Source organism: Rhinolophus hipposideros, assembly GCF_964194185.1.
Source record: "Rhinolophus hipposideros genome assembly, chromosome: 6".
NCBI classification, from domain to species: domain Eukaryota; kingdom Metazoa; phylum Chordata; class Mammalia; order Chiroptera; family Rhinolophidae; genus Rhinolophus; species Rhinolophus hipposideros.
Window position 1 is genome coordinate 47,935,943 of NC_138052.1, and position 129,356 is coordinate 48,065,298.

General features: G+C 37.0%; 2 protein-coding genes and 1 pseudogene across 8 annotated transcripts; 2 read left to right on the top strand and 1 right to left on the bottom strand.

Annotated features, from left to right (window-relative positions):
* Window positions 1-18,121: 18,121 nt before the first annotated feature.
* On the bottom strand, window positions 18,122-87,157 carry METTL8 (methyltransferase 8, tRNA N3-cytidine). Of its 3 annotated transcripts, XM_081052636.1 has the most exons (12): window positions 86,966-87,157; window positions 63,763-63,821; window positions 59,609-59,763; window positions 57,993-58,081; window positions 42,584-42,675; window positions 33,500-33,870; window positions 32,090-32,139; window positions 28,692-28,755; window positions 26,984-27,123; window positions 21,121-21,227; window positions 20,912-20,977; window positions 19,074-20,159 (listed from the first exon to the last, which is right to left on the bottom strand). In XM_081052636.1, the coding sequence occupies exons 5-12, from the start codon at window positions 42,666-42,668 to the stop codon at window positions 19,978-19,980; spliced, it is 1,065 nt and encodes a 354-aa protein (XP_080908762.1). In that variant the 5' UTR covers window positions 42,669-42,675; window positions 57,993-58,081; window positions 59,609-59,763; window positions 63,763-63,821; window positions 86,966-87,157; the 3' UTR covers window positions 19,074-19,977. The 3 variants fall into 3 exon arrangements, with proteins under 3 accessions (XP_080908761.1, XP_080908762.1, XP_080908763.1); XM_081052635.1 differs by lacking the exon at window positions 57,993-58,081 and having other exon boundaries at window positions 18,122-20,159; XM_081052637.1 differs by lacking the exons at window positions 21,121-21,227; window positions 28,692-28,755; window positions 57,993-58,081 and having other exon boundaries at window positions 19,092-20,159; window positions 86,966-87,149.
* Window positions 78,485-86,427, top strand: LOC308498538 (dnaJ homolog subfamily A member 1-like; annotated as a pseudogene). Its single transcript has 2 exons — window positions 78,485-79,690; window positions 85,978-86,427. The product of its transcript is annotated as a dnaJ homolog subfamily A member 1-like (transcript).
* Window positions 87,158-87,312: 155 nt separating the features above from the next.
* DCAF17 (DDB1 and CUL4 associated factor 17) lies at window positions 87,313-120,720 on the top strand. Of its 4 annotated transcripts, none has more exons than XM_081051549.1 (14): window positions 87,313-87,742; window positions 88,162-88,265; window positions 93,924-94,014; window positions 96,815-96,951; window positions 97,695-97,773; window positions 98,571-98,660; window positions 100,710-100,814; window positions 101,113-101,218; window positions 106,005-106,147; window positions 109,628-109,737; window positions 112,402-112,489; window positions 113,200-113,283; window positions 115,220-115,375; window positions 116,159-120,720. In XM_081051549.1, the coding sequence occupies exons 1-14, from the start codon at window positions 87,617-87,619 to the stop codon at window positions 116,324-116,326; spliced, it is 1,587 nt and encodes a 528-aa protein (XP_080907675.1). In that variant the 5' UTR covers window positions 87,313-87,616; the 3' UTR covers window positions 116,327-120,720. The 4 variants fall into 4 exon arrangements, 3 of the variants coding, with proteins under 3 accessions (XP_080907675.1, XP_080907676.1, XP_080907677.1); XM_081051550.1 differs by having other exon boundaries at window positions 115,229-115,375; XR_013993528.1 differs by lacking the exon at window positions 101,113-101,218 and having other exon boundaries at window positions 87,323-87,742.
* Window positions 120,721-129,356: the final 8,636 nt, after the last annotated feature.

A 129,356-nucleotide genomic window follows, 5' to 3' on the forward strand; every position in this document is an offset into this window, starting at 1 on the left:
CTCCAAAGGTAACATAAATCTGGCCACTGATTGGCTTAGCTGGCTCAGTTTCTGGGCACAAAAGCCAGTTTTATTTGCTTCACCTCATCTGTTTCTTTTGCTGTTCAATACGCATGGTCACTGGACAGATATTAAAACTCATTGTTCCTAACTTTTGGAGATGCTTCTTTTGTTGTTGTTGTTGCTTTTCATCTCTTGTCATTACATGAGCTTCACTGTTCTAGTGGGTCTGAGGACTTACGGCCAACATCAACATTTGCCCAAGTCTGTGTCTCGTAGGAAAATCCTGCGGCCTTTAGCCAAATATGTCTGTCTTTTCCCATTCCAAAATGAAGACTCCCTAAAGGACAACTCAAGAAGTTCTTATTTCCTGTCTGAGGGGCACTGCTGGTTCTCTGCCCACTGAAGGGAGGATATAACTTACGTGACATTAAGGAATGGTCACATCTTTCTTGCCTCAACTTCTCAATCTACTCCATTAGAGATTTTTAGAAGACTCACCTGACTTTCCTGAATCCCCCAACTTCTGTTTTCTAGCATAAAAGTGTTTCACACATATAACAGTAACAAAATAGAACAGCTACCTTTCAAGCTGACGGCCTCATGCAAGATTCCTCTGATCCTTAGAAAGTAATAAAGTACCCTACGGATTTCTTTCAATGACTCCATAGTGCTTACTAGCTGGTGAGGCTTTTTAAGGATACCCAAACAGTGATGAGAGAGGAAAGGAGGATAACTATTCTTAGATCCTAAAAAAGAAGTATGCACTTAACTCAGGCAAACATTCTGGCGCCTTTCTGTATGAGCACAGCTCTGATTTCCAGGAGGTTGGAGAGCTATGGCTGTTTACATCCTTTGTCTACAACGTCAGATGGTATACACTGTATACACTTATTTTCCTTGTCTCCTTCTTAAATCAACCATAAATCATTTTCAATGCCAAGCTTTCCACAAAAATTCCCTGTGGTTTCTTTCAGTCTCTCACTCCAACTATCGCATTGCAATTCCCATTGGCAATTATGTCAGCATCTGTTCTCCATACCAGTACTATTTGCAAATACTTTGAGACCAAGTCCTTGATTACTACTCAAACGTTCAACTTCTGTTTTCTCAGAGCCAAAACACATACTGTAGTATCCAGTTTAAATAGTTTCCAATCCTTATCTGGGTCTCGGCCTTCTTCCGTTCCTCTCATTACACATATTGTTCTTTTTTTTATTGCTCTTTATCCTTTCATTCACTGGATGATGATTAACTTTGGTCTTAAACACTGCTAATTGCCCTTCGAGCTGGAGCTGCGCTTCATTCCCTCCTTGAGGATTCTTCCATCCATGATGTTGTGAACTCTATGAGTTCTTTTACTCCCATAGGCAATTTATTGATGCCACCTTTTGGTTCTTCCTCTGCATGGTCAAAGTTAGACCTCTGTGTGCTAGGAATCAGGCAATGATTGCATACAAAGAATCAAATACTCTTAAAGAGAAATTTCCATGGCTTTCTTTCATCTCTCTGGTTTAAAACATCCACAGTTTTGTTTGTTTGTAATGCATGCATGTGCATGTGTGTGTGTGTGTGTGTACATGGTTTGTTTTTGTTTTTGTAAGTGACTGTATGCATGTAGTTTGATTTTGCTTTTGGTTTTTGTTGTTTTTCTAAATGACTTGGTTGAACACTTCTTCAGCAGAGCTGGGCATGCCATTCTGAGCACTGTCTGCAATCAACTTCTTTGTGAGCTGCCCCCCTTTGGCATAGATACCATGTTTCTGGACTTGTGAGAAAATACGTACGCATATGCTCCTGTGTGCGTGGGTACACACATACATATGCAAAACTAATATAGAAATGAAAATAACAAACTGGATAAAATACCAAACCCAGCAGACCAAAAAAGTTACATCTATGTTATATAAAGAGCTTTTATAAGTTAATCAAAGATATATATACATTTATACAAGGACTAGAAGAAAACATATAAATCATAAAGAAAATCACTAATATCCTATTAGGTAACTAATACCAATGCTACTACTAACTCTAATTTTAACATTTTTTTGGAAGGTTCTCCATGTGTCAGATACTATTCTATATGCTCTACATTTAGAAATATATTTAACCCTTACAACAACTTTATAGATGGGTATTATTATTCTGTTTACAGAGGAGAAAAAGGAGTCAGGGAGAGGTTAAGTGACTCATCCATGGTTGCACACCCAGATAGATGGAAATGAGCACAATGAGACAATTCACAGAAGAGAAAATGCAATCATAAATGACAAAATGTTTAAGATTGCCAGTAATCAAAGAAATGGACATTAAGACATTAAGTAGAATTTCATACTACACCTTTAGTGAAGCTGTAGTTAAAGTGTCACTCTCAGATATCATGGCAACAAGATATGTCAGTGTAAACTTTTAGGAAAGCTGTTTGTCAATACTTACCAACAACCATAGAGCAGCTCCCTTGAACTCAGTAATCACACCCCTAGAATTTATTTTAAGAAAGTTATTCAAAATAAGAGTTACATGAATAAAAAGTTTGCTGCAGTATTCTTTATGTTGTCAAATATTGAAAGCAATCTAAATTTCCAAATATAGGAAATTCTTAAACTATGGTACATCAATGAAATATAATGTAGCCATTTAAACCATAATTATGAGTGATAACAGTAATATTAAAATGTTAAATGAAGTCAAGTGAAGTGAGCCAAATATGAAATGTTATGTGTTTTATGGTTCACTTATGTAAAATTATGTGTACATATAATTAAGGATCAAAAATGAAACATAAAATGAAAACACTTGAGATATTAGGATGGCATAATCTTAAGTCCATTTATTCTTTCTTTTTTTAATCTTAAATCCCATGACTATTGTTTATTATAAAGGTGAACCCTGATGGGTTTATCAGTAGGATTTCTGGACCAGGACCTCCACACTTTTTGGATTCGCAGGAACGGTGCTCAGCTACCAGTAGGGTCCGGTCACACTGAAGGACGATCTTTGATCTCCTTCCTAGAAGCCTCATCCACGAATTTCTGGTAATAGGCCACCAGGGCTTTGGATATGGGCTACCTAAATATGAACCACATGACTACCACCCTTCGCATGGACTTGGATGTCCACGCCGGCAAATCACTCCTTGCCCAGAAGCAGAGCAGGTTTCAGTGGCTTGTATTGCAGCGAGTGCTGCTCCATCATCTCCAGGGGCCGTCCATTGACCTTGAGGCCATTGCCCGGTTTGCAGCGTGCCAAGGCCATGCCATCCTCCTGCGTTCACACCTGCAGAGTGCCGAGGACCCTTGGAAGGTGTGGCTGCCGGTGTAGACAACCATGTTTTTCTATTTTTAATTGTCTTTATTTCTGTTGTTTTCCATATGGTGGCAAAATCAGGAGTTAAAAAAAAGAAGATGCTGATGCTGTTTTTGCCTTTTGATAATACATATCTTAGCTGTGAATTCATAGAATTATTGATTTTTAGAGCTGGAAGGGATCTTATTGGATTCTTAGTACGATTTCCCAACTTTACAAATAAATACTGTGAGGCAGAAAATGTTTGACTTGCTCAATGACACATATTTAATTAGGAGCCAGAAATTATGACCCAAAAATGACTCACAATCATTTAGGGTATATTTGTTGCAGAGAAATTAAGTTGTCAGAACCCTATCTTGAAATATATCGTATCAATAAAAACGACTGTGTTAGCGCAATTCTACTTTCTTATCTGCATTAGCAATTGCCTCCTTTCACCATTTGAAATAAGCTTTATGCCAAAACAAGAGCCCTAATTCTTAACTGAATAGTACACATCATGTATATTTTTGGCATTTCAAAAAATGTCAAAATATTTATATAAAGAAGACGTATATCTCAATAACAATGAGAAAGCTGTTAGTCGTTTTCTTGTGATGTTAACAGCAGGAACTCAGTTAAGATTTGATAAATCAATTAAATTGAATTTTACTTGCAAGCATTTTAAAACAATGTTTTCTAACACTGACTAAGAAAAGTCTTTATACCTCTAAAAAACTAGTTTCTGGGCTAGAAATGTAGAATATGGGTGAATACATGTTTCTATAAGCCTTGCAGAGGGCCCTCTTCTATTCACTGTGACTACAAAAGAAGAGTATGTCTTCAGGAAAAGTGAGATCTACCTGCCAGGTGAAATTCTAACTCTTCAACCCATTAGATTTTGATAGATTCTGGCTGGGCTCTCTGAAAGGACAGATGAAAACAGAAAACAAGGGAAGAGGCTAAAGAACTTTTGGAATTTGCACATTGGTGTGAGGATACCAAAGTTGTTCCAGTTTTTTTCTTTTGGGGGGTGAGAAGGGGGGGCGGCCTTATGTCAAGCCCACCCACAAGGCTGATTTGCAAGGAGTGTGTTAAAGAGCAACTTGAGGCCACTACCGGGCAGAGTGGCTTTACCACAGTGAGTCTCTGGGGGCGTCAACCTGAAGGGGACCAAAGTTTTGCCACCGTGGTGAAGTGCCTTTTGGGATATTGATTTTAAGCTGGTTATTAAGAAACAAAAGACGCAGAAAGAACCTTAGACCCTTCCCCCTTTCCTGCCTAAGAGATTCAGATGGAAAGGCCTGCTTCAGGAAGGAAACCTTAGGATAGCTCCTTAGCGGAATTTGAATGGAGTATGCGGCGTGGGAGGGCTCTAGCAGAGGTCTGGTAGCCAGATCACCGCTGTGTCCCACTGAAGCAAGAATCTGACTGCCATGTATGTTCACTCTTCCTCAATTGCCTGTAAATTGCCTTTTTCCTTTGAAATCCCATCACTGCCCACCTCCTCTTTACTCTTTCGTCCAAAATGACAAATATACCCAATTTTACCTCACTGTCTTTGGAATTTTCATGATGATGTGATTTCCCCATGCACGCATAGTAAAATTTTATTTCCTCCTGTTAATCTGTCTCTGCTAATTCATCAGCCTAGCTAGAGGAATTTAGGAGGTGGGAGGAAAAGTATTCTATTTTTCAGACCCCGCAAACTAAACCGCACCAGCAGCCAAAGGGACCGTGATGGCAGCTCCCACCGTACCCTGTACCTGACCCTCCGTGACAGCGGGAAGCAGCTCTGGCACAGGAACACGGCCCTCTCCCCGGCCTGGGTGGATAGCCCCGATGCCATTTACTAGAAGGGAGCTGTTGGCACACCCTAAGAACTGAGGACACAGAAAATGAGAGAAAAATGAGGAATAAAAGAGGACGACTTTTAAGGAGGAATCGCTTATTACATTAAATCTGCAGTTTCCAGTTAATACTCATGTATTTAGGTTCAGAAGCCTATTTAAATTGAACGATCTGACTCTGCTTTTTGCAACTCGAAACCAGTTCAAAATTCATGGAATTCTCTGGGATATTTTCCTTTAAGTCACACGCTTACTCAGTGGTTCTCCACCCTGGCTACACATCAAAATCTCCGAGAATAAAAAACAAACACATACCAATGCCCAGGGCTCCTGCGGATGAACTCAGAATCTGGTGGTAGGCCCGGGACGCCGGCGGAGCTTCCCAGCTGCTTCTAATGAACAACACAGGTAGAGAACCACTGCTCCAATGAGAGCAATTAAACACTTTCAGGAACTGTTCTACTTTTAATGTGCATTTGAGTTACAGGGGGACCTTGTTAAAAATGCAGATCCTGATTTGATAAGTCTGGGGTAGGACCTGTGATTCTGAATTTCTAACAACTTCCCTGGGCGGTGCTGATGCTTCTAGCCTGCAAACCACCTTCCAGTACAGAAGGGATCTATGGAAAGTAAGATAGGTGGTTAATTGCAGAATAGAATAAACAACTAACAAAACAATGAATTTTTTTTATAGAAAAGGGCAAAACAGAAAGCATGTGTAAGCCTCTGTTTATAAACCAAAACTTTTAATTTGGTTATTTAACCTCAATATTTTTGAAAGTTTAGCAAATACCGGAATTGGTAGCATGAACCTTTCTCTCCTCCCTACCTCACAGGTTTGCCTTATGTGACTTCCAGTTATGTCATATTTGTTCAAAAGAGTCTGCTGGGAGTGACACCCGCTAGGACCAAGCTTAAGGTAGCAATTGGAGGGGACATTTGGATTGAAATAGCACAGAAGCTGAGGTAATAGGTAAGATGAGTATGAACTCTGAAGGGAGATACAAGATCAGAAAAAGGGAAATGAATACTTTGGTCAGAAGGCAGGAGGCTGGAGAGATGGAAAAAATGTGGTTCCAAAAATTCCAAACCAACTAAGGCCCTCAACAAATGCTAGGGTTATTTTCTATTTTGCCAGCACACCGTGTGGGAGAGTCAAGTGTAATACCTTTGCTTCAGGCCCTCTTCACTTACCCAGCACTCCCAAACATAAGAGGTGGTGGAAGGATTGAAAATTTCCAGGTTTGCTTCGTAAAGGGTTTTGATGATCCATACTTACGGCAGGGATGGGGGTTTATAAGACGGTACTGTGTGATAGGAGCCTGGGAGCTCTTGGACTTAAGCTGTCTCTTCTCGGGCTGGCAGATGAGAGTATGCAAAGTGGTACGCTGAGTGCAAATGGGCTGGCTGGGTGGAGTGAGGAATGAAGGGAAACAGGGTGGTGTGTATAGAAAGTGGGTGGGAAGGGCAGAGAGCTAGAGATACAAGGCAGTGAGTTCAGGATTTTGGAAGGTCAGGTTGAACATAAGGGCTAGGTTTTTTCTTTTAATTATGGTAAAATACACCTAACATAACATTTACCATCTTGACCATTTTTACTGTACAGCTCAGTGGCATTAAGTACATTCATTCATTCGCATTGTGGTCCTACCATGACTACCATCCATTCACAAAACTGTGTTTCATCTTGCAAAATGAAAACTCTGTACCTGTTAAACAATAACTCCCCATCCGCCTGTCCTCCAGCCCCTGGCAACCGCCATTCTACTTTCTGTCTCTATGAATTTGACTGTTCTAGGTACTTCAAATAAGTGGAATCATATTTGGTTTTTTGTGATTTGCTTATTTCATTTAGCGTGATGTCCTCAAGGTTCATCCATGTTGTAGCATGTGTCACAATGTCCTTCCTTTTTAAGGCTGAATCTGATTCAGCCTTAAAACATACATAGGCTGATGATACATGGGCTGGGGCCTCGTAGCACTACAAGGGGGAGTCTTGCACATTTCTTGAAGGCAGCCCAAATCTCATTTCAACTGTGACTGTTTGGATGGGTTGTGGTTATGCTGAATGGTGCTGTGAGGTACTGTGGGTGGCAGCCCTAAATGTTGTGACAGGAGGTGGTACGTGTAGAGGTGTGAGCAGCATTTTTAAAAGCGACCTTGAACACCAGAGGGTATGTGGTACAGAGACTACAACTTGAGGACTTGTTTCACGTGCTTTGTTTGGCTTCTGCTAGGTAGCACATGACCAGATTTATTCATGAAGGACCTTGAAAAAGGTCTAGCAATGAAGATGCCAGTTGATGTGATGGGGTTGGGTTGACTATGTAGTCCAATGTTGGTAGACAGCTGGAGCCAATAGATTTCAGTGGGAGACACCACATCTCAGTGGATGCCAAATGGCCATCCACTCTAAGTGGCAGGCATCTAAAACGTAAGGGCCACGTCTTACTCTTTCCAATATTCTATGTCCAGCACATTTTCTGGTACATAGTAGATGCTGAATAAATGTTTGAACTGACTTGAACATAAGCCAAGGAAACCGCGTAGCTCTCTGAAATAAGAACACTCAAGTCCTCATAGTTAGGAGCAGTTACTTATTGCAAATTTTAATAGTCAATATTGCAGGAAGAGTCTATTTCTCCTCCTCTCTTCAAAAGAGATGAAGACGTAATCACCATGCTTTGTAAAGAGAAAAATCTATTAGTAATGATGTTAGTGACCACTTATTAAGCACCAATCATCTCCAGGCATCACGCCTTGCACTTGGTGTGCATTATATTTAGTCCTTGCGACAATCTTCAGGTAAGAATATCATTTCCAGTTGACAGTTGAGGGTGCTAAGGCTCAGCGATATTAAGTGTCTTGCTTAAGGTTACACAATCTGCATTAGTGAATCCAGGACTTATATCCAAATGGGTCCCACGTTTCTTCTCTGGGAACCATTTTTTTTTTACCTGTTTCTACCTGGGAACTATTATTCTCATCTTCTAGTGTGCTCTTCTAGGTAAATGAACACATTTTCTGCAGCGTCTAATTATGGCCCTTATAAACAAACTATTAGTAATCGTTTGTCTGGCTCTGGCCTTTCCTCAAGTTCTCCATATTCTTTGAATTTGGCATCTACCCAACCTTTAAAATACCACTCAGTGGGGGGGGGGAGGGAAATCACAAGTTTTGACTTACCAAAATAATAGAATCGTGTTCCTTTCTATTTTAAGTCAGCATAGAAACTATTTTGTACCTATTCACATATTCACAAAAAGTCAAAATTTTAAAAGTGAACAAATAAAAGGAACAATAATCACCAGGAGTCCTGGTGAGAGCTCGGTGGTGAGGCGTTTCATGTGCTTAATGCAGCCAATTGCATGAAAAGGATACCAGGGAGAAGCACCGAGCACCTGGACCAAATCTTTTCTAGGTGCAAGAGCCCAGGTCTTAGCACTGTACATCCTGGAGTGCAGAGAGATGGCAGGGTTCAAAAGGCAAAGCAGGACAAAAGCTATGAATTTTTATGTGTTTTTAGTCTCCCTGTGGTCTAGAGAGTAGAGCAGCTCAAGGTGTGGGCTGTGGGCAGGTGCTGGGCTGTGGACTGTTTCATTCCCAGTCTGATAGGTAAGTAAAGAAACTGAGTATGTTTATATTGATTGAATCTAATAAAACCCTTGGACTTGTATATTGTCTATCTTACCTTTTCCTGTCCATCTCTTCCTTCCCAAAACCTAGAGTAGTGCCTGATGTGTAGCTGGTATGCGCTCGCTGGCTGGGAGGTAATGAGATTGTGGGGCAGAGACCAGGAAACACAATGCCAGGAACTAGAGTACATTTCTTTTTCCCCGAGAAATTCATCTTTATTGTGTTTTACAAAAGTATTGGTCTGTGACAGGTTGGAAATGGGCAAAACAAAACGAAAAGCAACAACTCTCCTTTCACCTCAGAGATAGTTTGAGAAGCACTGGTCTAGAGTCAGCTATTCATTCTGCGAGTGTGGGGGAGGAACAAACTTTCCTCTACCCTCCAGGTTCTTCTGGCTAGTCTAATAACCAAAAGTACATGAGACAGATTAGCAAGAGAAAATAAGCAAATTTAATACATTCATCCGTATGGGAACTCCGCATACACGAGAGAGTCAGAGACCCCCACATGCAAGAGAGTTTCAGAAACAGAAAGAGAACATGGGTATATAAGACTTTCTGAGCTAGGGATGAGGTAATGCACCTTGGGGGCTTCAAAAGGTCATTGCAGGATGATAAGAAGAGCAGACCTTTAGTAAATAGAAGTTTGCCCTGCCCTAAAGACAGGTCAAAAGAAGTTATCTCTGATAATCTCTTATGGGCAAGGCCTCTAATTCAAATTCTCCTAGGTAGTTAAGGGGAGGGGGCAGGAGTTTCTCCTGAGCCTGCAGCTAAAGTTGCCTTTGGCTCAAAACAATCTGCTACCACAGAGGCACATCTTGGGGTGACTTGTTCGGGACTCCCACTTGAGTTAATGTAGAAATGGTGCTTAGCAGAGTTGCTAGGCTTCCTGGCCATTTATTTAGCAGTCTAGTAAAGATTGAAGTGTAGTCCAGTTCCCAGACTAAGTCACTGGTTATAACTTTGAAAATTCATTTTGTTTGCAGTTCCCAGTATTCTAACCATGTACATGTGTCCACACATACCCTGCAGGTTGCATTCATCACTGAGGCAGATGCTTATAGAGCAGGTAAGCTGCCACACACTTACAGGTAAATGCTGAAGAAACACTGACTGTGTATCTCTCTGAGCAGACAATTCAGCAAGTGACAAAGGGACAAATTATTTTATCCCTTTCCTCATTGTTCTAGCTTCAGTATATGTGGGGTATGCTTTACCCAGCACTTATGAAAGATTTAGGTTATTCCCGCTCCTGTTTCCTGCCATGTGAAGGGACAGCACCTGGTCTTTAGACCCGCCCTCCTCATTCCTGGAAGAGGTGAAGTGATTTATCTAATAAGTGAATTTGAGAGGTGAATTAGGCATGTTTAACCCAGTTCTCCTTCACGCTCTTTTGGATGCAGCTATTCTGTAAAAAGCTTTACAGGGGCAGCCCCCTGTGAGTAGAGTCATGCGCCTACTCAGCTATGGGTCTTGATTCTTGGGTTCGGTACCAGGAAGGCAATTGTTTCCACATACCCTGAGCTATTTTCTCCAGTATCAGCTTTATCAGTAAACACACATTTTAATCTTCACCAGTTGACACCTTAGTCTCTCAGCTGGTTTAAAATTTGAGCAAGAAACACAGGAGTGTTATTTACTAGGCCTCTCACACCTCACCAGATGGCAGTGATTGCACATTGTGGTCTTGTCTCATAGGCTATTCTGGACTGTATTCTTCACTTGCCCTCCATTTATTTCCTTGCAGAAGGGCAGCAGATCTTCAATCACTTGGCGACTCCATTATACCGATAACTTAATCTGTTCTGTTTTGCAAAACAGGAGCTAGGCCTTCCTCTTTCTTTTTTTAATATTTTTTAAAGATTTTATTGGGGAAGGGGAACAGGACTTTATTGGGGAACAGTGTGTACTTCCAGGAGTTTTTTCCAAGTCAAGTTGTTGTCCTTTCAGTCTTAGTTGTGGAGGGTGCAGCTCAGCTCAAGGTCCAATTGCCATTGCTAGTTGCAGGGGGCGCTGCCCACCATCCCTTGGAGGAGTCAAACCAGCAACCTTGTGGTTGAGAGGATGCGCTCCAAACAACTGAGCCATCGGGAGCTCAGCTCAAGGTGCTGTGTTCAATCTTAGTTGCAGGGGGCACTGCCCACCATCCCTTGCGGGACTCGAGGAGTTTAACTGGCAACCTTGTGGTTGAGAGCCCACTGGCCCATGTGGGAATCGAACCGGCAGCCTTCGGAGTTAGGAGCACGGAGCTCTAACCGCCTGAGCCACCAGGCCAGCCCTAGACCTTCCTCTTTCACACTGGAGAATGAGGGTGATCTTCTAGCTTGGTCAGTGTCCTCTTCCACTTGCACCCCTCTGGGTGTGTTTCTCCTAAAGCTGTGCCCCATCTTTTTAGGTTTTTGAAGAGCAATAAACTCATACTTTGTGACATATCACGGTAGAAAACAAACACAAGGGCTCTGGAATCAAAAGGAAGTATCATATAAAGGTGAGTCTTTGCTCTTTTAAGAAGTATCAAGAACAAAATGTCTTACTAGCTATTTCTGTTGTATAACTCAGGTAAGCAGAAAAGAAAGCTCTCAGCATGTGCAGCCTTTCTGTTCCAAAGGCTCAGTTAGGGAGGGCTCTTTGGCTCTTCCTGAGCTAGGCCAAGGGGCATTTAAGCTTACAGACCAGTTCTCTGAGATTCAGTTACAAGTCACTCTTGCTACAATCTTCTCTGACCTTGCATTTTTCTTTGGGTCACTGGAGCAGTGTTTGGCTAATCTGCCCATGAACACTGCCTACTTTTTCTAAGCCAGAGTGTGGCTAGCTTCTGCTGGTAGCCTTTCCTGGCGGCGCCCGTCTGTGCCTATCTGAGCTTTAGAGGAATGATTGACCCTGGATTCTTTGTCACCATACTGACATGGTACACTTGTAATAGAATAAAATAATCAGTCTTTCCAACTCCATCTTGCTTTAACCTCCTCAGTTTCTATAACATGTCGGGTTAACTTCTACTTAGTTTTGCACATAGATATGCTAATCATTAAAGGAATATAACCTGAAGCCTATTAATTACTGAAACAATCTCCCTGCTTGAAATTACCTCCCAGGTGATAAGGAAGGTATGTACAAAAATAATGATATTTATCAAAAGATTAATAAGGACATCGTGACTGGGACCACAGCAACCGGAGTTTGTTGACCAAAAGAAGTTTCACCATCCACTTTGGACCCTTGTAGACGTCCAGATGTCTGCGGTCATCCGTCACCTCCTGATCTCAACCTCTCCTGTTTCCCCCTTCTCTTGATGTAAAAGAAGCCTGAATTCTGTACTTTCTCAAGACGGACTTTTTAGGATGCTAGTCCGCCATCTTCTCAGCTTGCTGGCTTTCCGAATAAAGTTGCTTTCCTGGCCCCAACTCATTGTCACTCAAATTATTGGCTGTTGTGCGGCCAGCAGTTCAAGCTTTCACTCGAATGCACGCTTTGCAATTGGGCCTTGTCTGTGCCAATAGCTTTGCCTCCTCTCCCCCAAATAAGGTATTTTATTCACCAGAGTGAATAAAATAATTCACCACTTTATATTAATTCACCACTTTATATTCACCACTTTATATTACAGATTAAGGCCTTAAAGAAAGACAACACCCACTCCTGACTTGGTTGTTTGTCAGTTAGTGTTTTCTATTTTTATCATTCAATTTTCCTAGTCCAAACATCTTTTAATGTAAAAATGCAGTAATATATAAAATTATAGGCTCTATGTTTAGAAAGCCTGTCTCTTTGGAAATTTACTGACCTCATAACAAATTATGAATAAACTCCCCAAGATAGGATGAACCACGAGTAGCTTATATTCATATATAAACATAATTGTAGTATAGATACTGTTGCATAACTGGAATACAATTTAATGTAAATGTGCCAAAGGGACGAAAGCACCAAGGATTTACAAAACTTACATGAAATAAGAACATGCTCAACTCAGTATAACCCAGACTTCATTAACTCAGCAGTCTTGGGGACCTGGAAAGTGAGGTAGCCCAAGCCACATTCCTTTGGTGTTCCAGCTCCTCCTATACCAGACAAGGCAACTGGCAATGGAATTGGAGTAGGAGTGAGCCCTGAATGTGTTGCATAGCACGTCGTATTGAAGGTGAAAAATGGCAAACAGGGAATTCATTATTCTTGAGTGTTTCTCTGTGCACAAGATCAGCTTCTGCATTCACTTGGAGGAGAAACAACCCTATTAAAATATCTTTTAAAAAGTCAAAGCTAAACGACTAAACATTAAAACTTTGAGGAATGGGGGGTAGGGGGGATTTACGAGGAAAGCGTCAGCTTGCTTATCCAGGGAATGAGCAGAACTTAATTCTCATTCCAGCATGGGGCTGCTGGGCACCCAGCTCCTTTCACACTGGATAGAAAACAAATCCCCAAGTTGCTACTGAGCCAAATTTTAAAGGCCAGTCAGGAAATGAGCAGCACTCCTGAATGGGAAAGGCTAGATCAGTGCTTTTTTTTTCTAAAGTAAACAAAAGATCTGCAAAAGTATTTCCTTGCACTATTTGGCAACAGAAAGAAGCACCTGGAGAGTGAGTTAGGAAGAGAAGCACATAAGAAATGGGAGTAAAACAAGGACGGTTATAATGAAGCTTTGTTTCACTAATCTCCAGAGCCCAAGTGTTCTATTAGGAAACAAAGCTGCAAATGGAGTGATGCTCAGAAAGATTGGTTGATTAAGAATACATTCGTGGAAAGGATAAACAGAATAAATACTTTTGTGGAACCTGCATTTCATCTTTCATTTGGATTTTAAAAAAACCTTAAAACATATCTTCTAGAGAGTCAAAGTGGAATATATGCTTTAAAATAAATGAGGGCTATGAAGGAAGAAGTATGAGCAACGAGAAAAGCAATTATCCTTGGAGACAGACATTTCCTTGCTTCAATGCAGCATATGATGCTGGCAATTTCAGCCATTCTCTTTCAAGTGATTTGAGTTCCAAATGCTGCTTGAGGGGACACTGTCTCAGCTCACCTGAGGGAGTGGGGCATAACTAAAGATGTATGGAGAGCTATTCCATTCTTTTCGCTAAACATTCTGCTCAGCAGGACAGCCTCAGGATAAAGACAAGTTACTCTTGGGAGGCCAGAGGTGAGAGAAATGAGGCAGCAATTGAATAGTGTTGCTTATGTTAAGTGCATAACGTTGTTGTTGTTTTTTTTAACTAATACAATTGACTCAACAGTATCTCATTAATTTTAGGAATTACAATTTTAGCACTTTTTCCCAATGAAAAAGTCTTTAAGACCCACAGGGTCATTGCTGTGCCCCAGCATTTTTTTTGGAAACAACCAATAATCAATATATGAAGATTAACTGAGAACAAAATTAACTTCTGTCTTTTCTGCAATGAACTAGGTCAATGGGTTGAAAACTGCCAAAGACTTTGTATAAGCGTAACAAAACTCATACTTTTCCTAAACCAAAACAACATCGGCCCACGTGGGAGAGATGATGCTTAGAGCTTCTTAGGAGGAGATGAATGGCTCACCTAATTTGGCAGGTAACAACTAATAGAAAAGCATGTATTTTCTGGGACCCAGGCTCTCTGTAGTGCCTATCTGCTGGATAAACGCAAAGATAAAGATGCAGATCATTAGGATGCCGAGGACCCAGCTCAGCGGATGCTATTTGTCAACTATATGAAGTCCAGATGCTCTTAAAGTATTGATCGTTTTTCTCCTTATGTAATGTGAAGGGGAGCAGAATTTGTCCCCTGGGAAACATGCCTCTTTGGCATAAAGATTATTTTAGGCTGATTATTTTTAAGAAACAGCAGACACAGGGAAAGCTCTGTGCACTGAGTAGTAGTTACCCTTAAGAGACAGTTACATATATAAGGGAAATCTCCCTTTGTAAAGGTGTCTCCCTCTCTGTACCAAGAGGAGGATGATCCTAAATCTCTAGAAACTCTCATCAATGAAGAAGGCAAGGACTTCAGTCTGCATAACCTTACCCTTGTTTACTGTGGTTTTCCTGGTCACCTCCCACAACTGGTTCCCCAACTCCAACATCTTCTTTCATCGTTAGCTGGAGATGGCAGGTAAGGGGATGGCTTCAGCCATTTTGCAGTTACTCAGTTTTCCTGGGGTCTTTTCTTTGTATACAGGAGGAATACATGTTATTAAGCTTTTGTTTTTCTCCATTAATCTATCTTGTTATTACAGGAGTATCTTAGCCAAGAACCTAGAAGGGTAGAGGAAAAAAAAATATTTTTCCTCCCCCGCAAATGTTAATTACTTGCCTCTCGCTGTTCCATACTAAAGGTTAAGTGATTGTGAAACCACATGCACTGTAGAATCCAAGCAGCTGTTTTAAACTCTTGGACAAGTAGCAGTACCTTGCAGCTTGCCTCTGAAGAGCTCCAGAGGCAGCTGAGGGTTGGCTGTCTTGGACCATCTGGAGGTTTTAATGTGCTCCATCCATTTCATGCCAACCTGGCTTGCTAGAGTCGGGGTCACTGTGCTCAGACATTTCAGGATGGTGCTCAAGGGAGCCGTGCTCTGCAGCCTCCTGGGCCCCTCCTGCAGGTGCACTTGCTTTTTCAGTTTGATGCTGTTTTTCTTACCCTCTGGAGGCACTCACAGCAGAACTATTATTACTTGCTAGTTACTGCATGTTGCTGATTCATACTCAGAGGAAAAAGAAATTTTGTCTTCAACACTGTTCCCCGTCACTTAAGGCATATGGTAATGAAAGACAGATTTTGGCATCCATTCTCCTCCATAGCTTTGCAGACATAATATCGATTTCATTATAAATGAAGATGCAACTGTTATTTTACTCCTATTTATATTTATAACTACACCAAAGCCATCCTGCTGGTACCTTTGTGCCTCTCAAACCCCAAACCATATTCCAAGAAATGCTCAATATATCACGCTTGAATTGGCATTAATGTACAATGCTTTAAATAAAGATGTTTTCACTCATATTTTATTATTGACACTTCCTGAATTCACATATTTTAGATTACACTAGAGTTGAGCACTTTTGACATTTTAAGGACTTTTTCCCCGCTTGCAGTACAGACTAATTTTTTTCTTTAAGAGAGTTGTATGCAAGTATTGGGTGCTGTGCGTACGGAGGGCAGCCAAGTGGAAGGTTGAAGCCTGGAGCCTGAAGTGGGTGGGGCAAGAGCAGAATTAAACATAACAGAATACTGAAAGGAATTGATTGGAAGCCTTTGCTTTGTCATTCCTCTTGGTTCCTTTTCTTCTCTTCCCAGTTTATTACTGTGGACAAGGGCAACCTACTTATTTCATAGAATCACAGACTGGATCTAGAACGAGCCATAATCTTGAAGGTTGTTGGATGCAAACTCCCATCAGTTGCTATATTTCTCCACTTGATTCAGAACCTCTTTCTTCTCCAACAGCTTTTTGAGCAGCTTTTGATCCTATCAATTAAAAGTGTGCCAATGAGAATAAAGGTTTTGGAATCAGACAGTTCTTGGTCCAAACTGTGGTGCTACCATTGACTAGTGCTGATATCTTGCACAAGTTATCCAATGTCTCAGTGTCCTTGTCTCATGAGTGAAATGGTTGTAATAAAAACCAATTTATAGGAGTTTGATGATTAAATGAAGTAATAATGAAGTAAATAAAAGTGTAGCATATAAAAAATTTGGAACTCAGAGCTAAATTAAGGGTAGCTAAGCGGTCCAATAGGAACTAGGACCCATGCTTCCAGTCTGACTCTGAGACAATACTTCTCCCGAGCATCTTACTGTCTTTCTCACAAGATCTCATAAAACCATTGAAAAAGTTTCTGTTGCTGGAGTACTCTGTATGCTGCCTTGTAGACTGTAAATGCTGTTATTAATAACAATACCTTACATGTATTCAGTGCTTTAGTATTTACAGTGGACTTTGACAAGTGGGGGAAAATACCCAAGCCAACATGTCTACTGATGACTAATAGAGGCAGGAAACAGAAGGAGCAGAGGTTCTGAAAGAGGTCTGTTAGTGATGCAAATGTGAAGTTATCTGCACTTGTCAGGAACATAATAAACATTAAGACCAATTAGAAGAGACAATGTGTGACATATCCAGGCTTCAGCACTTAGTTCTGATGAGTTAAAAAACAAACAAACAAACAAAAAAAACCCATAGGAATATAGCTAGGAGTCTGGGAGCAAGAATTTAACTTATCTGAAGTTTAACAGTATAAATAGTTCAGATGTCCAGGAGGGCAGCTCTTTGCATAGGGACAAATTTTCACATATAAACTAGAGTACAGTGATGATTTAGATTGCATCATGGTAGAAACCTTGATGTGTTCATAATTGAGTGATAAAGCATATGGAACTGAGACAAACAAAACAAATAAGTTCTCAGAAGTCAACATTAACTGGGTGTTTCAATACGAAAATGTGTCATACTGAATGACAAACTTAAAAATAGATACTGTTACCTTGGCTTTCTCACAACCGTCTCAAACAGTTCTTCGTGTGTGAGAATTTTTACATTTGGAAAATGCTCAAAAGTGAATTTTTAGAAATGGAGAAAAGTGGAGGGTACATTTTTAATATGGCATATTTCATTGTTTCTGTATTATAAGAAGATGAAAGAACAAATCTTTCTTTGTTAGAAAGAAAATGGTCCTTTTGAAATTCAGCTCCCTCAGAAGATGAAAATTTTAAATATCAAACTCTGCCTAACTCACTGGTCTTAGCTTTCTGGACATAAGCAGAAAATTAGAATTTCATGCAGTTATCAAATATTTTAAGCTAATACCCAAGCAGATACATTTGTAACACTTCATGATTTCTTTGTATCTACAGGCAATATTCCAAATCAGGTCTCTTTGTTTCTTCAGCCCCAAATCAACAGCAAACTCAAAGTAGGGCGTTAATTCAGATAGGGTGAGCAAGAGGAAGACATACAAGCTTAAGACAGGTAGAAATGGCCCTACTAAGCAACTAAGTAGAAGAGGAGGTCTATGCTACACAGAGCTCAAAAGAGCCCAGTTTGTGTCTCACAGCCCAAATTGGGTTGATGTATTTTTGAAGTTTCTAAAGGTTAACTATATGCTGTAATACACTATAGAAAGATACGAAGCTGAATTTTACTGTGCCAGTCAAGAGGCTGTCTTGAATTTGCTATTTAAGACTAAGAGAGACAGTACAATTTACATGTGTGAGAATGTGAGAATAATTTTACCTTCTGTTGTTTTTAAAACCACCTTGGGCCATGATTTTTAAATTGAAACACAAGAAGATCTGCTGGGGTTCCCATAGCAACATTAACTTATCTAACTGCCCTTGTATGCAATACTTCCATTACTAGTTTGGCTTTTAAATGTACACTTTAATTATGAAACACAACTGAGTTAAGAGTCTCAGGCAAATGTTAACTTTTAGATTTACTGACTGATGCGTGTTTAAACAAACCTTGATATTGTACTACTTCTGAAGACTTACTCCAAAGGCAAGTATGTGCAAAAAGCTTTCTGTGGTCGTCCTTGCCCCTGATCTCTGACCTCACTGTATTCTGCTCTATAGATGAGTCCTCAGTCAGTCTCTCTCAATTCATTTATAATGTGCCATGACCAGGATAAAACAGAAACAAACAAATGTTAGATGGCTCCAGTCCAGAGACTAGAATCCAATGTGCTCTCTATCTATTCAATTCTGTCTACAAGCTGATCCCCTCGCTATCTTTTCTGCACTATTTCTTATCATAAATGTCCCACACTAAACACACTTGTTTTCTCACCATCTTCTGAGAGTGCACGTTCAAGGACTAGCCTGAGACCCACCTCCTCCCAGAACCCTGAGAATCAGGGTTACTTCCCCTTACTTCCTACAGCGATCTTTCTCTCTCTTTGGAACCACTATTACTACTGTGACCACCACTATGTGACATGTTTGTGACTGGGCAGCATCTCCCTACGCCTCCCCTTCTTTTGATAACAGTGTCATGATTTTCCTTTGAGGAACTTTCCTCCATTCCATACATTCTGGTAGTGCCATCAGTTAAGCTGCCCTGCCCACACCTTGAAGAGATAATCCATGACCAATCATGTTCTTCCAGGAAATGGAATTTTAAGTGAATTCAAAAAGGAAAATCAGTACGAATTAAATTATTCTGATGGCGGTCCTTTCAAAAGAGTGTCCATTTCTTCCAGATTTCTGTGGCTCATAATCAAAGTCTGCTAGATGATAAGCTCCCTATTTGAGTACTTATCCATATATTATCTTAAATTTTGATTTAGAGGCTTGGGAGGTACACATTTTACTTTGCCAGCTAGATACTATTTATGCTCTCTGAAGAGAGGGCTGGGTCTTTATTTATTGTATTATTCCACGTAATTCAGCAAATGTAAATATTCAGTAAATGTTGTGTAACATATGAAAGACAAATCTTAGAAACTCCATTCTAAGTGCAAAAAGAAAAAAAATTAACAAAACAAAACAACAAAAAACTCCATTCTAAGTGCAAACTGCAATTTGCAAGTCAAATTATATCCTTTTGAGGCAAAGTGGTAAACAAATTTTTAATGGCTACAACTTAAGAATTTTCTTGGGTATAACAGTTATCTTAAAGAGAGCTTTTAACAATTTGTACACCAAATAATATGAAAATAATGTTAGCATGGGTTATACTTCCCCAATTTTAGAAAAGGAAAGAAAAACTAAAATTCTATTTCAGAATTTAGTCTCTGAATTAAAAAAAAAAAGTATTGGGGAAAACAGACAACAAAACAAAAACAATATACCTTTGTCTTAGGCTTCTGATTTTTCCGTGATAACACTGGAGGGGAGTTAAATTGTGTTTGACTAATATATAAGTAGAGTAGATGATTTTCCCCACTTCTAAAAAATGACCGATTATCATTTCTCAGAATCTGATTTGTCAGTAATTTAATTGAATACTTACAAAATTCAAAGAACAAACAAAATGGTTAGACATAATAAACCCAAACAAGCTTGATCATATTAAGTTTTGAAAACACAGAATATGGTGCACTCATTCAAATCACTTGCATGTGCTTAAAGTACACAAAGGAGCTAACCTATGATAAACAACAGAATATATAAATTTTCTTCTTTTCTTCTGATTGTCTTTTTAGAAATGAAATATTTATAGAAGTCTTTGAACAGCATGGTCCTCTCATTTGTACCTTAACATGGTACACAGTTCAGCTATGAGAGAGAAAATATCAAGTTGGAGCTTTTTTGAGTCAAGTGTAATGGTTTCTGGAATTTGCCTTGAACCCACACCCGGTGCATTTTCACTTGTTTTTTCCTATTAACTTGTAAGCGACGATCAACCAGATTTTGCTTCTCGTCTAACCCAGCCTTGCAGAACATATTGTGGACTTCCCCTGTGAGACAAAAATGGCCATCAAATGTATGACATATGACTAAAGAGAGGGGAGACATTCAGGAACACAGAACATTAAATGGAATGATTGACCATCTAAATTTCACTTATGGTAAGAAATACTCTCTAGTACAAATTGGTGAAGGAAACATGTGAAACCAACTAGGTTTCTTCTACTTCACACAAATGCACCAAGTATAAACAGGTTAAAACAACAAGCACAATCAGATATGCAACACTATTGGTTATATAGCTTTCAATATTTTGAAAGATGCCCCGTTTGAGTTTTGGTTGGTTTGCAGAGACTGCAAATGGCACATTATAATAGAACTCACATAAGTTTGGGGAAAATCCTTGATGCAGGTTTCATTTTAAATACTTTTTAAAAATGAGAAATTGATAAGAGATTTTCTAGGGATTCTTAAAATTATAATTCTCCCTTGGTTTTGGCAAAGCGTCAGTTTTTTCATATGTGGATTAACAATACCTCCAAAATGGAACAAACTACACTTTCATTTGGGTTAACAACGGAACAAGTGATTATTTAAAGCAGTTTCAAATGGAAAAAGATCAGAAGGCAAAAAGGGCATTTTCAAGCTTTTATGCAGAATATTACAATTACCAAAGTGTGAAGACATCCAATGTTTAATCAACAATTGAAGCCTCATTTTTAGAGTTTTGAGTTTTCTCTCTGCGAATAATAACCAAAGACAGTTTTTACAGCTAATCATTTCCTCTAATAGATAAGCATACCTTTTGTAAAGAAATATGCTCTGGTACCATCTCCTCGAACATAAAAATTTTCAGATAAACAATGCCCTGGAAAAAATATAATTATGAGAAGACAAACTTAGTATTCCTTAAAACAAACGCACATACAAACAAAACCCCAAAAAACCTGACACGAAATGTAAACGAGGCATTCTTAAAACACATGAAAATAATTCCAAACTGACTATTACCCATTTTAAAACGAAGCTGAGTCTTATCGTATCTTCCATAGTCCCGAAATAACAGCATTCCCCCAGGTTTCAGTAACTTGGACAGTCGGTTTACAACACCTTGTATCCTTTGGAAACAAGATACTTTGATTTCAGAAATATTGTTTTGCATGCCACCTTTCACATTCTTAAAGGTAAAATAAGAAAAGGCTCAATTAGGCCAATGAAATCTAAACTACAAAAATAAGGGCAACAAAAATATTTTGTATAGAAAGAAAAAAGAACACCAACCTCCTATATGATCAGATTCAAAAGGCCTAGAGTATCAAGAAATCACCCAAAAGGGATTAAGAAATACAAATTTGTAGTAACAAAACAGTCACGGGGAGGTAAAAGAATAGGAAATATAGTTAATAATATTGCAACAACTATGAGGTGTGATAAAAAATATGGTGAATGTTTAATTTTAAAAAATGTATTATAGTAAAAGACACATTGTCATTAATCTCCCTCGAAATACTCCCCTTTGCTTTGAACACACTTATCCCATCATTCTAGCCACTTTTTGAAGCAGTCCTGGAAGTCCTCTTTCATGAGTGTCTTTAGTTGCGCTGTCATGGCTGCCTCGATGTTCTGAATTGATTCAAAACGTTTACCTTTCACGGGTCATTTTGACTTTGGGGAAGGTGCCAGATCTGGTGAATAAGGTGGATGAGGATATGCCGTAATGTTTTTGACAGAAATTGCTGTACCGGAAGTGATGTGTGACACAAAGCGTTGTCATGATGGAGGATGAAACCATTTGCCCATTTCACGTTAATGCATTGTTTGTGATCCATGATTTACGGCACACTTTAAAACACACCTTCTCTCAACTGTAGCTCACACCCAACTGACTGCACCGAACAAGTTGAAACTTGTCACACACTGTTACTAAGGTTCAGCGTGTTGCTTCCTGTATTGAAGATCCCTGCCTCTCCGTTGGATGGCTCTAAGCAGCAGCATTCACTGTATTGTTGGATCACACCTGTATAGTGCCAGGTGGGTTCTAGACTGATAGGGGGGTTCACTGCATAAATTATATAATGTCTAACCACTATGCTGTACACCTGAAACTAATATAAAATAATACTGAACGTCAACTCTAACAGAACATTTTTTTAAAAAAATCACCCAAATGACCAAAGAATATGATTTCAAAGAGCTGGATGTTTGATGTCAAAGCTTAACTGCACAACCACATAGATATTTTCTGATGTTTATAGCAAATTAAGGTCATTCCAAGGCAGAAAAAAATGGGAGTTGCCTCATTTTCCTTACAAGATGAAAAATATGCCAGTGCCATTCCAAATTGTCCATACCTAAGCAGGGACCACCTTTCCTCCAAAACTAATTCCTTTTATCCTGAATTCTTTAATTCAAAGTTACCATCATTCACCAAAGTGTAACATTTCAGAGATATCATTAACCTCTTTTATTTTTTTTCTTCTTTCACTATTCTCTCCACAACCATTTGGTCATCAAATTTTGTTGTTGTTGTTGTTGTTGTTGTTGTTTTAATAACATCTTTGGTATTTTCTCTCTCTTTTGCTTCCCATTGGTAGGTACTCCCTTAGTACAAACTGCTACCTTCTCAGGCCTGGAAATAGAATGGCTTCCTAACATGCTTTATTATTCTCCGTCAATTCTTTCTGCATATTATTTATGAATTACTCTGCTTCAAATGATGATTTTGTCAAATCATTCCTTTGCACAAAAACGTTCATGACTTTAATCCATAGGATAAAATCTGAATTTCTCAGTTGAGCCCTTGAAATCCCTACAACTGGCCTCAATTAATCTTTCCAACTTCTTTCCTACTACTTCCTAATCTGAAGCATCTATTTTGCTGAACTGTTACAAGTTTGGCTCTGAGCAGTCCATGCCTTTGTTCATGTGGTTTCCTCTCAAAGAATTCTCTCCTCCTTACTCTCTGCCTATTTAAATTCTAATCACACTGCAAGCACCAACTCAATACTGGGAAGCCTTTACTTTTTCTTTTATTATTTATTCTACTCATCTGGCTTCCCATCAAATATGACCCCTTGTGATTGCTCTTGACTTAATGTTTTTGGTTAAGTCTTCTGGGTGATTAAGGTAAGAGGTGGCAAAGATTTCAGATCTCATATCAATGCCCAGGGACTGACATTGGCTGCTTACAGAGCTCTATTGAGAAGGATTCTTAGGGCTCATTGGGAATGACGATCTGAGTGAAAAAATCAATGTTTGCTCTGGGCAGCGTGGTAAATGGCATCCTGGGTGCTAAGTCCTTGCCATCTCTGCTTTATCCATGCTACGTAAAGCTTCTGAGACTTTCTTATTTTAAAAATGAGGTGTTTGGATCAGATAATCTGTAAATTCCTTCCAGTTAAAACACTGTTCAGTGAAATAATGGGGTAAAAAGCCACATCATGTTAGGTTATGAAGGCAGTAGATAGTGAGAAAATGAAAGTAACAATGAAAACGAGAGAAATATAACACAAAGAGGTGACATGATTAGATGAAAAGCTCTTTTTAAAAAAACTGGAATGTAAGTATATGAAAGGGAAAAAGAAAAGTATTTTTCCTTGTTTATTTTATTACAAGTTATTTTCACACTGTGTTTATATTCTTAGACTTTGGCAATTAAAGAAAACCATATCTAAACCTTAAAATACTCACTTTCAGGATAAATATTTTCTGTACAGAGAAAAGTCTCTTTCTGCAATTATTACTGAGACAAGCATGAAACAAAAATGCAGAAAAACAAAGAATCAAAAACAGCTGACCCTTGAAGAACACAGGTTTGAACTGCATGGGTCCACCTATACATGGATTTCTTTTTTTTTTAAAGATTTTATTGGGGAAGGGGAACAGGACTTTATTGGGGAACAGTGTGTACTTCCAGGCCTTTTTTCCAAGTCAAGTTGTTGTCCTTTCAGTCTTAGTTGTGGAGGGTGCAGCTCAGCTCCAGGTCCAGTTGCCATTTCTAGTTGCAGGGGGCACAGCCCACCATCCCTTGCGGGACTCGAGGAACCAGCAACCTTGTGGTTGAGAGCCCACTGGCCCATGTGGGAATCGAACCAGCAGCCTTCGGAGTTAGGAGCATGGAGTTCTAACCGCTGAGCCATGGGGCCGGCCCGGATTTTTTTTTTTTAATCTTTATTTACTTTAAGTGTGCTTTTCCGGATGGCTCAGTTGGTTAGAGCGCGAGCTGTCAACAACAAAGTTGCTGGTTCAATTCCCACATGGGATGATGGGCTGTGCCCCCTGCAACTAAAGATTGAAAACAGTGACTGGACTTGGAGCTGAGCTGCGCCCTCCACAACCAGATTGAAGGACAACGACTTGGAGCTGATGGGTCCTGGAGAAACACATTGTTCCCCAATAAAATTTTTAAAATATATATGTATTGATTGCCTATATCTGTGGTAACATATTATACTTTGTTTTATTTTAATGACAAGAAGGACAGCTCTTTTGCAGCCTTCTATGGTTTATTCCTATGTAAGCTAGGAACCCCCAGACCCAAGGTCTAGTTGAATTGCTTGCTGTTCATTTGCACGTGGATTTTCCAAGCTGGCAAGAAGCCACTTTTCTAGAGCTTTCTTGGAGTTGAACCGACTACCACCCTCCTAAGTGACCTGAAGAGACTGCCTTGTCTTTTCACTTACTCTTGCCCTCCTTCTACTTATTCGCCTTATTTTTAGATCATTTCCATGTAGATAAGAAAGTGGCTACTGACATGATACATCTGAATTTATTTTATAACAAACAAAAAAATGAATATACTGTACTATAAAAGCAAACTTCCAGACATCTGCTTACACTTCTCTTTAACATTCAATTCAAATCATGAGAAAATACATTATCTAAACTAATTTCAAATAGTGTTTTTGTGGTCTTATTTGGAATTTAAACATTTCCTGTTATGGGTGTCAAATAGAAAATCTTATTCTCTATCCACCTACTCCATCCTTTTAACTATTCATCCTTTTAACTATGAAACTAAATACATAGATGACATCTTTCTACCAGTACCTGAATAATGCCAATAGTCTAAACAGATTAGCAGGAAAAAATAAGTTATAGAAACTGGGAGGAAAAAGTAACTTCATGGAACCTGATATATCTCACCACGTGCAAATATGTCTTTCAGTCAGATGTATTTGGAAATCTAATTTGTTTTTTCACAAGTAATCAAAGTGCTCATCTCTGAATGAAAAGCAAAACTGTAAAAGGTCCTAGTGACCTTGCAATTGCAAAGAAAGAAGCACAGGGTAACTCAATTCTTTGGGAAAGGGTCACACTCATCAAACAAAAAGTGGTTAATGTCAAGTTATATCTACTACCACTGGCTCTTTCCTGGAGCTGATTCTACTACCATAGTAGAAACCTAATTTTAAGAAAGCTTACAGGGCCAGCCCAGTGGCTCAGGTGGTTGGAGCACCGTGCTCCTAACACCAAGGGCGCCAGTTTGATTCCCACATGGGCCAGTGAGCTGCAACCTCTACAGCTAAGATTGTGAACAACGGCTGTCCCTGGAGCTCGGCTGCCATGAGCTGCCAGAGGTTGGCATGAGCTGCCACGGGCTGCTGTGTGCTGCCATGGGCTGCTGTGTGCCACCAGGGCCGTGAGTGGCCGGCAGCCAGCGTGAGTGGCTGGCAGCCGGCGAGAGCTGTCATGATTTGCTGTGAGCAGCAACAGACGACCGGTGACCAACTGTCTCAGCTGGGGGGAGTGCAAGGCTCAATACCAGCATGGGCCAGGGAGCTGTGTCCTACACAACTAGACAGAAACAACAGTTTGAACAGGAGTGGGCAGGGAGGAGGTGGAAGAAAAGGGAGGACATAAAAAGAAAGCTTGGGCTGGCCTGGTGGCTCAGGAGGTTAGAGCTCCATGCTCCTAACTCCTAACTCCGAGGGCTACCGGTTCAATTCCCACATGGGCCAGTGGGCTCTCCACCACAAGGTTGCCAGTTCAATTCCTCGAGTCCCACAAGGGATGGTGGGCAGCGCCCCCTGCAACCAGGACTGAACACAGCACCGTGAGCTGAGCTGCCTCCTGGATGGCTCAGTTGTTGGTTGGAGCAAGCGGGCTCTCAACCACAAGGTTGCCAAAAGACAAAAAAAAAAAAAAAAAAAAGGAAAGCTTACAAAGGGCACAACCTCTGCTACTACATGTGCCTTAATATATATAAGGTGGCAAAATTTTAAAAAAGGTGATCATTTTAATTGCTGGTAATATCTCTTTATGCTTCCCCTCTGTAGGACAGCTATGTTTATTGTTTCAAAACACTGTGTGTGAACAAAAAGTTTTAAAAGTCATAAATATTTAAATAATGACACTAGGCTAACCTTAGATTATAAAGGTCCAAGGTTAATCTGGAAAATCTTGATAACCTGTACTTCCCTAGTGGGCTTCTTTTAAAACAATTGTTTTAAAGCCCTCGACAGACCTGTGTGAAACCAAACAGATTCACAGCTCACCTCTTCACGAACATTCAATAAATCAAAGATGTTTGTTTTCGATCACCAAGTACAATTTCCCTCTTGGGAGTCTATTAGGCTGCTCTGAATTTGTAATTTCCTTGAAGCACTGTCACTTTTAATAGGTATGTGTCTTGCCAGAATATGCTCACTTCATTCTGACAGTGACAGAAAGCTCACTAATGAAGTAGTTTGACCAGTTTCTTTCTAAAAGTCTGAAGAAAGGAAACATTTCATTTAAAAGGCTGCATATTATACATACAGTGGTTCACTAAATAATAAATTCAAGAATTGTCATTTTTTGCTTTGATAGTTCTAAAAACTACTACCGATAAAGGGGCTTTCCACATTTGTGTTGCCCTTTTGTCTTCATTCACCTGTCGGGATGAATAGAAGAGAGCACAAAGACAAGGAGAATGACATCCAGGATCCCATCTGGAAAAGGGTAGGGCAAGCCGTCATCACAGACGTCGTGAACAAAGGCACAACACTGGGCTGCTCTGTAGGCTGAGTGCGACTGCCATGAGAAAGAATCACAAAGAAGGAAAAAAAAGTAGTTAGCAGACTTCTAGTATTTTTTTAAAATAAAAAGGCCTTTTTTTCCTCCCAAGTGCTTTTCCTCTATACATTTGAATGCACTTGATTTCTAATTCAGTATTCAGTTAGCTTATTTCCAAAGCTGCCATAAAAAATTAAGTCTAACACTTGGACTTGACAACAAATAGTCTTTGCAATCCCTCTTCAATTTTAAAAGTGGAGTACGGCAGTCTTTATGAGTCAGTAGGCAGCACTGTTGGGAGCCTACCCCTGTTATTTCAAAGGCACTGAGCTGGCCCTCAGCTCTTTCTCCCACTGCTTGTTCCATGCCTCATTTGGCTTCAAATATAAATATCCTCTACTACATAATCAAAATTAGGTAATGGTGATGGTTGTACAACTGTGTAAATATACTAAAAATCACTGAATTGTACATTCTAAAATGAATTTTATGGTATATAAACTATACCTCACTAAAGCTGTTATTTTTTAAACATTGCATTAGAGTGTACACACACACACACACACACACACACACACACACGAACACACACAATTAGTCCACTAAAACAAAATTAGAAGGATATATACCAAAATATTAAAAATGATTCACCCTAGGACTCTAGGAAGTATAACTATAGGTGAATTTTATCTCCCCTTTTAAGCTTTTCAGTATTTTAGAAAATGTCTACAATGAATAAGTATTACTCTTATCAAATCATGTTCCATATGTTTACACCATATTTTTTTCTTTTTTTTTTTTCTTTGAAATATTTTTTTTTTTTTAATTAATTTTATTGGGGTGACAATTGTTAGTAAATTTACATAGATTTCAGGTTACACCATATTTTTGTTAGTAGAATTTCCTTTCCTTTTTCATTTCCTAACATTACCTCTTCTTGCTAAGGTCATGCTCACTAGTGTTTGGGGACTGGTCAGATAAGTTCAGGTTCCCCACTATTTTCCTTAAAAGTCTAGGATATTTTAGATTTGCGATATATGCATTTTCAGACATTTTTTTCAAAAAGTTTAATTTAACAAGTGCCTACTATGTGCCAGACTACTGTGTTTTTCCGAAAATAAGACCTACCTAGCTGGACCATCAGCTCTAATGCGTTTTTTTGGAGCAAAAATTAAAATAAGACTTGGTCTTATTTTACTATAATATAAGACAGGGTCTTATATTAATTTTTGCTCCAAAAGATGCATTAGAGCTGATGTTCCATCTAGGTCTTATTTTCGGGGAAAGACGGTATGTGTAAGGCTCTAGAAACATAAATATGAACAAGATTACCTTGTAGGAGCTGTTGGCCTTTCTAGGTGTACCAGTCCCTTGAACTCTATGTTAAATTTAAAACAATTTTTATTGTTTTAAGGTCATACCTTAGGCATCAATTGATAGTATGATTCCCAGAAATAGTAAAAGCTCAGTTAAAAATGGTCACAGATAACATCTGATACAGAAACATTCCAAAAAAAAAAAATCACTTCAACAGCAAATAAATCAGATTCTTATATGGCTCTCTTTAAAGAAAATATAAGGCGTACCTTTACTAGCTCCACAGCTCCAGAAGAAAAATCACAACAATAAAGAAAGGACTCTGGAGCATTCCTATGAAAATGGAAGAAATATTTACATCTAGAATCCAGACATGCTCACACTGAAGAATAAAGGAAACTGTAGGCTTGAACTTCTTAGTAAGTATGTCCATAATAGAATTTTGAATGACACTTGGCTTATCACTTCTTCTTTGTAGATACTGTTGTCTATAGTGGCATATGAGTGGCCTTCATGTTGCTTCTGAACCAGCATTGTCTCACTTACATTAATTTACAGGGTAACTTTCAAATTCCTGTCCTGGTTTTAAGACTCTCCATTACTTATATGAGACCCGGTCTTATAGTACATAAGACCGTTTATTATATTATATTATATTACATTATATTATATCATTGTGTTATATTATAAAGACCTGGTCTTATATTATAGCAAAATAAGACCAGGTCTTATATTAATTTTTGCTCCAAAAGACACATTAGAGCTGATGTGGTCTTATTAAGCAGCTAGGTCTTATTTTTGGGGAAACACGGTATGTTCATGTGTAATTCATTCGTTCTGTGGCACTAGGGACTGACATTGGACTTCAGATCTGTCCAAATAAATTCAAGTATAAAGAATAGAATTTGGTTATGAAAAGTTAACCAGCACTGAATCAAAATTAAAATTTGCACTGCTTATTTTTTCTGATCTGTCACATATAAAAACAGTGCTTTATTGCAGCCCATACCCCTATTGTTTCCTATGAAATCCACATATTGTGACTCATAATTTGCTGGGTAGTCCCAAGTGTTTGAAATGTTCTCAATAAACACACAGATGCATATGGCAGTCTGTGATATGATGGCTAAGGGAAAGGGATCTAGAACCAGATTGCCTAGGGTTTAAATCCTAGCTCTACAACTTAATTGTGTGACCTTGGAATAGTTACTTAATCTTTCTGTAACTCTGTTTCCTCATCTTTAAAACAGAGATAAATATGGCATCTAAGGTGGTTGTGATGATTGAATGGATTCAAATAAGTAAACTTTCTAGAAAAGTGCCTAACTCATAGTCAACACCTAATAAATGTTAGTCATTATTATTATGTTGCTGCTGCTGATATTATTATTATGAACAGTATTAAAGGAAGATCTGCCTCTGCCTTCCAGGAACTTAAAAACTAAACAGGATTCTGTAAAAACTTCCATTTAACTCAAAATGCTTCTCTGGACATTGGCACATGTAGCTCATTGTGAAAAGTATACAATCTACTGTGGGCAGTGGTTACAAAACACCCACAAGATATGGAACAGTCTAGTAGCTAAACGAAAGCACGGGCCCTTTGCCATGTGTCCTTCCGGAGCGGCAGCATGACCTGTGAGACTGAATTCCCACTGCATCAGCAGCCCAAGTCAAAGTCTTGTGACCACTCACAAACTTTCCAGAGCTTTTCTGTAAAATCAGCTGACTGTCTTGGCCCTTCTCCCAGCAAGCAGGTGTAAATACCACTACTACCACAATATCACCAAGCACTATCTTGGTAGGGGGTTTACAAATTAAATGACCCTTGGAGAATGATGTGACCTCTCAATTCTGGAGGTCTAATTATGGTAAAATATTCTGAAAATGTAAAACATTAATCCTATACTCTCCAAAAGTAATAAAACATAATTTCTTAGGTGGGGGAAAAAAAGACTAATCCAATCTTTGGAAGGCTAATCACTGGTTGCCTTTTAAAGATGAATTATCTCAGGTTATTGAACTACAATGATTTTTAAAATATAGATATGAGGAAAAAAACAAAGACAGCTAAGAAAAGCCAGGGAGTGAGGAGGCAAGAGCTTACAATGATTCGTTGAAGGGAGAGGGAAAAATACAACTAACAAGTGAGGAATCAGAGATATTAATCAGTCAATATGTACTGAGCTCTAATGACCCATATTGTACTGTTAGGCTACCTGGAAAATTAGATTAGGGTAAAATATGCTCTCTACCTCAGGGAATATAAACAGTGGTTTGGAGAGACGAGACATAAGGAAATCACATGGTAAATAAAACTTTGAGAGGAGTCATAAAGTAACACATAATCAACTGCCAATGTTGTAGATTTACGTGTATTACAAGCTTGGGGATTACTGGGGTGAAGAAACCTGGCTATATGCTATAAAAGAACAGGAAATTTCAGCCCAGAAACTGGAAAAGGGATAACAAAGAAAATAAGTACAAAAATAGAAAGGCCATTCAGAACTGCAAATTTGCCAGCATCATTCTGCCTGGCCACTTGAACTGGTTATTTAATGCTATCAGAGAATGACTTACTATTCATTATGTTAGGTTTATACTAGTATTAGAGAATGTTCTGATTTTTTGGAGATACGTCATAAGACACCTCATATTTAAAGATTAAGTGTCATGATGTTGGCATTACATTCATAATTGTTGAATTGAGGTAGTGGGTATAAGGGGATTCATTGACTAACATTCTTTACTTTTCTGAATGCTTTTACATGTTCATAAAGAAAGTCTAAAAAAATAAATCCTTAAATTTAAAAATATACAGAGAGAAAAGACTGAAAGGAATTACAACAAAAATTCTGTCAGCAGCTATGTTAGGATAATGGGGATGATGGGTGATTTCTCCCTCCCCCCTTTTACTCTAATGGAAATGTTCTGGAATGTGCTTATGTTGATTTTACAATGGAAAAATAATGTGAAAGCTATTATGTAAACTTAAAAAAAAGGAAAGAAATCGACAGACCAGCCATACGTGAAGGTGTTAGAAAAGTTTTGTAAGGTGTGTCTTCATTATGGAAATACTAAAACATAGGTGAGGTAGTGAGTAGGAACGGCGGGTCAGGAGCTCTGTCTGTATTTACTTTCGCTTGCTTTTTTGAGTCTTAGGGTTAGTTGTTATTACCTCCAAACAAGTTCAAGTCCAGAGACAATCATTTGACACCCGAAGATTTTATCATGGGTGTGGCTCCAGAAGTGAGGACAAAATAAAATGAGGGTTAAAGCATAAGCTTTACACTCAATCCTCTATGTGTTAAAATGACACTTGTGTTGTCTTTGAGGAACAAATAAACCTCTAAAGTTTAGTAATTCACAGCTTAGTAGAAGGATCATATCTCTTGCTGCTTTCTTACTCTCTCATCCATGCAAACACAAGCTTACAAAATACTTCAACCTGCAGTGGACAACCCATGGCTGTGAGACACTATTTTCAGAGTAAGTCCCAGTTCACGTGAAATGGGGCACTAAGACGAAGACAGTGCTTTTGAAATTTGCCTTAATCATTGTTAATATGGGAACAAGACCACAACTGTCATGCGCATAACAACATTTTTCCAGAATTTCTCAACATCCCATACATATGTAAAATTTTGTAGAACACTCTAAAACTCACTGCAAAGTGTCCAGAATTGGAAAAACACTATTTCCAGCACCACAGCCAACCTAAAATCAAAAGAACAAACAAACATCATGAAAACAGGTTAAACTTTCCTCACCAATGTCAGATTTTTTTTTCTAAAAAAAACTAGAAGAAATTTACTGGATCTCTGGTAGGTATAAGAGAGTTTTCTAAACTCAAAAGCAGTAGAATCAATCACAAGAATAATACTGAGAAATTTGACTATAGAAACATTTAAAATTTTTACACAACAAAACCCAAAATAAACCAAATTAAAAGGTGACCAACACACTGTGAAAAAAAAGTGTGCAATAAATGTTATAAAAAGCCAGTCTCATTAAAAACAACAACAAAAAAAACCCTATAGGTAAGTAAGCAAAGAAAATAAATAGAACACAAAAGAAGTACAAATGGCTTCTAAATATTTGAAAACCATATGACCTATTTAATAATCAAAGAAATACAAATTGAAACAAGGTATAATTTTTGTCTAACAAAGCGAAAAGCACTAAAATAAGAATATTGCAATCAATGAGGGTGTGATGAAACAAACATATGCTTCTGTGAAGTGGTATTAGTACTACTTGTTCTAAATCAATTTGGTGATACATCTTAAGAGTATTAAAAATTTTTGTAAGTTATGAATTTGTAAATCTAATCAAAGATAATAAAAGAAAATGTGGAAACATTTACACCCAACGTTTGCTGTAGAAACCTGAAAACAATTTAAAAATGCTCAGTTAGTGTGAAAATAGATAAGTGAATTATCGTACTCCATATAGTGAAATATTTCTCAGCCACAAAAATTGTTTATAGAGAATTTTTAAAGATAGGGAAAGCAGCTTATGATATCATGGTATAGCTCAACTATATAAAATAGTAAAAACGATAAAATGTTATCAATGGCTAAATCCCTTATTTGTGGGATTATAATTTTATTTCCCTTATCTACTCTTTAGCAAATTATCTATAATTAATATATACTACCTTTACAATGAGAAGGGAAAATTTTATTTCTAAAAACAAAATCAAAGTCTACACCAGATTACAGAAAATTACAAGTACATATCTGTTATTTCTATTTCACCAAAAATGGGTTAGTAACAGAAAGAGATAGAAATCAAGGCCAAAACTTTATTGGCATCTAAAACTGCCTTCAAGTTAGAAATTAAAACAGACAAGTTAAAACCAGACTGATTAAAGATATGGTGTACAAGTATACTGAACTTGTACATAGTTAGGTTTGAACTTGATATAGTTAGGTTTGATCATTTCCCCCATAAAGAATCTAGATAATTAATAATATGGAATAATTATTAAATTATTAAATAATTATTAAATAATATGGAATGCACACTTTAAAATCATTTGCTAAATCCCATCTTTGCCCCTGCAGTACAGTACCTCTAGGATTCTGAAAGTGGCATTGCTACCAGGAAATGGCTCAGGCTTGAGAGGTCCTTTTCTGTGTTCTTCAGAGTCTAGGTTAGAAAAATTAGATCCTGCTTTGCTTTGACCATCTGACAAGACAGAACTTTTCTTATAATGATTTTTTTCTTCAAGCATGGTAGCACAGTGCATTCTTGAGAAACTAGTTGCAGCATTAGTTTTTACATGATTCCATAATAATTCTTTTGCCTTCTCTTCAGTGTTTTGATCAACTGGAAGAATCTCCGGAAATTCCCTCAACAGCCAATTACGATCCTTGAAAAACTTATTCTTGTGAATCTTGTAAAATGTGTCCCAATATTTACTTGCTTCACTCTCATACTTAACTAAAAAGGAGAGAAAAAGATTTTACTATAAATTATATTTATTATTAGTTGCTATTTATTATTACTTACTATTTTAATAGCTAAACATATTTAATTGTTAAATCTATTAAATATGTTATATACATTATTTATCATTTATAACAAGTATATTTACTACAGAGTATTGATTTTCTCAAAATGTGTCAGTGTGTGGGGTATTTAGTTCATCTGTTTCTGTCTTAATAGTTTGGCCAATAAATTTTGTGAGGAATATAATCATTGCAAACTACTTTCTACAGTCTAATCTTAGAATCTTAATAACCACATTTTTACCAATAATCTGTAAGGCTCTATTATCTTAGAGAAAAGACACCTCATTTTTTGGCTGTGTAAATGCAGATTGAACATGATTTCTGTGCAAACTGGTAATCAAACAGGGAATTGTGGAGTTACAAATGACAATCCGAGAGCTAGAACTGTCCATTGAAATAATGTACTTCAACACCCGTATTTTGCATGAAAGAAAGCATGGAAAAGATGAACCCAATTGTTCTAGGGCCTAGAGCCCATCATAGCAGAACCAGGACCACATATTCTGACTCCTGGAGTCTAGAGGCCATCCCATAACTCCAGTCTTCCCCCACCTCCTGAGGCATCTGTTCCTATTGACAACTAATACAAAGCCTTAGTAAGAATTTCTGATGCCTTTTTAAAAGAGATACGCATTTTATGATGTCATCTTTTAGATTTCTCTGGATCCTAGGGTCAGAGTTAGGTCAAGAGTCTCAAAACTTTAGGGAATTCTTAGCTTTCTGCCACTTTCTATCTGTACCTTAAATTAATATAATAATTAAATCACCCACTCTCACTTATTCATTCAACAAACATTTCTTGGACACTATTGGTACCAGGCCTAATCCCTAGGTCTAATCCATGAGTTAAGAATTACTTTCACCCAATGTACACACACAATATTTTTAAAGTGCTTTCAAAGAATTAAAAAACCTTCTATTGATATAGAATAATTTCCAAGATTTAATGTTAGGTAAAAAAGCAAAGTGTAGAACAGTATGTATATAATGCAACCATTTATCAGAAAAGAAAAAAGAAAAAGAATACACGTGTGTGTATACATAGAAATATACTATATATATACATATATACACATATACATATTTATATATACATATATATACATATATACACATATACATATTTACATATACATATATATATATATACACATATACATATATATATATATGTATATGTGTATATATATATATAAAAATCAATTCTGGAGACCAGAATTTGAGAAACAATTTTCATTTGAATTTTGATCTGTGTAAAATTAGTATTTGTACCAAAAATAAACTAAAACTAAAAATGAAAAACTCATTTCTTCCACAATTTTAAAGAAGCCCCTACCCTCAGAATAAGCATCGCCTACAGTCAGTTCATCTATTACAGAGCCCTGTCCTGAAGCCCTTATAGTTTTTCTTTTCTTTCCGTTTTTATCTTTATGGCCTTGTACCATGGATCTCCACCCATTTGGCCACAAGACTTCCTTCCCATTAAGGCTGAATTGTATCTAGCAGCTGGACTGCTATAAAGACAGAAACTCACATTTGTATTTAAGGACTGAGAAATGAAAGTAGATCTCTGTAACAAAAGAATTCTGTGATGTTGAAGTCCAAAATATGCTCACATCTACACTAATGGAAAGAAGCCTATTTATGGTTAATCTAAAAATGTTAGATATTTATTTTTAAAATAGTTCTATCTTTACTTTTAAAAATTGGAGTGTACCTGATATACTGTGTAAGAAAACAAAACACCGTTCTTAAAATCAGACTTAGGAGTAATTAGGGACCTGTCAAATGTCCCCAGGGTCTTCTTGCTCCTTCTCTTCTTCCTTTCACCTTAAAAAACTCTCTTTGTAACTCGCTCTATGCTGGTAAAAGATATTTCTGCTTAATAAAAAGCAACACCTAAGAACCTAGATTTGACTTTTAGTCAAAAATCTCTAGTATCTGAGTTTCCAATACCAAGCTACTTGTGAAATGAGTTTGAACCTTTCAGTGAATAGGATGTAATACTATATCTTGATTAATTTGTGGGAATATTCCCCTAGGAATTAATTGGGGGGAAGAGGGTAGACAGCTGAAAAGATATTCATAGCAGTGCTATTTATAAAGGAAAAAGTGGGAAATAACTCAAATACCCAACAACATAGGAATGACCAAGCAATGCAGGTCAAACAGAGTAACCTTACATAGCAATGAAAAAAAATTTTTTTTAGCAATTAAAATTTAAAGGATAATAATATTAAGAGAAAACATTCACACAGAATGTTTCTCTATACACTGATTGCAACTCTAAAATTTATTTTATATTCATTTATAACAATCAGATAAAAATTTGGAGTGATGATAACAATTTAATGATCTTTCTTTTGCAAAGTTTTATCTATATGTTACAAGATAAGGAATTTAGTTGATTCTTCATTCAACTTGCCTACACAGTTTTCTAATTTGATGAAGGGTTGAATTAGAGTATCTATGTTCAAGCTCTAAAAAGTCTATGTACTTTCTAATTAAACCCCACGAATTTATGGAAAACATTAAACATTATCAGTTTTACAAACTACAAAATCTTGGATCAGATTTCTGTCATAGATATGAGCTTATACTACTGCATTAATTTCTACAGTGTATAAATAAAAGTAATCTGCAGTGAGATGACTGGAATATGGTTCAGATAGCAAACACATCAAGCATCTAAGTTCCACCCTGGCCTATGCAATCTAAAAATGATCTGATTACTATCAGAAGATCAACGTCTGCTAATACATATACCTTTTTCAAGCATTACCCACTCAGAAATTAGGAGAAAACACCCTACATTTATATAAATCATTATACCAATGACATCATTAAAAATAACAACAATAACACATACTGAGTGCTTATTATGTGCCAGACACTATGTCAAATGCTTTACTTGGATTTTTAGTCCCATTTAATCCTAGTAATACCTTTCAGATAGACATTATTATTCCAATTTATAAAGACATTCAAGGTCAGAAGGGATATAAAATTTTCCCAAGGTCATCCAGCAGACCCAGGACCTGGACCAAGTCTATCAAACTTTAAAGCCCACGCTCTTAACCATTACACTACATTGCCTTCCTAATACAAAATCAATGTTAAACCTCTCTCCAAAATGTCTTTGGAAATAATCTGTTTTTCTGATTCTGTCCTTTCCTTTCATTACGAAATCTCAAGCTGAAATTAAAACCTCAGCATGACCTATCGTCGGTATAACTTACTTTTAAAACTAATGCTGATTGGAGTGAACCTTCATAAAAACAGGTCAGAAATACAGAATTAATTAAACCTCATTTGAATTATATAAAAATATAAATTCTGCAAAGTTAGATGATGAAATTATGATGAACAATGGCAACACAAAATGCTCTTTGAGAATAGATGAGTTTGTGGGAAAGAAACAGAAACAGCATCCAGGATGGGCTAAGGGAAAGGCTAATGGGCTGGACATTTTTTGTTTTTGCATTTGTTTTTTTGTGTTTTTTATTGTGTTTTAAAGTTGTGTTTTCAGTGGTATCTTCAATTAATGCTGGCAACTCAATAATTACCAGTAATGTGTGACAGCTTCTGAGACCCCATGGAAGCTCAATCAAACTCATAATTATGGTTGTGTGACAACGTAAACACCTTCAGCATATGATTTAATTTCCTGAACTGCAAGAGTATCTGTGATGACAGGGGATTTGGGAGAGCTCCTTTCCTGACCATGAGTGAAACAGTTAGTTTTAAGCTACTGTAACTCATCTCAAGTTCAGGCCAATAATGATACAAGAATATAATGTGGAGAAACATGCCCTGTCTTCATCTTGTCCAGCTGATCTTCTAAACAGGTATATTAATGATCAATTTTTCTTGAAGGAGTATTTTTTCCTTCCACTTTCCTAGGTTGCTGATTCAGAGTTAATTGCTCTATGCCAATGGCAGTAAAGGGGATGTAGTGATCAGTTTAACCACAGCAAAATGAAGCAACTTCTCAATTATTCACTTATTAAATTCAGTACTGCTGCGGGGAAGAAGGAATATGACACAGTAACCATACTTAAATATTCAGAATTCACCCTGAATCACACTGAATATTACGATTAGAAAATGAATTAAACTATTTATGTATCTGGCATATATGATATGATTAATATGAATTATGAAAATTTATTCTAAGTTGCAGTGTAACAAAAAGCAACTTGAAGTTATTTTTGCACATCAATTACGCAAATACCTGAGCTCTCAAAGTTGGAAATTTCCACATGTCACTGATAAAGTTCACTGTCTAATAAAAGGAAACTCTTATGAAAAGTACATTTCTAAAAGCACTGCATGAAATTTCAAACAACCAAAGATGACTTATAAAGAAGTACTCTAAATTTATCAACACACAAAACTTTTAGCTAGTCTCCTTTTTTTTCACATAGGATACTCTCAAGTGGTAAAGTATTCACAAGGTAAGGTTTAGTAGGATTCTTTTACTATTTTGCTTGACAGAGATAACGCATTCTAGTTAGGTAGTTATTTACAAGGACATTTAAAAATAGCAGCTGCTTTTGATATTAAGTTTTAAAAACCCATTACATTTGCTATAACACATTGGAGATGTTTTTTAAAAGTTATAAAATATAATCATATTAACTCAAAAACTACCAAATGTATCTTTCTCTTTTTCTTGGAATTAACCAGCTTTTAAAAGAAATATGATCTATAATAAAATTCAAAAGAAATTACCAGAAGATATGTTGAATTAAAAATCAGTAATCTGGGCATCTAATTGAAAGAAATATTGCTAATTTGAGAGCCTGAATGGTATATACATTTGGATCACAGGAATGAAATGTCAACCATCCCACAGCAAAAGACTGTTACTGGTAATGGATAAGTTGTTACTTTCAGAATTGTGAGGATGTTTCCTGACTTCAGTTCTCAGTAACAACTGAGACAAAAGGAGAGAAGTGGGATATGGGAGTGACAGGACAGATTGACACAGAGAAAAAAATGTGTTGGAGAGTTGGCCAGCGTGGGAGAACCAGTATTTCCTCCCAGTAGGGTTAAAATAAGTGAGATAAGATCAATAAACAGTGCTCATGCTGTACACTAATTTGCAAATAGAATGCTTTGTGATGGGAGAAAAGTGGCTCTTTTAAAAACTTAAGACTCTCCTGATAAGAAGAGATGGTGGTTAAAAGAGGCAGTGGGAGAAGAACTGGGTCAGAGCTTCCTTTGGGTTTTCATCAGGTCTGGGAGTAGAACTTTTAAACGGACCTATTCACCTTGACCCATATTCATCAGGGACATTAAATATCCAATGAGAAGCCTCAGCCAGGGCTTCCACAGACTAGCAGCTCTGTGATTCCTGGCAGAGACTGGACTGGGTGGCTCGGTGGGCATTTGCTCTCACTGTCATGTCCTCTCACTCCACACAGCTCCTGAAAACAAGTTTTCATTCTTCGTCCCCTCACAGCAGCCTCCGTTGCTACTCTGCGCAGCCTTGCTTATGTGTGAGGAAACGGTCACCCTCCCTGTGTGTTCCTCTCCTTGTTCCCTGACATGTACAGAGTATGAAGTCCACCACCCTGAGCAGTGCTACGGGGAGGCCGCAGAAGGGACCCACTAGAAACCTCGATCACTTTGAGTCATTTTAAAACGGAATCTTTTGTTCTGTGTCTCCACGGCAGCCAGAAAACGTACTCAGAGAGAGACTGGACATGCTAATAACAAACCAAAAGCTTCAAAGCTGTAGCATCAGTCCTCTCCAGCCTGCTTTTCCTGCTTCTACAGAGGGAGCCCAGTCACCACCTTTCTATTTCAGTCACACTATGGTTCTGTGGAAACTGTCATTTTCCTCTACTGCGGTATCCAAGGCCCTAAAATAACCTCATTAGTTTCACTCAAGTTCATTGTTAACATAAATAGGCCAAAGTAGGCAGCCATGTACAGAGCACTTTAAGGGAACATCATCAGCACTGCTCATCTATTTATGTTCTAAACAGACATAGACAAAAAGCATGAAAAAAATCCTTGGTTTTTCATATTATCAGGAAATATACCGTGAATAATTTTTAACTTCCTGGGAATGAATTAAGATGGCTGATAACTTTTAATTCAGTTTAGGCTTGACTCTCTCTGTCATATCCAGGTGGCCACTAGCAGAAGCTTGAGTAATGTGGAAAATATGTCTGTGCAGCTGCTGGCAAAGAAGCAAAATTATACTTCCTCAGAAACAGTGTGACAGAGTTCCTGCAAAGGAATGCAATGCTGGCTGATTTGTAAGCGGAATTGCCACTGGTATGCACCCTCAAATCCAACCCCAGCAGCCCTTGGCCATGTCCCACTCTGGACTGCATGGCTGGAGCCATAAAAATAGAACGGTTCCATTGTGGATCAGGTGCTCGTTCTTGTCTGCCCTCTGCGACACATTCAAGCTTAGGCTACGGAAAGAGAACAAGCTCCAAGGGACAGCAAACGATACCAGAGGATGTGATAGGGCAGTGCTTTCCCCTTCACTGGTTAAGGGCTGTCTCATTAGCTCAGTTTCCACAGCGACCTTTGCTGCAAACGTTAGCCTCAATTGTAGACTAAAGTCATTAGAACAATAGTTAACACCCAGTGGGATTAGTGATTTTCACTATGCTTGGCTTGCACGGAGGACCGCAAACATCTTTCCCTGGGGTGTCTCAGGACAGCTGATCAATCTGTCCTGAAAATTCTATTTCAGGGGTCGACAAACTTTTTCTAGAAAGGGCGAGATAGTAAGTAGTCTTTGTGAGCTACATATGGTCTCTGTTGACACCATTCAACTCTGTAGACACAGCTCCAAGGTAGCCATAAATAATAAGTAAACAAGTGAGTATGTTTGTGTTCCAATAAAACTTTATTTATAAAAACGGGCAGTGGGCTGGATTTGACCTGTGGCGACCGTTCGCTCTCACCTGCTTTATCTAATGGCCATACTGAGACTGCTACCAGTGTGACTGAGAAATGATCAAGAGTAGAACCACGTTGTTCTGGCAAAACTAATGTATGGTGTCAGAAGCCAGAATAGTGATTGTTCACTGCGGGCTCTGACGGGTTGTGGGAAGCATTGTAATTGGGAAGGAACATGAGGAAGTTTCTGGGTTATTGGTAATATTCTGTTTCTTGATGTGGGTATTGGGGAAATTCATTGAGCTTTGTAAGAATTGTTTTATGAGTTGTATAAACTTTTGTGTGTATTTGGTACTTCAATAAACTATATTTTTTAAGAAAGAAAAAAGAACCAAGCTGTTTCAAAGAAGAAATGATTTTAAGAAAAATAAGGTAGAAAATCCTATTTAGAGAGTATGTGTTCAGCAAAGTGTCTGTGGGTTCTCAGTACTACAGTGAGGACATAGGCCAAATTTTTGTGTGTGCTATTTTCAAAAATCGTGGTAAAAATACATAATATAAACTGTTCCATCATAACAATTTGTAAGTGTACAATCTAATAGTGTTAAGTATATTCATTTGTTGTGAAACAGATGTCTAAAACTGTTTTCATCTTGCAAATCTGAAACTCTATACCCATTAAATAACAACTCTGTGTTTCCCCGTCCCCCAGGCCCTGGTAACCGCCATTCTACTTTCTGTTTCTATGAATTTGACTACTTTAGATACTTCATGTAAGTAGAAACATACAGTATTTGCCTTTCTGTGACTGTCTTATTTCACTTAATGTTATGTCTTCAAATTTCATCCAGTTTATATTATAGCATGTGACAGGGTTTCCTTCCTTTTTAAGGCTGAACAATATTCAAGTACATGTAAATACCACCTTTTGTTTATCCATTCATCTGCTGACAGTCCTTTGGGATGCTTCCTCCTTTTGGCTATTGTGAATAGTGTTGCTATGAACATGGGTGTGCAAATATCTCAAGACCCTACTTTCAATTTTTTTTGCTATGTCCAGAGGTGAGGTTGCTAGATCATATATTAGTTTCATCTTTAATTTTTTACAGGAGCTTCCATTCTGTTTTCCACAGAGGCTACACCATTTTACAATTCTACCAATAATGCATAAGGGTTCCCATTTCTCTACATCCTCACCAACAATTTTCTGTTTTTGTGATAGTAGCATAGTCGCATGTTTTAGAAGCCATTTTTGAAGGTTGGCAAAGCTTTACCTAAATTAAACCCTAAATATCAATGGCCTCCAAGAAAAGTACCTTAAATCTTTACTGAAACTTTATGTTTATCCTAAAAGACCAGCAACATTTTGATTTGACTTTACCTTCTTTGCTCTAAGTTTTTGAATTTGTTGAACATTCCTAACAAGTGAAATGCACAACTACAAGATGTATAGCAAGAGGAAAATTTTAAAGTTATATTTTCGTATCTTGTTTGAAATGCCACCCACGTGTGTATATCTCCAAGAAAAGGCAACAATCTGACTACCAAAAAGGCAAGTACAAGATGAGTACATAACTTATCGTACTACCTTTGGTCCCACTATACAGGAAAAATTGGGAATTCTCCCAAATGGAACAAGTGGATTGGCATAGGTGGAACCTAAGAATTCTCCAAAGTAATGACACAGCTAGAAAGACACTAAGGTGTGAACAAATCAGTGGAAGGTCAAACAGGAAAGCCAGGCTCCAGGACTACCACATTGAGTTGCCTACCTTGCTCTTCCAGAAGGACTCGCACGGCTGAGTTTTCCTCTACTTTTTTTCTGGCTGCTGCTTCTTCTTCTTTTGACCATTGCATATGATCCCTATCAAAAGAAAGAAAGAAAAACTATTGTAAAACATGCTTTATAATTGAAGAAGGCAGAAAAAAAGCAGCAGGGAATGCATCTTTCATTCTAGATTAGTCAAAGACAAATTAGATAAATGAATTCCATGTGGACTGAATATATTTTGTGTCAGATGTTCCTTCTGATAATGCTGGTACAACCCTACGTTTCCTTTGTGCAAAATCTTGTTGTGTTGCAATCTCCAGCCACCTTTTGGAAATGACTGCTGAAGTAGTGTCCCAGGAGTACTATTAGGATGCATGATTCTTTTGGGTGCTAGTATGGTTTAGTGTATTTTACGCTATGGCTAAATTCATTTGCCTTTTTGTTAATTTATGAACACAGCATTCTTTAATAGTTTTTGAATTCTCCTTTTATAATACTTTTATTTTAATACTGTGCTGTCAAAGAGATTTGTTTTAAAATATTTTGTATTTATTCTCAGTTTTTAAAGTAACTTTCGACTTTTCTTATGAGCTGCCTTCATTTCTATAAATGGGTTCATTCTTGAGGGGCATCATTATGGTGACTGATAAATATTAACTGAGACATGTATGAAGCTGAGAATATGGACAGTTTATACAGAAATAACAAAAAAAAACCACTTTGATTGGTTCTCTTGGGTAATTGCAGGTGAAGTTAGGAGCTGGATTGTGGTCAGATTTCAGAGGATCTCAAATGTGAACAGGTTAGTCATGTGCAAGACATAATAAAGCAGGGGAGGCACTGGAGGAAGGGAGACCAATTAGAAGACTGTTGCAATTATCTAGGACTAATGAGTCCCAGGACTAAGGTGGTGGCAATGGAAAACAGAAAGGAAGAGTGAAAGGAGAGACACTGAAAAAACCTGTTGTCCTGGAGATTTAGAACTAGATGTTGTGGAGAGTAGAAAGAGTCAAGAATGATTTCAAGGTCTTAAAACTGAGTATCAAGAAAACTGGAGGTAACAATGACAGAATAAGGAGTTGGTTTGGGTGGAATGAGATAAGTTTGGAACTATTTTAAATCCTGTTTATGCAATCAGATATGAGAGTGTGTATTCCAGTGACCTGCTTATAAATAAACCACTGAAAGGTGAGAAATTGCTTTCTTTTAAGACTTAAAACTGGCATACTGAAGTTCCCAGGAAAAGCAAATGATAATGTAAAAATCACAGTTTCACAGATGAAAATTTAACCATTATTTCAATTAAAATCTTATCATTTACAACCCAAATAATCATTAGGCAACTTTGTCATTTGCTTTAATGAATAAGATTAAAATAGATTTAACAAAAAAAATTTTTTCATTGGGGAATATTGGGAAACAGTGTGTTTCTCCAGGGCCCATCAGCTCCAAGTTGTTGTCCTTTGATCTAGGTGTAGAGGGCACAGCTCAGCTCCAAGTCCAGTCACCGTTTTCAACCTTAGTTGCAGCGGGGCACAGCCCACCATCCCACGTGGGAATTGAATGGTGTGAACTAGCAACCTTGTTGTTAAGAGCTCGCGTTCTAACTAACTGAGCCACCTGGCAACCCTAGATTTTTGTGTTGACTTATTTTAATATATATGAGTAATCACATATATAACTTGAAGATGACTACTATACTTTATATTCTGTATGTATAAACATATACAGAGGGTGCCAAAAAAATGTATACACATTTTAGGAAAGGAAAAAAATTTTAAAATTGTAATACTCAATATATACCGATAACAAAAGATGAATACAAGTCACGTTTGACTTCTGTAGTTACAAGAGGTACTCAAAGTGGTTACCATTAGCATCCAGATACTTCTGATTATGGCGAACTACTACTGCTTGAGCAACGTTGAGCAAAGTGTCCATTTGTATACATTTTTTTGGCACCCCCGATATATAATATTATTAAAAATTATTAAAGGCAACAAATCATTTATTGAGGGACTGATGGGTGGCTCAGTTGGTTAGAGAGCAAGCTCTGAGCAACAGGGATGCCAGTTGGATTCCCACATGGGTCAGTGAGCTATGCCTTCGCAACTAGAATGAAGTCAATGAGCTGCCACTGAGCTTCCAGGTGGCCAGATGGCTCAGTTGGTTGGAGCGCGGGCTCTCAACCACAAGGTTGCCGGTTCAACTAACAATGGCGACTGGACCTGGAGCTGAGCTGCGCCCTCCACAGCTAAGATTGAAAGGACAACAACTTGACTTGGATGGAGCCGATGAGTCCTGGGAAAAACCCACTGTTCCCCAATAAAAAGTTCCGGAAAGACACTGTTCCCCAATAAAGTCCTGTTCCCCTTCCCCAATAAAAATCTTTAAAAAAAATCAACATCGTAAATAAATAAATATTATTTAAAAAATCATTTATTGAAAAAATAGTATTATTAAGTCTGGGACAAGTTTCTCACCTATAGATTTCTACAACATAAAAGAAAGAAAACAGACCAATCCATTTCACTGTAAAAAATCAAACTCTGAGACAATAAGAGTGTATGTGGTCTTTAGCTTTAAGCATTTGTTTTAAACTGTTAGTTTAACTTGCCTCTTCCTGAGTATTTAATAGACTTAGTTATTTCTTAAATTGCTTTAACTTCCTTACACTGTTCTTTATGTTGCTTCATTTTCTTAACTGCTAAGTGAGGGTAATATTATACCCTAAGCCACTGCAGAACAGATCTTCCACTGTACAGTTACAGAATCCCCACAGAAACCTATAAAATGTTCCTACTGTATTTATGGGACTTCCTCCAGACCTGCTGCTTTATGGTAGTTCTTTATATTAGAAAACTCTGATTCACGGATACCAAAACCCAACAGACAGCAATAAGAATCATTCAAGTTTATAAGTAATAAATACAATTACAATAGAACTTAAGCATAGAGACAAATAACTAACAAACAAATAAATAATCAGGTATTTAACAACCACCCCTACCACCACTCAAAGAAAAAAAAAGGCTCATACTGTTTGACCTATAAATTATACTTCTGTGGATTTATTGTAACAAAGTAACTCAAACAAACAGAGAAGTTCTGTATAGAGAAGTATCTGTACAATGGTATTCACTGGAATGCCAAATAAGATAGCAAAAAATTGGAAACAACCTCAGTGATAGGGTAATGAAAAAATTATGGTAACTCAAAATGATAAATGTGAAGGTTATGTAACAATGTGGAAAATTGTTACAAAATAAAATGAAGTTAAAATAGCAGATTCCAAAATTATATGTGTATTGTAACTGCAGCTATATAAGGTTATATACATGTTCGGTGAAATAAAAATAATTATGTTAGAATAATAGAATTAAGAGACAATACTTTAAAATTTTCCTTAGTATTATAAATCTTCAACTATATTTATATAAAATAGTACTATATGTTTAAGACATATAACAACAGTCCTTAAAAACTTTATATCATCTTCCTTGGGGGAAAACCCAGGAATCCTTATATTAGAAAGGAAGGTACGTTTTCTTAAAGAACAACAAAAAGTGAAAAAAGAGAACTAAGCAGAAAAATACAAAACATACTGAATATTTTTTGAAAACTTGAATTGGAGAAGAAGGCATCTCCAAAACAAAAGATAACATTTTTGAGTAAGAAATTTTCACAAGATGGCTGGTAGAGTTATTCTATAATTCAGTGGTAGTCACAAGTACTATAAGTCGTGTGTGTGTGTGTGTGTGTGTCTGTGTGTGTGTCTGTGTGTGCATTTCCTGTTCCTTTACATGTATGGTGTAACTGAATAATGATTCCTTGCTTTAGCTCTAAGTCGATGGTTATAACAGTTAAATACCTGTGCATTTGACTTGCTTTGGAAAAGTTAACACACACACACACGTACCCCAGTTGTTTACCTTGAGTACTAATGTTTCTGAGGATCCTACCTATAGAAAATTCTGCTGAATGCAGTGCCACTTCCTATTATAATTTAAAAAATCAAACATAAACCAAAGCACCCAGTGTAAGCTATGTGGACAGAATGTTTTCCTGACTTTGCCATTTACTATGTATGTAAAAGTCTCATTATATAACATAATTTAAGGACGACTTTAACAAATGTATCAGCTGATGAGTGAATTAAAAATGAAATATTTTTAGGTAAAAGGAAGAATTTGAGTTTATTAGTTTCAGCTTAAAACCATTTCAATAATCTGTAATTCCATAACAAAGTCATATTTGTTACTAGTTATAACAGAAAATTTTTAAGAGAAAAAGTCTTACCAGTCATTTAAATATCCTAATAAGTTAAATGTTAATTTTTCAAGTTCTCTTCCTGTAATTGGGTGCACGCACGCGCGCGCGCACACACACACACACACACACACACATTTTTTTTCTATATGGCTACAAAACCTTCATAATTATGACTTAAATTATGACTTAAATTATGTCTTTGATTTTGGTCCAGGACAGAGTACCTGGTAACAAGCTCACCCTCCTGCCATAAACAATGATAAGACTGGATAAAATATATAAAGCAACTGTTTTTAGTCACTGGACTACAATTCAGACAGTATAGGACTGTGGTCCTTAAGAGATGAGAAACACAAAAGGTCAACCCCCACACTCGCCCTAGCTTTCTGTGTGGCTACACGTTCTAGATTGTGGTGCACTGGTGGAGTCCAAGCAGAGAATACCAAATATAATAGCAAACAAGAGAGTGACTGTCCCACCGAGCGGCAGTTTTGTGAGTTGAGAAGGTGGTGAGTCTTTTTGCACAGCACAATAATGAATAAGAGGGAGCTGGACAGAGGGAAAGTCCCCTGAAGTCTGCAAGACAGTTCTCCGAGGGCTTTTCATCCACAGGACAGACTCCACAGGGCCTAGAGGAGAGGATTCTGGGGGTGATGGTGGGAAAAAGAGAACTGACTGGACACAGGCAGGGTAGTGCTAGGAGATACTACAGTTCTGACTAAAGCACTGTGGAGAGATCTCTGAACACCTCAGGTATGCAGTTAAGACCTCAGAAATGCCATGACATAGGAATAAGAACTGTACTATATTTGGAACAATACCAGGTAGTCTCACTCTAACAACTAAAATTAAATATGACCAAGAAGATTTGGCAATAATTAGCCATTTGCCAGAAAAAAAACTCAATGCCTTAAAGGAAGACAACATAATCCAGATTCCATACAAGTTATCATCCATTTTGACTACCATACAATAAAAACAATTAGCATGTGAAGAAGTAGAAAAATGTGATCCCTAATCAAGATAAAAGGCAGTCAAATACAGACTTTGAGAAAATCCAAATGTTGGTATTAGTACACAGGATTTTAAAACAGTTTTTAAAAATGTGTTCAAATATTTAAAAGAAGAGGTGGACAGAATGAATGAATAGATAGTAACACCTCAGCAAAGAAATGGAAACTATTTAAAGGAAATTCTAGAGCTAACCCATATACAATATCTGAAATAAAAAATTAATTGAGTAGACTTAACAGCTAATGGACACCACAAAAAGAAAGGGTCAGTAAACTTAAAATCTTAAAGGTGTAGAAATTATTCAAACTGAAGAACAGAGTGAAAAAAAATTGATAACCTACGATAACCTTGGTAATCTATGGGATAATACAAATTGGTCTAAGAAATGCACAAATTGAAGACTCAGAAATAGAGGTGGGAGATACTAAAGACATACTAAAGAGATACTGGTTAAAATTTTTCTAAATTTGATTTAAAATAAAGGTAACCAGTAAATCTAAGAATCATAGCAAACTCCAGGCAAGATAAATACACAGAAAACTGCTGAAAACCAAAGATAAAGCGAAACCTTAAAAGAAGCTATTATAAATAGGGGGAAAGCAATGCAAATGACAGCCAACTTTTCATCAGAAACAGTGGAGGCCAGAACATAAATGAATGCCATCTTTAAAGCACTGAAAGAAAAACAAATCTGTCAACTTAGAATCTACATGCAGTGAAAAGTATCTTTCAAAATTTTTAAATAAAGAGATTTTCAGATCAACAAAATTTAAGAGAATTTGTTACCAGCAGAATCTACACTACAAGAAATGTTAAGGAAAATGTTTAGGCTTAGGGAAGTGACACCAGATAGACTCAGATCTATAGGGTGGAATAAAGAAACCAGAAGTAATAAATATGTGGGTAACTAAAAACAGACAATCATTTTTTACTCCTTCTTAATTTCTTTAAAAAATTACTAACTATATAGCAAGAATAATAACAATGAATTATAGAGCTTATAACATATGTAAAAGTAAATTACATGGCAACAATATAATTGCATGGATAAGTAGAATCATATTGTTGTAAGGTTCTTACAGTTTATATTATGTGGTATTATATTAGAATATTAATTCTATGGTGTTTCCCCAAAAATGAGACCTAGCCCGACAATCAGCTCGAATGTGTCTGTTGGAGCAAAAATTATAGTAAAATAAGACCGGGTCATATATAATATATACAATACAATACAATACAATATATATAATACCGGGTCTTACATTAATTTTTGCTCCAAAAGACGATTTAGAGCTGATTGTCCAGCGAGGTCTTATTTTCGGGGAAACACAGTAAGTAGACTGTTTAAGTTGAGGAAGCACATCGTAATCACGAGAACTGTGGCTCTCAAAGTGTGGTCCACCCTTTGAGGTGGTCCACTAAGTCAAAACTACTTTCATAATAATCATCTGTTATTTGCCTTTTTAATGTATTGACATTTGCGCTGATGGTATGAAAACAATGCTGGGTAAAATAGCAACTGCCTTAGTATGAAAAAAGGCGGTCGCACCAAAATGTACTAGTGGTCATTGTATTCTCCACCACCATTCAATGGGTGATAAAAAATACACTCGATTTTGTTTTTGTTTTTTTGTTTTTTAAATTTAATTCATTAAAGAACGTGCTTGATGAAACAGTGAAAATTTATTGTATAAAATATTGACCGCTGGGTACACATACTTTTAATAAGCTATGTGACAAAGTGGGAAACACACATAAGGCACTTCTGTTGCATACTGAATGAAGTATGATGACTGACTTGTTGAAAAGCACTTGTACAAATGTTTGTCTTGTGAACTAATCTATCTGCTTTTTTTTCATGGAATGCTATCTTTGTTTGAAAGAGCAACTGAAGAGGGACTTGGATATCTGGCAATCTTGAAAGTAAATGAAATGAACATATCACTTTAAGAAAAACAAATGATAATATTTGTTGCCAAAGATAATTTTGTGCTTTCAAGCAAAAATTAGAAATTTGGAAGTTTGGACCCAAACCATGAGTTTGATAGTGTCCCTATATCTGGAGATTTTTCTGATGAGAATAGAGCTGATATTAACAAAGGTGATTTTTAAATATTGTATAATGAAATGTGTCACCATTTGGAAGAGCTACATAAAACACGGAACCGAACTTTTCCAAATTATCCACACATGATGCTATAAAATGACGCATAGGTAAAAGATCCATTCAAAGTGCATGGTGTACAAATGGACTATATATAGCAGAATACCAAAAGTTCGTTGATATATTTTTTTAATATGCTTTCATATTCCATATTGCAACTAAGAAACTACCACTACTACATATTACTACTACTACATATTACCACTACTGAGATTTAGTGGTAATTTCTTAGTTGCAATATGGAATATTGATAGTGTAATAGCAAGAAAAATACCTACAATTATCTTAAAAAGCTTTTAAAAAACTACTCTCCCTTATAAGTACATATCTGTGTGAGGCCAAATTTTCCTCATATAAGTCAACCTAAACAACATTATTACAACACATTGAATGAAGAAGCAGATATGAGAATCCAGCTTTCCATTAAGCCAGACATTAAAGAGACTTGCAAACATTTAAAACAGTGCCACTCTTTGCACTAAATTTTTGGGAACAAATAGACATTTTCATTAAAATATGTAATTTATGTGAATGGGTGGGTAATGGGTTTATTGTTTTAAAATGAATTAATAAATATTTTTAATGTTTCAGTTTTAATTTCTAATATGGATCATATCAATAGACATAATCCACATAAATAAAAGGTCTTTGGAGTCCTCAATGATTTAAGAGTCTAAAGGGGTCCTGAGACCAAAATGTTTTAAACTGTTGCTCTAGAATGACATCTAAAAAATAATGCACAGATGTATAGCTAAAAAGCCAGTAGAGAAAATGAAAGAACAGATGAGGCAAAAAAATAAAAAGAAAGATAATCAAACAGAAATCTTTTCCAATTACCATTGTAAGATGCCATCAGTTGTAAGAAGTATCATGATTTCATGAATGTTATTTGGTGAAAAACTGAGTCTCAAAATGAATGAAGTAAGTTGTTATGGGTATATCAGCTAATACAGCCATGCAGCGCATAAGAATGTCTAGGTCAATGACAGACCACATATACAATGGTGGTCCCATAAAATTACAATGGAGCTGAAAAATTCTTATTGCCTAGTGACGTCACAGCTGCTGTAATGTTGTAGTACAACGCATTCCTCGCGTGTTTGTGGTGATGCTGGTGTGAACAAACCTACTGCACTGCCAGCCGTATGAAAGGAGAGCACATGCAATTATGGACAGGACATAACACTTGATAATGATAATAAATGACTATTAATGGTTTATGTATTTACTATACTATAGTTTTTCTTATTATTTTAGAGTATACTCTTTCTACTTATTAAAAAAAGTAAAACAGTATGCTGTGTTATACCGGCTGGCAGCAGCCTCAGACATCTCATGTTTATCTCGTCTCATCATTTTTTCTTGTGTTTGATTTAATCTCACGTTGTTTAGATACGAATATTTACCATTTGTTACAACTGCCTACAGTATTCAGTACAGTAACGTGCTTTACGGCCTTGTAGCCTGGGAGCAATGGGCTGTAGCTCACAGCCTCGGTGTGTAGTAGGCTGTGCCATCTAGGTTTGTGTTAAGTACACTCTATGATGTTCACATGACAAAATCGCCTCATGAAGCATTTCTCTGAATGTATCCTCCTTGTTAAGTGACTCATGACGGTAGTTAAACTTATTTCAATTAAATCTTTTCTACTAATGACACTAATTTATAGTGTTGACTCCTGGTTGCCCATTCTCTTTTTGGCTGTAATAAATATTTCAGTTGATTATGTTTATTAGTAAATCAGTTTCTTACTTAGGAATGAGTGAGTTACAAAAGACACAAAACACAGAAAGAACCATTTCTGCATACAATGGAATAGAAGTCACAGCTGCGGAAAGAAACCAATACCCACTTCCGTCATTAAACATTTATTGAGAACCTGTATCTATCAGCTATTGGGGCTGTGAATTGAGGATACAGAAATGAAGATTTAGTAAAACTAAAAATAGTTGAGAAGACGAGCAGCTGTAATTGGTTATGAAGAATAAAGAATTTATCAGGTAGAGAATAAAATGGGAATGGGTGCATTCTTTAATAAAAAATTAAAATTCAAACAATACCAATGCATATAAAGTTTCACCCGTACTTTTGACCTCCATGTTCATCCTTGCAATAAACACTTGTTATTAGTATGATGTGGACCTTTCTAGATTTTGTGTATATGAAATAAAGATAAGTACACACTCGTATACATGTAGCATATGTGCAAGAATTCCTTTATAAAAATGAGGCCATCCTAACGATATTTCTCTGTAACTTGCTCTTTGTTTTAATGACAGATCATAGTCATTTCTTGATATCAGTATACATAGATCTCATTTTTATTAACTGCTACATTATTTTCCAATGTATGGGTGCAACACTACTTTCAAAGGCTTGACTGAGGTGTAACTGACACACAGTAAACAACACATATTTAAAGTGCACAATTGATAAGTTTTGACACATGTAGAGACACTCATGAAACCGCTACCAGTCAAGATAATATATCCATTATCTTCAAGTTTCCTTGAGCCCTTTTATAATTCCTCCCTCTTACTCCCCTTTTCACTACCCCCACCCCACAAATCCGCTGTCTTTTTCTATAGATTAGTTTGCATTCTCTAGTACAGTATAGTAAGAGTTCAGTATGTACATCTTCAAATATGTTGCCCATTTTCACTGGGTGATTTGTTTATTAAATTTTAACAGCTTTTTATATATTCCGGTTCTGAGTCTTATCAACAATAAAAATGAGAAAACTATACTGGGGATGTAATGTGCAGCATGGTGACTATAGTAAATAAACTATTGTATATTTGAAAGTTGGTAAGAAATCTTGCAAGTTCTCATCACAAGAAAAAAATCTGTAACTATGTGTGGTGATGAATGTTAAATAAACTTATTGTAGTGATCATTTTCCAATATATACAAATATTGAATCATTATGTTATATACCTGAAACTAATATAATGTTATATGTTAATTATATCTCAAAAAATGCAAAAAAAGAGAACAAACTATTGATACATACAACAACATGGTAAATCTAAAAATACTTATGCTTAGTGAAAGAGGCCAGACAATAGAGTACATATCCTACAACTCTCTTTACATAAAATAATGGAAAATGCAAACTAATCCATAATGCATGCACGTTATGTTCTTTTTTCCCTCCTTCTTTCTTTCCTTTCTGTTTTACTGTAGATAAATTCTTGTGATACCCAACCTTTCTCAGAGACCTGTTTATCTTTCCCTGTAAGCTCAAGTTTGGGTCTTATATTTTCTCCACATTTCTGTAACCTGAGGGTGTCAGGTAGCAGAGGAAGGGGAGAACCCACTGGGTAGTGGGCAGTCTTTATGAGGGTCTGAGTCTGCTTTTTAAATTTTTTTTAGATTTATTGAGTCCTGTGCTAGGTTTCACCTACCTACGTAGTTAGGATACGTCCTAATAGGATTACCTTGGGCTTCCTTGGGCTTTGGATAGTTTCCTCAATTCAGCATGGAAGCCTAGGAGATGTTGAGCCCTGATTTTCCCCATTCTGCAGATCTCAAATTCCATCACAATAGATAAGAACATTTATTTTCAAGGCCTCTTTCTCAGCCTTTGCCAGGGGTGCCTAATGAGTATTAGTAATGATGTGTCAGCTGATTTTCTTGGCCTACTACTGCTTCTAAGAGATGAAGGTGGGATAGGGTCCACTCCGAACCATACATGAATCTACATTTTCTTTCCTTGGCCACTAATTTTCCATGTTTATGGACTTTTTTGGTTGCTGTTGGTACAGGTTTTGCTCGCTTTTACTATTTCTTATCCATTTTGTTGAAGGAGGAGTACTTTGCTTTTCAGATTTATCCTATCTTCTTTACCTGGAGGATGATTAGTGAAATAGACCAGAGCGCCTTCAGAACAATGATCACCTCCTGTTCCTCTCTTGAGGAGTCCACAGAAGCTAGCCCAGTGATTGGTCCATGTCCATATACAAAAAATGCGAGGGATAAAACATATCACTTCATGTTCTATAATGGTAAACTCTAAGTATCCTGAACAACAAAGCCTGATTATTTATCCTAAAATACTTCTTTTGTCACCACCGCTCACCAAATTTCAAAATATGAAACCTCTCTTCCAACTGGGTTGTCTGTTTGCTTTGGAATATACCTCATACATTCTCAAAGGCAGATCTTTGCTCATGCTACCACTTGCCTGGAACAAATGGTTTTCACTATTCAAGTTCTCCTCATTCTTTAGAGCCCAGGTGAAATTCTACTTTCCTCACATTCCCAGCTCAAGAAACTTTCTATTCTGCAGACCATCACTATGGTCTTCACTGTCTTCATTGTATGACCTTGCCTACAGTCCTCTATATTTACTCATTGGTATGTATGTTAATTCTCCACCTAATAATGGTAACAACAATGATGCCCTTTAGTGAGCACTTATTACAACTTAAGAGTTTTACATACTTATCTCCTTTAATACTCACAATACACCATGAAGGAATTTGCTCAAGTTTACATAGCAGGAAAGGGAGTAGGGTCAGGATTTAAATTCAGATGTTTTTGGATTCTGAAGCCCATGTGTAGCCATTACATTAACTTTCAGTGTAGCTGTAAACGTCTAAGAGACATGAACTGGATCGTAGTAATTTTCTATATTGATTCACTTATTCAAACATACTTATAGGGTGCCAATTACATAGGGAATATAGCTATAAACCAGAAATAAGCTAAATTCTTCTCCGAAGAATCATATAATCTAATAAGGAAGATAAAATAAATATATAAATAACCAAAAGTCCTTGTTAGAAAATGGTGTTAAGATAGCTGACTCTTAGGTGTTGCTTATTTACTATGCACATACACTTTATATTATATATACTAATTTAATTCTCACAACTCTATGAGGTAGATATTACTATTATCATCCCATTTTAGAGATGTAGAAACAGAGGCACAGAGAGGTTAGACAACTAGTCAGTGTTCTCAACATCTAAACTAGACTGTCTCTCATGACAAATGTCATCATGGAGGTAAAGACAATATACCTATATTCACGAACTGTGAATGGAAAATTCCAATGAAACAGGGCAAGAGGAATCAGAGCTAAATATGATTATATAAATAAAATTCATAACAAATATATGGTGATGGAAGGAGAACTGACTCTAGGTGGTGAACACACAATGGGATTTATAGATGATGTATTACAGAATTGTACACCTGAAATCTATGTAATTTTACTAACAATTGTCACCCCAATTAAAAAAAATTCATATCATATAATAAGAGAGAATTCTTGATATCTGAACTGTATTGGGAATCTGGAAACAGTCTATTATTTAAATGGGTTATGGACTAAAAAGTCATTTCAGAACACACAGGTCCTGCCTTGGATCTGTAGAGAATGGCTTAGCTCAGTAGTTTTTAAACTAAAGGTCACAACTCTGTTAGTGAGTCATGAAATCAATTTAGTTCGTCTAACCAACACCTAAAAAAGAGAAAGAACAAGAGTAGAATAGAATAAATGGAAACTATCTGTGAGTCTCACACGGTAAAACTAGACAGGAAACTTTTGTTCCTATTTCATGTATGTGCATATGTTACATGTATATGTAATGGTCCATGAGGCAAACTGCACTTCTTACTATGGGTCGTGCCAAAAAGCTTGAGAGCCACTGGGCCAGCTGATTTAGCCAGATGATAATACAAGTGCTTACTGCTCCTTATAAATTTCAGGGATCCCTTGAAAAGTTCCTACACACTTATACTTGGAACAGCTTGGAAAGAAGAGATTTTTCCAAGTAACTGTGCAAGGTGCTCAATATAGACATATCTCCGGGCCATGTCTCAAAAGCATTCTGAATACAGTTTCCTCTTAGTGGCCCCCAAAACTGACAAATGCACTAAGTATAATTAAAAGACTATATACAAAATATAAAATGGTTCAGTCATTGTGGAAAACAGTTTGGCAGTTCCTCAAAAAGTTAAACATAAAATTACCACATGACCCCACAATTCCAATCCCAGGTATGCACCTCAAAAAATTGAAAACAAAGACTCAAACAAGTATATGTCCACGCATGTTCATAGAAGCCCTATTCACAAGAGCCAAAAGGTGGAAATAGCCCAAATGTCCTTTAGTGGGTGACTGGACAAACCAGTTGTGTATGCATGCAACAGAACGTTATTCAGTCATAAAAAGGAGTGAAGTACTGATACCTGCTACAGTGTGGATGAACCTCTAAGACATGATGCTGAGTGAAAGAAGCTAACCACTACAGGTCACATATCGTATGATCCCATCGATGTGAAATAGTCAGAAGACGTAAACTCGTAGGGACAGAACCAGATTGGTGGTTGCCAGGGAATGGAGAACTGCAGCGTGAGGATAAACTGCTTAATGAGGGAGGGATTTTACCTTGGAGTGATGGAAATGTTTTGGAATTAGATAAAGGTGGTGGATACACAAAACTGTGGACGCAATTAAGGCCAGTGAATTGTTCACTTTAAAATGATTAATTTTGTTATATGACATTTATGTCACTAAATTATTTTTTTTAAAACAAACACAAAAGCCTATATATGCAGATATAAACACTAGGAATACAAATATCCAGAATCTAGAGGGCAAACCTTTCTCAGGATGTCAGAAACTGAATAAAAAGGGGTACCTTTATTTTTCTCAAAAATTTTTTTAAAAGAGGGTCATATATAGAACAATAGTCTTTATTAATTAAACTAAAGGCAAAAGGGAAAAATGAACGGTAGACAATTTTGAACATCTCTTGAGGGAAAATTGACATATACGAGTATTTTTCTAGAAACGTCTTTTAAACATCAAAATTCAGCAAGACAGGAAACATTATTAATCTTAAATATAAAGGAGAAAATAAGGAAAGAAGTGAGGACTTCTGGGCAGAACTTTGGACTTCAAGGATGGGGAATATAAACCAGTAAACCAATCCTCTGGTTTTCAGTTGATGTAAAGCAACTACTTTCCTCTTCCCTTGGAGGAAATTATTTTCATTGTTGTTAGACTGTGTATCTGCCTCTGGAGAGAGTTCACTACAGGTATCCTGGCACCTGGGGAGCACGCTACTGCAGGAGGATGGCTGTTCAGACTAGATCAAGGTTTTTCAAACTTTGATCCACAGAACCCTACAGGTCATTAAGGCGGCCAGAGTGGGGGCTGGCGTGTGGGAGAGAAGGGTGCTGGAGTGGTTGATGCCCTAGGCTGCTGTGCTGGCTTCCTTCAAAGCAGGTTTGCTATTTACGTTTTAAATATTGGGATTGTATGCTAAGACTTCACTTGGGGGGGAAAAAATTGGGCTGCTGAAGAAAAGTTTGAAACCGGTTAGCCTGGATCAAGGATTCCTAAACCTGACTGCTCAAAAGAATTACTAAAAGAGCTTTTTCAGATAACAAATTTCTGGGCCATACCTCTCGACCTAGTGAAATAATAACTCCCCAAGGGATTGTTGTGCAATAGCCCAAAGCTAGCCCACAGCGTTTGAGAAGCAGTGAACCAGATGACCCTTGCTTCCTAGAGAGCCTATGACAAAAGAGAACTCAAATGGGTAGGCAGAAAGCTTGGGCAAAAGAACAGGTGGTAGCAGATGGAAAAAGAGAATACAGACAGCTAAATCATTAGAATCTAATGAAAAAACAATTGGTACATGAGGAGCTTACTGAGGACCAGAAGTTCCTCCAGAGGTTTAATTGCCTAGCAATGATCTCACAGCCTACTGTCACTGTCCATAGTGGTGCTGGTAATTAAAATGGTTTCATTCGGCAACTGTCCAAAAAGGCATTTATAATGTGAGCCAAAAGTATAATTTAAATTTTTCTAGTAGCCACATTAAAAAAAGTGAAAAGCAGTGAAATTAATTTTAATAATATATTATATTTAATTCAGTACACCCCAAATAATATTTTAACATGCAATTCGATATAAAAATTATTAAATGATATATTTTACCTTTTTTAAAAAATTAAATCTTCAGAATGTTACAGCATATCTCCATCAGACTGGGTATCAAGTGCTGAATAACCAGACGCGGCTGGTGACTACAATAATGTACAGTGCAGGACTAATTAATAAAACGTCAATCTATTTCCTTTAAAAACTGATAATCTGTTATAATAAAAAAAAAGCCCATGTATCACTTTCCCAGACCTAGAGATCCTGTTTCCAAAGGTAGTCAGAAAACAATTTTGTCTGAAGATCTTATACCCAATTTCACATCTTCAGCCGTGACCCTTTTCCCTCTTCCCAGCAGTAGAGTTTGTGTTCTAGACATTTTCCCCAGAATGTTCTGTTCCCAAAGCCTGTTAAAAATACTTAAAACTAAATTCACCATCTTTCTTCCAAAATAAAAAAATGAATTTACCTCTTGATTTCCCTATTTCTATTAATCATCTAGGATAAAAATTTCAGAGTCAAATGCTTCCTTTTCCTTTATTCTACAAAAGCACCAAGTTCTATTATTCTTCCTTTGAAGTCTCTCTCGCTGGTCCTTTCTGCTTCTAGTGCTAACTGCTGATCTTTCCAGTACATTGTTACCAAATACATATATTTAATACATATGTATTTACTATGTATAATGTCATTTCTCTTCAGTAGCTCTATAATGCCTTACACTTCAGCTTTGAATTCAGGACCACATACAATCGTGCTCCCACCACCTGGCTTATATCATTCCACCTTCATTGTTCACCAATCTCCTGGAAGAAACTTTATTTTAGGCAAACTACCCGAAAAATTGTCTCCTGAATATGCCTTATACCTCCTCATCTTTGTATTTTCTGACTTTCTAACCACCTAGAACACCCTTAGTCCAGCTTTACCCATCCAAGTCATTATTCCACATATATTTATGTCAGGCACTGTCCTAGGTTCTGCAGACAGAATAAATAATCCTAATCTATTTGAAATCTTCCTTTACATGTTAATTATACCTCAATAGAGCGGAAATTAAAAAATAAAAGAGAAATCTACCAGACTATGCCAAAACAGAAGTGGTTTTGCATTGTTGAGTTGTTCTTACGAGGCATATAGCTTATATGCCTCGTAAGAACATACAGGGCGCTTAAAATTTGCTGCCTTTTATGGCTAATTATCAAATTTTCCCATAAATATTTATTCTTCTTCCCAAATAGAGGGTGAATTTCCTGAAAGCATGGACTAGGTCATACCAATGTGTTGTCCCTGGCAAATGTTCAATAAGCTGCAAGTACTAAACACATGTTTGCTGACTGACAAGTACTTGTAACAGAGGAAGGGCCTGTGGGGCAGGAGGAGGACACTACCTGGAAAACAGGCCCCCGACTGATCCACTGGCAAATCAGGATCAGAGGCGAGCAGGGAGGGACTACAAGAACCCCAAAGCGAGGAAAGCACTTAGAATATTTCACTTTTCTAATTCCATTTGCAAAGAAATTCAGAATTGGCTACTCTTAAGTTACGATCAGTTAGCCTCAACAACATAAGTGATCAGCTTTAAAAATCCTTTCTTGGCATGAAATGAACATAATACCTCTGGTGAAGTTTAATGTATATATATACATAATATCAGACCGAAGAAGATAACTCACCACATGTTGTGCTCAAAAACTTTGGCGGGGTCAGTTAAAATCCTTGATCCCAGAGGGGCGACTGGAGGATTACCACTTTGGCATCTTTGTGGTACCTTTCCTATCCTTAGACAGAAAACAGAGTTTCTCCAAATCCCACTCATCCTAATAAGTACCTGGAAAGTTACAAACAATTAATTAGTCAATATGGATTAAACAGTGTATTGTTCATCTGATAGCCATAAACGGATTCAGAAAGTTTACAACCTGAGAAAGGACACAAAAACTAAATATTTTTAAATGAAACATGGGCATGATACCGTGTTTCCTCCAAAATAAGACCTAGCCAGACAATCAGCTCTAATGTGTCTTTTGGAGCAAAAATTAATATAAGACCCAGTATTTTATTTTATACTATATTATATTATATTATATTATGTATTGTATTGTATTGTATTATATTATATTATATAAAATCGGGTCTTATATTATTTTTTTCTCTAAAAGACACATTAGAGCTGATTGTCTGGCTAGGTCTTATTTTCGGGGAAACATGGTAACTTCTCTCCTGAAGTATTTTCAGGCCAAGAAAAGCGAAAAGAATATTTAGGGTGTGTGACATTGGCTGGCATTCTTTATAAATCACAGCCCTGACCAATTTTGCTTTGTTTGGTATTTGCTTATTTAATTTTTAGCACATGGCCAAAGCATGTAAGCCCAGAATCTGGATTTTGAGTACTTTATTATTTTGTTTTGGGAATTCTAGGCAAACATATTTTTAGGGAATATTCTGTGACCCGTAGACCAAAAATCTAAGTATAATAGCAGAATAATAAAACAAATCTAATAAGTCTAATCCCCTGGGCTGAGCAGAATAATATGAAAACTAGCCAAACAAATAAGTAAATCCTGTAATAAGATATGATCCCAGCAATTCTTAACTCTAACAGTCCCAGATACATATATTTTTAAGAACAGTCAGAAATACATTTGCAAAATAAATTTCCCTGTACATAACACATGGTTTAATCCAGCTCAAGAGATGAGACATCAGTTTATTAGCTAAATCCATCCTCATTTCTGGAAGAATAACTTAAACATTTAAATATACGCCACCTTAATTATGTATTGACAAATATATTGGTTTAAAGTATTTATGGGGGCCAGCCTGGTGGCTCAGGCGGTTAGAGCTCCATGCTCCTAACTCCGAAGGCTGCCGGTTCGATTCCCACATGGGCCAGTGGGCTCTTAACCACAAGGTTGCCAGTTCAATTCCTCGAGTCCCGCAAGGGATGGTGGGCTCTGCCCCCTGCAACTAAGATTGAACAGGCAGCTTGAACTGAGCTGCCCTGAGCTCCCGGATGACTCAGTTGGTTGGAGCGCATCCTCTCAACCACAAGGTTGCCAGTTCGACTCCTGCAAGGGATGATGGGCTGCGCCCCCTGCAACTAGCAATGGCAACTGGACCTGGAGCTGAGCTGCGCCCTCCACAACTAAGACTGAAAGGACAACAACTTGACTTGCAAAAGAGTCCTGGAAGTACACCCTGTTCCCCAATAAAATTTTTTTTTTTTAAAGTGTTTATGGAAAAGTATCAAAAAAAAGCTCGAAAGAGCTTACTTCTCCCAATAAGAATCCACGGTTACACTGCTTGGCATTTTACCCTCATTCAGTTGTTCATCACGACATACAGCCTAATGCTGTAAGCTGTAAGGTAGGAACAGATGCTATAAGGTGTGTGTACATAATACACATTAGAGACTATCCGAGGTGCTATTAGGCATAAAACTGACATGTATTGTACATGCTTTTACCACCTTATTGAAAGTCAATGGGTTTTAGGAGTATGAATTCCAAAATGAACTGCAGAATGTCAAAAACATCTCATTGTGCTTTTAAACATAAAATTCAAGATTTTCCTTTTGGAGAAAAAAAAAGGCTTAGTTATACACACCAAAGAGACTGTAATGGTTCCATTCAAATGTGACTAACAGTGATGAGAAATGAAAGAGTCAATAGCTACTGCTGAGCTCCTGTTCCTTGTTTGTTTTTCCTTCTCTACTAAATGCAAGCAAGCTCTTTGGTGGAGGCAAAGGAAATTAAGTGCTCCGCCTACCACTAACTCTGCTCTGCTGTGCCTTTGTTCTCTCCTCCTGCCAGTGTGCCAGGTAAGACTAACAAAACCCTATCTGCACAATTATTTTTAGAGCTGTCTTCCTGCACTGAATACTACTCATAAAATCTTCTGTATGCTGAAAAGTAGAAACTGATTACACCTAGAAAGACCGGCAATTCAAGCTCAAAAGTGTGAAATGATGTAAACGTATTCCACTCAGGAAAGCCAAATCAAAGTGAAATTTCAATCCTTCAAATAATCATGTGATACTTATCTGTATCTATCTTTATGTAGAAGGGGGAGAGAAAAGAAAAAAACACATGAGCTTCTCTCATTATAAATGACCAAGAACCTCTAGAGACAGTTGGAGACAAAAATCATAACCAGGTAAGATATTAGGCAATTCAGAAAAATGTCAGAGAAGTGTGTGCCTTGTAGGCTATTAGCCTGCAGAGAAGGGTGGTGTGGCCAGGACCTAAACGTGTGGCAATTTGTCCGGCTTTGACAGCTGTTTTTCTAATTAACCACACAAACATCTTTATGTGTGTCATTTATTTATTATCTGTAGCAGTCACACACAGACTTGCATAGTTCTTAATCTTTTTTATTATACAGAGCTACAAATTTATATAATAAAATACTATAAATGCATAATAAAATTACATAAATGCCTTCCCAACAAAATTGCAAGCTTCTAAAGGCAGCACCAAGATGCTCGTGAATTGCTTGACTGATTACACAAATATGATACTTGTCTGACATAAGTTTAATTGGAAGGAAGTTACTTATTACCCAGGGTGGCTCCTATGATCCTTAGTATGGAAGAAGGATCCTTAGTATAGAAGAGTGTGACAGTACATAGGCAGCTATCCAGTTATACTGACTGCAGTGAGTGACACATGTGCTTCATGTTAGCTTTAATGCCTCGTTTACTACGTCATGTCCATTTTGTGATGGGAAACGAAAGGGCAGGGTCAGCCCCAAACAGAATTCTGGTGGAGAAAGTTGGTTTCTGCCACTAGTGTCCCATTCTGTTTACGTATACTCTTCTTAACTCTCTTTTGGCATACCTTAATTTGAACACAAGTTTAACTAAGATATTATTTGCATTATGAAACTGTATGGATAAATAGTATTTTTTATTTGAAATAACACAAAGAGGTATAGCTAAAAATATTCCATTTACCCAAATGAAGGTAGGAAAGGCAAAACAGGAAATAAAAACAGAGGGTCAATTAGAAACCGAATACCATGGTAGCATATTTAAACCTAACCATATCAATAATTACATTCAATAAATGGCTCCAATTAAAAGGCATAGATTGTTGATTTGCATGAAAAAGCAAGACCCAACCATACACTGTCTGTAAGAAAGGCACTTTAAATATAAAGACAGAAATAGATTAAAATTTTAAAAAGGGATACCACACAAACACTACATAAAACAATTGGTAAAGCTATATTAATAGACAAAGTAGACTTAAAAAAAAAGACTATTACAGAGATAAAATGAGACATTTATAATGAAGAGCCAATTCATCAAGACATAACAATCCTAAATGTGCATGTACCTAATAACAGAGCTTTAAAAGACCTGAAGCGGAAATGAAAAGAACTTTTTAAAGAAGAAATTAACAAATTCACACCAATATTTGGAGATTTTAATAGCCCCCTGTCAGCAATAAATAAAACAATACTCAGAATCAAACTATCAAAACAATCAATAAGGATATAAAAGATTTGAACATTATGAACTTGATATAAATGTCATTTATAGAAAGAACACTATACCTAATTATAGCAGAATACACATTCTTTTCAAGTGAACATGGAATGTTTGCCAAGATAGACCATAAATGCTAGGCTATAAAACAAGTCTCAATAAATTCCAAAGTATTAAAAGCACACAGACTACTCTTTCTGGCCATAACAATATTAAATGTTAATATTTTTGATGAAATTAACTCATTAATAAATATCCTTCCTTTCTCTGATAATAGTCATTTAGTTATATTAATAGACAAAGTAGACTTTAAAAAGTGGTATTTCTTTTACTTACTTTGCTTATAGGTTTCCACTTTCAGCTCCCCATCTTACGATGGGTCTTCCTCTCAAGTCCTGTCAAGGTCAAACAGAATGAGCACTTTAGTGCCATGGCTCTCTGACATCTCAACGCCATGATTCAACATGAATAGTCAGTTGGCTCAAGCAATCACTAAGGAACAGATCCAGAAAAGAACTGAAGCTCATTTAGGTATCAGAGTTCTTGAATTTCATTACAAATAGCATTTATTATGCTATCAAGTATACAGAGGTATGCCATAAAGCACTGACACACTTCCTGCCAGCTCTAGGGGTGCCTATTTGAGAATGCAAGGAAAAGAACAAACGTATAAAATGACCTGAGTCCTGCATACAGTATGACAAGCCAAGGAGAAGAGGGTTTTAATATTTAGCAGTTTTCTAGACCCACCACTACCACCACTTTGTGCTTGTGGGTATAGTATGACTTGTGGGGAAGAGATCTCTGCCCCACCTCCAATTTTGGACTAGATGCTTTCCTTCTACTAAAATGGAGCGCTTTTCACAATGATTCACACATCTGCCTTACTATACAAACAAACTAGAACATATTCTACCAGAATAGGTAAAATGTATTTATATTTTATGAACATGAATTATAAACATGAAAGTATTTCTTAAATAATTGCAAATTTCATTTTTGTAGGGTAACAGTTCTCAGTACTTTTTAAATAAAAAGGATGATTTTAGTTAAAGAAAATACTCCGTACTATATTTTGCAAATTGAAGAAAATCTTCAAGGAAGTACAGCACCAATACCAATTTATTTTTCATGTAAATCCAAAATTTTTTAAAAAGTTAAGTATTTACCACGTGTAAGGCCCTGTTCTAAGCACTTTACATGTATTATCTTATTTAACATTTATTTCCCTATCGAGGGGTACTATTTTTATACCTTATTACAGAGGAAAAACCCCCGTGTAATGAAGTAACATGCTTCAGTTTGAACCCATGCACTCTAACCCAAGAGCCCACGCCCTACTATTTTTTTCTGTCTTTGTTATTCACATACATAGTTTGCCCATTTGCATGCTACTTTTGTACACTACACATGCCAGAGGATCACAGTACTGATTCCCCAGTCTGTACTGGGGTTACTAATTTGCAACTGGTTTAAGGAGGCTCAGAATTCCTTCTATCCCTTCCTCTCTCTCAATTCTATTTCTTCTCTTGGGCCTTAATCAAATAGCAAAAATGCCATTGCAAGATACCAGTCCCCAGATTTAGAAGAGCATAGTTATTCTTTCTAGCACTCAAATCTCAAGATACAAGCAAAGCACTCTTGCATCACATAAATAATGTAACATTTTAACACTCAGTTCTTTTTAACTGGTCTACTTTTACACAGCTGAGGAGTAGAGGCAAAGAAGGATTTATTTCCCTTGCTACTAAAGCTTGATCCTAAGATTTCATTCTCATATCTCAGCACTACTAGCAGAACACCTAAGAACTAGAGCAAATAGTACTTCTGTCTGTGTGAATCTGTAACAGTTATCCTTGGAGCACTTAGCTGGCTCTGAGCAAAAACTATTTGTAAGGCTCCCAAGAATGATTCCCAGTTGTTTCAGCTCACTGAAATCTTAGGGGGAAAAACTGCCATTAATCATACACTAAGTGCCTGTCCTCCATTTAAAAGTTAACTCCCCTTTGATGTTTCCTGGGTTCTGAGAATCCTTTAACTAAATAAATTAGTGAGACATTCCTGTTTTTCACCTTTGTTAACTGTTTAGCTTTCTTTTTTTCCTCAGCTGGGAAACTGGTACAAAGGTTTCATTCAGAGGAACAAGCGTCATCTAGATAAAGCTACACTAACATTACCTGAAAGGCTAGCATTAATGAGAGCAAATTAAAGTGTTATTGTTGTACTGTGTTGGATAGCGAAAGCCAACAGGTAAGAAACACTTAAGTATCAACTACACTGCAGGGAAAACTGAAGCTTCAATTAACCCTGGCAATTTCAGTGAAGTCGGGGGGTGACCATCTGTGAGGCAAACAGCTCAGGCAACTCATACATCTTGTTTTAATCTTTCTTTGGATGATTATAATTTCAGGGTATACGTAAGGTTATTAGCAAGAACAGCACAACAACAATAATTACAGTAAGTATTTACAGAGCACATTGATCTCCCCGTGATGTCAGCCACTCTGCAGCTTCCCAATGGGAATCTCACGCTCAGTGTCTGCTCTCCATGGCGCCCTTACAGGCGGCCATCCTGTGCGCACTCACATAGAGAGGCTACTGGGGCTCACCAGTGATTTCTTTAAAGGAGTGCATGTCAACCCGTCTCAAAACTGCCTCAATTCAAAATATCAGAAGGGTATACTATTCTCATTACTCTGGAAGTTGTCTCCAAACACATGCTGGACCACAATGAAATCTGTTTTAACTCATCCACCTGGCATTTCACATCTGTGCGCGACAGTCACTTCTGGAGACATTGATCGGATTTGGTGGGCCAATAAAGGATAAGTTACACTCATACTTTATACGCTGTCGTTCCTTACAAATTCCATTTAACAACTCACATGAAAGAGATGAATGGAGTTCCGCCCTTAATGAGACTTCTGCTTTCCTATTCATCGCAACGGTCTCCATCCCTAAGTACACTAGATGACAGGAGATGCTTGGACCTGTATGCAGGATTTACGAAGTCATGGATGGACTCATATATCAATAAGGCTGCCCTGGCACAAAATGGAATGTTATTAAAAAATTCAAGTCATAATGGATGTTAGATATAAAAATGTGAAATATAACATTAGAGAATAAAAGTGTCCAAATGAATGTATTTCCATAATTTCAAAAGAATGTGCGATTTAGGTAGGCAGGGGTTACACCACTGTGTACATTCTATTTTAAAGAACCACAATTAGTTATAAGTTGGAAAAAAGCAAGGGAAACCGCAGCAGGGACTGTCAGGAGAAATGTTTACTGCCACACCGCAGGAGGCACGGGGCGGTCAAAAACAGGGCCAGAGAATGAAACGTCAAATGCATGGGAATGGTATAAGTTAAGTTCTATGTGAGAATAGACAAGTTGCAAGCTTCCAGAAAGTATTTAGAATTCCACGGGATTATAGAGTGCTGGGGCCAGAGGATGTTAGACTCCTCCTTAGAGCACCTGTACTTTCTCCTTATAACAGCTGCTCCCATTGTGGTCACTGCTTTTCTCGCCGTGACGAGTCTTCTTGGCCTGGCCTTCTGTCCTCAGACCTTTTAGCCAACAGGAAACAAATCCCTGATTTCCCTGAGTCCTCGTGAATACTGGGAGCTTAACTCCAACATCTTGTTCTTATTCAAAAGATTAGTCTTCCTAAAAATCCATGTCCCAGCTACTCTTGCAGCTGGAGGAGATACGTGACCATGTTCCGGCTGATAGAAGTCTGCGGACGGCTAAAGTCTTTGCTTAAAGGGAAAGGAGCCGGAGGATAGTACCAACTTGCTGGGACCAACTCACCCTGCCTCTTTCCTGAACTTAGATGTGATGCTGTGTACAAAGGAGGTAAAGGGCCTGGTTGTTGATGGCATCACTGAACAGGTAAACCTCTGATGGTTACCACCTTCCTTCTTGCTAGGTGAGAAAAATAAACCCTTCTGTATTTTAGCCACTACTAGGTTTTCTGTTATTTTCCTCCAAGAGGATTCTAACATACAACATCCACTACTAGGTTTTCTGTTATTTTCCTCCAAGAGGATTCTAACATACAACATCCACTATTGTGAAGTCCTGTAAATCCAAGCACAAATCCACTTGGTTCCAGCCCTCAAGAACCTTACCAGTGAAGAAGAATGAGAGGCAAATATGGTCCTATCCATGTAGAGCAGAGATAGATAGAGGTGTATAGGTAGAGCAAGAGTTGTATAGAGCCTTAGAGAGGCAACGAGAAACCAGGGCATGAATGGCTAGGAGGGCTGCGATTTCCTTACAAGGCCAGCGGGTCCTGTTTACCAGGGTAAGGTAAGATGGCCAATGACGAGCTGAAGGATTGTGATTGCTGTATGTCAGATTTCCTTGACAGATATTTCCGCAAAGTGCAAGCTGGGATGGGCCACTGGGGCAACCCCCATTTTGTGGGTCCTGATATATGAGTTAACTTTATCAGAATGTAGGTACCCATAAGAAGATGGCTGCCCAGGGGAGCCTTGACTGCAATTCCTCCAAAAAACTGCAATGAACTGGCTGGGTACCAGCTCTGGTGTGGGGAACGGCAGCTTCTCCCCACAGGCCTTCCAGGACAAATCTTGTAATTGCCTATGGTCAGGCCTGAAAAATCACATATAGGAGTCTGACCTGGAGCCTGACTCCTCACCCAAAGAAAAAAGAAAACAAGCATTCTTTACCCAACACATAATAAACCTTATTTCGAGAAATTACATAAACTAAAAAAACCATTAAATTTAATGTGGACAAAAAAAGGGGGTTCTATGGAAAGTAACCTCACAGGGTGATCTGACCATAAATTCCTAACTGGGCAGGTCCTGGTGGATAGTCACCCCCCAGGTGTGTAACTTCTTTAGTGAAAGGTTTACGCCAGCACTGTCCTTTGTTCTTGTGCATCTAGATTAGCACACCTTTAAATGCCAGAAGTAAAACCCCTTGGAAGTGTAACCACCCTCAAGAGAGCACATAATCTTAACTATTCTGTAGTCCAATCCCCACCTTGCTTTTTCCCACCTTCACGTAATCTTCCTTACATTCCCTCTTTAATTTCAAATGCTGAAAAGAAACTGCGAAACCATTCATCTCCAAAGCATTTGAGATCTTGCTTTCTGGCAATTATTGTGTTTTGGTTCAAATAAACTTATAAAAACTATTTACAGGTTTGGACATTTCTTACATCAACATTGATTTTTTTTAAAAGCCCATGAATAATAATGCCACAGCAAGTTGCTTAAGAATAATTGAGAGTATTAATTATATTCTTAACCTCCAAAGACCACATCATGTAGAGAAACCTTAGTAATCTTCAGTCTATATAAGGTCTTATTTCTAAGATCATTTGCAAGTCAGTTGTTAAGAGTGTGTAGTGATGACCCTATATCTTCTATTTTTGAAATTTGGACCTCTGATGTAATTCAGTTTCACAGTGGTTTGGCTTGGGACTTATTGAAAGCCTTTTTTTCCTTTCTTTGTTTCCCTCTCCTCCCACCAAACCTGGACGACTCTGTTTACTGTACATTTACTATGTCTGTATACCAGTTCCAATGGTTCTGTTTACTTTGGACCAGTGTGCACACCTGGCCTGGTAATTCGGGAGGAGTTTTTGCATCGATATGGGTTCACTCCTGACCCTGGGGCAGAACAGCCTCTAGGAAGCCCCTTTTCCTGAAGTTGCCAGGCCAACTTCTCCTTCCTTTGTTCTGCCCCTCCTTGTGCATCTGTAAGACCTTTTGATGATATTGAGAGAAGGAAGGCAGTCTTTGTGGCAGAGAGTCCACTGTCTTCCCTTAATTCTGGCTTTTTGGAATAAAACCTACTCTTCTTTCCAGCACTCTCTCTTGAGTTTTGGCTTTTGTGGGGCGAGCAGCCGGACTTTTTGCACGGTAACAAGCACAGAATCATATTTTTATAGGAACATTTTAAATGGTGATTAAGATACCAGGATAGTCCACACATTCCTGAAATTTATAATGTGAATGAAAAGAAATGTGTTTGTTTAAATGGTCTTAGAAAACTGGCAAATTCCATTTTCTCAAACAGCTGAAACAGTGCCAATTCATACTGCCTGGGGCAATTTTAATCTTATTTAACACAAAAGCAATCTGATTAAACGATGATTCTTTTAAAGTAATACCAAAAACAAAAACAAAGCAAAACCGTAATACCTGTAAACCATCTCTTTGCCACCCGATGACATACGGTGGGTCCATAAAATAATGTTTAACTACAAACAAGACTTGTACATCAAAATAAGTGTCGTCCTTTTAAATAAGTAATGTTAAGAGATTACTATTTAATAATAGTAAAATAGCTTTGAAATTCCATTTTCCGATAATGTCCTCATAGCGAGCTTATTCTTTTTCATATTCTCAGTGGTGGCAAACTCTTTGCTTTAAGATATATACCCTCTGTTGTCTTTGGATTATGTTGTTGTTCTTGTTGCCATAAATGTATAGACTGCCAACATAACCAGCTTTGAAGGATCATATTCATTGAGAAACAGCTTCTGGTATGTTCTGTTTTCTTAAACAGTCATAAATCAAGTTCACACAGTACACACTGTGCTACCACAAATGATAGTATCCTTTGTGCTTATTCTTTTTTAAGAAGCCAAAACTATCTGGAAATATGAGCTAGACCTTTTTTTAATTTAAAGTTTTTTTTTTCTTTTAAGTATTGATAGCAAAAATAGAAAATGTACAGGGGAAAAGATCCCTCCCTCTTATGATTGCAACAAAAAACAATATAAAATACCTAGGAATACACTAGCCAGAAATGTACAGGAGTGATATGAAGAATGCTATACAACTTTACAGAGGGGCATGGAAGATAATTTTAATAAATAGGAAGACAGTACATGGGTTTCTAGAGTTGCAGATTCAATGTTGTTAAAATGTAACCAAAATCATCTATAAAATTAAAGCAGTTCCAATCAAAATTCAAAAAACTTTTTTTGGGGAACTGAACAAATCATTTAGAAGCTCATCTGGAGAATAAACATGCAGGAAGTGCCAGGAAAATACTGGAGAGAAAATGAGTGATGTTGGCTGTGGTGGGGTAGGGTTGTCGGGGTGGGGAGCGCTCTTCCAGACATCACAATACACTATAAATCAGGCATATTTTGGCCATGTCTATAGTGCCAGGATATATAGTCAAAGCTGAGGGACAGAAGAGAAAGTCCAGAAAGTATTACAAATGGAATTCATAATAAAGCTAGTATTTCAAATCAGTGGGTTCAGGCTGGCCTATTCGAAGAACTGTATTAAGAAAATGGGCTACCTACTTGGAAAAAACAAGGTTACACCCCTTCTCTATATTTAACACCAAAATAAATTCCAGATGAATTAAACTTTTTAATACAAAAAAATACTTAATAGGCCTAGAAAAAACCTAGAGGTGAAAAAGTGGGGTAGAAAAGACTCTTTTGAACATGATACCAAAACTATAGAAATGTATGGGAAGATATGCTATAAAACGCACTGGTGGAGACACCTGCAAAATACTACAATGTAAGGAATGCTTAGAAAATAATTAGAGGGGCCGGCCTGGTGGCTCAGGAGGTTAGAGCTCCGTGCTCCTAACTCCGAAGGCTGCCAGTTCGATTCCCACATGCGCCAGTGGGCTCTCAACCACAAGGTTGCCGGTTCAATTCCTCGAGTCCCGCAAGGGATGGTGGGCTGCGCCCCCTGCAACTAGAAAAATGGCAACTGGACCTGGAGCTGAGCTGCGCCCTCCACAACTAAGACTGAAAGGACAACAACTTGACTTGGAAAAATGTCCTGGAAGTACACACTGTTCCCCAATAAAGTCTTGTTACCCTTCCCCAATAAAATCTTAAAAAAAAAAAAAAAAAGAAAAGAATTAGAAATGACCGTAGAAGAAAATGTGTTAATGCCATCAATAAGCATTCACAAAAGAATGCAAATAGCTACTAAAACTTTAAAATGTTCATCACACTAATAATAAATGTCTTTTGGGGATGGTTTTGACTGCAAGTAACAGAAGACCCTATGGAAACTGGCTTACATAATAAGGAAGTAGTATCTCTCATAACTGGAAGTCCAGAGGTTGGGCAAGTTCCAGGTATGGTTTCATCCGCAGTTCTACTATAATGCCATCAAGGACCCAGGTTCTTGCCATTTCCCCATCTTGCTCTTCACAGCATTGCCTTCACCCCACGGCTGGTTCCCTTCGCCAGTTACAAAACGACTGCAGCAGTTCCAGGCATCACACTGACATGACAACATCCAGAGGAAGAAAAGGACCATCTCTTTCTCAGGTCGCTTTTTAGGGATGAGGAAACATTCTCACAAGTTCCTCAATAGACTTACTCTCAGATTTCACTGGCCAAAACTGGATCACAAACTATTCCTAAATCAGACTCTTGTAAGAGAATTGGTTCCTATGATTACTTTAGACTAGAGATTCTCAGAGTGTGTGGTCCAGAGACCCCCAGCTACCTCCAAAATACATTACGGGGGGTCTGCAAAATGTCAGAATTATTTTCATAATAATATCAACACGTTATTTGCCTTTTTTATTGTGGTGACATTTTTACTGATGGCGCACAATGCATGACGGATAAAACTGCTGACACCTTCGTCTGAATCAAGGCACCCAGCTCTACTGGAGGTCTCGTCGTTTTCACTCACCGTGCACTCACAGAAGAAAAAAACAAAAAGAAAGAAAGAAAAAGCCAGTTTCACTTAAGCGTATCATTAACAAAGCATTAAAAATTGTTTTCATGGAACACCATTTTTACTTTGGCACTTTCTCAAGAACACACAAAGTAAGCCTGTCAAGAAAACAACTGCCACTATTTATTGCCATTGATAAAACTCAAGCTATTAAGCAAAAAATTAGAATGCTGGAAAACTTGTGTATTCACCACTATAAGCTTAACAGCTTTCTGCCACTTAGACACTGTTCTGAAGACAGTAAGATATTTTTGATATAACAAAATGTGTCAACATTAGGAAGACCTGCAACAACTCAGTGAACCAATATTTTCCAGATGGCCAACACACGATGTCACAAAATCATGCACGGATACAAGATCTGTTCAAAGTACAAGGCAGACCAATGGATTTTAATGTAACAGAGTATGGAAAAGTTCACCAATATCACTTCAAATATTATATTGCAGTTAACCTTTAAGAAACTACCACTTACTGGGATTTGATGTAGTGTAAAAGGAGAACATTCACACTCATCTGAATAGACTACTAAAGTACACTTCCTCTTTCTAACTACTTATGTTATCTGTGTGAGATTACATTTTCTTCAAATATATCAATCAGAACAACATATCATAACGGACTTAATGCAGGAGCAAATGTAAGAATCCAGTTATCTTCTCTTAGGCTAGACATTCAGGAGATTTCTAAAAATGTAAAACTATGCCACTCTATTAACTTTTTTCTTTTGGAAAATATTTTTTATCAAAATGTTATTGATGCTAACAGAGAATAGGATTATTATTTTTAAATGACAATAATATTAAAATCTTTTCTTCCATTTTAATTTTTAATGATAAATGTGGGTAACTATGATCCACATGAACAAAAGCTCTTGGAGGGCTCTATAATTTTTCAGAGTGTCCAGGGGTCCTGAAACCAAAGAGCTTGAGAACCACTGCCTTAGATTAATTTTCTGGGGTAACACAGAGAATAGAAAGTCCACCTAAAAAAAAGTGCAACGGCTTACTATCTTTTTGGCGAAGGTGAAATGTGATCACTGGTGTGTAGCAACAAGCATTCTCACACACTCTCAGGGGACACTGCACTGACATCTTTCCTGAGGGAACTGTGGTAATACATACGGCAAATCTGGAAAAAAAAGTTTGATGGAAAACTCCATTTGTAAAAATATATCCTAAGAATATAATCAGAAGAATTTTAAAGATTCGTCATGGCATTGTTTGTATATTATTTTGAAAAACTCCAAATAATCTAAATATTCATCTTTAGAGGATTGACTAAATTATTGTATATCCATATAAAAAAATTATGTAACCACTTAAAATGTTGCTAAACCCTATATTTACTGATATGTATAGAAGTCCATTATTTATTAGGTGGTCAGGTACAAAAGTCAGGTACAAAAGTACCATTAGCATGATCTTAGTTTTAAAAATTAACATATATACTAACAAGTATACATACACAAAGAAAGAGTCTAGAAGAATTTACAGTAGTTATCTTTCATTGACAAGCTGAAGGAGAACCTTATATTTTCTTAATATATCTTGCAATGTTCTTTTTTTAAAGGAAACTCAAACCACCTTTATAATCACAAAATATAAAAATATTTTTAAAATCACTATCACTAAATATTTTTAAAATCACTAAATATACATGGGTAAAGGAGCCATGCTTGGGAAGGAAGAGGAAAAGAGATGGTATAGGCAGGGGTGACTTTTGAAAACTTTTCTGGTGGCCAACCCTTCACAGGGAGGAAAAGATGCCATGGAACCTACCATAGTCCAGTGAATGGGACTAGACAGTGTGCTGCGGATGGCTGGATGCAGGACCCAAACGCCCTACGTCTAAAGAAGTCCAGAGAAAGGCTACTTTTAAAAGACCCCAATTTGTGGGCAAAGAACCCTAAAAGAAAACGAAATTATTGTTGAAGGCAAAGAGTTAGCAGGAGGAGGTGGAAGACAGATAAATAATCCACACTAGAATGTCAAATTCTAGTTTCCAGAAACTTCCTATTCACCATCCATGGCAGGTACTTGCCACATTGCAGTCTGACATTATGGCTGCTCTCTCTTTCCATTTAGTAACTGTTTCTGGTGTGCCAGAACCTTTTCATTTATAGTACTTGTTAATCATCAGGCAGCAAACAGATGGTAGCAGTCAAGCCTGCCCAGCCGAGCTCCTGGGAAAGCTCGTGCACCCTCTGCTGGTCAGCTCCATGCCAGGACAAGAGGGTCTGCATCCCAGAGCGACAGCTTCCCAAATCACAGGGATACACTTCTGTGTTCTCTCTATAGCTAATTTCAGTGATGAGTTTGGAAATCATTTCCTCAAACTGCCCCTGAAAGAGACAATTCCAGATACAAATAATGCCTTCCTTTGTTACACCAAAGAAACTACGCCACAAAAAGCATTTTAAATTCAAATGATTTCACCTTATTATGTTGGTGCAAAAGTAAGTGCGGTTTTTGCAATTATTTTTAACTTTTTAAGCCGCAATTACTTTTGCACCAACCTAATACATAATAAATAAGTAAAGGTGTACCAATAAGTGCAACACTTAATATGACTATAAAACCCCATTAGAGTTTTATTCTGGCTGAAACACTGAGAAGCACTATAACAATATTTGTATAGTTTTTACAACTTACAAAAAGCTCTCACATTTACTTTCACACCTAATGCTAACAACAATCTCATAAGCAAGGGAGGAAGGCAGGACAAGCACTTTTGTTATCACCATTTTACGGAGGTGGGAGAAGAGACTCTGAGTCACCTTGATTACACACACATAAGAGCCTACACTCCCAACTCCAAATTCTATGTTCTACTCAATACACTACTCTACCTGAGCTGTTGATCCACAAGGAGTTTTCTAAAGAGTCAGTATGTATGTATCTTAGGTAGGGGAGTTAAAAGGCCTAAAACATGTTTCTGTAATATACTTCATGTTGCTTCAAATACCACCAAAATTTTAGATGCTGAATCCTAAATCTGAAGGGTTTGCATTGTAGGCAGTGCTTTGTCCTAAAAGAACATCAATTTAACAAGGGAAGTGGACATTTTAGTAAGGAATCTCCTGACAACCAAATAAACTTCAGAATTCCTATGGGCGGCATGTCTATGCCCAGAAAAAGTGGACCCCGTCAGGCTTTGTGGTCTCTGCATTCACTCAGTCAGTACTATATGTGCAGCACAAAACGGGCTGGGATTCCGCAGATTCTGGTCCTGCTTTCTCCTGAATCTTTATAATTGTAATGACTTCCCCCTTATGAACAAAGCATTAGGATTACTGTTTTGTTGGAGTGCCAAGCTAAAAAAATCACTATGCTGAAGAAGGGAGATACAGTGAAATTCAGCTACGATCACAGAGATCCCCAAAACTAAAGAGTAAAGTAGTAATAATATAGAGAATCAAAGAATTATACAGTGCTGCCTACGTGGCAGGCATTATTCTAAGCGCTTTACATATAGTAACTCATTTAGTCCTCCTAAGAACCCATCTAACAGATAAGTACACAGAGGCACAGCGAGGTTAAGTAATTCTAGTTACTTAGGGTAACCAGGTTCACACAGTTAGTAAATAGTGAGGCTCAGATCTGAACCCAAGCAGGCTGGTAACTGAGTTCATCTTAATCACTAAAGCTATGCTGCCTCTATGTAGTGGTGTCTACCTTATTCCAGTTGAATTTTTAAAGTAAACTTTTAATTTTAGAAAAGCTTTAAATTTATAGAAAAGTTGTAGATAATACAGAGCGTTCCTAATATCTGACATAGTTTCCCCTATTATTAAAATCTTACATTTGTATAGTACATTTGTTATAGTTAAGAAACCAATATTAATACATTATTACAAACATAAGTCCATACTTTATTCAGATTTCCTTCACGTTTACCTAATGTTCTTTTTCTCTTCCAGGATTCCATCCAAGACATCACATTACATTTAGTCATCAGGTCTCCTGCGGCTCCTTTGGCTCTAACAGTTTCTCAGACTTTCTTTGTTTTTGGTGACCTTGACAGTTTTGAGAAGTACTGATCAGGTATCTTGCAGAACGTCCCTCAATAAATATTGATCAGGTTTTCTCATGATTACACTGCGCTTATGGGTTTTAGGAAGGAAAACCACAGAGGTAAATTGCCCTTCTTACCACATCGCACCAAGGGTCCATGATATTACTACCGTTGATGTTAACCTACATCGCTCGGCTGAGGTGGTGACTGACAAACTTCTCCGCCGTAAAGTCGGTTCCCCCCTTTCCACGCTGTATTCTTCCGAAGGAAGTCACAATGCATAGCCCACACTTAAGGAGTGGGGAATTATTATCTCCCTCTTTAAGGTAAGAGTATCTGCATAAATTGTTTGAATTCTTTTGCCTGGGAGATTAGTCTCTTCTCCCCCATTTACTTAGTCAATCAGTATGGGCACATAGATAATTATCTAAAACTTTGGATTATAACCCAATACTATTTTATTTATGTTGTTGCTCAAACTGTTCCTGCTTTGGCCACTAAGAGCTCTTTCAGTTGGTTCCTACGTCCTTTTGACACACTCCCATCATGGTGTTTTTGTTTTTGAGATCTTCCTTACTTTCTGCCACTACAAGATATTGCAGGCTCATGCTGCACCTGCCTTGACCCAGTCTTTGAATCAGCCATTTCTCCACGAGCATTTGTTCCTTTTATGAATGGGAGCATGATCTAGGTACTGGGTGTACTCCTTGCTACCAGGTTGCTTCTAGGTCTTCTTAACTGACAAAGCAAGAAAATACATGTGGATGTGTGTACACTATATCATGTATATACACATATCTTTATGAAGGTTTCTCTGTGTATCCACCTGTATACTGATCTGTATATTGACCTGTATATTGAAGTCTAGTGTAAGCTACACTAGACTTCATGCTAATGTCTCCGACGCTAATCCATCACCACACAGATCATTCTTTCCAGCCTTCCCCTCTTGTCTAGAACTTCCCATTCCCACGGTAAGAAACGTGATTCTCATCATCCACCAAGCAGTTTTAATTGTTCAACTCCAGTACACATGCAGAGTGGTTTCAGAACTATTAAGCTGCACCTCTGTGGGAAACTATCAACTAGAATACAGTGCAAATATATGCAGTTCTTACCTTCTTTAGTCTTACAGTCTTGTTTTCTAAGATACTTATGTCAGCACCTTTTCCCTGGCCCCAAAGTGACATTATTGCATATATTTGTAATATAGTTACATTCTTTTGTCACAGTCTGTACTCCATCCTGGAATCCCAACTTTCTCTTAATCATTTTTTAAACTGTGCGTACATTAAGATTTACTCTTTGTGCTGTAAAGCTCCGTGGGATTTAACAAATGTGGAATGTCATGTACCTATCATTGCAGAAGCATACAAAATAGTTTCACCACCCTAAAAAACAAACAACAAAAACCCCTCTGTGTTACCAATCAACGCTCTCTCCTCCCCAAACTCCCTGTTTCTGTTCCATTTTCCCACCAGAAGTGTACTTGACATTGCTGCTTCTCATCCTTTCCCCTTACAACAACATGTTCACATTTATAAACTCATGTGATTCTCACTTCAATCCTGAGTGTTTCGACTTAGCAGATGATTGAATGAAATTCAGAATAAGTGGCTTGGTCAAGATCTCACTAAGTGGTGGTGCTGGCACTGTAACTTGTGCGTGCTGGCACTGTAACTTGTGCCTTTTGACTCCTTGTATGATGCTCTTTCTGCTACAAAACACTACCTCATTTTCAGCAGGGAGGGAAATGGCTGTGCAGAGACAAGAAGACAGGAACGGTGGTACATTAAGGGAAGACTTTACACTAAAAATATAAAAAAGTGGAATTCTAGTTCTGATAATTTGGTGAACCTCACACCCCAAGAACCTTTCTGCTATAAAATATTCCCAAAAGGCAGGTTAAATACATTTTAAAATGTATCTTGTTAAATACATCACTGAGCCAGGAGAAAGAGAAATCCTCAGAAACCAAAAACTAGTAAAGGTCCAGAAAGCTGAGTGAGAATGGAAGCCAGCAGCTGTCCAAATCCCACAATGTATAAAAAAACAAACACATCATAAAAACTTATCTAAATAAACTCAAGTTTATTTGGAAATATATTTATGTAGTTCACCATATTATCAGATTAAAAGAAAACAATTACATGATCACCTCAGCAGATACAGAGAAAGTAGCTGATTAATGACCCATTCTGGGGAACTTTCCAGAATGCTGCGTGAGAAGCTAAGGAGCGGCGGCTGCCAGAGGTGCGCACAGCAACGTGCTCCTCCTCCCTTCCCTACACTGCTGGCCTCAGCCTTCTCAAGGGCTGTCAAAAATGGTGAAAGAAACCATTTACTATGATGTTTTGGAGGTCAAACTCAATGCCACCCAGGAAGAACTGAAAAAGGCTTACAGGAAACTGACCTTGAAGTACCACCCTGATAAGAATCCTAATGAAGGAGAAAAGTTTAAACAGATTTCTCAAGCTTATTAAGTGCTCTCTAATGCAAAGAAAAGGGAACTGTATGACAAAGGAGGAGACCGGTCAATTGGTCAATTAAAGAAGGTGGAGCAGGTGTTTGTTTTGGCTCCCCCATGGATATTTTTGATATGTTTCTTCGAGGAGGAAGAAGGATGCAGAGAGAAAGGAGAGGTAAAAATGTTGTGCATCAGTTCTCAGTAACCTTAGAAGATTTATATCAAGTGCAACAAGAAAACTAGCTCTGCAAAAGAATGTGATTCTAACAAATGTGAAGGCCGAGGTGGTAAGAAAGGAGCAGTCGAGTGCTGTCCCAATTGCTGAGGTGATGAGATGCAAATAAGAATTCATCAGATAGGACCTGAAATGGTTCAGCAAATTCAGTCTGTGTGCATGGAGTGCCTGCCCGGGCCATGGGGAAAGGATCAGTCTTAAAGATGGATGTAAAAGCTGCAAAGGAAGGAAGATAGTTTGAGAGAGGAAGATCCCAGAAGTTTGTATTGACAAAGGCATGAAAGATGGCCAGAAGATAACATTCCATGGTGAAGGAAACCAAGAACCAGGACTGGAGCCCGGAGATATGATCATTGTTTTAGATCAGAAAGACCTGCTGTTTTTACTCGATGAAGTGAAGACCTTTTCATGTGGGTGGACATAAAGCTGGCTGAAGCATTGTGTGGCTTCCAAAAGCCAATATCTACTCGACAACCAAACCATTGTCATCACCTCTCATCCAGGTTAGCTTGTCAAGCATGGGGAGATCACGTGTGTGCTAAATGAAGGCATGCCAATTTATCGTAGGCCATATGCAAAGGGTCGTCTAATCATCGGATATAAGGTCAACTTTCCTGAGAATGGCTTTCTCTCTCCTGATAAACTCTCTTTGCTTGAAAAACTCCTACCCGAAAGGAAAAAAGTAGAAGAGATGGATGAAATGGACCTGGTAGAACTGGCAGACTTTGATCCAAGTCAAAAAAGACAGCACCATTACAATAGAGAAGCACATGAGGGTGATGACGTCATCCTTGGGGTGGTGCTCAGTCAGACCTCTTAATGGGGCCAGTGAGTAACACTCACTGGTGGCATTTTATATGCAGTAATGACTGAGTGAAGGACTATTGATACGGGCCAAGTAAGTAGCAGCCCCCTCCCCAAAAAACTTAAGTTTTCTTTGCTATAGGGATTTTAAGTTTCCCTTTCCTAAGTTTCCTTGCCCCCAGTTTCTTAGCTCCCTAGTTCCTGATCACAATCACCTTTCAAATCAGCTTTTTAATCTTAAATAGAAGATTGTTCGTTCCTAGCCTGAATCATAGGAAGTCCCCCGCCCCCTGTTCCAGGCCATTCCAGGACCAGCTCCTGGGTGAACACCACCATCTGAATAACTGGATTAACCAGAGAAGACCACGGCTCCACGAAGCTAAACAGAATTTCTATCACACAGCCACCTTGTGTCGATGGCCTTGGGTCCTGCTTCTTGGGCCAACACTTTTAACTCTGTTTAACCAAAATCTATTTTTCCTCATTTAAGGACCTTGGGGATACAGATGACACCCCAGCAAGATTACCAGTCCCAACCAAAGAAGCCAACACAGTCTTGCAAGCAGTTCTCGGTGTTCCAAGTGGATCTCAAGACGCCTTCCTCTCATCTGAGATCAGATAGGGCGAGAGTTCTGTGTATCCCCCAATAGGTAGCGGCAGCTCTATGTCCCTGCCCAGCAGGAAGCAGATACAGAAAAACAGACCTCCAGCCCCTTAACTTCCCATACAGATTTTATGGGGATCATGTCTCTCAAGGAGAATACAAGGCAGGCAGTTAGAGATAGGCATCGGGTCTCTACATTCCTGCACAACGCATGGAATGGGAATGCAACTGCCCAAAAGACCACCCCTCTCCTGCCAACACTTCCCCTTTCATTATAATTGTCTACCCATATGGGGAAACAAATGGACACAAAATACCCAACTAGATTAAACGGGCTACTCACACCTGCGCAATAAAGGCCACAACGACCTTCACTTCACCTGGGCCTCATTATAATATCATACATGTGCCCAGCAGTTCATTAATGTCATTATATCAGACTGGATTCTGGGAAGGAACCCACGCAGTTTAAAAAGATGAGGTAATAGCCTCTTTCAATCACACATGTCAATCAAGTGGTCCCACTCCCGGAAAGGAACAGGCCATTCTAGGGATAAAATAAAGGGATAAAAACTCCAAGTCCTCGCCAGTCAGCACTTCTTGAGCCTTGCCTTTGCTCGGGTCCCGCTCCAAACACTTTGGAATGTATTTTTTCTCCTAATAATGCCACCTTGAGCCACTACCATCTGCTTGGGCCCGTTTCTATTTCTTTGAAGTGTACTTTTTCTTCTAATAAACTGCTTTTTCACTACTTTACCTCGGTATCTCATTTAATTCTCTGCTCGAGATGCCAAGAAGCTGGACACCATGCCGAGAAGGGCCCACTCTTCGGTAACACTATGATCATAATATGCTCACTACCTGCGATTGTTTTTTGTTTTAATATTCAACTACAGTAGTGTTTTAAAAGTTAAATGAAAACAAACTCAAATATAAAAGCTCAAAAAAAATTCAACACCCATTCACAATTAAAAATCAAACAAGACTTTTCATAAATATGGGATGGAAGAGAATTTCATTAACCTGATAAAAAGTAGCTGCCAAAAACCTACACTGTCATTCTCACTGGTGAAAAATTAGAAGAATTTCATTCACAAACATGAATATAATAAGGATGTCCACTATCACTGGTTCTATTCAACACTGCACTAGAGGTCCTGGCTAGCACAGTAAGAACAGAAAAAGAAATGAAAGGTAAGAGAGTTGAGAAGAAAGTAACAAAACTGTCAGTTTCCTGAGAAACTGATTATCTACATAGAAAAATCCCCCATGCCCTACAAATGACAATTATTACTATTAAAATTAAAGTTTGGCAAGGTTGCTAAATAGAAGATAAATATATAAAAAGACAATTGCATTTTTATATACTAGCAAAAAATATAGTTAGAAAATCTTAAAAATACACCATTTACAAGACTGGCCAAAAATATAACAATGTACTTAGGAAGTTGCAAAATGTGCAAATCCTTTAAGAAAAATATTATAAAACTTCACTGAAAGACATTAAAGACATAAATAAATGGAGAGACACTGTCTTCATAGGTAGGATAATTTGATACGGTAAATATGTCTGTTCTCTTCAAATTGACATACAGATTTAATGTGATAAATTTCAATAATTCCAATAAGGCTTTTTGTGGAACTTAAGCTGATTCCAAAAGACACATGAAAGTGCAAACTGCAAAAAAGAAATAAGATAACCGGAAGAAAAATAATAGAGGTAGAGGACTTGCCCTACCAGCTTTCAAGCATTACTAATACAGTGGTCAGGTATTAATTAGCCCAGGGATAAAAAAATACGATAGAATAGAAAACAGAGCCTAGAAACAGACCTGACTATGAATGTAAACTTGATACACAACAATATTTAATACTGCAGATCTCTGGATAAATGAGGGACCCTTCAATAAATGGTTCTGGGACAAGTGGTTATTCATGAAAAAAAAATAGTTAAGGATAATAAATCGTATTGGTTTAAGCTGCTAAGTTTGTGGTAATTTGTCACACAGCAATAGCAAACAAATATACTCTTTAACATGTGTAGCAGGAGACAGTTTGAAGGATGTTATAGCATCACTTTTCTAGGACTGAAAATCCTGAAAGAAACAAAAGCCCAGCCAATAGCAAATGGATAAATAAACTGTGGTAAATTTATACAACGAAATATTATATAGTAGTAAAAATAAATGAATATTACGCTTTGTAAAGTATGATGTTGAAAAAGTAGACAATTTCTGGAAGAGTACATATACACAACACTAATTTATATGATGCTCAAAAACATTTAAAAGTTAACAATGTTTTATCTACATAAAGAGGAAAGAGGGATCTGGGAACCAGGAGGAGCACATAAGAGACATCAAAGTTTTAGGAAATGTTCTGCGTTTTTTTTTTTAAGCTGATGATAGAAATATGGGTATTCATTTTATAATTATTATTTAAATTAATATATTATGCTGTTATCTATACATATTCTTTGAATAAATAAAATACTTTTTAAATAAGAGGAATAGTTTGCAACCTTTATTATCAATCCTTTAATCCTAAATCTTTCCAGACTTTGTATATGCATGAATGTATTACATGTTCAGACAAATAACATTAAAATATACAGAGAAAAGGAAACACAAGACTCAAACCTGTGGTCAAAAGCCTTAATAATTTCAAAACACATTTCCCAAAGTGACTCGAATCTGTACTACAATGACCTGCTAACTGATCTAGATTCCTCTTGTTCCTGATGCTATTCCCAATTGTCCCTGAAGAGGAATGCTGTGTCACTGCCTTTCCCACATGATCTGACCCATGCCTACTTCCGGGGACTGATTTTATTCCCCTCTTCATACGCACCAGTCATGGAACAGATCCTAACATTCCTTAGCATGAATGTCTAAAATACTACATCGCGTGATGAATAGTTCCCTGTTTGTCATTTGTTCTGGGGAATTTGGGGATGTTTATTTGTGGTTCGGCTTTATCGTGTTTCCCCTAGAATCTTTTTTCTTCATCATTATTATCCACTACATTATCCCTGTCAACTCTACCTTCAAAATATATCCTGAGTCTGTTCACGTCTTTCCATCTCTCCTGCTACCACTCTAGTCTAAACATTATCACCTTTTACCTGGACCAACGGAATAGGCACCTGTCTCCTTGCTTCCATCTTGCCCCCCTACACTACCTTCTCCACACGATAGCCATAGAGATCTTATAACACAAATTAGATCATGTCAGTCTCCTTTCAAAGCCTCCTATGGCTTCCCATTACAACAGAATAAAATCCAAAATTCCTTACACCTGACATGACTCGGTTGCAGCCTACCTCTCCAAGTTCATCTCCCTCATGCACACTGAAGAACCACATTGGCCTTCTAACAGGTTCAGCATAAGCCCAGGTTGTTATTGCCTTAGGGACCTGGCATTCAGGCAGGCATCTCTCTGCCTGGTCTAAGGGTAGTTCTTTGCAGACTGACTCTCATCTTTCAGGGCTGAGCTCAAAGTCCACTATTCCGAGAGGCCTTCTCTAACCACTCTGCTAAAGCAGGGCTCCCAACTCCCTGTCAAGCACATCACTCTGTTTTATCTTCTTCAAAGCACTTATCACTACTTGAAATCTTTTTTTAAATCTGTTTGTTTATTGTCTATCTCCCCCAACCCATAGGCAGCTTGTCTATCCTGTTCACTGTTATACCCCATGACAAAATAGTTCCCAGCACATTGTACGTGAAACAATTACACGTTGAATGAATGACCTCTCCTGGCTTTGGTTCAAATCTCTTTGTCTCTGAATGTATTCAAGTTAAAACCTGAGTGTTGTACGTATTTATTTGGTTATGCCAAGCTTCTTTAAACAGAGTATATAAACAAAAAGCATTTTATTAACTTCCAAATTCGTATCTCCTTTTCCTTGTCTTTGAAACGTCGTGGCAGAGATAGTTAAGTATTCTATAAACATGACATAGAAACAAAGTGAAAAAAAGAAAAAAAGGAACCAATATTTGTTCTGTGGCCAAATTAAGAGAAGTAATTTCCAAATCCTAAACTAGGGATGTCTGTTCATGCCATCTGACCTTCAACAAATGGAAAATATCTATGTTACAGGTAGAACTGTTGGGGATTTAAGTTTTTAAGGTTATTTCTTATTAATATTACAGTTTCCTACTGATTTAAAGATTAAAGGGAGACTAAATCTGCATCTATGTTAAAAGGACTAAATTGCTGATAATAGAGTCTATATATTGTCTTTAGAGCAGCCAGTTCATTCAACATATATCTGCATCCTTAGTACACTGCCTGACCTGTGGTTAATGCATATGTATGTTTAATAAATGGACTATCCTAAAAACAATATGTTGGGAAGACAAACGACAATTCTAATACAGTGCAACCACCAACTTGTGCAGGTTGGCATTAGAAAAGTGGAAGGGTTAGGGAAGTGTTTGAGTGGAGCTGTGATATCTGGGATGAGTTTTGAGAGAAACAGATAAGAGGAGAGGAAGGGAGCTCCATACACAGAAAATTTGGAATGTAAAGGTACACTGGTTTGAGCACGTGCCCAATATGTTAGAACCACAAGAGCAACTGTAAAGGATGGACGGATAAAAGAGATAAGGCTGAAAATGTGGGCATGATGCTACCCTGTATACTACACTAAGGGATTCAGATTTTGTCCTGTAAGTTCCCTGTACAGATGCCTAGGATTCCTACATGTAGCCTCAAGGCTAAGAGAGTTCTCTCAGACAAACTTTTTACTTTCAATTTGATAAAAATCTAAACCAAAAAAATTTGACAAAAAGATACTGTGGATGATCTGGATGAACACCTTTTAATTGATTACTGTCACAAGATTTCAGTTCACACGTTTGTGTTTAGGAGGGCGCTGGCAAATAAGCGGTAGCATTTGTCATTGGCACAGGTTAATGAAATAGCAATGGGACTACTTTCTGTAAATGATGTTGTCAAGTGAAGGTCAAATGAAATCATGACACATTGGATGTAGGAAGGTTTTGCAGTGGTTTAAATGAAGTAGAGAGGTGAGGGATTCAGTAATCACTCAACACAAAAACCGTATGGACAGGCCTTTCTGTAAGGAAGTTATGCCACAGACCACAGCGAACATTTCACTTTTAGAGTGTGTTAGGTCCAGCAAAAAGTCTCATTGGTAACAATAAATAAATACTTGTTTGATTTGTTTTATACTTTTGCTGCATTTAACATAACTATAACTTACAGTTATAAAAACGATACAACATAAGGAGTTCATATATAGTTTTATATTCGCATATATTTAACATACCAAAAATATTTTAAATTAACAACAGAGAATCCTGGCTATCTACATGGGTTTGAGAAATTCTGCTCTGGGGGATTGGGAGCCACTTAAAAGATTTTAATAAGAAAATGACAGATCTGTGCTTTAGAAAAATCACTGGCAGCAGTGTGGAGGGTTGGAATTGAAAGCATTTAAGGCCGAAAGGAGGCTATTAATATAATAATGAGATAAAATGGTAAGGCCCTAAATTACTCAGGGGATAAGTGTTAGAATCAAAAGGACACGGTTGGTTGTGGGTAAGGCAAAAGAAGGCACGTGTCCCCTTGGATGACTTGGTGGTGAGGTAAAGACCACAGGAAGACAAGCAGGTTGGGGTAAAGGGGAAGAAGAAAAGATAATGAATTCGGGTCAGCAATGATCTGAATTTCATTTCAGCCAAAGAAAATCCAGTTATCTTTTCTGAGTCCCAGTTTTCTCAGTGACAGCTGCATTCATGAATTACCACATCCACTATTGCAGCGCTCTCTAAAAATAAACAAAGCACTCCACAGTAGGCTGCAAATAAGTTATGAAAAATCAGCAAAAGCCCAGGCCCTGAAGGAAACGCAGCAGGGTTACAAAGATATATGGCAGATTTTTACAAGCACTTCAGTTGTGACCGAATGCGCTCACCCAGTACAGCACTTTTTGCTCCGTCAGTCAGATGCCGTCTCTCCCTTGCACACTGAGCACGAGGTAGCATGCCAAGCCCACCGGGAGCCACAAACACTGCGCCCTCCAAGGACTTACAAGCAAAGCAATGGGACACGTCTGGTGCACGATTACCGAGAAGGTAGCGCCGTGGGAACTCTGACACGCCAGGCAGGCCTGGTTATTTTACGTTAGTTTTAGTTAGAGGAATCCACGTGGGATATCATAGGCAGTCCGACAAGAATGTAAACCTTTCATATTTCCCCAAAAAGAAGGGGGGAAAAGGCGAGGAAGGAAAACGCAGGAATTAACCGCAACTCAGTTTGCGTCCTCGCAAGTCACAGAAGCGCGGGCCTCCGGGAAACGGTCCTTCAACCCGAGTGGGGTGGCAATGCCAGCATCTTCCACCAGTAGCTCCTCCTGTGCCTCCCGGAAAATAAGACCTGGCCGGACCATCAGCTCTCAGGCGTCTTTTGGAGCAAAAATGAATACAAGATCCGGTCTTAATTTACTATAAGACCGGGTCTTACATTAATTTGTGAGCTTATTTTACTATAAGACGGGGTCTTATATTAAATTTTGCTCCAAAAGATACATTAGAGCTGATCGACCGGCTAAGTCTCATTTTCAGGGAAACACGGTAATACAAAAGCATAGGGTTCATACAACCAAAATATTTAACCTCATCCGACTCGTCCAACGTGCGACTGAAGGAAACGCCGTGGGTGCGTACCTTTAGCACAGGGCCCTGCTTTAGGGGGAGGTCGCACTCGACACAGCGCCTCTCTGGGCGCCCGGCCAGGGTGTGCCAGAAAGTGCGGGGCTGAGAGGCGTGGGGACCCACGGGCAGCAAGGGACAGCTCCCCGAGTGCGGCGCACGCACACGTAACAGCGCCCCCACAGTTCTCCTCGGCGCCGCGTGCACACCGGAAAGGCGGGCCAAGCCTACAGCGCAGCCTCCGCCGGCCGAGGGGCGGGGCAGAGCGGGGCGGGGCCGCCAGTGCGCTGTACCTGCCTGATGGGAACTGTAGTTCTGACACTGGGAACTACATTTCCCAGTGAGGGAACGGCTGGGCCCGCAGCGCGTTACGGGGCGGGCGCACTGTCCACAGCCGGGTCCAGAGGCTGAGCGTGTTTGGAGGGCAGGCCGGAAAGGGGGTGTCTTTTCTTTCCGTCTTCTCGGTGTTCAGGCGGCGCTGGCTCTGTCTTTCCTCCCCCCCACTGCCGTGTGCCCCGTCTGGTTTCTCCGTGTTAAGTTTTTCCTGGTCCCCGTAGAGCATTGGGGCCTCAAGGGTCCGAAGTAGCGACCGCTGCCCCGCGCAAGAGTTAGGGGCGCGCCCCTCCTAGGCCCGGCTGCCAACCCCGCGGCCCGGCCCTTGCCTCGATGGGTCCAACCCGAAAGCCCAACGTGTGCCACCGGCTGAGTCGCCGGGCGCTGGGCTTCTTCTCGCGCGACGCAGGCGTGGTGCAGAGGACGAACCTGGGCATCCTGCGGGTGCTGGTGTGCCAGGTGACGGCCCAGCGGCCGGGAGCGGGAGGAAGGGCTGCGAGGCGCCTGGGGGGCAGGTCTTCTGCGGGGGTGCGCTCGTGACGCGGTGGAGCCCCCTTTGAAGAAGGTCATAAATGATGGGGAGAGGACTCCGTACCTTGAACCGGGGGGATTAGTAGATATTAATATGACACCCCCCCCCCGGGTGCTTTCAGTTTTGTAAGCTTCTTACGTCTTCCTGCACACGATCTAAAAGTTGGTCACCCCGATTAAACCAAAATGAGAGCGAAGCAGAGTGAGGAAGAATTGACTGTGATGTTTTTGAATACCGTCTGTGAAATTTATTTGGAAACTCTAAATTTTACCTATGCAACATAAACTTGGTGCACAGTCGGGGCTTCTGAGTAATTCCCTAAACTGAAATTCTTTGTGTCTTTCAGGAAAGTACTAAGTTTAAGAATGTTTGGACAACTCATTCCAAGTCACCGATAGCCTATGAGAGAGGAAGAATATATTTTGATAATTATCGGTGCTGTATCAGCAGGTATCTTTGGGGGGGGGCGGGGATTTTTTTTGCGGTAAATCACCCCACTGTTGATCTTACCTCTTATTTTTATAGAGCCACATGCCTATAGTAGAGCTTAGTGAAGTAGAAGAATGGAAAAAGGGGTCCAGAGTAAGAGTTGGTCGTAAAATGCATGTAATTTTCAGACCCTGTTAAATCTAAAGTTGCCAATTTCATGTGTGTAAATCCCATTTAAAGCAAAATTACTTTGTAGTGCAGGAAAAATAGATTGTTCTGAGAGCACTGTGTAGTATTTTATTCTGCTTAGAAGATACCAGAGTCAAGTGAGCCGGGTACCTAGTAAGTAGATGTTGCTTTAAAACAAGGATATCTGTCTATGTTCTGTTTTGGAAGTACTTGCCTTTTTTGTTTAAGAGAAAATTTTCACAATTTTGCCACATTTGCTTTATGTATCCCATCCACTCCCTTTTCCTTTACCTCTTTGCTAAGTATTTTAAAGCATATTCTAAACATCATACCATACTTAAGTTTGCTTCTCTAAAAAAATGGGCATTTTCTTTTTTTAAGTAGCTTTATTAAGGTCTGATTCTCTTATCATACATGTCACCCATTTAAATCATACTATTGAATGATTTTAGTTCATTGAAATTCATACTGAATTTGATGAACCATTGGTGGTTCATATAGGCAACCATCACTACAGTTAATTTTAAAACATTTTCATCACCTCAGAAAGAAACCTTATACCCTTTAGCTATCACCCCAATTCCTCCATCCCCCTCAGCTACTAGTCTACTTTCTGTCTCTATAGATTCACCTGTTCATCCCTTTCATAGAAATTGAATCATGTAATATGTGGTCCTTTGTGACTGGCTTCTTAGTAGATTACCAGTTTATTATAAAAGGAAGGGCCAGATGGAAGAGATGCATGGGGCAAAGTATGTGGGAAGGAGCATGGAGCATCATGCTTTCTGAACATGCCACTCTCCCTAAACCTCCACATGGTCACCCACCCAGAAGCTCCTTTCCTCTTCTAATATATATGTTTAATGCTTAACATTTCCCTCTACGCATTGTTTTTGCTGCATCCTACAATTACTGACCTGTTCTATATTCATTTTCATTTCATTTAAAACATTTTTAAATTCCTCTTGAGATTTCATTGACTCCTGTGTTAATTAGAAGTGTGTTGTTTAATCTTCAAATATTTGGGGATTTATCAGCTATCTTTCTGTTACTGATTTTTAATTTAATTCGATGTTGGTCTGAAAGCGTACTTTGTATCATTTCTAGTCTTTAAATTTGTTAAGATAAGTTTTATGGCCCAGATTGTGGTCTGTCCTGGTGAATGTTTCATGTGAGCTTGAGAAAAATGTGCATTCTGCTATTGTTGAATAAAGTATTCTATAGATGTCAATTAGATACAGTTGATTGATGGTACTGCTCAGTTCAAGTATATCCTCACTTTCTGCTTGCTGGATCTGTCAGTTACTGATAGAGGTTGTATTGAAATGTCCAAGTAATAGTGGCTTCATCTATTTCTCCTTGTGTTCTATCAGTTTTTGTCTCGTGTTTTGATGCTCTTCTTAGATGCATACACATTAAAAAATTTTATGTCTTCTTGAGAATTAACTGCTGTACTATTATGTAATGCCACTTTTTATCCCTGATAATTTTCCTTGTTGAAGTCTGCTTTTTCTGAAATTAATGTGTACCTACTCCAGCTTTTTTTTTGATTAGTGTTTGCATGTATATGTTTCTCCATCATTTTTCTTTGACCCTCTCTGTATCTTTATATTTAAGGTGGGTTTCTTGTAGGTAATGTATATTTGGGTCTTGTTTTGTTCATCCATCCACTCTGACAGTCTGTGTCTTTTAATAGGTATATTAGATCATTCGCATTCGTGATTATTGATATAGTTCATTTAGTACTTACCCATATTTGTAACTATTTTCTGTTCATTGCCTTTATTCTTTGGTTCTTTTTTGTCTTTTATTCTTTCTTTGTGTTCTCTGGCTTTAATTGAGCATTTTATGTGATCCATTTTCTCTCCACTTAACATATCAATGATACTTCTTTTTAAAAATTTTTAGTGGTTCTCTTGGAGTATATACATTACAACTAAGCTAAGTAAAACTGTACCTCTTCATTGGTAGTGCAGCTACCTTATAATAAAGAATTTCTAATTCCTACTGCCTTTTACAATATTGTTGTTATTCATTTTACTTATCCATAAACTATAATCACTGAAAAACCTTGTTGCTATTATAATTGACAAGTTTTTATCTGTTAAATCAATTAAGAATAAGAAAACTAAAAGATTTTGTTTTACCTTCATTTATTCCTTCTCTAACACACTTCCTTTATGTGGATTTGAGTTTATGACCTATATTATTTTTCTTCTCTCTGAAGAACTTCTTTGAAAATTTCTTTTAAGGCAGATCTATTGGCAGCACGTTTCCTCAATTTTTGCCTGAGAAAGTCTTATTTCTCCTTGAGTTTTGAAGGATAATTTCTTGGGATACAGAATTCTAGGTTGGTGGGGCTTTTCTTTTATCATTTTAAATATCTCACTCCACTCTGCTTGCTTCCATGGTTTCTGAGCAGAAGTCCAGTGTAATTCTCATCTCGTTCCACTGTAAATAAGGTGCTGTTTGTCCTCTGGCTTCTTTCAAGGTGTTCTCTTTGTTTTTTATTTTCTACAATTAGAGTGTGATATGCCCAAGTGTAGATTTTTCTGTATTTATTATTCGTGGTGTTCTTTAAAGTTCCTGAATATGTGGTTTGATATCTAACATTAATTTAGGACAATTCTTAGCCATTATTATTTCAAGTATTTTTTCTGTTTTGTTCTCTCTTTCTTCTCCTTGTGCTATTTCTGTCGTGCACATTATATTTTTTTCAAGTTGTCTCACAGTTCTTGGATATTCTGTTTTTCTTTTTTCATTCTTTATTTGTTCTAGGTAGGAAGTTCCTTTTTCATTTTTCTTTCTAGTTTGGGAAGTTTCTATTGACATATCTTCAAGCTTACTGATTCTTTACCTGGGTGTGTCTAGTCTACTGATGAACCCATCAAAGACATTCTTCATTTGTGTTAGAGTGCTTTTGATTTCTAGCATTTCCTTTTGATTTTTTTCTTAAGCCTTTTTATCTCTGCTTAATTACCCATCTGTTCTTCCTTGTCCACTTTTTCCATTAAAGTTTTTAGCAAATTAATCATAGTTATTTTAAATTTCCAATCTAATAACTCCCAAATCTCTACCATATCTGAATCTGATTCTGATTCTCTTCAAACTTTGTATTTTGCATTTTAGCATGCCTTGTAATTTTTTGTTGAAAGTTGTATGTGGTGTCAGGTAAAAGAAATGATGGCAAAAAAAAAAAAAAAGAAAAAAAAAGAAATGATGGCAAATAGGTCTTTAGAGTGAGGTTTTATGTTTATCTGCCTAGGACTTAGTCTGTGTTTGTAGCTGTGTCAGAGGCTAAAATTTCCTCTAGTGTCCTTGTTTTTGTCTCCCCAGTGCTGACTCCAGTGGCTTGTGCCGGGGTTTGCTCCTGGTAAGCTGTGATGCTTGGTATCCAACCTCTCACTCCAGTGTTGGGGGCTGCTGCCCTGCATCCTCAAGCCTTTGATGGAGCTAATAAGAGTTGATGATTTTCAGTTTGTTTAGCTTTTTTCTTGTTGTGAGGATCAGAATGATGACTTCCAAGCTCTTTACATGTTGGACCAGAAACCAGAAGTTAGAGAGGATAGGTTTTTAGATAGTCAAAATTTATTCTGGCCCCAGGAAGGCCCTTTCCAGCAATCTCTTTCTGGTTCTCGCAAGCAAATTAGCCAACCGACAGTTTAGCCCCTGTATGACCAGTGAATCTACCAGTCTCTTTACCATTTGCCTTTCATCACAACCATCTCAACTGGTTTTGAGAGTACCCATAGGCTTTAGAACTTCTCCATACTCTGTTGTAAATGAAGTCAGGTCCTCTGGGAAGAGACTAGGGGCTATATGCTTCTTCCCCGGGCAGAATCTTTGAGCCAACGCTCTGGAGCTGTGGTGGTGGGTGGTGGTTGTCAATGATACTCTTTTCTCTGAGTGACTACCCTACTCTAAAAGCTGAGCACTTGGGTATGGAGCAGGCATTAACCTCGTCTTCTTGCCTCTTTAAGTATGGAATCACAGCTTTATGAGATGAGGTAAGAGTTCCAGTGTTCTTAGGCATGCACACATGAGGTAGACCCTCTATCCCATGGGTAGGGGCTAGGTGGAAGAAGGGATCCCCACCTATTGACTGCTCTCACCTAGCACTCAGTACCAGCAAGAAGTAGCTGGGGTCTAGATGATAAATGTTATCATGCTGCCCCTCAGGAAGGTAGCTCTCAGAGCTGGGGTACATGGAGCCCTGTGCTCTTGGCTGTACCCATCTGGAGTGGAGTTTTTATCCTGCTGAGCTGAGAATGGTGGGGAGGGAGAACGTCCTAGTTCAAATACCACAGACTCACTATTCTTTCTGAGGTCTAGTAGATTTTCTTGAATAAATGTTTCTTCACTTGCTGTATGCCCCAAAGACCATTTCCAGAGACTTTAAAATAGTTGTCCTTTTATAATTTCCATCACTTTTCCTGGGTGGCATGCTCATAGAGCTCCTCATGCTGTCATGCTGGAAGTGGAAATCTGGACATTTTCTTATAGGAACATGTCATCATTCATAGCAAAATTAGCAATAATTCTTTGCTATCATTTAATGCCCATTTCGTAACTTTCCCAATTTAGAGGTATTTGCTTTAATTAAAAAAAAATTTAAAGTGGCATTGATTGATAATTTAATGGTAAGTAGTGTTGGAGTTCTTTAATATGCGATTTAAGGGTGGTTTTCCCATAAGTTAGAGTCACATGTGAGATTGTTTTCATTCCTGGTAAATTCTGTTTGATTTAACCCTTTGAATCAGTGGGAGAACATCAAAGGCAATTAAATCATTCCCCTGAAAATTGTTTCTAAATAGTAGTTTAATTTTAAAGTTCATCAGTTAAAAAAATGAAAACATCTATTATCACATCTCAGTAGTAATTAAAGAAGTATAAATTAAAGGTAAGAGACTGTTTTCCACATCAAAAATATAGTGTTCAATATTGACGGAAGTATAAACATGTTCAACCTTTCTGAAAGGCATTTTGGGAGTAAAAAAACCTTAGAGGGTATTTCCATTTTTATCCATTAATTTTCATTCTAAAATAATAAGATTCTTTTTATCTAAATAACTTTCATTTTAAAATATTGGAGTAACACATAGGAATACCATGGAATTTTATTCATAGTAAATGTTCAAGGGTAAAGAAAGAATTCAGTAATGTTCCTGATTTGGAAAATAATCTGTAGGTAGGTATATGGATATAAAGAAAAACTAGAGGGAAATGATCCAAAATGTTAATAATGGTTATTTTTGGTGGTTTTATAATCTATTTTAATTTCATTATACTTTTCAGATTTGTTTTCTGTGAATGTGTATTATGAATTCTGTGGTCAGAAAAAAAATGTTAACATTTAGTTAAGTAGAGGAAAGCCAAGTAGCAAACTATATTTTGGTATTTTAAATCTTTGACTAGAAAAAAAGTCACTCACACCTGAGCAAACACTATCTCAGTTATCAGGAATAATCATTTATTTGTCTTTTTTCTCAGTGTTGCATCACAGCCGAGAAGACTTTATGAAATGCCAAAATGTTCCAAATCAGAAAAAATAGAGGATGCTTTACTGTGGGAATGCCCAGTGGTAAGACATGTCTTTAGGCATTTGTTTCTAAAGCATTTAGCCTAGAACTGATTATTGTTAATATATTTTATAAGGGAATAAAACTTAAATATCATAGTGATTCCTTAATCTTGAAGGGAATCAAGAAGAGTTTATCTTTTGATTATCATTTTTCCTTATGAGACAATATCTATTTTAAAAATATATATATTAAGAATATATTTTTGGTGGCTCAGGTGGGTAGAGCTCCGTGCTCCTAACTCTGAAGGCTGACAGTTCGATTCCCACGTGGGCCAGTGGGCTCTCAACCACAAGGTTGCCAGTTCGATTCCTCCAGTCCCACAAGGGATGGTGGGCTCTGCCCCCTGCAACTAAGATTGAACACGGCACCTTGAGCTGAGCTGCCCATGGCTCAGTTGGCTGGAGTGAAAAAAAACAAAAACCCACATAAAGAATATATTTTAAAAATTTGATACCATTTTTAAATCTTGAAAACTAGAAAAATACAAACTGATTGCAACTTCTATAAGCAGTATAAACTAGATTATAGTTAGTGTTTAAGAAATCATTCTACTTAATATACTGAAACAAAATACTTATTTTGTTACATGTCATGGGCAACAGTTATGAAGGTGGATTCTTATGAGTTTTCTCCACAAATCTTATTAGGAAAATAATAAGATAAAAGTAAAAAATAAAATAATAAGCTAATTTCATCAGACCAGCATTGCCCCAGTGTGTATTTTTCAGAACATTGTTTTCATAAGATGTTAATATCTTATAGTTGCTAAAAGAGTTAGGAGGAATTGGGTCATAGACAAGTAAATTTGGGATATTCTGAGTTTAAAAGGTTAAACAAGGTTATTTGTAGAATTACTTCTCAGAGTCTTTAATACTAATAATATGTATAGTAATACTAATGTTCATGGTAATTGTCAAACCATTTTCCTAAACTCTTTATCATATGACATCCTTTTTTGAGGTATATTTCTAAATATTAGTCTTCCATGGGATCAGTGTTCTAAGGAATACACTTAGGAAAAATTGCAATAGATTAATCAGGTCTTTGATTTGGCTGGTTGTTCTTTAGGAAGAATATTAGAACTCACAATATGTAACCAGAAATAATGTTAAAAGGATAAGAAGACTATACATTGAATTTACTATTAAAATTACTTTTTAAAAAAACTTATTTTTACATAAAATTGTATTTTCCTGGAGCTACAGTTTTCTTTTCCCTTGGACACTTATTCTCTGTTCATGGAAGGCTCCTTTTTACAAATCAGAAAACTTTGTTTTCTTCTCCAACTCCTTACTGAAAGCTAAAAGTAACTGTTGCACCCCCAATATGTAAAGCCTCTTAATCCATGTTTAATGGTGCAAGGAGGCGGATGACAGATTTTTTAATTGAGAAAGGGTTTGAAGACACTAGTACAAAGCCACCAAAAATTTAGAGCAATCTTGTAAAAATAAAGTTTTTAGAAACCTAATTCCTAGCTTTACTTCCCTTTAAACATTTTGTTCTCATTTGTAGTGAAGCAAGATTGTCCATTAAGAGAAATTAAGCAGCATATTGCATTGTTTTTAACACACTGATGTGAAACTATGTTTAAATTAGCATGCTTCTTTTCTGAGACAGTGTATGCAATATAACTTCAGGTTTTGGAAAATAGTTCAAACCTATTATATATGCTGCTTCATATTCTTTTTTTAAATATAAGCAAGGTTTAAATAGCACATTTTTAAAAACTTAAAAATGTTCATGAGATGCTACACATATAAGACACCACAGGATAAAAATTTACATCATTGCCTGTGAATTTAGTGTAGGACTTCCAGTAGTTAATAAACGTAAAAATACACATACATACAAAACCAAAACACACACAAAAAAACAAAAAAACTCCCTCGTTTTTTCCCCTAACAAGACAAATTTTTAGGAGCATATATTGAAATACATATGCCATCATTTTTTTCTGTTCACTTATAGCCTAAGCAAATACTAGAAATACTAGATTAATTTCAGCTTCCCTATCCTTAACATTCCTTTTAGTACTTCCTTTTTATTCTATAAATCAAAGTAGAACCTTTTGCTTCTCTTTCTCTTCCTGCCTTAGACTTCCACCTTGTGGTAGCTCTTCGGTGGCAGGTATGCCCAAGCAGCTATCTTCTCCCTTTTGGAGACGTAATTCATTGGTGACATAGGTCATCTTTAAAACCAGGTCCATCTTCTGTTCTCTGGCTGCCTTGATTCTGGATTCTAGCTTTTTCATTTGGGGTTGGAATAGAGCCACAGTGGATAATGGGATAATTTTCCCTTTTGCCATTTTGACTTCTATCAAAAGGTAAACAAGTCTTAGAATAAAGAAACGTCTGTTCTAGCAGATAACTCCTAATTGCTATGCTATTCTATATAGTTTTAAGAACTTGTTACAATTGTTATCATAACAGTATCATTAGTGCTACTGCTACTCTTAATGATGATTGGTTAATATTTGTTGAATACTTAATGATAAATAATAAGGTATAATAATAATAAGTAATAATAAGTAATAATAAGTAATAAGTATATATAATAATAATAAGTAATAATAAGTTATTTCAGGTACTGTTTAAGCACTTTATATAAATAAACTTAATAAGTTAATGATGAAAATAACTACCCACAATCTTATGTTTCCTTGTCTTAATTCTCTGTTTGTGCATTTACTATTTTTTTTTGGTTTACTTATTCGATTATGTCTTTAAGTGTGTAGCTATTATATGGACACTGAGATTGTTCATGAGGAAGTAGTTTCATTTTTACACTTCATTTTTCTAGGGGGAAATGCTGGCCAGTCCATCAGATTATAAATCCTCACTCATAGCACTGACTGCTCATAACTGGCTACTTCGTATATCAGCAACTACAGGAAAAGTCCTTGAGAAAATATATCTTGCCTCATATTGCAAATTCAGGTATTATCTGTGACTTTATTATAAAAATTTGAGACTTGTGGCCCAGGACATTTCAAGGTTGGTTTGTTTGGGGTTTTTTTAGTTTCCATTGTATATCTGTATCTTCATTTATAAACCTGTTCTTTTTTTCTCCCCTCATGATTACATTTGAAGATCTGAGGATAGAGAGACCCTATATAATTTTTTTTGTATCCCTCATAAGTAACTAACCTATATTAGTTGGCAGATAAACTAAAAAAATAATTTCCTGTGTTTCCCATCTACAAATAGTATTTTATATGTAGGATGTACTTTATGGTAGAGTTTCCTTGTCTGTTGCCTTGTCTGTTTCAGTTAAATTACCTTACTAGTACAATCTAAGAACTGTTATTTTAACTACTGGTTTTATAAATTAGATATAAATGTTTGGAGTGAATGTGTGCATTTAAAATGTGAAAGTAATATTTTTAATGCTTTTTATAACTTCCATTTTAAAGCAGGAATGGTTGTTTTGTATTTTCTAAATTTTCAATACTGTTAAACACTTTATTGAAACTCTAGGAGAATTAAAATGATATATTTTACAGAATTATATTCATGTAAGTATCTGAAGGGAATTCTTTTAGCTATTTGTTTTTAAAATACTTGGCTTTTATAATTTAATTAACTAAAAACTGTTTACTTATAAAATAGCTATAATATTTCAATTTTAAGTATTAGGAAACTGACCCAAATGAATAAACTTCTTTTCATTTATTTAAAAGATATTTGAGCTGGGACACTCCTCAGGAAGTTATTGCAGTCAAGTCAGCCCAGAACAAAGGCTCAGCATTGGCCCGGCAGGTAGACACCTTTAAATATTCAATAAAATGAAGAATTTGTTTCCATAGGCATTTGTTGGCAGATTTGTCATGAAAGAACTAATGATCTTTGCTTTCTGAAGCATCCTATAAAATTGTTTACCACAAGTTTCAGAAATTCCCTTCAAGCCATTCTGGGGTAGTACAACAGATTATTTTACATTCCATAGTGGAAAGAAATTGACTGGACCTTGTTCTTCAAAGTAAGGAAGTGATCCTCTTCAAGCAGAGAAATCACTCAAGATTTTATTGTTGATGTTTTTTTCTCATTTCATATAAATATGTCAGTGTAGTTTCAGATGATATGACTGTGATAACTATGTGTCTTTTGATTAGGCTCTTCATTGTTAGAATTCCAATTTACCATAAAAATTATTAATAATATATTACATTAAAACAAATTAATTTATATTATATAGTAATATACAATATAAAATATATTTCGTTTTATAGTATATGAAATGTTTTTGTTGTATAGTATATAAAATATATTTTGTTGCTAAGAAATGTTTAGTGTTATGTTTACTTTTATAAATTTTTGTGTATATGTGCATGTGTGTGTGTAAAGGGCTGAAGGTATAGTGGAGATATTTTAAATCTGTATGCCTATATCCTGCTTAAATAACTTTGCAATGTACGAGTAGATAGATGGATATTTTCAATTCATGAAAACATCTACACAACTGCATGCTAGGACAGGTAGATGTGTTCAACTCATGAAAACAGAGTGTTTCTGAAATATTCTTGAGAGTTGCTTGTAATGTTAGTCTTTCCTTCTAGACAGGCATTCAACAGCCTGTTTTGCTGTACCTTGCAGTGTTCCATGTTCTACCTTTTTCACTCATAGGGATTCTGGAGATCAGCAAAAAGGTATGAACTCATTTCTGACTTCATTGCAACATTAATTTTCTTGACAATAAGATGTAATGTCATCATTTAATTGCTTATTAGGTGTTTTGATTGCAAATGTTCCCCTGACTGTAAAAAGCTTGCTGACCTAGTTTATTTCATATCAAAATATGAGAACATTTAACATGGGAGGAAAGCTTAATCATCCCCTTATTTTTCTGCATGTTTTTATGCCTCTCAAGTGGATAGTGTTGAATACCTGTGGTCATTAATAAACCACTATTTTATAAAATTATGAGATGAGTAAGGTATTTTTTTAGAGGACTATTCCAAAGCTTGTTAGAAATGATCATTAAAGAAAGGTGAAAACCTGCAACAAAATGCCTCATTTTAATTGTAATGTATAGATACAAAACTTTTGATATATAAACAAACCTTACAATTAAATATTTAAATTTTCCAACTCATTCAGTTTTGGGTTTTGTTGTTGCTATTCTTGATTTGTGGGGCGGTTATATGAAAGGAAAGAGAGGACAGCACCTATATGGTATTATAGAAGACGGTTCTTGAGGATCTACTAATATTCATAAATAAGATGAGTGGATTTTTAAAAGTTTATATTATATAAGCATAATACACTCAACTGCCTAAAGCCTAAAAATATAATAGTAGTTATTTGTTAATTGTTTTGTATCAGGCAGTTTGAGCATTTTATAACATTGTAACATAAAATGGATTCAACTAGGAAATTATGCAGGTAGTAAGTGGTGGGAGCTGGAATTTGAACCTTAATTTGACTCCAAAATATAACCCGAATTTTCAAATAGAGTGGCTACTTTCTTATAGCACTCATTATTGGAAACTATGTTTGTATTACTCAAGTCCTTCCTTCAAAACTGGGAAAGGAGAATCATTGAATAAAAAGTCATGAGCTAGTCAAGATCAAAGCAAACCGTAACTTACTTTCAAAGGGATGACCAAAACACACAATTCATGAATGTCATTGTTCTCATGTTTGTAGATTAACTAATTTGGTGTGCTTATTACAGACTACAACAGGAATGAACACTTAGCAAAGTTATAAATTGTTTCTATTTATTCTCACATGTCCAAGATTATCATTTGAGGGATTATAGTTTCTTCGAATTGAAGTATACCTTTCACTTACCATGCATGATAAGGCTAGCCAAGTGCCAGGTTTAGAATATACTTTAAGCCATTTATTAGGGTAGTAAATCTTCATTAATTTGTCTCGAGTAGAAATAGAAACAGATTTTCACTTAATTTCTAATTTTTCCATTTCTATGACTATTTGCCATTGCTATGTTGGCTTTTGTTAAATATTAAAATAGGCATAGAATCAAGTTCTTTATCACAGCTCTCTAGAGAATCATGACAGCGTTCAGTGCATAAAACAGAAACAGAAAGGGAACAATGAACCAAAGTATTACTCAAGGTCAGCTAGGCTAAATAACTCAGTAGGTGTTTGGTATTTAACATGTTTAGTTTTCATATGACCAAACAATTAAACAGTATTAGAGATTTAAAGAACAAAGTAATGATAAAATTCTGGAGTTGGCTATTTCTCATTAGAATTACTTTCTTAGATTCAATCTTTTCACCCTCTAATTAGCTGAAAAATAAGTCTCTTTATAAATAGCATTTTAGCATAAATAACAGGTCCCTGGCAGGATCTGCATGGTAGACTAAATACTCATTTAGAATTAGATGGACTCAGTGTATGCCTGTATCTATGAGGAATAGGATTTGTTATTGAAAGATAATGACAAAACTGTAAAGCAAATGCATGAAGCAAACAAATGTTGCTGTGGCATTCTGAACGGTTTGTATTACACTCCCATTAGCGCTCTAGTCTGAGACTCCAGGGGCGTACCCCCACAACCCTAATAACACCATACTTTCAAGTTTCTAAATTATAATTAAGTTATAATGCTGGGCAGCAGTGTTTTATTGGTGGCCTGAATATTAAGCAAATGCACAAACCACTGTGAACACTCAGAGGATTGGCCTTCTGGTCTTTTCTCAGGTGATATCTACCTTTCCCCTCAGATTTTCGGGAATGTTACAGATGCTACCTTATCTCATGGAATACTGATTGTGATGTACAGTTCGGGACTGGTCAGACTCTATAGCTTCCAAGCCATCACTGAACAGGTAGAAAAACCCGGAATTTGCCATATTATATTTGACTTGAGGTTTGAACTGAGGTATGATGTTTTTTAATGAGATGCTTTTAAAGTAAGGCACTTGTGTAAATTTCAACTCTACAAAACTGTACAAACGCAGAAAGACAAAGTAACCTTTAATAGAGGGGTGGGAAGATAACCAGAAAGGCCCTTGAGTAAATAAAGAAATTTTCTCCCGTATGCATGGGGATTTGATTTTTTTTCTCTCTCCAGACAGCAAATAAGTAGGAGCTAAAGACACCATTTTTGTTTTGTTTTGTTTTTAGTTCATGCAACAGAAACTTGACTTAGGGTGTGCATGCAGATGGGGTGGGACTACTGGAACTGTAGGAGAGGCTCCTTTTGGCATTCCTTGTAATATTAAAATCACAGGTATGGCTACTATAGTATTTTTTTCACCTTAAAAAATAAGTGGTCCTATACATAGTTATTCATTGTATTCATCCAAGTGTTTTTCTTATAATTTAATTACAAACTCAATTCATTTTGCTCCTATATGGCATATTGCTTGCTATTGAATTCATTGAACTGAAGGCCTGAAGATGCTGTGCCTTGCTTGGCCAGAGATCAGTGACCTTTGGCAAGTCACTTTACCTCTCCGGTCCTGATTCCTTATCTGCAAAATAATGAGTTGCAGCAAGTGATACCCTCTTTGCTCCCTTATCACTTAGTATTTTATAATTCTGTAAAATTTACTCACCTCTAAAAAGGTTTTTTCCAAGGAAAGTATAATTACCATACCATCTAAACATAAAGCTTAGACACAGAGAGAATAGCTTGTTATACTTAAGGATTGACAAAGCACAAAAAAGAACATTCTACAAATATAATAAAAATATTCTATTTTAGCTTATCAAATTCAGCAGTTTAATAGAAAAGAAATCAGCTATTACTGAAATGAAGCAGTGTTTGTTAAAAGAAATAAACCATTACTGACCAGAGTTCATCTTAGGAATAAAAAAGATGGTTTAATGTTCACAAAGAAATATAAAAATCACAGGACTAAATTTCAAAATAAAACATTTTGTGATCCTAATATCTGTTTATCTTTATTGTTAGTTCATTAAGAGTTGTTCCTTGTCATATTGAAGATGTTTCCTTTTATTTCCAACTAATAAACATATTTTTAGGTGAAACTCCAAAGGCCTTTCTAATATAGGCAGAATAAGAAAAGAATTTTTTCTATCATTATTTAACAATGTATTAAGTACCCCAAACCCCAGCCTTAGGCCACCAATGATCTGTTTTCTTTCACTATAGATAAAATTTATATTTTCTAGAGTTTCATGTAAATTGGATCGTTTGATGTGTCCTTTTTTTGCCTGACTTTTTTCACTCAGCATATTATTTTTGAGATTCATTTTATACTGCATTTTTTGTAGACCAATTCTTCAATGTTAATATGTCAGATATATTAATTTCCACCTATTCCATTATATTATTTAATAGATGGTCTTGTGAAAACACTAAAGCTTGAGTCTTATCTCACTCGTTATACCAAAATAGTATACGGATCAAAGATTTAAAAGTTCTATAAGAAAAATTGGGAGAATCTTTTTATTTCAGTGTGGGGAAGACCTATCTAAGTATGACACAAAACCTAGAGCCATAAAAGAAGAATTGATAACTTTGGTTATATAAAAATAAAAGTTCTGTATAGCAAAACAAACAAAAACACACACACACAACATAAACCAACTCAAAAATCAAACAACAAATGGGACACATTTGCAAAACATACTATAAAGTGCTAAGGTCCTCAGTATGTAAAGAGGTCAACAGATCAATAAGAAAAAATGACAGCACAACGAAAAAAATGAGCAAAGGATACTGTGCAAAAGAAAAGGAAATATAAATGGCTTTTCATTAGAAAAGGGCAAAGCCCAATGTCACTGATAAGAGAAATACAAATTAAAATATTTATAAAATATGTCCTTTCAGATTCTCAAATATCAAAAAGTTAAATAACAGGGTTGGTGACCGTATAGAGGAGGCACTTTCATTTACTGTTGGGGACCTTTATGGAAGACAATTTTGTCAATGTGTATGAAAATTTTAAATGCATATGCCCCTTGAGCAATTCCATTTCTAAGAATTTATCCCAGATATATTCACACGTGTACAAAGTAACAAATGTAATTATCCCCTATACAGTAGTACCTCGGTTTTCGAACATTGATGAACATTTTGGTTTATGAACGCCATAAACCCAGAAGTAAATGCTTCTTCGGTTTTTGAACGTGACTCAGAAGTTGAACATGTCACGTGGCTTCTGCTGAGTGCAAGATCCTGAGGCCTAGCTGTCGGCTGTTTTCAAACATTTCAGAATTCGTGGTTTACGTATGAAAACCGAGGTACCACTGTATTTTAAAACTACAGAAATATTATATCCGATTATAGCCATTTTTCTCATAAACAATAAACCATCATTTTGTACAATTTGTTAAAACTCCCCTTTGAAGTATCATTGACCTGTCACACTCAGCATTATAATTAATAATAATTGTTTTAGTTTTTAATGCTTTTCTTCATAGTCTGGACAATAGGAACCTTTTTTGCTTGCTCTGTTATTCTTTTAGCATGACCCTGACATCCTTGTAAATATCCTTTATAGCAACAAATGGATGGTTTACACCTATTTCCTCACCACAAGATGTGGAATCAGCTACTCTCTGAGAATTTCTAGGACATTTTTAAAAAATTGAGAATAGTATTAGAGATCAAAATTTGGGCTCTTAGGGTTGGTGGGGACTCATCAAAGTTGTGATGAGCATAGTCTGCTGCTACTTCTGGGCCATTTTTCACAATTGCTGGGAAAACTTTTAAAATATATCTTATTGCATTGATTTTTTAAAATTTTGAATACCTTTTTTATATTCTCTTTAACATATCTACTTAATATTTTAACCCCAAATTCAAACTTGAATTTTATATATCTATCTATGTCTATATATGTATCTATATATATTTACAGATATGTATAGATTTACAGATATATGTAGATGTATATATATATATATCTAGATATAGATACCGTGTTTTCCTGAAAATAATTCCTAGCCGGACAATCAGCTCTAATGTCTTTCGGAGCAAAAATTAATATAAGACCCAGTATTATATTGTATTATTATAAGACCCGGTTTTATTTTACTATAATTAAAATAAATATTTTACTATAAGTAAAATAAATATTTTACTATAAGTAAAATAAATATTTTACTATAAGTAAAATAAGACCGGGTCTTATATTAATTTTTATTCCAAAAGACGCGTTAGAACTGATTGTCCGGCTAGGTCTTATTTTTGGGGAAACACAGTATATATAGATATATATCTATAAATATATATAATATATAGATAATGTATTTCTTATTTTTCTCATCTACCATCATTTGGTAGCCACCATATTATCACATATAATATTTATATTCTTTCGTAATTTACCTACTTATGTCCTTTGCCCATTTTTCTATTGAGGTGTTCATATTTTTCTTACTACTTTAAAAGACCTCTTTATAAAGAATGGTACCCTTTTTAAAAGGTTAAAAAAAAGAACATCTTAAATATATTTGATATGTTTATATCTGTCTCTTTCTCCTCAAGATTGTCAGTTTATGAACTCATTTTTCATTATTTGCTTTTTTCCTGTGTACAGCCCTAGGTAGTAAATGGTCATTATGAAAAGGCCTAACAAAGCACACATTTCTGTATGTAACATGACTCTTGAGTGAATGTCTCTCTTTATTGACAGTGGTGGTCTCATAAACCAAAGATTAAACTCTCAAGGTAAAGAGGTAAACAAAGGAGTCATAGATTAGTCACCTGCCCAAACAGACCATGTGGTATTTCACAAGGGCTGCTCAAAAGGAATTCCTCTCTTCTAGAGCTGCTGCATCTTTCACTTATGCATTTCTCCAAAAGTAAATCTCTTATGCTCTACCTAAAATGAATTGCCATCAAAGAAGACTAAGAAGTACCAATAGATAATAGGCATACCTCGGAGATATTTTGGGTTTGGTTCCAGACCATTGCAATAAAGCAAGTACAGGTACATGTCAGAGGTATTGTGAGTTCGGTTCTAGTCCACTGAAACAAAGCGAGGGTCGCACTAAAGTGAGTTGTAATTATTTTTTTAAATAGTATTATTATTTTTTTAAATTTATTGGAGTGACAATTGTTAGTAAAATTACATATATTTCAGGTGTACAATTCTATGTTATATCATCTATAAATCCCATTGTGTGTTCACCACCCAGAGTCAGTTCTCCTTCCATCACCATATATTTGATCCCCCTTACCCTCATCTCCCACCCCCCCCACCCCTGGAGTTGTAATCTTTTTGCTGGTAGAGGGTCTTGCCTTCAGTTTATAAACACAGGTACATACACACACACACACACACACACACACACACACACACACACACCTGTGAAGCATAATAAAACTAAGCGCAATAAAAATGAGGTATGCCTATATTTCTTTTATGAAAAATCTCCAAAAGACAGTGACTGGATGTTTCTGAACTACCTTAAAGTTAACTTGTCTAAAGATGATAATTGTAGTAACAGCTATGCTTTAATAAAACTTCCACTGTGACAGGACCTATCCTAAGTGGTTACATTCAATGTGACTAATACCACTTCTGCACTGGAAATCTCAAGCAAGACTACTCTTGTAAAATTTGCTAAGTAACCTGGTAGTCTAGAATATGAAAGATGTCTTCCTCACATTCGAAGGAATTAGTAGACTTAATTACCTTGTAGGATTGTTATGAGAGTTAGAAATAGTATGTAACCGAGTCTTGTACATAGCAGATGTGTAGTAACTGGCAGTTGGTTTTATGGGGCGTACTATGTCATTTTTGCCATCATAAGCACCTTCAGCCCACTTTTTATCTCCACTCAGCTACATGTCACACATACCCTGAAAACAGATGTCTAGAAAGTTGACTCATAGGCTAACATTTATTTCCTACCAGCTTTCTTTTTTATTCGCAATAAGCCTCTCTTGATTGCATTTTACTTCCTTGAACATAGTAATTTTTCATTAATGGAAACTCATAGATGATGCATGCATAGAAAGGTTGAATTAGTTCATGAATGTCCCAAGGCTACCAGAACAGAGCTAGCTAATGCATTCCTTTTGCCCATCTCTGTAGACACACCACCACTGCTTTTTGAGGTATCCTCCCTGGAGAACGCCTTTCAGATCGGAGGCCACCCTTGGCACTACATCATCACACCTAATAAGAAGAAACAGAAAGGAGTTTTCCATATTTGTGCCCTTAAAGACAATTCCTTGGTAAATCATGAATGATCAGACCTTTTAGCGGTAAATTTGTATCAGAACTTTTCTTCTCTAATAGGTCCATGTTCCTAAGAGTTGCTTTTTAATGTTTGTATAATTTGTGAACAATGTATATTATAGAAAAATACAAAGAGTATAGCAAAGGCTTGTGTGTGCTACCCGGAATTTTAAAACATTAACACTTGAAAATTTTGAGGACACCTGAGATATCTTAGGTTTTTTTTCTTACCAATCTCTCAGCAAGGGATCCCATGCAAAACATTTCTCAAACTCTAGTGGGAATCATGGATGGAATCCGTTCAGGCTGTCTGCCTCTGAAATTGCTGGTGGAATGTGATGTTGGTTCTGCTTTTTCATGGTTTGTTGCTATTTGCTTTACAGAACACAATCAGGTAGAACTCTAATGGTCACAATGTCAGCATTGTGAATTTTCAAGGATAGTCTTACTATGGCAAAATAGAAAGAAATGGTACATGGTAAGGCAGTAGAAATTTCCACCTGTTGAATTAATTTTTCTTCACTTAAAAAATGATTTAGGCATTGGTTTATCATTTAATAAACATTATTTAGCACCTACTGTATGCCAGACGTGGCTGGGGACACATTCCCTTCCTTCTACTTCCTTGCACTCTCAAAACAAACGTGTACATAAATTAGATGCTGTCCGTTAAGTGCAGTGATTGACATTTAAGTGCTAAAGAATGTGTGTGCAGAGGAGTGGGTTCCCTCTTTGTTTTGTGTTGTTGACTTACTGTCATTTATTTCTGGAACCTCTTGATATATCAAATAAATTTACTTTTTCTGAGACAGACTCAACTTATTCCACACCCATCTTCTCCTGAGCAGAGGATCTTGCTCAGTCAGTCACTGTTGGATCTAGTGGTTTTTATAGTCACAGGTCACCTTTTACCAGGCTGAAGACGAACACAGTCTCGGATCCATTTATCTATTTCCCTTGATATTGTGGCCACCATGGAACACTGTACAGTGTCTTCCAGTTTTCTTTTTGTAGGAGCATTGTTCCCTTCCATTTTCTCATTTACCTGTCACAGGTGGCAGCTCCTATGTGGCCCATCTGAGTGTCATCCTCTTTTACAATGGACTCTCTTGGGGCAGTTTCCTGCTGTGACAAGTGTTGTGATTTGATTGCTCCCCTCCCAGCCAGTGGGCATCCTTTAGCCAGTAGGACCTGTCACATGTCTTTTTAATTTAACTTTTCCTTCCAGTCAAACCCTGCACAGTTCAGATTTTGGATATTTAGTACATAGTCTTCTTAAATAAGAACTGATACTACATACTCTTTCGTGTGTGTGTGTATGTGTGTACATGTCTATGTGTGTATAAAACAGCCTTCAACATCTATATCAAGCATGCCTGTCAAGAAATCTCCTATAATAACTGATTATAACATGTAGTCAGATTTGTATTTCAACATATTTATAAATAATTGCCAAGTCCAGTGGAAGTTTTGCCAGACAGCTCTGTTGCAGTGACATTATCTTAGTGATGCATATGTCCATTACCTTCCCACCTGTCAGTCAGAAGAGTACATAACCCCAAACCACATTTGCAGCCGAACTGAAGAATTCAGAAAATGTTTCATAGCTTTCAGTTAAACGGAGCTTTAAAATCTAGTATTTGAACAAATAATAAAAACTACAGAATCTGGTAATAACGCTGCCTAGAATTTAACACAGAGAGATAATGTTTCTTTTGCATGTTATAGATACTATAATAAAGAGAATAGTCTCCTAAAGAAAGATTTGCATAGTAGTTACATGTTTTATATTAAACAAAGGAACATCTGGAGCTATTGCCATCATGGACACATTGATCTCAATGATTGCATTGATTTTCTTATATGTGAAATGTAATAACAGCACCATTGCTGTTAGAAATTATTAAGATACTTATAAAAATTCTAGAAAAATTAAAGCTCATTCTCGAATTTGATACATAAACTGTGTTAAATTCTTTTTTAAAAGCATGCCCTATGGGTGGCCAGTTAGCTCAGTTGGTTTGAGCGTGGTGCTGATAACACCAAGGTTGGTGGTTCTGTCCCCGCATGGGCCACTGTGAGCTGTGCCCTCCTTAAAAAAAAAAAAAAAGAAGAAGAAAAAAGAAAGCCTGCCCTATGAAGCCCTTGTGGTGTAGCCCCAGGCTACTTCTCCAGTCTCACAGCTGGGCACTATGCTTCTCAGTTTAACTTGCCATCAAGTTAAACTGCTGCTCATGTTTATGCACAAACTTGCTGTAAGGATTATCACTGCTGTGTTTTTTATTTTAATGCTTCTTTCTTGCCATTTTCTGCTCATCTTTTAAGGCTTAGTTCAAGCTTTTTCCTGTTCCTGAAATTCTGCTCACCTGGGTTGGATGCTTGATAATATCCTGTATATGATGCGATAACTTTGTTTTCTCCAATGCCTTATTATTCTGTTTATTTTTGCCTCTTCTCTTGACTATGAGCTTCTTGATGGCAAGGACTTTGTTAAATTTGTTTCAGTACAAACACCTAGTGTGATACCAAAACATAGTGTTCTGTCAGTGTATGCTAATGGAATTAATACATTAAAATTGCAAAATCTTTTATGAGTATCAAATAGGAAGGATGCCAGTATTTCATTTTATATTGGAGAAATTAAAGAAATTAAATGACTTGTTTTAGTAAATCTAGTGAAGTTCACGTATCCATGTTGGTATTAGTTCCCAGTGTTCCTGTGTATAAGGTAAAACATTTATGTACATATGTGATCACATATGGAGGTGTCTTTATCTTTGTTTTTATGTCTAAATATACTACCGTGAAATAAACCTCTCAGCTTGCCTTAAAGGCTAAGCAATATTAGATCATTTCTTTACCATTAGGGTTTAATGTCTGACTTACCGAAGGAGATCATATGACCTATGTCTGGGATTTTAGGTTTGGATGCATGTTTATTTTCGTGCTACCCACTCTTCTGATTGACAGATTGTTGAAGATGGGGAAGGGAGGAAGAAGTTGTAAGGGACTGCATGTGCATAATTCTGGCAGAGTTATAATGGAAAGTCCATGGACTTTGGAGTCAGAGCTGCTGTGTAGTAGGTACAAAACATTGAACAAATGATTTATCTTCTTTATGTGTCAGTTTTCTCATTCATTAAATGGAGATAACAATATATGCTCTGAATGTCGTTAAGATCAAATGAAGTAATGACTATTAAATGTCTAATGCAGTGCCTAATAGAAATTAAGTGCTTGAGATATGGTAACTTATTATATGTGAGGTATAACGTATGGTATAGGCTAGATCTATGAAATTTCTGAATTTAAATGTTCTGGATTTCTCAAGTTGGAGTGTCCTAATTCAGCCCTTATATACAACTGGTTAATATTTTCTCTTCCCTGTACCTTTGACTTACTGATCTATCACTGATGTTAGATTTGAAAATTTATTTTATTTTATTTTTATTTTCAATATTTTTTTCCAACTTCAGGCAAAAAATGGGATCCAAGAAATGGAATGCTGCTCTCTAGAATCTGATTGGATCTATTTTCATCCTGATGCTTCTGGTAGAATAATACATGTTGGCCCAAATCAGGTCAAGTGAGTATTTTCATTAGTTACTTTAAAGTTAAAAGTAGCTTTTGATAGCGTTTATTGGCATCTTTAATTTTCCCCAGCTAACTATTGAGCCAATTATGGAAATAATTAACTGCTTATAGGGTGCTTTCTCAGAAACTGGCATCTAGAAAACCTGACTTTATTCTTTTACTCTCATCATTATTGTTTGTAAATATTACATTTGAATAACTTCTTTGATGGAGGATATATGAGTGAAAGACAATGACACATTGGTTCGTCCTCATCAGGTCTTAATTCTTCACGATTAAATAGAAGGAAGATGATTTGTTCTTTGTTCTAAATGACAGCCGTACCATAGGAGAAGTAGCAGATTGTTTGAAGTAAACCTTGTTTGGCTTTGTATACCCACGTCTTCCAGAGTTGTCCTCTCCTTCCCTGAAACATTCTTCATTTGACTTCCCTGACACCACAGTTCTCCTAAAAGTTTCCCTCTGTCTGTGATTTATCTTTCTTAGTATACCTTCATGTTTTTCTTTTACTCAGTTTAATTGGAAAATGTCCTCAGTTTAATTGGATTCTCTTTTCTTCTCACTCTTCCTGTTTTTTCCTACAAGATTCTGTATTCCCTCGGCTTCAAAGATGATGTATACACCAAAACTCTAAAACTCCAAAAGTTATATCCTAGCCCAAACCTCTCATCTAAGATCATGCCAGAAATATTTTGCTACTAAATATTTCTTAAATCTGCCTCTTTCTGCCCTTGACCACTGTCACCATCTTGGTCAGACCATTACCATCACTAGCTGGGACTACAGTAACTTACTATAGGACTATTTATAAGACCTCAAGAATCCACCTTTGCAGTCTTTCATTCTGTTTTCTTAGCAGCAAAGAGTGATGTTTAGAAACATTAACAAAACCATGGTGAATGCTGCTTTAACCTTTTTATGGTTTCTTGTTATTCTTGGCATGGTCTAAGAGACTGCATTCACCTAACCATGGTGAATGCTGCTTTAACCTTTTTATGGTTTCTTGTTACTCTTGGCATGGTCTAAGAGACTGTCCTACTTAGTTTACTTCAGTCGTGCTCTCTCTTCAGAAAGCTGAAGGCTGCTTCCCTCTGTTTGGAGTCTGTTTCCCCTACCTGTTCTCCTGCCTCGTTTCTATTCATGTCTTATGCACTAGCTGAAATTCCCTTTTCATAGAGTCATTTCCTAATACGCTCCCCCACATATTTTCATTGAACCCACTATGTAATTTTACAATTTTTTTTTATAATTTTAATTAATTACAAGTATTTGTGTGATTATCTGTTTAAATATCTAGCTTTGGAATCATGAGCTCTCACACCCGTAATCCCAGCACTCTGGGTGCTCAGTAAGCATTTGTTGAATAAGAAGGGCAGTGTCTGCCTTCTTTATTCCTTATGCTTCGTAATAATTAGTCCACTCTGGGTAAGAAGGATGACTGGACTTCATGAAATAAAATTATGGTATTTTATCAAAAGTCTTAAAAACTGTGGATTGGCTTTAGTAAACCTTACTTTTAATGTTTGTTACCAGCCATCTCTTAAAATTAGTAAGAGTTAAAAAAATATTAGTTTGAGTTAAGAAAATAAGGTCCACAAAGAGTGTGTGCTCTTCTGCCAGGTTTAAAAAGATAGGCACTTTTAAATATTGGCACTAATTAAGATAACTGTTTGAGTAATTTAAAATATAATTTGATCTCTTTGTCTCTAGAAAACTCTAAGGCCTCTGCCTCTTCTTGGCCACACTGCCTGCCTCTCCCTTCCGCCCTCTTTGCCTACATCTTAGACTCTAAGCTTTGAGAACATTGTGCTTTTGAGGCTTGTTAGTGCTGTGAAGAGATTTGTGTGGGTAGTGAGCAAATTATTTTATCTTGCTTAATGAGCTTGACCTATTAGGCCATTTGCACTCAGAAAACCCAAATCTTTAAAGGTAATCCTAAGAAGAAATAAAAGTTTTAAGTCAGTTGTAATTTTTAAATATTACTCTATCATGAAAACTGTTAGTTTAGGCTTAGTTGCTAATCCATCCTGTTTTATAGTTAACTCTTGAGTGTTGTTCACTGAGATCTCATTCTAAATTTAAAGATAAAAACGCAAATATCTACAGGCATTTCTAGGAGATATTGTGGGTTTGGGTCCAGACCACTGCAATAAAGCGAGTATTGCTATAAACTGAGTTATAATCTTTTTGCTGGTGGAGGGTCTTTGCCTTCAGTTTGTAAAAAATGCAACATCTGTAGAGCACAATAAAGCGAACAGCAATAAAACTAGGTATGCCTGTACTATAAGGCCATTGTTAAAGCAGAAACGATAAAGAACTCTTGCAGGCTGGCAGGAATGAGGTTCCTAAAAGTAACTTTTGTTAAGCCAGTTTGGAAGATGGCTTAAGCCTGAGCGAGCTGCTTCATTACCTACGTCAGTAGCAGCTCCTATGTTGTCGCAGTTCCTACATTTTTGTTTAATAAAATCTCTGATGAAAGAGTTTATGGACACCTAAGTGATTAGACATTATTATTTCAGAGTAATCAGAAGGGGAGGAAAACTCATTGTTGTTAATATAATTTTCATTTGTTGAGTTTCATTTTAGTAGCTCAACTTTGACACTATGATGGTGCATTGAGGTCTTAAGTTCTTAGAATCCTTTTTTCCCTTTTCAGAGTTTTAAAGCTAAATGAAGTAGGAAATAATAGTGCCCAGCACCAGATCTCTGAAGATTTTGTCATTTTGGCCAACAGAGAGAACAAAGTAAGTCAGAGTACTTTAAAATTCTTTTATATCACTGTCTTTCTATATAAGAGCGTAAGACTACAGATGAGTTTGCCTTGTAATGTGGTGGAGAAGGACAGCACGATCCTCTAAATGTCTGTTCATGTTGTCTACATGGGTCCTAGTCCTGTGTACACACGAGATGTGAAGAGAGCTGATTATATTGACTTTATCTTTTGCTTATTTCTATTTCCTTTCTGGTGTCTCTTTAAGTTTTTGTTGATGAATTATTGACTTTTGGGTTTAATTAATTGTGAAAATTTGGAGTAAGTTGGGGTAGATATAAATCTTTAAAAGTCACATACCATGCTTTAACTCCAAACAGGTCTTTTCCTTTAGCATACAAAATTAAGAACATGAAGAAAGGCATGCCGAGGGAAATTTCCAAAAGCAGATCTACTCTGTTTGCTGTACTATATACTAAAGCAAAATCAGAAGGGCAAGTGAAGTAACATATCTGTAACTTTTGTATTTATTCTTGCCTAGTTTGGTATTTGTTTCCATTAAAAACTTTACTGTAACAGTATTTTGACTGATTGGAAGATCAGAAATCTGATTCAGAATTTTCTCAATTGAGGAAAGAATTGTGGATGTTGGAGAAGCATTGGTTAGTTCTACCTAATTTGTTCATGTGATTTTGCTATTAACTGCATATAATGATTATCTTTTTATTTCTCTCCATATGATAGAATGAAAACTTACCCACTATTACAGCTTCTGGACGGGTGGTAAAAAAAAGTTTTAACCTTCTGGATGACGACCCAGAACAAGAGGTATTACTTTAGACAGAGATAACAAACCAAACTATTGTGTACTTACTCTTTGGTTTTTAAATGATGCTTTCCAGACCCTGGGGTAGAGATTGGGGGTGAGCTCCATCCAGGCTTAGTTAACAGGATGCTCCATGCTATTTCCACCAGTGCTTCCCCATTATCCTCTCTTTTCATATTGAAATTATTCATAAGATTTTGTTTGCAGAAACGTTCATAGAACTGAAATAATTTGAAAATGCCATTAGCTTATTGTTTTGTTGATATGTACACTTTCTAGAGAACTCCCTTAATAGATATGAATTCCTTTAACAGAAAATTCTTGAGTTATATCCTGATGACTTTATAGCTTTTGGCTGATTTTTTACCTACTAGACGTGGATGTGTTTGTTACTGTTCATGGGCCGGGGAGGAGGGTGTGACGTGTGGTAAATCACTCAGCCTTTGACCTCAGCCTGGCATTGCTAGTCACAGGTTTATTCTTTTCTGTTAAAGATGCATTCAAAGTACTTTTGAAATCAACAGTTATCATGCTTTAAATATATAATCATTGCATATATACTAAATCCACTTAGACCATAAAACTATATTGTTTCTGTGATGATTTCTAGGTAGAAATATTAGAGTAGCCTTCTAAGGATAGTTTATGAAAAATTTAAGTGAAAGATTGGAGGTGGCTCGGTATGTGGCTACTCTCCATAAAGGAAAAATATATACTTATTCTTTTGAACTATAGAAGTCTGTTGAAAACAAAGCAGGAAGTTCTCAATCCTGTATGTGAAACTATATTCAATAAAGACATACTAAAATTACCAAAAAGTAGCAAGAATAATTAAGGCAAAAGGAGGTTGAGGCAAAGAGAGATAGTCTATAACCATGGGATTCAAAAACAAAAACTTCTAGCTTGTAAAGAAAAAGTTGAAAAGGTTTGTGACTAAAATCTATAAAGCACTGACATCCATGCAAGAAGTCACCCTTTGAATTTTGACCAAGGTGAAAATTAAGGCAAAAAATTAAGTAAAAAGGAATCCTATAAATCTATGTAAATTTTTATGTCATAGATGGTAAAGGCAAAAAATATAAATGGAGTAAAAAGCACTTTGACCAAATGTAAGTGGCGGATTAGTATGTGGTGATTAAGAGAAACTTGCTCTGCCTGCCAAGATGTGTCTGTCTTTCTGTGTCCATCCCTGGATGGCTGGACACAGATCTTCTTCCCCTGGGAGGTTGCTGGAGTCCCAGGTTTTCTTCCTTAAGACAGAGTTCTGGGGTTAGGTTTTTCTCCCTTAAGTCTTTACCATCATTAACCATTTCTAACCTTTCTTGTCTCACTCCTGTTCTGTAGATTGGATTTCAGTTCCTAATATTCTCCCTCAAGGATAAGCAGCAGTTTTTTTTTTTTTTTCTTTTTTTGCTTTCTTTAGGGAATTAAAAAAGGTTTTCTAAAAAAAGGATGGCAAATTGTATATGATGGGCTATCAGCTCTTCTTGAAATGACTTATGTTTTTCTGGCATAAGAACCTTCTGAGCATAGTGGGCCGTCTTCCTGTTTCAGAACTGAGCTCTGTGTATTTGGTCTTATCTGGGAACTAATGACCACATATATCAGAGACAGCAGTTGAATGTGTCTTTTGAATTTGGAGAAGCTCTGGATTACTGTCATATGAGAGAATTTCATTTGTACTTGGGCTGAGATCTACATAGACTCGGTTCTGTTTTGTCACAATCTGTAGGATACTGCTTAAGACTTCAAAATCTTGGGACTGGTGTTTTTACTAGGCATATAAGTAGACACACATTTCTCCCTATGTTCTCACCCATTCATTCTTCTTACCACATATAAGTAACAGAATAGTTAAACTACAAATGTAGAAATAATCCTAGCTGAATAACTGGACTTGCCCCCCTTTTCCTCTGCCTTATCTACCTATTCCCCGAGACTTTCAAGATTGTGGACTATGAAGACGAGTTGGATTTGCTTTCTGTGGTAGCTGTTACCCAAATAGACGCTGAAGGAAAAGCTCACCTGGATTTCCACTGTAATGAATATGGAACTTTATTGAAAAGCATTCCACTAGAGGAGTCATGGGATGTGGTGAGTAGAGTCCATGGAATACAAAGTTGGAAGAGTTCTCTTTATAGGTGACATTTACTGGAACTGACACTGTGTTCCTGTCAGTCCAAACTCACCCAGACCAATAACCACATGAAAGAGGTTATTGGACTACACACAGAGCAAAGCGAGTACTTCTTAAGCCTTCCTCCCCAAAGGACTAGAGGATGTCATCTTACCAGCGGCCTTAAAGATAAAGCTTCATGTTTTTTCCTGAGACATGCTATCTACTTCCTTACCATAGTCCTTGTTTTTTACCATTCTATAAGTTTGGTAATGTTTTAAAAAATAAAAGTATACTGCATTGAATCCCCGCAGTTATTTAGTAGAGATCATTTCTAAGCATGTAGCATTTCCAGGACTCTTGGAAGCGTTTGTCTGCTCTTCTGAGTATTATAGAATATAAAAGTTCTAAAGAATAAGAGACATTATTTTACACAGTCCTTTTTTCATCAGTGGAGAACCTGAGAGGTTTAATATCTTACTCGTAGTCACACTGAGATAGTTGCAGCATTGGCAATAGAATCTGTGTGTTTACACTCCTAGGCCAAGGCTCTTTTCATTCTCCACGTTTTGTGTCATGTTTTTCTCTTAAATAATTGGCATATCCACAAATAAGGAAAAATAAGCCATTTCTGGCAGCTGTTTTCCTTCCAAGTGTTTATTTGAAGATCCCTAGCATAGGTGCTATGACAGTTTAGTGACACACAAGTGCATGTGGTTTGTATGAAGAGGAGATTCCATTTGACTGTGTTTTCCTTGCAGACATACAGCCATGAAGTCTACTTTGACAGAGACTTGGTGCTTCACATAGAACAGAAACCCAGCAGGGTCTTCAGCTGCTATGTTTACCAGATGGTATGTGACCCTGGAGAAGAAGAAGAAACCACAAATAGAAGCTCTGAAAAAAAGGGAGATAATTTTAAATTTTGAGATGTAACTTATGAGACTTTTAGCCAAATATCTCAATAGCTGTGTCCAGTTCTCCTTTTTATTATCTGCTTAGCAAGTTCTCCAGTATTTTCCAGAAAAGATCTTGTATTGACTTCAGATGATTGTAACTTCTTTTTTGAACTCTTGCCATACAAGGTGGTGAGGACTGCATTTTATGTAAAGGATTTTTAGAATACGGTCACAGGAAGTCTAGCATTTTAGAGCTTTTAGCTAGGTGGTGAAATAAACATACAGTGTTGGGAGCAGAGAAGGACAGGTTAATTCCAATTGATGGGGAGGTGTTTAACATGGTTGTTAAAGGATGGTATGGCATTTGATTGGTAAGACTAGGGAAAGATACAAAAGATAAAGGAAGAAATCCTGTGTCCTTTATACCAAACTTTGCTTGAGAAATCAGATCTGTAATGTGAAAACATACTTTTGAGCCAAAAATGTGTGATCACAGGTTTTATTTTATTTTATATCTTATATGTATGTGTGTGTTTTGTATTTGTATATAGTATCAGGAAATGGCTCTAGTTTCCAAATTATCTTTTCTTCCATGGTTTTATTCTCTTGGCTTGATGTTCCCATTGATTATTTATATTTCTATTTTAGACTAGTGTTCAAGATTCCAAGCAAACTTGAAGTAAAATGTTTTCCAACATATACCCTATTTATCTCTTAATACATCTAAGAATGTTGTATTCATTTCACCATTCTGTTTATTTGGTGTGTCTTCCAATTCTACTTTGGCAATATTTTCATACCTATGCAGTAAGATAAAGGTGGAGCACACCAGTTCTGCTCCCTGTAGCAGAGTACATAGTCCGGGAGTAGCTTGGAACTGACTGCTAAGCTAAAAAAGCTTTTGGCTTTGTCTTAGTTGAGAAATGAGTATTTTTTCTTCTTTTTTAGAACTGATCTCAATATGATCCATGAACTCAGATAATCATTTTTCAGAATGTTAAATAAAAACAACCTAAGGGAGAAAATATTTCTTTGTGCTTCCTGTTTCAGAAAAACAATTGCTGGTAATCCACATGTTCAGCACATTTCTCTGATGCAGCCTCAAAAAGAATAGTTAATAAAAATAGAAGAGGAGGAAACAGCATTAAAAATCTTTGTTGATTCAAATTTAAGGTTAAAATGAGGGATTTTTAGCTTGGATGAATTACGTAAAAATCCCTCAGTTTTTCTTTCAGTTTTGGCCTGCTTCCATATTAAGAGTGATGTGGATTCTGCCCTGTTCTGCCCTGGAAGTTTGCAGATAAATTTCCAGCTTATTATGATCAACAGGGCTGAGGAGAGAGAGTTATTAGCTATTCCCAAAGTCAAGAAATTAGTAGCAGAGTCCATAAATTTCAAAGAAATACAGGAAACAAACCCCAAACCATCTTTTGTGCAACAGAAAAGAAGATTGGTAACATTTTAGAATGAGGGAAAATATTTATATGTGGGCTGAAAATATAATCTTTCTGAATCTGCTCCTATGTATTATAACCATTTGGGAAAGTAGAAGTGATTATTACCTCATAAGCAAGATGATAAAACTGTCTTCATATATTAAATTCTAATACTTTTACATGCACTAATTGAAAAATCCATTCTCATTTTATGCATATGTAACAGTACTTTTTAATATAGTATTTGAAGCTTTCAGAGCATTTTGGAGACATGATGTGATTACAAAGCAGTTGAATAGTTACAGTGTGCTGGATGTAGCCCCAAACTTCCAATTAGACACTAGCTAAACAGTCCTGCCCGTTTAATTTAAATCTTGAAAGAGAGTAAAAATACCAGAGAAAAGAAAGAAATCAGTGTTGTGTGGGTTTCAAAGGAGATGCAGTGCTATAATAAAGCATAAAGCCTACTCTCCATGTCCAAGAGTGTTTCAGAAAAGGATGTCTGAAGACTTAAATCCTGTCAGATTTAAAAAGAGGTTTATTGAGTTCCCCTTCCTTTAAGTTAGTCTTCTTTTGATGAAATGCTTAAAAGGAACTCATTTTCTTGGAAAGGCATCTGAGAGCCGCAATTCCTGCCTGCTTTGTTGGTGAGGGTGTGGAATACTTCTAGTCTAGGTATGAACTGACCACTGAGAAACTCCTAATGTCTCACCACTGCCAACATTAGACTAGACCAGGATCCAAACGCCATATGGGCCAGGCAGGAAAGGTACTTAGTGTGAATGACAGCAGGGAGTTGTGGGCCATGGACAAACGGAGGGCTATGCCCCAACTGAAAGAACACTCTGCTACTGCTTCATTTCAGGCAATTGTAACATTATGTAGGAATGTGGGCTGCATGATTGTTAACAGGATGGTTAATAAAAAGATGGCAAAAGATAACAGAAGATAGCGAGGATTGGGAAATTAGCAGATAACACGTATAACAGAAGATATTAACATCATGCTTCCCAGAAATGCCTTTCCAGAAAAATATGGGCTTCCCAGCTCCCCACAGTGGCTTGCAGCTACTCATTCTGCCACCTGCCAGGCATGAGACTGCCGTTCTCTTGGAGGTGAAGGGAAGTGGTGGTTAATATCCTCCTGCCCCACCTTAACTCCACCTCTCTACCTGACTGTGTTAGACTTGAGCGGTGTGCTCACCTACTTAGCAGGTGCTGGTGGCAGGCATAAACGTTATAGGGTAACATTTCTGAGTGTTTAATGCAAGACTGGGTGAAGCAGGGTAACCTCTTTTAGCAGGTCCAGATATTAAGCTGATAAGAGGTATATTTCTGCGTGTCGCTCCTTCATCTAGGATTCTGTATTCTCACAGTATCAATGCAGCAAGATTATTGTTTTTTGACTTTCTAAAACATTTCTTGCAATGCTGGGAGAAAACAAAACAAATCTTATCATAGTTACTATTTAAACTACATAATGAGGGGATGGTATTGTTCTATTTAAACAAATTAAGGTACTCCACATTCTTCCACCAATTGAATGTTTTGTTTCTTGTACGTGATTTTTAAAAATAACATATTTAATGATTGCTTTCTATCTACCAATCATTGTGATACATGTAAAATGAATTGTCTCACTTAACATTCAAAATAACCATTTGAGATATGATTGACAGTATTCTTACCCGTTGTACAAATGAGGAAAGGGAGGCTTACAGAAGTTCATTTGCCTGGGGTTCCACAATTAATATGTGCAGAGATGGGAAACCCATCCAGATTTGTTTGACAGAAACTTTTCCAAATTTCCTCCAAAAATCTCAAAAAAAACCCACCAAATGATATTGTTTTAGCCACAGATAGCATACTGACAATTATAATGTTGGGTGCATAGGAAAATGTTTAATAAGTATTCTTTTAATGATGATTGGATACCCAAATTTTGGATGCACTTGGCCTGTTCACACGTATAACTTGACATAGAAGACGATTCTTTATTCAGAGGTTAAAAGTCATTTTTTAAAAAGGCACAGAAAAATGGTACTCTCATCCTATGTGTGCTGTTAATAAACACCAATATTAGTAATTACTCTTACTGTATTAATGACTTCCTTTTCAATAATTTTTATATTTTCTTATGTTTCTTATCACATTTACATATGTCATCTACCTTTTAGAATTTCAAGGAAATTTCAGAGACTAATTTCAGGTCCCTGTATTGCAATAGAATCTATGTTATATAATAGAAAAATAATTTATTTCAGGCAAAGGATATATTATAGAAAGATAAGACCAAACTGAGGGCTTTCCTCCATCATTTTGTTATGAAAATTTTCAAACATACAGCAAAGTTGACAAAATTTTATGTAAATACCCAAGTACCAACCACATGGATTCTGAGTTTCACACTACATGTTTTGTTACTTATCTGTCCATGTTACTTTTATGATTCATTTCAAAATAAATTCACATCAGTGTACTTTCCCCTAATACTTCAACATGCATATCAGTTTAATGTTTAGTTTTTTAAATTTTTGATGTATACTTACATGCAACAAAGTGCACAAATGTTAAGTATAAATTTGCTGAGTTTTTACAAATGCATACACTTCTGTAACCCAAACTCTTTACAAAACTAAGAACATTGCAATCATCCCAGGAAGTTTCCTCATGCCTCTTTTCGGTCAGTCCTACCCCACCGAATAGGGTATAACTACCGTCCGGAGTATTTTGCCTCACAGATTAAATTTGCCTATCTAAAACTTTATATAAATGGTTTCATACGCAACATAATGCTTTCACTCCACATATTTTTGAGATTAATTCAGGTTGCTTGTATCTATCAGTGGTTCATTCCTTTTTATTGCTGAGTATTCTTTTGTATGAATATGTCACAGTTTGTTTTTTCAGTTTTCCTGTTCTTGGACACCTGGGCTGTTTCTGTTTTTGTTTGTTTTTAACTATTAAGAATAAAGCTGCTGTGAATATTCTTGTAGGTTTTTTTTGTGTGTGAACATACGTGTTTATTCCTCTTGGGTAAACAACTAAGGATGAAATTGTTGGGTCCTAGAGTTGGTATGTGTAGCCATTACCCCCAAAAGTTTTCTTTTGCTTCTTCATAATCCCTCCCTCCTGCCTCTCCCCCCTTTCCAAGGCAATCACTAATCTGTTTCTATCACTTTAGATTAGTTTGAGTTTTCTGGAATTTTATGTAAATAAAATCACACAGTAAGTGCTTTTTTTTTTTTTGGCTTCTTTCACTCAGTCCCTTCTTTTTATTCCTAGTAGTACTCCATTGTATGTATATAACCAGTTTAATACATTTACTTCTTAATGTACATTTGGATTATTGCCATTTTTTGGCTACTACAAATGAAACTGTTATGAACACTTGTCAGACAAATTTCTATGGACATACACTTTATTTCTGTTTGCTAAAACCAAGGTGGGCAATTGCTGCATCATATGTTAGGTATATGCTTAACTTTTTAGAAGCTTCCAAACGGTTTTCCAAAATGGCTGTACCACTTTATATTCTCATCATCAGTATATGAGTTTAGTTGCCCCACATCCTTGTCAGCACTTGGTATGGTCAGTCTTTTTAATTTTGGACATTTAGTTTTGGTTTTACATTTAGATGTATAACCAACTTCTATTAATTTTTGTATATGGTACACGGCAGGGGTCAAAGTTGTATTTTTTTACATGTAGATAACCAATAGCATTCAGGGAATAGCATTCAGTCTTTTACCATTAAGTATGATATTAGCTGTAGGTTGTTCATAGATGCCCTTTATCAATTTGAGGAAGTTCCCTACTAGGCCTAGTTTTCTGAGTTTTTATTAGATATAGATGTTGGAGTCTCTGATCCTTTTTCTGCATTTATTGAGATGATCATACGGTTTTTCTATTTCAGCCTGTTAATGTGGTAAGTTACACTGATTGGTTTTGAATGTTAAAACAACCTTGAATTCTTGGGATAAAGCCTCCTGGAACCTCTAAATTTCCAACTATATTTTAAGTCAGCCTATTTCTGCAGTTCCACTTTTCCACATTGTGTGAAAAATAATGAATTCATAAAATTTACTATCATGTTTGTGCTGTGGTACATGTTAATAGTTTCAAGTTCATTACATTTAGATGTCTCTGCCTATACAAATTATTTCCAGACATTTTTTGGCCCTTAGCCAGAGATTTCATCTTCATGTAAGTAGAATTTAGCAAGTTAGGATTATAACCTTAGAGAAACTCCGGGCATATTGCCAGCTTCTCTCTGTCTTATCTCAGTCCACAAAGTTCATTACTGAATCAAATTCTACCTGTAGTAGAAAAGTCAGTTACTCTCTGCCATGACCCCAGGTACTTCTTTGAACCCATTTTAGTTTGATGTATTTTGAAACCTTGAACCACCGTGAAAGTAATGAAACAGTTAACTAAATTCATAAAGATACAATCAGTGAAAGGATTCATATTGAGGCCATTTTACCTCTTCAGATAATAAGCATCCATAAATTGATCTCTCAAATGAAATTTTCAAAAAAAATTATTTACCAATAAGCTCTTGAACCAATTCTTTAACCAATAAAAGTTTTATGGCTCAATTAAATATTTTTTGTTTTAAAAGGGCATCTGCTCGAGGAGACAGTCATCTCTGAATCCTTCTATTTTAAACACCAATTTTTTTTTTTCTTTGAAAATCACTAGCTCCAAGGGCACAGCTTCTCAAGCTCTATGTATAAGAGCAATAAGGCTGGTTCCAGCATGGTTAAAGAATTACAGTTTAAAAGCCATGCTAACATTTAATTTTCCTCTTTGTAATGTCTTTCTTTAGAGAGCAAAGCCAGCGAGAGTTAAAGCATTTCCCAACCCCAAACCCTCCCACTTCTGAAACCTCAATTATGACAATATCTGCTTGAAGATGTGCTGGCTGACAATCCAGTGTGAACTTGAAGAGGTCCTTGGGCCCACTATCTCATCAAACACAACATCCCAAAGGCTCCACTCCCAGGCTTTGTCTAGGTCGCCCTTACCAGCTGGACTCTTGATCCAGTGGTTTGTGTTTCAGTTTCTGTGGGAAGGTCTCAGGTGCCTCTGCTACTTTGGCTAGAGTTGGCATGATCATATAAATTATTGTCCAAACACACAGTTTTGAGATGAAAGGAAACATTGCTAATCCTGTCTGAACAACAGGCATAAACCAAGCCCCTTCTGAGCACGGTCGTCATCTCTAGATCTAATAGAAGTAACCAGGAAAGTATAAATCTTTCCGTTTACATGTAATTTCTTTACAATTAGTACGCCAACTTATAATCATGGAGGCAATGGAAACACTCCATTGAAACTTTCTCAGTTTCATCCACAAACCATTTATAGCCCCCCCTTGATTATTAGACATGTAAATAAGCAGGGAAAAGTGAATAAGAAAATACTAGTAATAGAAGCATACCTTTCCTTTCACCGAGAAGGTTTTAAATTACAGATTCAATTTATTTAAGCGTTGTTGGGAGTTGGACATGGGTCTCTTGGGACAAGTGGCACAAGTGCCGCAAGACCAGGGGCAAGAGAAAACCCTACCACAAAAAGTGAATATGCGAGGGGGACGCCCTGCTGCCAACACTAAGATTGGGCCCCACCGCATACACACAGTCCGTGTACACAGAAGCAACAAGAAGTACTGTGCATTGAGGCAGAATGTGGGGAACTTCTCCTGGAGCTCAGAGTGGTGTCCGCATAAAACAAAGACTACTGACGTCTGCAATGCATCCTACCACGAACTGGTCGGCACCAAGCCCCGAGTAAAGAACTGCATGCATCACGCTCGTGGACAGCACATGTACCAACAGTGGTACTAGGCCCGCTATGCACGGCCCTGGGCCACAAGAAGGGACTCCTGAGGAGGAAGAGATTTTAAACAAAAACTAATCAAACGCAAGTCAGAACTATGATGAAAGGGAAAAGATTGCCCAGATCAGCAGTTTTCTAGAGGAGCATTTCCGGCAGGGCAGGCTTCTTGCATGTACCGCTTCACGACCAGGCCAACGGGGCAGAACAGATGGCTACGTGCTACAGGGCAGGGAGCTGGAGTTCTAATGAGGAAAACCAAGGCCGGGAAAGACAAATAAACCCTCCTCTCCTATCTCAGCTCATGTAATAAAGGTGATTAGTGTTCTAAGAAAAAGAAAAAAAAAAAGCTGTGCAATTATCTCGTTTTTCTACCTTGTGTCACTTTTGAAGAATTCAGTCTTGCTAGGAATCTGTCCCTTTCATCTAATTTTTCAGTTATAACCATAAAGTTGTTTATAATATCCTTTTGTGATCTTTTCGTATCTAAAGGATTCTTTGAAATTTGCTGAGACTTGCTTTATCGTCCAGTATTTGGCCAATGTAGTTTAATTTTCCATTTGTACTGGCAAAGTTCTACTTGCCCCTGCATTTGCCTATACATTCCTGGTACTTTCTTGTGGCTTGTTTTTCTTAGTGATGGTTTCCTGTATTTCCTTTTTTTTAAAATTGTGAAATATAACATGCATTCTAGAAAAAAGCATAATTCAAAACAAAAAACACATAACTCATCCTCCATGTAAAGAAATAGAATGGTATCAGCATCCTAGAAGCCGCATGTGTATGCCATTCTGATCACAGTTTTATCCCTCTCTCAGGATGTAACCATTATCCTGACTTGTAGTAAGTTCTCTGCTTTTCTTTGTAACTGCACTACCTCTGTATGCACCTCTAGATAAAAAGGTTTATTTTTGCCTCTTTTTGAACTTTAAGTATATAAGGACATTGTATATCTTGTTTTGTGTACTGCTTTTTTACTCAACATTAGGTGTATAAGATTCATTTATGTTGTTGTATATAACTCCAGCTTGTTCCTTTTGTTGAATTTTAATTGGTTGTTATTGTATAATATTCAATTGTATCAAAATGTATCCATTCTACAGTTGGTGGGCATTTGGGTTGTTTCCAGTTTGGGGCCAATTATTAACATTACCATAATGAATGTTTTTGTGATACATCCAAATGCATATATGCATGTATTTCTCTAAGGTTTTATATATACTATATCTTGGATTTAAATCTTTGGGTCAGGGACTATCTATTAATATATGTTCAACTCTATTTTGTGCCGCGTGATTTTTCAGAAAAATATACCAATTTATAATCCCACCAGCAGTGTTTGAGAGTTCCTTTTGCTCCATTGACTCTTCAACACTTAATGTTATCAGACTTTTCTCTTCCCCAATCTGATAGGTGTGTATCCCATTGTGGTTTTAATTTGTACTTCCCTAATTACTAAAGCTTCTCTTTGTCTGTTTATTGGTCATGTAGAGATCACCTTTTGAGTAGCACCTGTTACAGTCTCTTACCCATTTTCCTATTTGGCCCTTTGTCCCATCTGTTTGTATTAATAACGCTTACTGGCTTTGCTGATCATATGTATTGCAAATATCTTCTATCTTTTTTCTTTTTCACTCTAATAATACCTAATAATAATGGAGTCTTCTGAGGAACTGAAGTTCTTAATTTTAATGTGGTTAAATTTATCAATCTGTGGTTATAATTTACATCTTCTTTTATAAATTCTTAACTGTCCTGGAGCACACGAGTTTTGCCTTTCTTATCTAGGTCTTTATGCTACCTGGAACTAACTTTTGTTCCTTTACTTCTTCAACATTTTATTTATTGCTTTTCTGTATTTTGGTTATTGTTTCTGCAGAGTCTCACTAAGTCCCACCAAAGCAAGCAATGGTGGCTTGCTTTGCCTTCTCATGAGCTTGATAATCTGTGATTGTGAGCTCATTCATTGCTTGATCTTAATCTGTGAAAGTCCCCTAGCCTCAAACTGGGCAAGCTCTCCTCCAGAGAGGATTTGTTTCTGCTCCTGCTTGTAGCCAAAGATGCCACCATCCTGGGACCATTTCAGGGTCTTGGCTGAGCTTATCCTTTCCAACCTTGTGTTGGCTAAAGCATCAGTACCCTGATGGCAGTGTCACCACTATCTTTTTCCTCAGGACAACTCTGATTCTGTTTTGATTTCCGGAGGGGCAAGGTCTTCAGAGATCTCCCCTACCTCTTGTGAGGCCAACAATGCCTCAAAGAAATGATCCTATCTAAGGTCTAGTTGTTTCTTAGCAGAAGGGTTCCTCAGTGCACCTGTGTAGCCATAGTATCATATTAAGCAAAACTAATCAAATGTTGGACCATACAGAAAGTCTCAAGTGTCCCAAGTGTAATTCTTTACACATGGAAGAATATCTTGTTTTTCTTTCCTTTTCAAGAACCAAGCTTTATGAAGATTATTACTGTCCAACTTTTAACCTAGTCAATTTGTGAATCATTTATTTGAAATTAAATAAGCATGCAATTCTGCCGTCCTCTAAGAGATAAGATATCATGGAGTTAAAGGTACACCTAAAATCGGCAACAGATCCTATTCTCTCCTTTGCACTTAAAAGTTATAGCACTTTCCAATGATATTTTTATGGTAGGAAATTAGCTTCTTCAGCATTCATAAACTTAAATGTAGCTAAACCTTAAAAATACAAATACTAATCATTAACTTAGTACATTGTTAATTGGACTGAACTCTATTTCTTGTTTTCAAATTACAGCAGTAAACTCCTTTGGAAGCAAATGAGGGAAAAGGATTTTCACGTCATCCAGGTGTTCTGATTTAGGACACTAGGGTATCTAAAGCAGAATATCTTCAAGTCAACCAAGTTTACACTCACATAACTTTAAAGACTATTCATGTGTTTGGGGACCTCATAGCTTACATGTATTTGACCAACAGAATATATTCGTATACTTTCATGCTTAAGCCACTGATTAAATTATACTTGATTTAAACCACAAAAGGATTGGACAATTCTCCTTAAGAATATGTCCAAACTAAGTATGTACGCTTAACACTATGGCTAGAAAATCTGACAATTAATTTCAAGTTATTAATTTTGCAATATATGTACACTTTAACACTTGCCCTTGGAAAACTCTGTTAAATATTTTAAACATTTGGGCCACAGGTAAATATTTCAGGGTTTGTAAAGGAATTGTAAAGAGATATTGTGGCTTATCTAACAGATAAAAGCGACTCAAATATACAAGATATTATGAGTAAGTCTGTTTCCAGCATTTTCATAGAATTATCATTCTGTTCTAAGATTCACTTTTTACGCACAAAAGATGCCAGTGATGGAGACCATCCAAGAAAAATAACGTCTCATTCTTTGGAGCTGGGGTTCAGTAATAAAGAGGACATTCCGAACAACTAAAATAGTCATTCTCATGTCATTGGAGAAGCATGACTTAAAGTGCTCCCACCAAAAGTTTAAGAATGATGACAAATATCCTTGCCCCAAAACTATGCTACTCTAGAATCAATGTAAAGTATTCTAATTATTCTGGAATCAATATAAATAGTCTTGGAAAACTATTTAATATATACATGGATGTATTCTACTCAGTTTCAATGTCTATGCCAAAACGGAGAGCTAAGGCTGGACTTTCAGGTCATTGGACATTTCCATAAAAGATCTTCCTATGAGTTTAAACTGGGTGAGTCATGCAGATTAAAAAAAAAAGTCATTAGTTCTTAATTGCCCCAAATAAAGATTATTCCCACACAGACAGCTATGGGCAAGATCTGAGTCAGGGCAAACGTGGGAGTCATGGGAAAGAAATACCATGACTCATAGTGGGCAGACTGTCTTTGCTAGAAAGTGTTACAGTGGAGATTGCCAGCAAATCAAGGTCCTCAATCCAGTGGCTATTATGACGCTGTACACAAGCAAAGAAAGTTTTCTTGATGTCACAGAAGGGGAGCCAGGAGGTTACTAGAGTCTTGTTTAAACACTTCAGACTATGTAATCATCTTAACACACCTCAAATGCATGTTTATTGTGTAAAAGATGGGAAGGAGGAATTCCTGGGTTTGTTCGAGCTTGGAACACAGCTGGACCAGGACTTGGCCTGGTTAATCATAATGGTCTGGGATGCACTAATTCCTATACTCACAGATTCCTAGAATCAATCTGCCTACCAGGAAGGGGAAGACACTGAAGGAATTGATGTAACTGATGATGGCCATGGGTGGATACCCAGCCCGCAGATAGGACATGGCATCCAAAACCCATGGCCACAAACAGCAGTTAGAAAGCCCAAGTCAGCTATCTGTCACCATGTACCAAAATTAATTCAAAATGGATCAAAGACTTAAGCATAAGACCTGACACAATAAACTGCATAGAAGAAAACATAGGTACTAAACTTATGGACCTTGGGTTCAAAGAGCATTTTATGAATTTGACTCCAAAGGCAATGGAACTAAAAGCTAAAATAAACGAATGGGACTATATGAAACTTAAAAGCTTCTGCACAGCAAAAGAAACCATCAACAAAATAAAGAGGCAACCAACTGAATGGGAGAAGATTTTTGCAAACAGTGCCTCCGATAAGGGGCTAATATCCAAAATATACAAGTAACTCATGAAACTCAACAACAAAAAAAACAACCCAATTGAAAAATGGGCAGAGGACCTGAAGAGACGTTTCTCCAAAGAGGACATACAAATGGCAAATAGACATATGAAAAAATGTCAACATCACTAATCAGAGAAATGCAAATAAAAACCACAATGAGATATCACCTCACCCCAGTCAGATTGGCTTTCATGAACAAGACAAATAGTAACAAGTGTTGGAGAGGCTGTGGAGAAAAAGGAACTCTCATACACTGTTGGTGGGAATGCAGACTGGTGCAGCCGCTATGGAAGGCAGTGTGGAGATTCCTCAAAAAATTACGAATAGAATTACATATGACCCAGCAATCCCTCTCCTGGGGATCTACCAAAAAAATCTGAAAACATTTACCCATAAAGACACGTGTGCTCCAATGTTCATTGCAGCTTTGTTTACGGTGGCCAAGACATGGAAACAACCAAAATGTCCTTCGATAGATGAAAGGATAAAGAAGTTGTGGTACATATACACAATGGAATACTATTCAGCGGTAAGAAAAGATGATATAGAAACATTTGTGACAACATGGATGGGTCTTGAGAGTATAATGCTAAGCGAAATAAGTCAGACAGAAAAAGTAGAGAACCCTATGATTTCACTGATATGTGGTATATAAACCAAAAACAACAAGAGACAAACAAATGAGAAGCAAAAAGTCAGACACAGACAATAGTTTAGTGGTTACCAGAGGGTAAGGGGTGGGGAGGGAGTTGAGGGTAAGGGGGATCAAATATATGGTGATGGAAGGAGAACTGAATGGGTGGAGAACACGCAATGGTATTTATAGATGATGTAATACAGAATTGTACACCTGAAATCTATGTAATTTTACTAACAATTGTCACCCCGATAAATTTAAAAAAGAAAGAAAGAAAGAAAGAAAGAAAGCCCAAGTCAGCAACAGGAAGATGCAAACTGGGGTAATTTAAAACTGCTCTGGGCTACCACATATAGTTGTTCAGATGCACTGCACAAATCTAGATGATGCCATTTACATAGATGTTATGTCCCAACAAGTGGACCAAACATAGACATTAGGAATGTAAGAATAATATACAAATGGTGTCCAAATAGCTACATGGAGACCGTTGGAACAGAGAA

Excerpts from the sequence above, each read along its gene's own strand:
- METTL8 (XM_081052635.1), bottom strand. The coding sequence starts at position 59,751 with ATGAGTGGGATTTGGAGAAACTCTGTTTTCTGTCTAAGGATAGGAAAG. Across the intron at positions 28,756-32,089 it reads CCAATTCTGGACACTTTGCA|GAATGCTCCAGAGTCCTTTC; the intron begins GTGAGTTTTAGA and ends CCATTTTCATAG. Across the intron at positions 27,124-28,691 it reads GAGCTGTGGAGCTAGTAAAG|TCGCACTCAGCCTACAGAGC; the intron begins GTACGCCTTATA and ends TTCTCATGGCAG.
- DCAF17 (XM_081051549.1), top strand. The coding sequence starts at position 87,617 with ATGGGTCCAACCCGAAAGCCCAACGTGTGCCACCGGCTGAGTCGCCGG. Across the intron at positions 109,738-112,401 it reads GTTGGCCCAAATCAGGTCAA|AGTTTTAAAGCTAAATGAAG; the intron begins GTGAGTATTTTC and ends TTCCCTTTTCAG. Across the intron at positions 113,284-115,219 it reads ATGACGACCCAGAACAAGAG|ACTTTCAAGATTGTGGACTA; the intron begins GTATTACTTTAG and ends CTATTCCCCGAG.